At 52.6% G+C, this 121,993-nt stretch overlaps 4 protein-coding genes and 1 long non-coding RNA gene across 28 annotated transcripts; 3 read left to right on the top strand and 2 right to left on the bottom strand.

The window, feature by feature from the left end:
* Window positions 1-3,588: 3,588 nt before the first annotated feature.
* On the bottom strand, window positions 3,589-58,436 carry Dido1 (death inducer-obliterator 1). 5 transcript variants are annotated; one of them, XM_003462811.5, is made up of 16 exons: window positions 58,293-58,436; window positions 37,928-38,122; window positions 34,900-35,728; window positions 33,968-34,289; window positions 31,902-32,114; window positions 30,642-30,855; window positions 21,890-22,358; window positions 21,576-21,735; window positions 20,418-20,534; window positions 20,182-20,286; window positions 19,775-19,910; window positions 18,919-19,444; window positions 17,655-17,808; window positions 16,891-16,980; window positions 15,879-16,074; window positions 3,589-8,354 (listed from the first exon to the last, which is right to left on the bottom strand). In XM_003462811.5, the coding sequence occupies exons 3-16, from the start codon at window positions 35,724-35,726 to the stop codon at window positions 5,104-5,106; spliced, it is 6,780 nt and encodes a 2,259-aa protein (XP_003462859.1). In that variant the 5' UTR covers window positions 35,727-35,728; window positions 37,928-38,122; window positions 58,293-58,436; the 3' UTR covers window positions 3,589-5,103. The 5 variants fall into 5 exon arrangements, with proteins under 5 accessions (XP_003462859.1, XP_005000444.1, XP_013000092.1 ...); XM_005000387.4 differs by lacking the exon at window positions 58,293-58,436 and adding an exon at window positions 48,491-48,629; XM_013144638.3 differs by lacking the exon at window positions 58,293-58,436 and adding an exon at window positions 48,491-48,629 and having other exon boundaries at window positions 37,932-38,122.
* Window positions 58,437-58,535: 99 nt separating this feature from the next.
* On the top strand, window positions 58,536-65,319 carry Gid8 (GID complex subunit 8 homolog). 2 transcript variants are annotated; one of them, XM_003462810.5, is made up of 5 exons: window positions 58,536-58,735; window positions 61,566-61,695; window positions 62,839-63,035; window positions 63,476-63,673; window positions 64,376-65,319. In XM_003462810.5, the coding sequence occupies exons 2-5, from the start codon at window positions 61,578-61,580 to the stop codon at window positions 64,547-64,549; spliced, it is 687 nt and encodes a 228-aa protein (XP_003462858.1). In that variant the 5' UTR covers window positions 58,536-58,735; window positions 61,566-61,577; the 3' UTR covers window positions 64,550-65,319. The 2 variants fall into 2 exon arrangements, with proteins under 2 accessions (XP_003462858.1, XP_013000090.1); XM_013144636.2 differs by lacking the exon at window positions 58,536-58,735 and adding an exon at window positions 58,745-58,817.
* A 6,263-nt stretch (window positions 65,320-71,582) lies between these two features.
* Window positions 71,583-86,956, top strand: Slc17a9 (solute carrier family 17 member 9). Of its 19 annotated transcripts, none has more exons than XR_002789520.2 (13): window positions 71,583-71,734; window positions 77,984-78,181; window positions 78,361-78,500; window positions 79,491-79,590; window positions 81,056-81,186; window positions 81,613-81,709; window positions 81,840-81,936; window positions 82,609-82,696; window positions 83,681-83,875; window positions 84,346-84,476; window positions 85,079-85,134; window positions 85,249-85,278; window positions 85,822-85,953. XR_002789520.2 is itself a non-coding variant. In XM_003462809.3 (13 exons), the coding sequence occupies exons 1-13, from the start codon at window positions 71,676-71,678 to the stop codon at window positions 85,983-85,985; spliced, it is 1,311 nt and encodes a 436-aa protein (XP_003462857.1). In that variant the 5' UTR covers window positions 71,583-71,675; the 3' UTR covers window positions 85,986-86,956. The 19 variants fall into 19 exon arrangements, 17 of the variants coding, with proteins under 17 accessions (XP_003462857.1, XP_013000083.1, XP_063104118.1 ...); XM_003462809.3 differs by having other exon boundaries at window positions 83,841-83,875; window positions 84,361-84,476; window positions 85,822-86,956; XM_013144629.2 differs by having other exon boundaries at window positions 83,841-83,875; window positions 85,822-86,956.
* Window positions 86,957-88,368: 1,412 nt separating this feature from the next.
* On the top strand, window positions 88,369-90,561 carry LOC134475930 (uncharacterized). Its single transcript, XR_010047250.1, has 2 exons — window positions 88,369-89,759; window positions 90,145-90,561. It is a non-coding gene; the product is annotated as an uncharacterized LOC134475930 (long non-coding RNA).
* Window positions 90,562-105,197: 14,636 nt separating this feature from the next.
* Window positions 105,198-116,925, bottom strand: Bhlhe23 (basic helix-loop-helix family member e23). Its single transcript, XM_063248040.1, has 2 exons — window positions 115,364-116,925; window positions 105,198-110,520 (listed from the first exon to the last, which is right to left on the bottom strand). Exon 1 carries the CDS (start codon window positions 116,883-116,885, stop codon window positions 116,208-116,210), a length of 678 nt encoding a protein of 225 aa, XP_063104110.1. The 5' UTR covers window positions 116,886-116,925; the 3' UTR covers window positions 105,198-110,520; window positions 115,364-116,207.
* Between the last annotated feature and the right edge of the window lie 5,068 nt (window positions 116,926-121,993).

The following is a 121,993-nucleotide window of genomic DNA, read 5'->3' as shown; positions in this document are numbered from 1 at the left end:
CCAGACTCCCCATGCCACACAGTGCCCCGCTCACCTGCCTAGGACCTGGTCTGCCCTTGGGAAGAGGGGATGAGGATGCAATTTCCACAGTGTGGCCAGCTAACACCCAGGGCCACCTGGAGGCCCCGCCCCTCCCATGACAGGGAGCAAGACTGGCCTTGCCCACAAGCACAGAGCGTCCAGCACTGGGCCACTTCTGTGCCCACTGCAAGAACGGGCCAGGTCCCTTCTAGCTCTGGAAGCTGTGCTCAGGGCCCTGTGCACCAGACTACAGGGGGCTGAGAGTGGACATAGCCTCAGGCCATCGAGGGATCAGACAGCCCACTGTGGAGCATGGGCTGTGAGGCAGGAAATGGCCTTTAGTCCCCTCTGTGCTTGGACGCAGACGCTGCTTCAGCCTCAATTCCGGGCCTCTGTTTCACTTTCTTTCTGCAACACTAAAGCGTGTGCGCCAGACTTTTACTCCTGCTTAAAATGACAGAAGTAGAAGAAAATGGTACATACCTGGATGGGTCCTTTCGACCCTATCCAGCTATCAATCACACATCAATGCTGATTATGTTTCTGATTTTATTTCTCGCTCCATCCTAGGGGGTGGACTGGCAGGCAATGATACCCTAAAAAGGCAAAATACATAAAACTGAAAATTCAGACCACTCATTTCTTTCTCCCTGTGGCACTCTATTACTAGTGATACACGGCGCCTGCGGGTGACCTCTTCACGCAAGCCTGAACCACTCTCAAGGTCAGCCAGAGGCTGCAGAAGCCAGGAATGCACCAAAGGATCGAGGAAGGGGGCCCACCGCTGGAGGGACACTGCCCAGTTAAGGCAGGGGAGAGAGCCCCCTCATGGGCCCAGGACCCATGTGTGAGGTGCCCGGCAGTGCGCACGGAGCCTCAGGGGCCCTGAGCTGCTCTGTCCCGGGAGGGCTGGTTCAGTTCCGCTGCTGTGAGGCACTGAGAATGGCTCCTTACAGACACAGAGCACAGAGCCCCAGAAGGACAATGGTCACCACTGCCAAGTCTCTGTCACCAGAAAGCCTTTCAGGGGAACGCTTCCTGCTCATGGAAGCCAACAGTTTGTTCCAAACTGTTATTTTTCTAAGTTGGTGCGGGAGCCCACACTTGGGGCATGGAACTCACTAACCACACACTCTGCCTGAGTCACACCCCAGCCCAGAGGGACCAAATCTAGAAGTACCCCGAAGTGGGTCGAGTGCTGTTCTGCACAGAACACTGAGTTTCTTCTGGAGACACTGTTATAGGGGCCCCACCAGGCCTTGGGCAGATGGCACTGGGTGCACACAGACAGGACCCCACGAAGCTCACTGACACCGCCTCAGTGAGTGGCTTCCTGCAGGAATAACCCCACCTCTGTAATCCATGCCTACAGGAAAGAAAGCCGTGTCACAGGCCTCAGGTAGCACCAACAAAGGAAGGTTAAAGGGAGACGTAAACTTCCCAAGTGCTTCACTATGCTAGTGACTGACACGCACATTCAGTCCACCTGGAAATTGTCCACTTCTGTCTTTGAAGGCCACTGGCCATTGGCAGACATGCCAGGTACGTTCAAGAGGGAACCAGGTCAGCCCAGGGCCAGAGGCATTGCTAGGTCAGCCCAGGGTCTAGGAAGTGGCCCCCCCAAACTTCAAAGATCAGGAATTGGGCAGCAGCCTCTGCCCAGGTAGAGCCTGGTTGTGAGGGGACCCAGCTCAGGAAAACCCAACTCGGGCAGGACACAAGGGTCCAAAGTAGAAAGCATGTGGACAAAATGAAGGGCAGTTATTGTAAACCTCTCCACACTGTGGCTACAGCACCACTTAGTGGACACCTGATAGGGTTAGAAAAGCCAGTGTTCATGGTGACTAAACCCCTGGGGTGGGGGTGGGAGGGGCGGGGCAGGGCTTCTCTGTGGAAGGAAGGACACTGCTCCTCCCAGATGCCTTAGGACAGACAGCCTGGGTCTAAACACTCCCTGAGGATCCTGCTGGAGCCACATTCAGGGGATTTATCTCTCCACCACTTAGGCCCCACAGCCTCTCCCCTGAGCACAGCCCACCTCTTACCTCTCCCTCTGCCTGGCTCAACTGGCCTGCCCTACGGGGGGCTCCCTAGTGACCTCAGGCAATGGACAAACATTCCACCTCCCTTTAAAGGGACAGGACCACCCAGGCCTCAGGGTCCACTCTGACAGCCACAGGAGCCCATCACAGTCTCATCAGGACCTACATGTGGTCATGGTCAGAGTTCCCCTCCCTATCCCCACTTCAAGGGTTTGGAAACTACCCAGCCATGGCAGGGTACATCGTAACCTCTCCTGGAGGCTTGGGAAAGGATCATGAACTCCAACCTGGCAAGACGCTGTTCTCAAAGCAACAGCCCCAGAGAGATGGCCGAGCGAGAGCAAGGCCCTGGTGGTGCAACCCCAGTAGTGAACAAAACAAAACAAAACACAAAGAAACCAAACAAGACTTGAGAACATACGCCTCAGGGGCACTTGAAATAAAGATTGTACTTCACAAGGCCAAGCATTTGTAAAAGTGAAAATAAAACTAGAAGCTGGGGTTTGGGCTGGGGTGATAAACCCCTCCGGGCTGTGTCTGGCTGGACTCGCCTGCAGCTGCGGGGGTCTGGCTGCATCTCAGGAGCAGGCTGCAGCCGGACATCACATCTCCAAGTGGGGCTCGTACACCCCGTGCTGGGTGAAGGTCGCTGGAGGAGCCGCAAGGCTGGAGCCAGTAGAGCTTGTCTGCGAGGGCAGCTGGGTTGGCGTGGCTACCACAAGAGCGCACGGAGTAGGCTTTGCCCAGGGTCTTGGGGTAAAGGAGAGGTCAGGCACGGGGGCGGGGAGTATGCAGGAGGGGTTCAGTTAAAGCTAATGGGGAGCCTACAGTGTTTCTCTAGAGATGTTGAGGAAGCTACTCAGAGGTGATCTGCATCCAAAAGCTTCGCAGCTGGCGCAGGATTAGGGTTTCACCAGCCTTCTGAGGTGGGAGCAGTCTGCAGGGCAGTCTCCCCAGGAAAGGCAGGAGGGGGCGCTTCCAGTCACCTGGTACTTGGCACAGGGCCTGCGGAGGTTTAGGGAGGTGGCTTCAATGTCTGCAGCAGAGCTCTGTGGGTGCTGACACCTGTGCCCCAGGACGCCTCCCTGTTGTCCTTGCTCTGAGGTCTGATTTGCTGTTAGCTGGGTTGGGAAAGGGGCAGCCAGAGCCTAAGCCTGGGGGTGGGGGCAGCCCAGCCCAGCCCAGCAGTTTCTGCCCTGGGCAGGGCCTGGACACAAGTGCGGCTGAGCAGCTGAGGGCTCCCCGTGCTGCCGGCAGACGGCGCTCAAGGGCGGCCGAGAGCTCCGCTTTGGGTGAACAACCAAGGCCCAAAGGCCACCTGCACAGCCGCGGTGCAGCCCGCCACGCCTTCAGCGCCTCGGCGCCCCGGGACAATTCCTGGACTTGCAAGGCGAGCCCGCGGGGGTCCCCGCAGACTCCAGGTCACGCAGCGCTGAGTGCAGGCCCGCATGAAGAGGGGGACCCAGGAGCCCCGGCCTGCACCCGAACTCCGGTGTGAGGCCAAGTGAAGACCTGACACAAGAACTCTCGGTAGATATTTATTCTGCTTCAAGTAACAAAACCTATGAAGCCCTGTGTTCAATGTACAGTGATATAACACTCTGAAATACAAAATAACAATGTACAGAAATTCCTATCAAGTAATCCTAAAGAAACACACTTGATTTATACATGTGTATTTAACTAGAAAAATTTACTTTATAATGTTAAAAAAAAACCTTTCCCATCATGTTACATGTTGGAACTTGACCCCTATGAATGTAATTTAGCCTCCTGATGCTTGGTTTCTAATACCAAACATCCCAAATTTCTAAATTCTTGAGGTTTCCTTAACTTAAAAATCTGTGCTATAAAGTGAAAAATCTGTAGTGAAGTACAATACAATGGAAAAGACTCCGAAGAACAAATGAACCTCTCTAATTTTATATCTGGGAAATTAAGTTTATGAAAATATAAAAAGGATTATCAAAGTGTATTTGTACAGTCAAATAAGTTAACCAGGCTTTCTCTGCTCCATGTCAGAAGTACCTGAAACCGTGTCACAGCCATACAGCACTGCATTTCGGAGAATCTAGTTCGTCATTTTTGAATTAACGATGTATCACTCTTGTCCTGCTCAAACTTTGTACAAGCATGCACCATCCCCGTGGCCAACGCACACCGACGACGCCGGCAGCAGCCCCGCCGGGGAGCTCGTGCCAAGGGCGCGCCGGGATCCATGGGATCCGTGGGAGGGCGGCTCGCGGCAGCGTCTGACGTCACGCTCCTGCCTGGCTTCGCACCCCGCACCCCGCCGCGGGGCGTGAATAGCCCTCCCCGTCCTCGTATGGTAAACTTGCTGGTCTCCTCTTTAAGCTGGTCAAACTGCAACATTTCAATAAATTATTTCAAATGCAACAATGTCTGCAAGGTAGATGTTGCTTTAAGTTGTTTTTGAAAAAAATTGAAAACTAAGAAATGTATTTTTGTCTCTGAACTGGAATTTGTAATTTAAATCCCTTCATGCTGAAGTCAGGATGAGTGTGTAACTTTTGGGTTTCTCCTCCCTGCAAGGGAGCTACTAAGACTATCCTCCCAAGCCGGGCACACGCAGGCTAGCACACCCAGTGACACTGGCCAGGCCAGTCCCACAGACAGCTCCAGAAACACGGAGACGGACGAGATGCTAGCAAAAGTATGGCTCTAGGTCCACTGAAATTCCCTTAGAACTGACAACAGTCAAGTTATTGGAAAATATAAACTGTAATCTGAAAAAGCAATATGCTTTTGTAGGTATTTTTCCATTTCTGTCATTTTAAATGGAAATACTAAGTTCTGAAGTTGTTTTCTAAAAAAATCATCAGATAAAGATGAAACTCTGTAAGAAATCACTATATACAAAATTACAGTAACTTCAAGTCCAGGTTGTTCTTCCGGCACGTGAGCTTGTCAGCACTGTCCGAGCAGCTCTGCAGGTCTGAAGACCGAGGCTCTGGGGCCCAGCACAGGTGCACAGCCACCACGGCAGCTTCCTCGCCCCAGGCAGGGCCAGGCCCGCGCCTCAGGCCTGGGCCGAGGCGCCACCTGCCTCCGAGGCCCTGGCGGCCTCCGGCTTCGGGTCCCGGGCACTCTCTTTGCTCTTGCTGCGGTCCTTGCGGTCCCGGCCTCGCTCTCGGTCCCGGGCCCTCTCTCTGTCCCGCTCCCGCTCCCGGTCCCGACTCCGGGACCTGTCCCGCTCCCGCCTGCGGTCCCGGTCCCGGTTTCGGCTCCGCTCCCGGCTCCGGTCCCAGTCCTTGGTCCGCTCTCTGTCCCTGCCCGGGTTCCTCTCGCCGCCCTTGTCCCACTCGCGGCCGCAGTCCTTGTCCCGGTGCCGCTCCCACTCCCGGCTCCTCTCCCAGTCTCGCTCTCGGCTCCAGGGCCTGCCTCGGTCCCGGTCCCGCCGCCTGTCCTCGAAGGGGCGGCCCTGCCGGCTCTCTGGCCCTGGGGCTTCGGGCTCCTCCACAGACTTCTCTTTGGGCCCAGCTTCGAACCGTTCTCTCTGTCTCCCTTCAAAAGTCGGAGTCCTGTACTCGTGGCCTTTGCCCTCCCGGAAGTCGGCCGCCGCGGGCCACTGTCCATCAGTCTCAGGGCCCTGTCCAGACTGAGTGCCAGGAGGCAGGGCCGTGGGCCCAGCCTCGTCCCATCGGTCCTTCCGGTGCTGTGGGGGGTGGCTGGGGAGCTCCAGGAGGGGCCTAGGGGATGGCTTCATTGCCTGAGGGGACGGGCCTGGAAAGTGAAACCGTGGTGGTGGCTGCTCGTTTTTTTCAGAAAAGGGTGCGGAGACCCTTGGTCCCCCGAATGGCATGGGTGCTGGTGTCCTCTGACCTGCGAACCTAGGTGGCGAGTTTACCCTCTGCTCTTCAAACTGCTGAGGCGGAAGGCCTCTCGGCCCCGGCACAAAACCTGGGGCTTGGCCTCTGGGTCCATCAAACTGACTGGGGTGGGGCCCCCGGGCACCTTCAAACTGACTGGGATGGGGCCCCCGAGGGCCCACGAAATGGCCAGGGGGTGGTCCCCTCTGGCTGCCGAACTGAGCAGGCGAGGGTCCTCCTCGGGCACCCTTTAGCTGGGTCAGGAGAGGCCGTCTTTGGCCGCCAAATTGGAAAGGGGCAGTGCCCCTGTTCCCCATAAACTGGGCCTGCTCTGGTCCTTCACATTGGGCAGAGGCGCCCCCCATGTCCCCATACAGGTTGTCCTGGAACTCCCGTTTGTCCCCGTGGGGATCTTTGTGTTCTTCAAACTGGGCTGGTGTTCCTACTCGGGGGCCCAGGAAAGAGGACGAGGGGCCCCTAGCTTCCCCATAAGATGGTCCATGTTGCCCCAAGAATAATGAAGGGATAGGTGCCTTTTGGGCCCCAAATCTGGCAGGGGGCGGAGCTCTTGGCCCATCACTGTTCGGAACCACGTTATCTTCTGGAAATGGAAGGACTGGTCCCCTAGGTCCTGGGAAATTTGGGCCATGAAGTCCAGACATCCCAAAAGAGCGAGGAACTGGTTCACGCTGGCTCGGAAACGGGGGCTGAGGGGCCCCTCCCTTTTGTCCAGCCTGGGGGTAAAGAGCAGGACCTTCGCCAGGCCTGGACAGTGGCTCTCTGTCACCCTCTGTGTCAGTGGCTGTGCTGTCACTCTTGCCAGCACCCTGAGTGTTTCTTGGGTCCTCATACAAGGAGGGGCAAAGAGACTTTTCCTGAGAAGTAAACACCAGACCTGAGAAAGGCTCTCTTCCTCCAGCAGGATTAAAATTCTGCACGTCGTTCTGCAGAGTGAAGCCAGGTTGAAAGGCAGTGGTTGGGGGTGTGGGCAGCAGCACCCTCCGGGCAGGTCTGGCCACGCAGTCTCCGGCTGTGGGGGGGTGGGCATTCTCCAGGGGCTGCGGGTTGGGGTTTCCGGGATGCTCGAATCCCTGGCCATCCTGCTTGGCTATCAATGCAGTCTTTTCAGCTGCACCCCAAGGAGCTGCCACCAACTGCTTTGATTCCTGGGCTGCTGCAGGAGTCTGCACTGATGGGGCCCCACAGGGAGCCTCCCGGGGAGGTAGGGTGCCCTGCACTCCTGTACTGCTGACTGCTGGGGGCCGGGGGAGGGGCTCATTCTCGCTGCTCTCCGCAAGGCGTCTGGCCTGCCGAGGGTCTCTACTCTGTCTTGAGTCGGAGGTTTGGTGCGTCCCAGAGACTCCCTGACTCTGGTCTGGGGTCTGCTGCTCCTGGGGGAACAGCTCTGCCTTGGCCAGTGATGACTTTGGAGGTGGTGACATCAACGCATCGGACACAGAGAAATGTGCCATGGAGACCCCCACAGCCGCTCTCTGCTGCCGGAGAGCTTCTTCCTGCTCCTCCAGCTGCCTCTTCTGCTCCTCGATCTGCTTGTTTAGTTCCTCCAGCATTTTCTGCTGCTCAACCAACGAGGGCGTGGGCCCGTCGGTGGTGTACTCCGCAGGCCTCTCTGTGGAGCTGCTCCTCATGTCTGCACACATCCTGTTTGGCAGGTCGTCAATGGTCACTTTGGCTTCCTCCAAAATTGTCTCGTCTTCAGGATCATAGGCCACCTCTTCCTTCTCGCTCACGTCCAGAGCCTTTTCCACATCTTGACAGGTCCTTGTCTCCGGAGGTGGAGCATCAAAGGCTCGCTCAGGGTCATATTCTTCTTCAGGGTCATAGGGCCTGTCATCTTCCTCCTCCTCCAGAGCCTTATCTTTTGAGAACTGACCGAACTGCTGCACGATGGGATCTAACAGAGGCGCAGCCGACCCACCATCTTCACCCTTGGCTTTAGAATCCTGCTGTGAAGGCAGACTGGGCCCAGCAGGGTCTTTGCCCCGGGGCTCAAATGTCTTCTTCTTTCCAAAGAGAGTCTGCAGGATGTGCTCCAGCGGGGTGGCTGTTTTTGAAGCTGATGAAGTGACAGGAGAAGCTGAAGCTGCTGTGGTGACTGCTGCTGTAGAGGCAGGTGCAGCAGCACTGCTGGTGGCCACTGGTGTGAGCGATGACAGCGTCTTCAAAGCTGGGGGCTCCGGAAGCGGGGGTGGGGGTGGAGGGGAGCTGGGGGGTGTGGTGCCCACGGCTGTGTCTGCAGCATACAGCTGGTACTTGGGGGGCTTCCTCTCGGACTGGGAGACTGCCGGGCCCTTGGGACACACTGGGACATCCGTTTCCTCCGGCTGAGGTCGGGCCCGCTTCTCCTCTGTCTTGTCGGACTCTCCAGCATTTGAAGGCCGTTTTATTTTTTGACAGATGACTAACCCAAGGATTATATTTGGTCGTGGTGATTCAAGACCTGAAAAACAAAATATTTGTGAAGTTTTAGAATCTAAATTCAGTTTTTATCCTTCACATGTGAATTTTATTAAGGGTTCTCCTTTAATAGGTAGATGAAGAGATTCAGGTTTGAGAAGACCAGATGATTCCAGTCCCCAAACCTACTAGCACACCTGGCCGAGCCTGACAGCAGGCCAGAGGCACCCCAGTCACAGATATGAAGGGCTCAATTCCTGAGAAGATTCATACCACCCTCAGGGATTAGCTGCCTGTTTTTAAGTGAACAGTACTAACGTGGCAGTTCAGACATGGAAGGCCACATGCAAACAGCTGTCATGTTTACAGAGATCACAAGGATACATGGACAAGGACTGTATGCGGTACTGAGATTTTTGTTTGCTTTTAGTATCGAGAATTTAATTTAGGACCTCCCATGTACAAGGCAAGTGCTCTGCCACTCAGCTACATCCCTGGTGCTGTGCTGGGACATTTTAAACAAAATCTGACCTGGCCTCTTTATTTGCCCCTTGGTAGGTATCAGGAGATGAGCAATCAGTTTTGTCTTTGATTCATGACTTGCAACACACAAATAAAGCTAAAATACTACTAAGTAAAAGCTGTTCAGAAAAAAAAAATTGTCAGAATTATAATGGGAAAAATGAAGTTGTTTGAAATGGCTAATTTAAGAAAAACATTCAGTGAGCATTAACCCACGCTCGGGCCTTTCTAAGTACAGAGAGTTGTGCTTACTTGAAACACCAAGAAATCAGAACTGGGCGGTAAAGACCACGTCGTAGGGAGGAAGCACGGGGAAGGCGGGAGCCCAGTTTATTAAAGGTAATCGGGATTGTGCCAAACATTCCGGGTGGCGGTTACTTAGGTTAGGAAAACCCATCGTACAGTAATGATCCCCAACCCCATACTCAAAAAGAAACCAACACAAAAAGAAGGACGAAAGAGCCACATCGCGAGCAGTAATGTAGGACACAGTGACACAGAAGAAACAGAAAGCGGCCTTCAGCAGCATGGACACATCTAAAACTGTGTATCTGATGTTCAACTGACTTAACACTGCCATGGAGACAAGAGTATCCAGAGATTTTTCCTTACAACTAAAAGCAATGCTAGAAGCTGAGCATGATGGCATGTGCCAGTCACTCCAGCACTCTGGAGGCTGAGGCCAGAGGCCAGCCTGGATTACGTCGCAAGGCCCTGTCTCAAAGGAAACCAACACTCTAGATTTTCTTCCTGTTGTGATTTTAAAGATGGCCATGAATCATTTCCCATAGCTGTCTTTGGCTGCTACTGTGCAGTTGTAACTGTGGATGTTCAATGTTCGTAATGCCAAGAAGACACTCACAGCCAGCCTGAGCACACCATGGGGCTCCTCCTCTCCCACACCTTCAGAGGAAGACCAGGTGGGGCGGAGGGGCACCAGCCCCCCCCCCCCAGAGGGGCTGCTCTCTCTGTGAAGGCCTCTTACAGGCCTTGCTCCTTCACGTAAGAGCTGGGACGAGGTCTGCAGCGTCATGTGACAAGGCCCTTGCCAGGGTCCTTTCACCAGAGAAACGGGAATTGCTTCAGAGGAAAAGCTGAGCAAGGGAGCCACAGAATCTCGTACGACAGGCACGCCACACTTAACGTCACACCGACTTTTCCACACAGCAACTGTGAAATGCAACCCACGAAGGTCATTTCCTAACAGCCGTGAATGGAAGGTATTGCAACTTCAAATACTATTTTACTAACAGCTATTTACTTACTACTTTATTTAACTCTGGCTTTGGGGTATGTTCAGTTGTTAAACTGGCTATTAAGGTCCTTCTAACAAAGGCTCAAAAGACCATAGGACTTGCAAGAGAAGATTGGAGTGCAGAGCAATCAAAATTTAGGGCCTCAAGCTGAGATTCTACCACAGGTCAAGCCCTAAAATCTGACACCAGAAAAGAGGACAAACAGGCTCTGCGGGCTGAGGTGGGAGGGGAGGCACAGTGCACAGCAAGAGGTGGGGCGTTGGCGTGCAGCCCAGGACAGATCAGTACCAAACACCTGCCCTCAGCTCTGATGCAGCGTGCTGCCTCACTCCTTAGAAAGCTCCGTAACAGGCTTGCACCAGGGTACAAATCAAGTCTCGGGGTCACTGCTGGGCATGTGGTAGACAGCTCTCTCTGTGAAACCCAGAAGACAGCCTCTGCCCTTGGGGAGTGCGTCTCTATCACCTTGGTTCAGTGACCTGTGTTTCCTGGATGAAATGTGGAGTCCTAGCCCAGGGAATTTCTCTATATTGCATGATCTCTGAAGTCGTGGTCCCCATAGTAAGGCGACTGTTCTGTGACTTCTTATTTACACTAGTATTGAGCAATGCAGATGTTTGGAGGTTGGTACCAACCAGCAGCTGGCCTTCTGGAATGCTGTCACCTCTCAACCATCCTAGACATGCGGTGCACGGGCTGATCAAGCTCTGGACAGGACAGTGTGCTTTTATTTCCCTCCCACTAATGGGCCTTGAAGACTGAATTGAAACTGGGCTGTCCCATGACAGACACCAGATTCTGAAGGACACCCTTACCACCTGACTCAGGTATTGATGCCACTGTGACTCCAGGAGTATCTGAAATAGAGCAAGCACCCTGGGAGCAGCTTCTATTTAAGAAATACAACTCACGTATCAATAATCTTGAGAGCATCTTTGGGGAGAAAAGGAACAAGTGTATTTGAAGATGTCTCACACTGCCCTGAGAAAATGTCAGGCAGGAAAATGTCAAACCAGGTCAGAAGGTCACCTGGGTCCACCCAGCTGTGCCCTGCACTGGGGGAGGGGTAGCAGAGGCCCGTTTCCCAGGGCTCACTTTCTAGGCTTGCCCCACTTCCATAGCTGCCATGGAAGCACGCAGTGCATCCTAAGACCAGCAGCCGCACTCACGGGCTGCAGCTGAGACTGAGCGTGGATGCAGTCAAGGGCCAACACCGGCACAAGCACACGTGCCAGCTCATCTTTCTCTTGAGGGCTGTTGTGGGCTTTGTAAGTGGCAAGCAGGAAACAGGAAGCAACTACCTACTGGGATACTGAGGGAGCAGCTGCAGATAACGTGTGCCCTCCTCCATTTCCACAAGGGACAAGGGATGTGCAACAGGGACCTCCTGTTTTCCTTCAGGATGTGGCACGTGTTCCATGGCCGGTGTATGCAAATGAGCCCATTAAGGGCCACATCTGCAGCCCTGGAGCCAAAGGGTGTAGGGCTCTAGTTCCAGATGCAGTGGTCTTAGGCCAGACACACAGGAGAGAGAGGCCAAGGACAAGGGTATAACTGCCAAGGTGTGTGCCACCTAATCTCCTGGGACAGGCAAAACTAGGACCTATACCCAGATGAGTCAGCGGTAAGCTGTGAGCGCATAACACGACCAGGAGAGAAGGCCTCGCTTCAGACACTGGGCAGTGGCCCTGAGAGCCCACCAGCATCACACGTGAACTAGTCATCAAAATGAGGACGCTCCTTCTAAGGTCTGCATCTGCCAGAAGAAAACCTTTATGCTCGCTGGAACAGGAGTTCTGTAGAAGTTAACGAACAACAGATGTAAGTATGATTTGGCAAACATGGGGAGGGGCACTATACTTTTCCCAACATACCAGATACACATGTAACATCCCAGAGCCCTCCTTTTCCATTCTGAATCCCCAAGGCCTGTAAAAAGCCACTGGCCCAGTACATGTTTCAGGCAGGAAGGCACTGTCCTTCTTCCAGGTCCTGTTGCAGGAGATGCCTGCAGCAGGGCAGCCCACAGCCCTTGGCACTACCAGCAGCAGGTTGTTTAGGCTTGTAGGAAGCAAAGGTAGACCTATGACAGGTGGCCAGAACTAAATGGTGCAAGTCAAACAAACAGTGACCAGTTTCCATGGAACACTTTTATTGATTTTGAGTGAGAAATTAGTACATTCCATTCAACACTATATTCTGACTTTGATTACAATTTCTGGGTAAAACTACTGACACAAACACATGAAAAATGAAGATGTGCTTACCTGGCAATACGTATGTAAAGGCACAGTACTTTCCAGCTAATTAAGAAGCAGTTAAAAGCAAACACAAAAAGAAGACACTGGACTCTTCTTGCAGGAAGGACAGTCCTTTCCCTTGGGCGTGCTTAAGGAGGGTGACATGCAGGAGATTGCATGCCTGCTGGTACTGTGGGCTGCTCAACAGCTGTGCCCATCCAGAGCAAGCCCCACTGCTCTCTCAGGTTGGGCCTCAGGCCCCTGCTGAACGTCAGGTGGGCATCTTGGCTTCAGGAACAGTGCGGTCAGCGCCACACATGACTGCTGAGACAGATCGCCTTTCCCTGACTAATCTTGTTTCTGTGATTGAGGCCCTAGCCCTGCAGACTCTGAGACCTGTCAGTGGCTCTGCAGTCCAGTTCAACTGATGTCTAAGTGGAGGACCCAGAGCTGGATGTTAGGGCCCCATATTTCCCTGCTGTCTCTGGAAACAATGATGACATAACTAAGGTCACTGTCTGACAGAACAAGACTACGCCATGTTTTTGTGGAGAGATCACTGAAATGCACAGGGACAAATACTTCTGGAGGTGCTCAGCAGTCAACCGTGTGAAGACGTGTAGCAGGAGAGATGCCCTGCGTGGGAGCAGGCTTAAACAGCCACGGTTGCTAGAACATGGGATCAAGTGTGAGCCACAGGCAGGCTGACTTAGCCGTCCTGAGGGGGCACTGCTGGTTTCTCCAATATGGGAGCCAAGGAGGATCTTGTGCTGCCAGGTCCTGCCTCGGCCTTGGGGCACATAGACCAGAGCGGCCGACCTCTCTATTCCTGTCGTGACCTGAGCACACCCCGAACTGGCCTGACTCATGCCCATCCCTGCCCCAGGCTTCGGGCCCCAGGCTCCAAGTATTCCCAACCTGTGCTTCCTGCACCGTGCAGAGAAAAGGGCAGGGGGCGGGGGGCTGACGGCCACCTCAGTGCTGAGGGAAAAGCTGGAATGGGGGGGACTGTGCACAGCCCAGTCCCACTGCTTCTAGGGGAGCCCTGGGGGCAAGTGACACCATGAGCAGCTCCAAGACCTTGGTTTGCTATTTGGCAGCTGCTGAGACAGGACAAAGGTCTGTGGAGGTCACATGGGCACTGCCTTCTGACAGGGTCTGAGCTACCCCCACGTAATCTGCTGAGACTAGACTCTTGTGAGGACAGAAGCATGGGGTTGGGAGAAACATTCCAGCTCCGATATGCACACTCATGTACATATGCACGTGTACATGCGCGCGCGCGCGCGCACACACACACACACACACACACACACACACACACACCTAACTACCCACCTAGAGAACAGCAAGCTATCAGTACCTAAGTTATCCCAGCCTGGAGCTTATCTACTGCTGGTGTGTTAATCCTACACACGTTTTCATGTGCACAGTGGTATGAAAAGAATTTTAAAAAGTGGTACAGTGAGGTCCTTAAGTTAAAAAAAATCATTCAAAATTTGTGGCAGTATTTCACTACCTTTCTAAAAACCATCCCATTTTAATAAAACATAATTGTTATTTATTGTAGGTAGAAACCTGTCTCTTTAGTGTCCCTTTGGGCAGGCTCATGGGTTTAGGAGGTGCCATGGTGCTGAGCTGACACCCACCTGACCATCACTAAGTGGGAACCTGGGAGCTGGGCACCACACACACGCAGCGGACGAGCCATACCCCAACCTGAGCCTGCGAGTTCAGTGGGGTGCTGCTCCTGTGGTGCCCTCCCTCTGCCTCTCACCGCCCTCTGTGGATAGGAACCAAAAAGCGCTGCACAGCGCGCTCTGCAGGGACCCCACAACGACCCGTCCAGGCCTCCTCTGGCGCCCCCTGGGGGAGACTGTACACAGGCGCTTAAAGGAAGGTGAAATGCTGCTTTAATCATTCAGCACAGGCAGGCTCAGGGTCTAACCAGTAGTCTTCTTAAAAAAAAAGGGGTGGTGGTGTGTCTTTTCCACCGCAAAGAAAGGTGCTTATGGAAACAGCGCTCCGCCATGGGGAGCCACATGCGCAGACTAAGTCCTGCCCATGAGCTACTCACTCCCAACTAACCGGCAGCTCCTCGGAGGCTGTGGGTCTGCTTCTGGATCTTCACCTTCAGGACACCCCGACTTCTCCTGTGCCTGGTTATGAGAGTGCTGGGCAGCGCTCCCCTACAGCTGCCAGCGCGTACTTCCAGAGCACCATTAGTTAGCGTGCCTTTGCCTCCGGAAGCACTTTCAAAGTGTGCTTCTGTTGTATTAGACAATTTGTCATGTCACTTAGTACTTAACCGTACAGTTACTGACACCAACCAACACCTCTGGGTCACACAATTCCAAACAGCAGGCTGAGGTGAGCTAAGGGGCAGGCAGGAACAACAGCTCCCCAGGACCAGGCCTGTGACTGGGGGATGGGTTCTCACGCCTGTAAGATGACTGCTTGCTTAGGGGTAGCATGAGTGGCCCGTGGGGTTCTGAGAGCCCTACATGGCTTCAGTCAGAGCTTCTGCTGGGCTTGGTGACAGGAACCAAGGCACCAATGTGTACCCGAATGCTCCCAGAATTGAGCAGATGTCACTATAGTAGAGCACTTGGAAGCGTACTCAGCATGTGACAGACACATCAGCTCTGCAGTAAGACAGATCCTCTAAGGACAAGGACCAAGGAGATACACACCCAGGCGCCAAGCTCCCAGTCCCCACAGGAGTCACACCGATCTCTTCCATGGGGCTAGAAAGAACACCACACCAATGAGGGACCAGAGCTATCTTGGAAGCACCTCAAATGAGGGAATTCTGCCTTTTTTTAAGGTTGATTCATAAATGACTCTTAAAACACATTATTTTCTAAGAAAAAAGCAAACACAAAATAGTTTGCGAAGATGAAAAGAACTTATGAAAACTTTAGCTGTGTGTGTGTATGCGTATGTGTTTTGGTATCAAGAACCGAACTCAGTACCTTGTGCTTGCCAGGCAGACACCTGTGCCACTGAACTACACCCCCGCCCTTTAGCTGTGGTTTTCAAAGTAATTCTTTCAAGCAGTGCTTTCCGACATCACTGTGTTTCCTGTCCCCAGGAATCAATTCCTGCGAGAAGGCTGCAGCGGAGCAGCCATACACTGAGCTCCACCACTCCCAGCAGGGCAGGAGCTGTGCGCTGCCCACCTGGACTGCAGGGCGGCCAGACGCAGGTGAGCAGCACGCTTCCTCTCCCCCAGCTGCTTCTCACCTGCCAGAGATGAGAAAGGACCACAGATCTGAGGCTGGATGGGAGGCGTCAGCTTTCCTAGTCTTCCTAAAACTTCTCAACAAAATTTGCACTGTCTGCTGCACTCTCTTGACGGCTGCAGCTCCACATCCCAGAGGATGGGATCCTGCTACAGTTTCCTGTATGCTCCTAATTCTGCCTCCAGGGATGTCCGGGTTCGCTGAGGGAGGTCCACCTTGTGACATACATCTCAGTAGGACTGTATGGCAGTGGGGATAAATGGGACCAGAGTGCCTAATGACCTCCCAGAAGGTGGGCACTTACCTGGTCCCTCAAAGGGCAAGAGTTTAGGTGGCACAGGGTCCTTAGCACTCAGTGGAATCAAGTAGAGGTCCTTGACATGCCTGTTGTTATTAGCTACAACCCCAAAGCGGCCACGGCTGCTAAAATAGGAGTAGAGAGAAATGTAGGCGACCTCTTCCTCCTCTGTTGCTGGGTGAAAGCGAATCAGACAGAGCTCCTGCAACACAGAGCACAGAGTAGAATCTTCACCTGGGCTGCCCATTCCAAGCACTCATTAAGGCTCTGCCTAAAATTTCAAATGCAAATCCCAAAAAAGGAGGGTCTAGCAATTCTGACTGTGATTTTTCTCAGTCCCCTGGTCTACCATGGGGAAACAAAGGCTCAAGCTTGACTGCCAGAATGAAAACTCACTTTCAGCACAAGGAACAATTTATATTTCTTTCCCTTAGCCTCAATCTCACAGGCTCTCAAAGCAGCAAGGGGATCTGGGTGCAGGAACAGCCAGCAGGTGCTACCCAGCAAGCCTAACTCCATACACAGGGATTGTGCAGATGGCCTCCGACCAGCAAAGGCGTCTGAGCGTCTCGTCAGAGGGCAGATTTGAGTGAGAGGGTCTTGATAGAAACAATGGACAGTTCCTGCTCCTGGGAGGGGTAGAGGTGGGGAGTGGGATGGACTGCGACACCCAGCTGCGGTTCTTTCTCAGGGTTCTCAAGAAAAATAAAGCTGGCTGCAGAGGTCAAAGGAGCAGCTGGCCAGACCACCTACACACCCCCTTCTCCACCTGCCACCACAAGGCACAGTGCACACCTTGCCTACGAACCCCACCTGCCACGCATGATTACATGAATGGGAGCTCCTGTCCCTGTGCAGTATCACTCCCCTCAGGTGGAGTATCTATAGATGTAACAGTCTCAGTGTGTGCCAAGTCTCAGGGTGACAATTTGGTGTTGGCCCATCAAAAAAGATCATAAAAGCAAGACTGGAACACTTTCTGCCACTGGGGCACAGACTGTTCTATAGCTTCGGATACCTTGGACACAGAAGACTTGAGTTTGCCGACATAATCCCACACTGTCTTCGGAGCAATCCTCCCGCCGATGTGAATCGTATCCGGCAGGTCCTAAACAGGAAGGACTCAGAGTAAATGGCCAAAGAAGCAGAAGTATTTACAGAGGGAGTAACAGGGAAACTTTAAAGTACAAAACCAGCCAAATCTTAAGAATATCACAACTAATTCAGGGAAAATGAATATCACTGTATAAAATGTTACCTGGCTAATTACCATGGAGGATTAGGAGGTTCCTGACCTAACGGGGGACGGTAACCACCCGTGCCGGATGGGATCCTATTTACAAACTACTGCTTCAAGGTTTGATGCTCCACTTGAAGGACACACAGCAATGACGCCAGCATTAGCCAAGTGGACTGACCAACTGCTGCTGGCTAAGATCACAACAAACTAGTCACTTTTGAAAAACGCAAGTCCTATGACGGTGATAAGCACGGCAGCCAACCTAAGGCACATCACACATACCCGGGGATGCTCTGCGCATGCTCATCAGGTAAAGCCTATGCTGAATTCTCCTCCCAGTTTCTGCCCTCTCCACACTGCTTTCCTTTCTGCCTCGCCTCAGCTTCCTCTCCTGCACTGAGAGGTGCTGACATCAGGACCCGCCCTGCCCAGCACCGCACAGAAACTCCTGGGATACACACACAGGCACACGGACACACCCCTGGTTCTAACCTCAATGACATAATCAAAACACCCAGAGACAGGATACCCCTGGTTCTAACCTCACTGAGATAATCAAAACACCCAGAGACAGGATACGCCTTAGTGACAAATTTGGCTACACTCTGCATGTTAATAAATCCTTTCCAAATGGTGCTGAGGCGAGACAAGAAGAGGGTCGTGTCTCCTTCTGGGGGAGAGCGTGACTCTGAGACACTGTAAGACAAAACAAGACAGAAGAACAAAATTAATCTCTTTTTGTACAATGAGAACTGCAAGAGTACAAACTTTTATGTTTAGAAGCAAGAGAGAGCTTCCTTAAGTTTGGCAGCTTACTTTTGTCAATAAATTATTGTAATGAACTAGATATTTTAGACAAAGAAATAAGCTCAAAAGCTAACAAATCTAGATGACTATAAATTTAAAGATTTTCAGATCTGTGCCTCACTGGGGATGGAGGTGAACACCTGTAATCCCAACACTTGAGGGTGAGATAGGAGGATCACTATGAGTGCAAAACCACCCTGAATTACATAGCGAGACCCTATCTTAAAGAAATGCTGCCTCTCCAAAATGGTCCAGTATATTCCCAAGAAGTTAAAGTTCAGAGTTCGAGGCTTCAGTCATTTGTGTTTTCCTTAGAACTTAACTAATAACTGTTCCCAGAAACCCTTGCAATTACACAAAAATCCTCTGCAATTGTTTTTTGGTGGGATGTCTGCAAGTAGCTAATTCACGCGCGCTGCTCAGTTCTCCTTGCTGCTGATTGGCTGCAGCCCTGTAGGTCATCTCCAGCTCCCTGCACCGTAACAGGTTGCTGTATCATGTGTCGCTACCTGAGTGTTCTCAGTTTTTTTTTCTTAAAATTCCTAAGATGCTGCGAAAATGTCTTGCATCATCTAAGGCTTTATTAATACAGTATTTTACTAAATCACCGAACCATGGGAAATATAGCATATTTAAAGTTTAAAAATGTCATTTTTCTGACCATAGCTGAAATCTGTGATTTTTCAATATTTGCAGGTGCTCTAACAATGCAATGCCTGTGAATTTTGGGATTCACTGTTCTTAGACAATCATTTTCTCTTTTTTTGAGATGGTCTCGGTATACAGTTCAGGCTGGCCGTGGGCTCACTTTGTAACCCAGGCTGGTCTCACAGGAGCGCACCACCACACCAGGTAAATTAGGCAATCTTTTTAGGTTACATAGGTATCAGGTTGGACTTTGGGAATAAATTTTAGGTTTGAGTATCTAAATCCTATCTTTCCCTCCAATCTAAAAGAAACAGGATTCCAGCAAGTTCAGGCCCCATCTCAAGTACCCACCTGACCCCCGGCGATGGTACAACTGACAAGTATCTTGGGTCTGGGGATGAGGATGGCTTGGCGAGTATGGACTTGGGCAGCGTCACGGAGGGCAGAGCAGGCTTTTGCAGGTCTGGTTTGGCTTCACCCGTATGGGTGCTGTCCAGATGGCTGGCAGCAGAGACCGTGACAGTGCAGGCACTGCCCATAGCAGTCCTGGGGTCACGGCCAGACACAGTGACTGTGGTAATCACCCCAACCCCACAGGAAGCTGTGCAGGGAGAAGAGCCCTCTGTTAGGGAAGACTCGGGATGGTTGTCCTCTGGCAGCCCGAGGAAGTACTTCCTCTCTAGGTTTGGGTCAGAGCCACTTTCCAGGTCTGCTTCTGAGGCGTTTTCTGGTAGAATCTCTGCAGAACTTTCCTCAGACAAGTGAGAAACTGGATTAGGCGGAGAGCTCTCAGGCTTGGGTTTTAAGTCCTCTTTCTTAGCGGAAATTGCTAATTTTTGTTTTTTAGGAGCTGGTTCATCTTCTGATGGAACCTGACCTGAGGAATGTGAAGACAGAGTCATTGAGAAACCTAGTGCCTTAGGGCTTGTTGGTGAGTAGAGAATGACTTGTTTTTGGTATAGGGGATTGAACACATGACCTTGTGCTTGCTGTGCAGGCACTTATGCTGCTGAGCTAAATCCCTGGCCCAGAGGGTGACTTTTTACAGGCATTAAACCCACAGAATGAAGGGAAGGCAAACTCTAGAAAACCACTGTCTTTCTCTGTCCTAACTTGGGCTGAAGAGGATCACTTTTAGGAGGACATGTGATTCAAGAACCATCAACTTTTGTCTGACTTCCAAAGTTATACCCCAGATTATGCTCACCTGTACAAATTTTACAGTTTAGATCAAAAAGATGGGCCCGGTGTTGACTTGTCGTGTCCTTCAACATGCTGCTGAATACGTCCAGAAGAGGCGCTGTGCTCTTCTCAGGGGCAGTACGCACTGATTCCTGCTGCTCCTACAGGTGAAAGAAACAAAAACCAACCAGGTCACTTCTTTTCCAAATCATGTCCAAACACTGGCAGATAGATGTGGAGTCTCACAATAGTAGGAACCACTGGAAAACAGGGAGCACTGATTGCAGGTACCAGGACCCATCACCGCTACATGTCCACATACACCTGTCTTCAGTTCAGTGCAGTGTTCTGCCTGGTAACTGAAGACCCTGGAAGCATTTGGAAGGAGTTGATTTTCTTCTCCCAACAACCACTGAAATCCCCAGTGCTCACATCCGAATCTGACACAGGTGGGGAATCTTCCATATCTGGAATACTTTCTGGCTTCATGGCAGTTTTCTTGCTTTCGTTCTGTAGTTTACTTCTGGACTCGATTACCTGCAAAGAGAAAAACAAAAAGTTTTAAGCCCTGAGTCCTAAGCACAAACCATATCACCCTGCAAGTAGCAGATTATTAATGTAAAGCACAGCTGAGCTTTCAGACTCAAGCTACCACTTGCTGTACTCACAGATTTTGTTGGCCTCTCTTTCCACATAGAAAGCTCTTTAGATACAAGTTCTTCCGGCTTCATTCTCACAAGTTTTGCCAAGGAAATTTCTTCGCGCAGAACTCGATGGAAGAGTCCCTATAAATAAGTACCTTCCAGTCAGTCACTGAAAAGCTGGGTAAGCACCTAGACTTGCAGTGAGATGTGGAAGCTAAGCACCACAGGTCCTGTCAGAGGTTAAGGGCCACAGGCACAGACCCTAAGCCCTGCAGAGGGCAGTGTCCAGCCACACCCAGAGGGACTTCCACTCCCCAGCAGCCTCTCAAGAGGAAGCACCAGCCTGGCCCAGTGGAGAACTGACTTCACAGCCATGCTGCATGGACTGCACTAAAAACCCAACAGCCTCAGGAAACTGACCCCAGACCCACAGTAGAAGACAAGTCAAAAAGGGTATTATGGCTGGGCATGGTGGCACATGCTTGTGATCCTAGCACTTAGGTGGCTAAGGTAAGAGGATTGCTGAGTCCGAGGCCATGCTGGGATACACAGTAAGTTCAAGGACAGCCTGAACTACGTAATGAAACCCTGGCTCAAAAAGACAAAAAAAGAAAGAAAATAAAAAGGGTGTCATGAAGAATGTAGGAAACCTATTCCTTTGACCACAGCTTGCTGAACATGAGAAGTACAGTCAGAATACTTGATCCTGATCCTAAAACACAGGCAAACAGCACTTACGAGTCTTGTGGACAAAAAAAAAAAAGTATACAAAGGTCCAAAAAGTACACCCACTATTGCAATCCAGATGTCATTTAGTACGAATTCTGGTCCGTGTAACAAGATTATGATACTAGAGAATGTAATGTGATAGCGGTGGTGCTAATAAGCATTACAGTTAATTCCAAGACCAATGGTTTGACAATCAGAAAGTGAGGCCATAATCCCAGGCTGAGGCTGGCCCTGCAGGGGCAGTGCACAGCACAGTCTAAAGCACCTGCTGCCTCAACTCAACATCGTGATTTGACGGTGATGTTTAAGAGTCTCATCTAGTAAACCGGGTGGGTGGCAGGAGCACCAGTGGGAACACTTGCCTGACAGGACTCTGGGAGAGACAGAAGGCACCCTGACGGGAAGTGCATCACTCCCCCAGAACGAGTCCACACCACAGGACGGTTCACACACCTGATTTTTAGGGTCCTTCAGGTTGAACATGATGCTGCGGTATTTACTCTTGTAGCGATTATCTGTAACTTGAAACAAATTAAACATCTCCTTCTCAATGTGGAGGGCAATTTTTCCCACTTCGTTTTCTGTCATGATTAAGTCATCACTGTCATTGACTCTGAACAGAATGAAAAAAAAAAAAAAAAAGGGACCGAATGAACCACTCGGTATGTGTATATATTTCATTTTTTTCAACAGTGAGCCAGTCTTGACACAGTGTAAATGCAAAACCCCCACTTCCACAGGCTAAGACATGAAGTTGAATAGCCCACCTTTTCCATAAAATCTCTTTCAAGGAGCGTCTTATATTTTGCCGGATTTGGGAATTTGGTTGTGACTGGGCAGCACCTGTGGCCCCGAGGCGTCCTGTGGCTGGAACTGCTGTGGGGGTGGAGGTTGTCACTGGCTTCCGCATGGATCCAACCAAAGCAGCAGAGCCCAGTGCCTTTTTGGAAGCAGCTGCCACAGCAATAGGATTTGGTCCTGCCTGCCTGGCCGCTGGGGTGCCTGTCGGGGTAGGCAAGAGCCATGGCCTCTTGGGTATGGGGCCCCTGACGCCTGAGGGTGACTTTTTAACAGCTGCTTTGGCTACTGCCATGTTAGCAAACGGAGGAGGCTTCTTTGGAACAAGAGTTCTGGGCGCAGGCTGTCTCCCCACCGAGGAGCTTGGAAGAGCTGCTTTCTTTGGGCCTGTGGTTGGCACCACCACTCTGTCCTCCACTCTCTTATCATCCTTCATGGCTGCAGAACAAAACACAGGGTCAGAGTGTGATAGGGCCAACCTGAGAGAGATGACTTTGAAGCACAATCAATGTTATGTTCAAATGTACTTTCTGAGGATCATTAAGATGCATTTTGATTAAAGGATTTTAAATCTTAAAATTCAGAACAGAGGAGAACTACTGGTAGGCTGGAGTATTTATGATAGTTACACTGTAATTTATCTCAGGACTGCTTGACTGTATTACCCCATTCAACATTTTATCTCAGATCATTAATTATCAAGGGCTCCATTTTATCACTAAGCTATGAAACTGAAGGACAAATCCCACACAATTAAAATGAAGATTTTTAGACTATCACTTTCATGAGGAACTCGAGGACAAATACGGTGAAGCTCCAAGTTTCAAAGGTTTTGTCAGAAAGGGGACATGGACAAGTTTCCCCCCATGCACAAGCAACCCCAAGGACCCAGGAGGCTGGCACTCTCCTGCCAGCAGCTTGGAAGCCACAAGGCACTTCAATGCTTTGTGGACAAGCCAATCAGAGACCAATTTTTGTATCAAGAAGCAGATCGTTCTACGGGTATCCACACACACCACTCTGGACTTGACATTTCCTCAATGTAATAAGGTGACAACTTGAGGCTTTTAATTCAGTAAGAGTTGCCACCAAACCTCAAAGGAAAAATGTAAAAACTCCCCTACCTGCACAAAAATCTCTCCATGTCAGGACAAAATTAGTGTAACTGGCAGTCGGGTGCCCAAGTCACAGCGGGAGGGAGCGATTGAGGGCCCAGTGCTGCCTCAGTCTCAACAGCACCCACACAGAAAACGCCTCCTCTAGGGGTTTTTTAATTTCCCTCACACCCTGCCGCTCCGAACCCATAAAGCCTATCTGGAGTCAACCCGTACTGCAATCATGCTTGCAGGGTGATTGGGGACTAAAAATCAATGACTGCTCCCCACACATCAGGAATGCTGAAAACTCCAGAGCTGAGATCGTACTTGCAAAGAAGGCCTGGTGCCACAAACTGCTTCACAGCAGTTTTGAGACCAGGAGATACAATGCAGTCTTATCGCAGATATGGCTATGTCCAAAAGACTAAGGCCACTAGCTTCTATCCAGTAGTCTACAATGCTCCCACGTGGCCATCCAAGTGTCAGTAAAGGCTAGAACAGTCAGTTTTTTTATATATAAATAAATTAAATCTCTGAGTTTTACAAAACATACAACAGGACTATGTGGATCCGCAGTCTAGAAGCGTTTCAGGGATCAAGGCCGCTTTAGGTTTCACAGCCGCGAAGCCTCATAGGAATGGCAGAGTAAAGACTTCTTATCTTCATTTCACGTAACAGCTCCTTGCCAAAGATCTGTCCCAGACCTGTGTCCAGCAGCAATCCCAAGCCCCAGTCCTGAGGTGGTCATGGTGACTTGTACACTGTGCCAGCCCCCACCCGTCCAAGCCACATCCCTGGAGCTTCCTTCCGGAGAACAGAACAGAGGAAAAGCCCGGTGGGGCCTGGATTTGTAGTGTGCTACAAAGCAATGGGCATGTCTGATAAAGAAGCAGTAAGTATATAACGGAACATAGAGAAACTACTTTTACTGTACAGGACACCTGGGTTTTTACATTATGACGTATGAAGTGAGCATTTGACTTACAACCTCCTGCCATTACAGTGTCAGCAGGACGTGAGGCTTCCTAAGTGACAAGAGCACATGGCAATTCTTCCCATAGAGCTGCTGTACTTAGAACTTGGATGTTCATTCCCAACTGTCTCTTCTGTGCGGGGCAGGCCTGACCTTTCTGACCACAGTGAGGAGGAGGTGCTATGTGACACTATCTGAAAGAGGCTGAAGTGAGCAGTGGCACAGTAAACCTATGCTAGCTGTCACAATATTATACTTCCCCAGCAGCCAGGAAGCCAGCCACCAGGAGTCACAAAAAGCTTGAATCTTTCATCGTTAAAGGGGAGAAGGAAAACTGTTCCACTACTAGTTCTTACACATGGAAACTTTGCTGACAGGATTTTGATACCATACTGTTAAACACGAGCCTGAGGCATTTTAAGAATCTTCACAAAACCCTTACACACCTGTGTGGTTATGACCTCAAACAAATCTTTAGCAACGTATAACTTTGTTTCTGGTTACAAACACAAGTTCAAAAAAATGAACTCTGCCTCTTGGAACCCTAAGCTATAGAATGAGATGCTGAAGGTGAGATCCTGCCCTATAATCTGCCTGCATGTATCCTAATTGGAGAAAAAGCCAAGTTGATAGCATTCCTAGCACATCCTTAATACATGTGACTAAGGTCACTGATTACACTGTAATGGACACATATCTGGACAGCATCCACTATACCAAGGGCATGGTCCCTAACCAGGCTGCAGTTTTACAGACCAGTGCATTCTGCCATCTTAAAGCCAACATCTGGAGCCCTCACTTTGTACCTCCAGTAGTACACAAATAGGTGTATTTACTGAAGAATAAAAATTGGCAAAATAATCCTTACTGATGGATGTCGACAAATCTGCCTCAAGTTCACCTGCTAGTAGTGTGCAAGATGTACCAAGCCCTCTTGTATTTCAGAGGTATTTAAAACACAGTTCCACACAGCTCTAGGTCCTCACACATCTCTGTCCCTGAGTGGAAACCATACTGCTGGCACCAGGCTGGGTCAGCTGCTGCTACAACTGCAATGACAATCTTCTGGGTAAAGCTGGAAAGGAATTTCCAATATTTTCATCAGAACTGTGTTCGTTGCTGGTAACAGAATCCAGGATCTTGTGTGTTCTAGGCAAAGTTGTCTGCCAGTGAACCTCAACACTCAGACCCCAATTTCGTTTACAGTATTATGTAAACTTAAGGCAGGAGTTGACTAACCCCTCAACCCTTTCATAAAAATAGCAGTAAACTATCCAGAGCATGAAGCCAGAATCTGAGTCACCTGACTTGCTGCTCTCTGGTCAGCACTGGGCCTGTGCAAGTGGCACTGTCCAGCAGCACCCAGCATGCACCAAGGGGCAATGCCCAGTTCCCTCCCATGTTCCACCCTCCTGCAGCGGAACCATTATGCCAGCACAGCCTCCTTTAGCTCATGTCCTCTGCTATGCTTGTAGGGAAGAAATGTACTGCTTCAGGGGGCAGCCAGGTTTGGCCATTTGTTTGGAAATCCCATTGTCTGCGGTTCAGCCCATCACAGCACGTCGCTGTGCGTAGACCAGCATTGTGCTGTAACTAGGTGTCTCACACGGGAGGGTTGACGGGGCTCTATACCACCGCTAGCCACTGGGTGGCACTAGCAGGCCGCACAGGGACAAGGGTGGAGAAAATCTGGTCTCCCCTGAAGAATCACGTGTTTTTTTTTTTTTTCTTTCAGAACCCATGCAATTGCCCAGATGGAAGCTGCAGGATGAGGGGGCAGAGCCCCTGAAAAGATGCACAACAGTCTACATAGCCCAACTGCCCCAAACACCCACGACTGGTCAGTCAGTCCCCAGGGGGTCTTCACAGGCAAAACTGGTTAAAACCGTTAGGCTGTGACTGGGGCTTTCTGTCCCATCAGGTGCTGACACCCTCCTAGCTGCCTAGTTCTCCTGCCAGTGACTACTGGCCACCTATCCCCTCAGACAACACACAGCACTCTGCTCTTGAGGCCACGCACAGCACACAATTTTATTCTCAGTTCTTTGTTCAGTGTTAGGATCTTTCCTATTGTGAAAAATGAAGGTGTCAGGTACGAGAAAACGTTTTGCTTCTGTTCCTACCATAACTTTCGAGGGAATTATTCTTGCAAGTGTAAATTACTAATCTGCTTTTATTCTGCAGTAGCACGAACACATGGACTAGGTTACAGGGCAGAAGCTCCTGGGTAGACGGCCATTCTGACCAGTTTTTTGTAGACATCCATAGTATGAAAAAGCTTTCCCAGGCAATTTTGTTTCCCAGTACTTTTGTTTCTAGTTTATTTATTTATTTATTTTTTTCTTTTTGTCTTTTTTGTTTTTATCGGTACCGGGGATCAAACTCACGACTGCCTGCTTGCAAGGCAGGCGCTTATGCCACTGAGCTAAATCCCCAGCCCCTTGTTTCTAGTTTAATGACGATTCCTAACCCTACATAAGAACCCTGGATTAAAAAAGTCTCTAATTACTTTCCTTTGTTCAAGTTTTACATGCATTATCGTGCATAGTAAAACAGCAGGCTTCAGGTTGTGCTGGCAACACACACACATGGTCTAGTTACACTTCAAAGCGAGCCACTCAGTGGCCTGCGATAAGGATGAGGCCTCCTTCTCTTTCACTGTCTGCCCAGCCACAGGCCCAGTGCATTCTGCTGCCAAACCCAAGACTCACGGGGAGGTGGTCAGCTGTTTCTCAATCTTCCAATCACCAGGATGTACTACTTTAGTAATGTTAAACTTTAAGAAACATCATTTCATTATGCTCAATTGTTTATTACCACAGAGAGGAGCAGCATGTTAAAACAGTCCGTTTACCCTCCCCCAAAACCTCAAAGGGTCAGACTCAAAGGCAATAAACCACAGATGATACCTGATGTACACCCTATGTGAGGAGTATGCTGCCCGTTACCTTGTTTTCCTTGCCAAGCTCTTCCAGGGTTGTGGCAAAATAGTTGCCCCAACTGTCAGGGCAACTATTTCAGGGCAATATTCTACCAATCTTCTCAGTATACTTTGCTAATTTTCAGAAATTAAGGACTTAACTAGATGCATGTTGATGGTTAACAGTGACAAAATCCTAAGTATTTCACAAATTTGTACAAATATACCTGAAGCTAGTGAGGAACTATAGCAGGCATCTTCAGAGGGGATCTCTTGCACTGGATGACACCTGCAGTGCTATCCAGCTTTCCATGAGTATGAATCTTCAGGAAGTAACAGAGCAGATCCACAGCTCCGAAAGGTTGCAGGTCACTGACTGATGAATTCACAGACCAACCCCACTGGAAACTTGCCCTCCTTCACCCATTTCCTGATGAAACTGAAGAACACAGAGGCTAAAGGGCTTGGAGGTCAGGGCTGCTGCAGGAGACTGGAGGATAGTGCAGGATGGTGCTGAGGGGACCCACAAGGCAGGTTTAAGTCTACAAAGTGACCTAATTTTCTAAATGGGTTTTCTTTTTTTTTTTTTTTGTCTTTTTCCTTTTTATCGGTACCAGGAATCGAACTAACGACTGCGTGCTTGCAAGGCAGGCGCTTATGCCACTGAGCTAAATCCCCAGCCCCAGGTTATTTTCTTTAAAACTATGAAAAGGTAACACATTTTACCAAAATGATGTCATGCTGACAACCAAGATGGTTCCAGCTATACTGATATGAATAGTTAGCAAGTAATTCATTTAATCTGTACAAAATCCTGTTTCATTCTAATGGTAGATCGGCTTTGATATTCTTACCCTCAATTTATTGCCAGTGACATCTCTTGAAAAAATGTCTATGATATTTAACAACCAAAGTATCATTTGTAGATTTCTAAGAAATCTTAGTTTCTAGTACCCCTAGGTACTTAGCATATGGAACTGGTTCCTGTATTTCAATGAAACGTGTGCTGGAGCCCACACCCCGCGTAACCCCGTAGAAACCTATGTTCTCTGTACCATACTACCAGGACCATCTGTGTGGTTATCAGCAATAAAATTCCTCTACCTGGGTACGGCTGGGAGCTAGACCTAAACATGGTTCTGATTTTCCTTTTTATTCTCACATAGCTGAAATGTTTTCCCATTAAAATCTATGCAGATCCCTGTGTTTTATGTGAACTAATAATCCATTTAGGGAACCCCAAACACTAAATTATGCCCATAAGTATCTAAATTCCACTTATATATGGCATGGAACAATTACAAACATTTCCTTACAAGAAACAAAACGCTGCTGGTTTGCATAAACTCCAAAAATACATTAAGTCCTAGAAAACAATGCCAATGAACAAATCACAGGCATGCCTATGTGTGAACTGCATCACCTGGAGATTGGGAAGGCACAGCAGAGCTTCTTGTGCAGCAGATCTGCACACTGCCTGAGTCCACCCTGATGGTGGCACCAGGGATGTGCAGGCAGGAGACAGCTGAGGCACCTCCAGCAGCAGCTGTGGCAGCTCGGCTCTGCCATGTGGTTCTTCTTGGACACATGGAGCTGAAGGTGAATCAGCTCCCAAGAAAGTGGACTGGAAGCGCCCCCGAGTCCCCTTTTCCGAGCCTCACCGCCCCATCCTGCCCTAGTTGTAGTGAGCTAGGGAGACAGGGCCAAGGACAGTGTGTACTTCCCACCCCACCCTGTCCATCCGAGTCTGGGGATCATGCGCTTGTGCCCCAAAGGTGAGGAAATGCCTGGGACAAGAGAGGCAGAGACACGGTAATGCTATTTGGACTGCTTTACCAATCCCTCTACTGACCTCCCAATGTTAGAGAAAACGACATTTCCAGGAAAAGAGAACTTCTCGGGAGCAACCAGCTCCAAATATGTCCCTTTCGCATGCTGTAGTCTGGAGCTCCATTGATTTTAAATTTGAGACATGTGTGTGCTGGGAAGATTGTCCACTTGTTCACTGAGCCCAGCCACTTGCCCCTGGAGTCTATGAGCGCCACTGGAAGAGCCAGTGTGCAGAAGAGGTAGGAAAAGTCAAAGCCGAAGCCCAATCTCCCGCCTCTGCACAGCAACTGGCTGCCCATCCATGCCCCCAGCTCTTCAGTCCCTCTGCCCTGTGTGTACAGGACACAGCAACAGCCTGTGGAGCCCACTTCCCCATCTTCATCACCAGTGTGCCCTCTTCAGCACACGGTGTCTCCGCAACACCGCCTTGGAGCTTCAGGGATGGTTTTCCGTTCTGAATGGACAGGGGTGAGTTGGACTGAAATCTGTCACCCAGGTGTCTGGGTTGTGGTTAAACCCTTGGTGTTTCTTTCTTGCATTCTTATGTGCCTATCCTCAACTTACAGCAGTTAACCCCCTATTACCTACCAAGCGGCTGCTCGCTACCCTTCACACGCAGGTGCCACTCCTTTCTCAGTGTACCTGTCGGCTCTATAAATGTTACCATCTTAGAACTGCTCTATCTAACTTGATGCTCGAACTTGACACTTCAACTGCTAGCATTGTGTTTGATCCTGAACCTCTCTAAGGTGTATAAAGTCCACCACAATGTTGCAGTTGGGTCATTCAACTCAGTTGTGATTCCATTTCCTTTCTTGGGACTTTTGAGATCTCAAGTACTTAAGCACATGATATCTGGCACCTACCTGCATCAGCACCTTCCTCCCATGTGACATGCTAAAGGCCCAAAGAAAGGAAAATAACAGTACAGCTGTACTCTTGGAATCCAGGGATATTTAATCTATTGGTGCCTTCAAAAACAAAATGAACTAGGGGGGGGGCATTAATAAAAACACATAAAAATCAAAGATGATTCCTATGGATCCTAATGTAAGGGTCTATGATTATGATTTATCTTCGGCGTATGAGGCTGAGAAACAGATCCGGGTTGTATGGTCTAAGCTGGAGTTTCACACATGGACCCAAATGTCTTCGTTTCATTCACTCAAAACCAGAGGCAGGTCAGCAGTTTAAACACTCCAGAACACAGCCAGGAAGCCACCACCCTTGTGACACTAGCCTATGAATTTCTCAGTGTCACCAATAGAGCTTCACTCACTGTAGAGTTTGCACAGTGACAACAAATGGCCTTTGAAAAGGTTTCAATGTCTACTTATGTGGGTGAGTAGCATGTGAACTAGACAGGAAGAAAAATCTTTCCCTGTCACGTCAAAAATTCAGTGAACTCCCAAAAAGCTGTGCCAAAGAACCTGATGTAAGACTAATGTGCAGATGCCCACACATACTAAAGTAGTGCTGACTTTATGTGCAAAAAAGGAATAATGTTGAAAAACTCAAGTTCTATGCATGGTTGTGATTAAACTAGTTGGTGTTTCAACAGTGCTGAATCTGGAGATGGGGCTAAGTATAAAGATGCAATCTGATTTTGCTGAAAACAATACAAAGTACTTACCAGAGCCTCATCTTGACTGAAGCTAGATATTAAAGGACTGTACCACCATGGAGAGCCATTTATCAGCAGGCTCATGCAGCTCTTTGGAAAACACCAAGAAAAATGGCCATAGGCCAAGGGTGAACAACCAGGCTCTGAAGGCATGATGAGCATGGGGCATTTGCTTCCAGCTGGTGGTGACCTGGGTGTCCCCACCCTGTCTAGCTCCAGGTAGCTATCCAGAGAGGGTGAGAAGGGACCAGAGGGTCAAACCCTCGGGGATACCTACATTTACAGAACCGTGGTGGGGAGAGTGCAGCAGTATTGTCTGGCTTCACTGCATTGTAGTTGTGGTCGCTGGCCCAGGAAGGTGTGCTGCTCTCACAGGCCGCCTCCTTCCCCAATGTGTCACTCCTAGGAGGAGTCACCATCACTTTCTTCGCCGTGTTTTCTTTTCTCTCTGGAGCTGGTCTCTTGTGTACAGAGGAGATTTTAATCCCTGCCTGGATAATTAGTGAAAACCTAATCATTAAGCAGGTCAGAAATGACACCTTCGCTTCCTTTCACAGAGCAGTGAGTGTCACAACACTCTCCTTTTCAGGTCACCCTAAGACACTTCCTGACTGATCCAGGGACTGTACTCTGCAGCTGTTAGTGGATGAAGCCCCAAAGAGCAAGCAGCATTTTAACCATTTTAACTATTCGGGCATAAAATGGTTCTGAAATGATGTTTTGTGTACCTTGTTGGCCTATAAGTGCCAAGATACAACAAAATGTGAGGCAGAGAATCAAATCAGCACATGGTGGAAAGGGCCTATGTGCAAATGTGAGCAGGTGCTGAGCACCAGATGGGGAGGGCAGGTACTTGCAAAGGAAAGGAGACAAATGATACATCTGGTCCTCAGTGAGGTCTAAAATCTGGATATGGAGGCAGGGTCTCAACAATCTCAGCCATGCTGCCCCCTTGCTGTGTGCACCAGTCACTGCTTAGACAGCTCGAGGATTCAAAATGACCGGCCTTATAAATCGAGTCACATAAAGCCTAACAAGCACCTGAAAATGAACTAGAGATTTATGGGACAGCATGTCCCAAACAAGGTGAGTCACTGGTGGGCATCTCCAGATGAGCCTCACAGATAACTGCCCAATTAATGCAAAGCCTTCTGATTTCTGGACATGCCTGGTTTTCCCAAATCACAAAGAACAGAAAAAAAGAGGCAGTTTTGAGAACTATCTTATACCAAGCACAACCCTGCCAAGAGCCTGTCCTACCCCAACTGCCCTGTGATTGAACTCTGTACACAAAACAAAGCCACAACTGGCCAGACCTGGGTGTGTATCCTGATGTCTTACTTCCTCCAGGCCAGCTGGCTGCCTATGTTGCTTTGCTGCATTCAAGTTAAGTAAGTCCTAGGCTAATGGCAGAAGACCATGGCATTACTACCTGCTGGGTCCTAAACTCTTCCAGTGACTACCGAGAGGCACATAGGAAAGTACTGTAAGGTACTTTTTCCTTTTAAAGCTTTAATAGCAACCTTGATCAGCTTACCTGCACACTACATTTTGGAAGACTGAGTTTTTCTGGCTTTGTCTTGATCTTCTCCTTAGGCTTTGGTTTTTGTTCTTTACCTGAATTTAGATTTCTCATAGTAGCTGCTGCATGTTTGAGAATGCAGTCGTTACTGCAATACACGGATTCAGGCTGCGCCACACTGGAGCACCCAGGACCGATGCACCTTGAGGCGCCAGGAGGTTCTATGACCTGCAGAGGCAAATAAATGACTTCAAATAATGGATGTACCAATGCCAGCATGAAAGCACTTTTTCATGGTACTACTGGCAATAACAAAGCAAGGTTTTTATTTTTCCAGGTATGAAAAATGAACTCTGAGCCTTTGTACTGAGCTATATCCTGGTCCTTTTCTGTACTTACTGAGATAAGGTCCCCCAAAGATGCTTAATTTCCCAGACTGGGGACATAGTTGTGATCCTCCTACCTCAGTCCAGTAAGAGTGCTACAGTTGCAAATATGTGTCACCACGTACAGTGCCCAAGGCTGAGGTTTTTAGCTAAGAGATTGCCGACAGTAACAGAGTATTCTTACCACTCTTTACTGAGCAGACACTAAGCCTGTTTCACATGCTCTGCACATTTACACTTCTTTCCCTTCAGTATAAACACCGCTGAGGAGACAACACCTGGTTCCACCAGGGAACAAATATGAAGGTTCCAGTGAGATTATTTTGAGTCAAGACGGTCAGACTTAAAATCAGATAGAATTTCTTTAAAAGGACTGGGCCTTTCCCACCAGAAGGGAATTCTTCAAGAGGGACCTTTTTACTGGCATGGTATAATATAAGCTGCCCTGAGAGTGGGGTCACCCATTGTTAGGATAGGAGAGAAGGTTGCCAAATGGAACACAGGATGCTCATCTAAGTTTCAGGTAATCAACGAATAACTTATTAGCTCTATGCCACCAAAATTGCAAGGGACAAACATTAAGTAAGGTGATAGCTTCTAGGAGGGAAGCGTTTCCAGCAGACCCAATGACAAGTCCACATAAGCTTAGCTGCATCCTGACCAAAATCTTGGAAGACCCCGAGCAAATTCAGCTGGGCCAGGCTCTGACCCAGGGATACCTGGAGCCTCAACACATGCGGCCTTACGTTGTGCATGTGCTGATCGTTACACAGCAATAGCAAACAAGGACAACAGTATGCACTACTCCAGTATGTTTGAAGATCAAGATTAAATGCACTGGGCCCATCCCTTAAATATACTCAAGCAAAACAGTTAAACATAGCATAATCATTTTCCTCTACTGAAGTGAAGTTTTACCTAGAGTAACATACATGCTTTATGTCAAACACTGGCAATAAAGATATGAAACTGATGACTTCCCAGGTAAATGTGGCATTATCAGTGAAGCCCCCATTTTTATGTCTTCCCTCTTAAACATGCCAACACATGGCTTAACATGGCCAAGTCCTCAGATCCTCAGTTGTATGGTGATACAACTCACACAGCTGAGAGTATCAATATAAAGATATTGATATATAGCCACATATAGCCATCTCCACAACTTGCTGGAGGACAGGATGGGGGCCGGCCCGGGATCCAGGGCCCCGGGGAGGCCGAGTCAGCCCCTCACACAGCTGGAGATGCATGAGACAGCTGATGGTGGCAAATGTGACAGTGCCATGGCTTCAGAGAAGCATCCAAATAGGCAGGAAGGAAAATGAAGAAAGAGCTGGCCGGAAGAGAAATAACGTATCGAATACAGGGACCAACAATGTTCTGCCCACATGTATTTCACCAAGAACACCTACAGAAAGGTAAGTTCTTTAAAAATAGGCTAAGAATTGTTAGGAGGTCAAAAAGGTCTTTTTAAAAATGCACTGTTAGAATGCATGAAGAGAGAATTCAAGCACAGAACGCTCTTCTCTGACAGGCGCACCCCAGATCACACTGGTACATGCGCGGCGCGGGCCAGCGAAACCTAACTTATTCAAAGAAAGAGAAATCCACCCGCAGTCTTAGCACTTCCACCAGTGGCAAGTCCAACATCAGGAAGGTCTCCCACCTTCGTGCTCACCTGGGTAAACAAGTACTTACAGGCTGGAATATCTTGAGTTTCTTCTTGCCACTGGGGTTTGCAGCCTTCTCAATTCTACCCTTGATCCCCTGGTCTTCACTAGACTTCTGCTCTATTGTCCCTATGCTGGTGCAGTCTGTGCCATCCAGAGCTGCAGATCTGCACAGAGCTTCCTGCTCATCAGTGGCTCCTTGACTCGTATCTTCCTGCACTTGCAGGATAGTACAGTTTGGGCAGATGTAATCTTCACCATTCCTCTCCAGAAGCCGCCCTCGAGCCTCAGAAATGCCCACGCAGTCGCCATGGAACCACTCCTCACAGCGGTCACAACAGATCATAAACCTAAAATGAGAAAATGAAAGAGTAAGTAACGAGAAGGGACCGCAAGCTCAAACTGGGCTTCGTTTTATTATGCGTAAAGTAAGAAAGTACTGAGTTTAATTCTCATTTGATTGTATTAGTTTCACCGCTGTTTGTAATAGTGAATTAGAGACTTCTCCACCCAAAAGCATAACACTATCCCAACAAGCCCTCAGCCCAGCAGCCCTTGGCACCCAGCTTGCCCCAGCACAAGGCACACTGGGTCCCACAGAACTGGCCAAGGCATCGCCCTCCCATAAGGATCTAGGCGGGCAGAGGGTTCTCCCACCCATTCAGCAGTCAGCTGGTCCATGTGGCTCCTGTGACTTGAGATAGTGAGCCCTTCTTCATTCCCCACTGGACCTCAGTATGTAAAGGACACCAGGGAGAGGACAGTGAGAGGCAGCGTTTTCTATACCTGTTTCTTACCACATCTTGACCTGGAACCTTTAACAATCGAAACAACTGCTAACCCAGCCCAGCTCGGGAATCTGTTAATATCCAAACCAATGGAAAAAGTCTCCCCACACACTCTTATGCCTGGCTTCTCTCTGAAGTGAGCAGCTCCTTTCCTCCCATGACTCTGACCCACCTGTTATTGTGAGGCTGGCGACAGATGCAGTATAGGGCGCTGGGGTCATAAACTTCGCTGTCAGGCTTAGGTTTGCCCCCGTCCCCAGGGCCTTCCTCTCTGGGTCCCTGAGCCAGTGTCCCCTCTGAGTCACTCTCTCTGTCATCTTCTGCTGCCTGGTTCACAGGCCCCTCACCAGCCTCAGACTCCTGCTTACAGGGTGGCACATCGTGGCCGCTTCCAGCCACCTCACCCTCTGCGGTGTCACCTGGGTCCTCTTCTCGCCGCTTCTTCCTCAGGCGATTCAGGATGCCCTTCAGGGGCCTCTCCACTGGCTCTTGTTCTCGCTTTCTTCGAAGACGATTCTGAAGTTCCTTCAGTGTGAGCCCATCACTGTCACTGTCAGAGGTGTCACCTTGCTCGTCCCCTCCTTTGGCCTTTTTAGAAGAGGCTGGCCGTTCCTTCCCCAGCTTGGAAGCAGGTACAGGGACACTTTTTGTCTCAGAGCTGCTCTCGACACTACCTTCCGAGGCACTTTCCGCATCTGTGACAGGACAGGATGCTGCCTCGCCAGGATCCTCAAGGCAGATGGGCACATTCTTTCTTCCCCGTCGTCGAACTGTGGTCAGGAACTCTTCCACCCGCTCGGTGCGCTTTGGCTGCCTCCCGCTGCGGCGCAGGGAGAGGCTGTGTGGCTGCTGCTCGGCAGGGTCTGCCTCAGTGTCCCCAGCGCCCTCGCGCTTAGCGATGGTCGTTCTCCGGAACCCCCACGTCTTCCTGAACTCTTTACTTGTCGGTTTAATAGCCTTAGGTGCTTCCTCATTGCTCTGGTCCCCTGGGTCGTCCATCCCTAGTGTAAAAGGTAATCACAGCATGACCCACACACTGAGGCACCTGTCACACGCATGAGGGGCACCTGCTCAAGGAAAATACGAACAGCTCTGAAATGGGACCGGTTTCTACTCCCAAAACTGGATCGATATATAAATGATGGGTTTCCGACCTTGTTTCCTAGACTGTGGTTTCGACAGCTCCAGACGAGTCATGAAATTCAGCTACAGAGCAAATGCTCAGCAGGAAAAAGTCCAGCTAGCCAATCCAATGTACAATGCTCTCACTTAACTCTCAGGACCAAGGTCTACCAAGCACGTAGGAAGCAATGAATCGGGCCATGAAGGGTGCGTAATCCACTACCACAATGAGGCTGGAGGACATTTGAGTGGCATCTAGTGGCCCCTGGCATGTAGCCAGTCTGGTGGTGTCCATGACCACAGAGGACATAGTGCTGTGCCACTCCTGTGTGTAGCTACCAGAGGACTTAAACGCTCTAGCTCTGGGTCCCCTCACACAGGCCCTGGCTTAGGGGGACACTGTCTCCAGCCCAGCTGTTGGCAGAGAGTGGAACACTCTTCCCCATTAAATGGAGAGCCCAGTCCTGACTGCAAGCTGGAAGCCTGACATGTGCTGCCTTTAGTATTTACCTCTGCTTCATGTTCTTCTCAATCACTAAGGCCATGTGCCAAATTTTTATTTTTGTTTCTAGTGATAAAACTGAAGGTAGTACGTATCTGGAGAATTCTTTTCCAAGCTTTCCATGCTTTAGTTACACACAGACACTAATTATGACTCTGAGATTTCTTTCTTTCTTTTTTTATTTTGTTTTTGAGACAGGGTCTCGCTATGCAGTTCAGGCTGGCCTGCGCTCACTTTGTAGCCCAGGCTGGTCTCGAACTCGCAACGATCCTCTTGCCTCTGCCTCCCGAGTGCTGGGATTACAGGCATGAGCCACCAAGCCCGGCTGAGATTTCATACCATGTTCCATTCTAAGGAAAGGACTGGTATAAAATAAAAAGCCACTGAATTTAAAATATACAAAATTTAAAATGGTAACCTTGTGTTTTTCTCCCTAGTACATTGTGTCATTCAGGTATGGCCAGTGCATGAGAACGAGCTCTTCACACCAAATCTCAACCCATACAGTCCAAGGTCCATCAGAAGCCGAGGAGGCCAGGACTCCAGCACTTTGGTCACATAAGGGAACCCCAACTCAAGTAACAGGAGCTAATAGGAGTCCAGGTCAGAGAACAACCTCCTGAGGCTGCACAGGACCTGAGGACCTGAGTGGGCAGGGCACTTCAAGAGTAGGGACAGAAGCCAGGCCTAGGAATGCCTGCCTGTAATCCTAGCTCTAAGAGGCTGAGGCAGGAGGATCGCTGTGAGTTTGAGACTAGCCTGAACTACATAGCAAGACCCTGTATCCAAAAAAACCAAAGAACAATAAACAAACAAAAAAACTCTAAAAGAGCAAGGACAGATGGGGCCCTGTCAGCAGGGCCGAACTACTTGCAATCTGGAGCAGTGCTCACCTCCTTAATAGATACACACAACCTTGTGGTTACCAAATCAAGTTGATCATTGCTAATTCATTCACTTAAAAAATGATTACATTTTTTAAGGAAAATGTTTTCTCTGTTTATAAAAACCAACAAGTTTATACCAAACTTTTCACTTGGTGAAGGGGACAGCACGCAGGGCCTCAAGCATACTAAGCTGGTGCCACACACCTGAGCCACATGACTAACCCCTGAAGACACAAAGCTGGTAACATCTGCAAAAAGGTCAAGCCCTATTTTCCACAGGACACTGAACTTGTAACTCAAGACGCAGTTACAGAGCTGGTACCATACTTCACCAAGAACAGGATGTGGGCATGGTTCCCCACCTCCAAGACTTAAGGAACCTCATGCAAGGCTGGGAAAAAGCCGTACCTCTGCAGCTTGGGGATGGCGTTATGAAGAATTCTCTACAATACTTAGCTCTCATCAGAAACTATGCAATATACGTACATGTAAGCCCCGAAAAATAACCAATGGTAAAATGAAAAAGCACCGACTCAAATTCCTAACAAGACAGTTTCATATTCATGCAGTCACTTTGAGTTAACACGTGTAGTATTGAGAATGCTACAGAAGATCTTATTTACAGAGAATGCTACTTTGGTAGGAAATTAACACTCTGTTACTACTATTTAACAGCACTGGTGCTTTACCTGCCTTATCACTGATGGCCTGGACACTGCTGAAATCCTAAATACAACACAAAACCTGGCTGATGCCGCTTCTTGGTCCCACCGCTGGCCGGCCAAGTCTCAGCACACCGCAGCAGTTGGTTGCTACTCACGAGTTAAAGGATTCAAATTTCCAGCAACCTAGAACAGTCTGAAGGCTGCTCCTGGACTGAGCCCCTACAGGAAAAGAAAACATGTTAGAGCCATGTTATAGCATGTGGGAGACAACTCCAGTGACTCCCCTTGAATGCAAAATAACTGCTGCAACTTTGATTATTTAGAGACTCATTTCCTTATACTGATATGTGGTGACCTGGCTATGGTATTTCCTTCTCTCTTCAATTGGCTCTAAGCATTGCAAATAAGGTGAGCTGAGCTGACTCGAATAGTGCTCTCAGTAAAAAGTGTGAGCACAGCGGGATGTTAGAGCCATTAGCTCTAGGAATGTCAACTGGGTATGAGCCTCAAGGCAAAGAGGCTATGACTCTCCAGGGCACAAGAGTTTACCACTTCAGAAACTAGAAGCAACAGCCTCCTAAAACCATTCAGTTGCTATCTTAATTTATAAAAATTGTCCTTCTGCATATCTTTATCTCTGCATTTTGCAGAAATGCTTTTCTCCCTACCTGGTTAGCCAGCTCAAGTTACTCACAGAATTCCCACCATCCTCACTGTCATTCATCCCTGAGCCACCCCCTTTATTCAAGATAATAAATTCTGCAAGAGGCCTAGGATCAGGGTCTTTGTCTGCACATCCTCACAGGGATTGGACCCCTGGGCTGCCCTTCACTTGGAATGTGTCTTTACTCTCCCTGTGGGTTGCATTGGAGGTGGCAGATTGGAATTAATTTGCTGGGATTCCAGTAACGTCTCAATGGGATTACAAATATAACCTTTTGGATTGTGAGGAAAACTAGAAAAAGGATTACAATAATAGCTCTTTTAGATACGGAACTAAACCACACAATAATGAAGAAAAACAACAGAACAAACGTTCCAAGTGACCGCTTACTGCAGTGACCTACAAAGACAGCCCAAGAGTCAGGAAAACGCTCCTAGTAGGATCTTTTAAGGACTCAGCCCCAGTGGCACGTTAAGACTAGCACACTCAAGTGGCAGGCCAGTCTGCCAGCAGAGGAGTGCCAAGTCTCTGGCTAGTCCAGGGGAGGCAGGCAGCAGCTTTGAGAAACTGGGGCTCAAGGAGATGGATCCCCCTCAAGGAAACCCAGCACTGCCTGGAGAACACATTCACAAAGCAAAAAGACTGAGTAACAAAATTATGTACATATTTACTTTAAGATTCTTAACACCACCTCAATCATTACTTAACACTAACTCAAGATTCCTTTGTTTCAACAAAAGAGGAGGGGAGAGAGATTCCCATTTCTAGCCAGGCTCTAAATATTTCTCTTTCAGCACAGTGGCCCTAGAGCACGCTCTCCTTAGCAGAACCTGGTATTTCACCTCTTCCTTTCCCTCTTTAACGTCCCTTTCTCTGGTGACCCAATACAAGTGAGACATTCTTCTTTTAAAGGAACAGTGATCTGCAGACCTCAGTATTCACTGTGATTATCCATCCACAAGATGCCATCATAGTAACATCATCTCATCCATGCAGGGAACCCATCTTCAAAATAACTACTTCAAGAGTTCAGAAACCACTTCTCTAAGAAAACTAGAAACATTTGTATTTCATAATACTCAGCACTGGTAAAAACAAATATTCTTAAGAATGAAAATCCATTTTGAAAAAATTTAGGACTAGGGATGTATCTCAGTGGGGCAGTGCCTGTCTAGCATGCACAGGTACTGTGTTTGATCCTCAGCACAGGGGGAAAATAGAGGTAGTGGGGTGGGATATCAATGTATATGCTAATCAGAAAAATAAAGGTTTCTCTCAACATAGTTTCTGGAAAATTAACCTAGAAAAAAAAAGTTATTTCTGTTAAGTAGCATGACAGGACTTTTGGAACAGGTGAGATCAATCTACATCTGCAAAATTTTCACTTTATGATTTCACCAGTACAAAAATATCAAACAATTTTAGTTAGCTTGTGAAATAATAACAGGTATATTCCCAGGTGTGGTGGTACAATCTTGTAATCCCAGCACTTAGGAGGCTGAAGCAGGAAGATTGCTGTGAGCTTGAGCGACAGTTCAAGGCCTGCCTTTACATGAGATTCTATCTCAAAAAACAAACAACATCGAAGTAAAATACATGTGTAAGGCAAAAAGAAAATATTGTGCCAAGTTTCTAACACAACCAAATGTGTAATTCTAAACACTGCACAGCATATTACATGAGAAATGTGGTCACAAAACTGTAACTCTATCATTGTAGTACCAGCCTCTCTCCAGGCAGAAAGACCTAAAGGGGCCTCTGTATGCTTGGACAGTGAATGGGCTATAGTTTAACCCCAAATGTACTGAACACACAAGTTTTGAAAAACATTTCTAAGCACATTACTTCCTCATACCTAAAAACTGTTCCTACTTGACTAGAATTAGGGATAATGCTGTGAACTTTTAGTCTGAAAAACGCACACAGACAAACCCACTTTGCTCAACAGCTCTGCTCCCAATGGTGCCTGCCAGGGGACTTAATGCCAACAGCATGGCTGACAAGCGCACCAAGAACAGAACGTGCTGCTATCATACTTCTCACGTGCAGGTCTCAGACCTCTTGGTCTTGGGGCTCATATTCTTTAAATTTGAGAATCTGGTACATTGGTGCAGGCTTCTAATCCCTGCTAACTGGAAACCTGAGGCAGAAGGATCACAAGAGGGAGGGGCTAGCCCCGGCAATTTAGCAAGTCTGTTTTAAAAAATAAAAAAGGACTCAAGGGTGGGCAGTGTGTCTGAGAATCCCAAAGGGCTTTTATTTAGGTGAGATATATCTACTGGTATTTGAAGAATTAAATATTAATATATCTATTTAAAAAACAAATCCTTTGAACTTCATAGCCCCAGCATCCTGGGAGGGTAACAAGTTTGAGCCCAGCTTAGGCAATTTAAGAGACTTGGTGAAACTTTGTCACAAAATAAAAATTTTAAAAAGTTGGTGATGTAGCTCCTCAGTATGAAGGCCCAGGTCCAATCCTCAACACTACCCCACCAAACAAGCAAGCAAGCAAGCAAGCAAATGAATGAACAAATGTCAAGGGTGGTGCTGCTGGGCCAGGGACTTAGCTCAGTACCCTAAGCGACTGCCTGGCAAAGCACAAAAACAGAATGGTGCTGTTTCATATTCTGCAAATCTCTACTATAGGTGAATTTTCCTATGTGCTTCTGCACTGTATGACTGCATGTGCGGCTCTGGTTGACATATATGAAAGCAGCCCAGTCTCACACAGGCCTGCCTTTGGAAACTGAAAGCATAAATAACAGTTTTGTAAGTCAATTGCAGCATGGCATCTCCAACTAGATCAATGGTTTTTATTTTCTTACATTAAAACTCTCTAGTCTGCCTTGCATGGTGAGTACATCTTTTATATGTATGTTTTGTACATCATTCAGGGAATACTGGTCCACTGAGTGTGAAGGGGAAAATAGCAAAGAAATACATTTGTTAATGTCAGCTCAGATCGTACCAGAAGTTACTGTTTAATTATTGGGAAGTTATTGGACTCAAAGTGGTAGATATAATTTTCCCAAAATTCTAATTTCTGCTTCAAAGTGCAAATTTTGTCTTGAGTAACAAATACTGTAGTTGCTTTTCTCGACATTCATTTTGGAGAAAATGCTTGCCAAATACTGAGCTAAAAGCTGCGGTGAGTCTGCTCTTTCCAGAAGATGGCTGGCCCAGCTCCTAGACCTGGCTCCCAGGGCTCCTCCTAGGGAAGTGATCCACGGAGACGCTGGAGTACTTTGGGGGCACTTGTCATTTCCTCAGAGAGAAGGTTAACCTTACACTTGAGGGTTAAGATACAATGAAATACTTCTGTTTCATCAAGAACATTCATTCCTAAACAGAAACTGGCACACAGTATTTTAAAGGCCCCTTGCATCCTGGGAGGAGCAGAGTACCTCTGTTCACATGTGTGCAAACGTCACTCCAGTGGGAAGAACTATTGTGCTAGACTATTATTGTGGAAAGTTTTGATCTCTTAGCTCAAAACAGTTTTGGGGACCTCGGGGGAGGGGGGGGTGCATGGAACACTCCTGGAGGATTGTGGCTGCTATTTCTACTATTTTAAGACATCCCAAAGCGCAGTAATACCATCTATGCTGTATGTCAAGAAACTTCAAACACTTCTCCACAGTTACCTTCAAATTCCCTGACTCAGCTGCCAGAACGAATTTTTACACATTAAGTAAAACATACCTTCCAAAAATTTTAGTTACATATTATTTTTTAAAAACTTTAAGTATTAGTGATCCATAACTTTATAATTATTATACATTTGAAAATTTAGTTACTCCCACTCTACGTGATGGAAGTAACAGAATCATGTCCATTTACTTTATTTATTATTGTCTGCTTTTGAGACAGGGTCTCATGATGCAGTTCAGGCTGACTGGAACTTATAAACTCATGGTGATACGGAACCATGTCCAGCATCATGTCCATTTAAAGACTATAAAGATTTTTTTTAATGGTACTGGGGATGGAACCTAAAGCCTTGGTCATGCTAGGTAGGTACTCTACCACCGGTACTGCTATGCAGTCCAGGCTGGCCTTGAGCTCCCAACAATCCTCCCACCTCAGCCTCCCTGGGATTATAGGTGTGAGCCACCATGCCTAGCCCTCTCCCTTTTCTTGTTAGGCAGTTTGGATAAACTGCCCAGGCTGGCCTCTGCCTTGCAATCCTCCTGCCTCAAGCTTCTGAGTTGCTGGGAATATAGGAACATGCCACACTTGATGAGACTACTAACTTCTTAGTGATTAGTCTCTTGAGACATTTTAAATACAGTCGTAAAAAAGTTTCTATACTTATGCCACACTTAGGAAAACAGCCTAATGCATATGCTGCCCTATTTGGTGCCAAAACATGATTTTTCAAACTAATTGTCCCCTGAAACAATATTCAAACTGACAGGAATAGTCCTAAAATTTTTAAGACTATCTCCTGAAATGCCACAAATTGTGTACATGGTTGCCAGCAGCAGCAGCTGCTGCCTTTTGGCCCACAGGACACCTGCTACAGGTTGCTCTGTTCTTCCTGGAGACTCCACATCTGCCACAACAAAAACAAAGCTTATCCATACATGCTGAGAGGTTTAAGCAGAAGGGAAACTGAGACCCAGTTTTCAGATATTTTAGTAGCCATACAGATCTGCCCAACTACACAAAATGCATTTAATTCCTTTAGATGCTAATTTGAAGTTTTGCTATTTAACAAAGTCATCAGAATTATTTTAAGGGAAGCAACAGTGTTATACAGCGAGGTTTTTTTGTTTTTTTTTTTTTTTTTTTTTTTTTTTGAGAGAGACAAAGTCTTGCTATGCAGTTTAGGCTGCCCTTAAGCTGACTTTGTAGTCCAAGCCAGTCTCGAACTTGCAACAATCCTCCTGCCTCAGCCTCCCAAGTGTTACAGCAAGCTTCTTAGAAAAAAAAACAGAGGCAAAATAAACCTATTAACAATCTCATTTGATCTAAACTTCTTAAGTATTACTGCTTTGAGAGTTAAGCTTAACTGTCAATCTGTTTGGCCTGGGAGCCACCTAAAGGGTCAATAAAGCTCACTTCTGGGTGTTTATGGGTGGGCCAGGGAGACTTTCCACTGGGGTCTGTATCTAGTCCCTGGTCTCTTTCTCTGCTCTGCTCCTGGCCACTACACACTAAGTGGCTTTGCCCTTCCACTGTGATACTTCTGCCCGGGAGCCCGCTAACCATGGACTGAAAGCTCTGTGACTATAAGCCAAATGAGCTTCCTTTAAGATGTGGGGGTCCCATATATGATCCAGCAATGAGAAAGCTAAAACACTGATTTATAGATAGCAAAACTTGTGAGAGAAAAACACCTGTGAACCAATGACTTAGCCAGGCCCCATTTGAAGTTTCCAAACTTGTATCTCCCAAGCGGCCACCTATGCTGGGCTTTCTCGTCTCTTCCGTATTATCCTACAGATGCCAAGATCCTGCGTCAGGGTGAATATTACTCTTCACAGAAGATCCTCTCTGAGCCTCAGGAGTCACTGCTGTATTCAGGTAGTAGTGCTCATCCAGAAATGTGGTATCCCTAACCTGTTTCTGGGGTGACTACTTCGTGGGCTCATAGAAGGTCCCTCCATAGCCATCTCAAGGACAACCCTACAAGCAAAATGCACAGTTCCTGGGTCTCAGGCCAGCTAGTAACTTGGATCATCGGGAGCCTCCCACCCACTCCCTATTTGCCACTGTATGCTTTCACGTCCACTGTGCACGGGCTCCCAGCACATCAGCGCTGATTATGGATGAGACTCCCTGTCCCTACCAGTACCCAGCAACTGGCCCACCCCTCTGTGTTTTCCTTGGAGGGTCCCATCAGAGACCTGAACTGATCTACAGTCCCCGACGCAAGCTCTTCTCAACTCTGGTACAGCCTCTTTCACTGCTGCCATAGGTGGAATCCAGTGAGATTCTCTGGTACACACTGCACACTAAGTACAAAATGCCACTTTATGCTCCCAATTCCAGGGCCATTCAGAGGCTAGAATTTCCAAAAAAGGTCACAAAAGGAGCCCTGGCCTCATCCTGAATCCAACTACCGAAGTCTCAGCACTAGAACACCGTCTTCACTGGTAGCAACAACTCACATTGATTCTATACTTTTCCCAAAAGACAAGAATTTAGTGAGACCAATAAACACAGTGCAGAGACTGTCTATTCTTTACAAAAGTTATCTACTTTCTGAGTATTTAAAGTCGTATTCTTTTTTTAAACCCTCATTTTTTCAACAACTACAAGGTTTTTTTAATCATTGTTGAGTGCAGTGGCTCTCAAAGAGTGGTCCGGAGCCCTCTCAGGCCCACAGATCAAAGCCACCTCATACTGCTGAGACATCGTGTGCCCCTCTCACTATCAGTCCTGAGTTTTCCAAAAGCTGACTGACCACTCGAAGTGGGAACAGCTGTGAGAATCCAGCTGCTGTCAGTTAAGCCACACACAGATTTGTAAAAACATGAATGTGGCCTTTCTTTGACTTGGACAGTAATTTCCATAAAATGTTATTTATGTGACTACATAAGGTCTTAAAATTTTAAGAAAAGGATTTAAAATGGATGAAAATTTTAAAAGAATCTTTATGCCCACATGGTATCAACAGATACGCCCTAAATACACAAAAGTCCTTTGGGATCCCCAGGACTTTTCAGGAGTCTAAAGAGGTCCTGGAGGACAGTTCCAGAGATGTGACCTGAAAAGACTGCCCCTCAATAGCCCTGGTCCTTCCGTCAGGGCCCGCAGACAGTAATGAGCACTGTCTCAGGGCTGCATTTTTCCAGCTGCCTCTGCCTTTCTCTTCAGTCTCACCTGATTACTCAGGGAGAGGGCCTTCAACGACTGTCACCTAAATTCAGATTAAGCCTCTTTTCTAACCATTTGCTCTTCAAAGTGGAGCTGCATCTTATGAAGCCTCAGGATTGAACCACAGCCTAAGGGACCTTGAAAACTCAAAAGTCAGGAATTAACTTTGCACATCAGCAGGAATCTTCTTCCCTTTCCAGGGATGGTAGAGGCCAGTCTTCTTTGTTGCTGGATGCGAGGGCTTAAGAGGAAAAATTCCAAGCTTAAGACAAAGAAGTTGTGGCACAAACAGCATGCTTTTGTTTCGGCTTTTGCAGACCCACGCATCTGAATCTGATAATCAATGCCCTTTAAGAAGCAACTTCCTGGAACCCATCATTACAGTATGAGTGAAACAAGTAAGGAAAAGACACTTCCCTACTAAAGAGCTAACACTTCCCCACTGTAAAAGAGAGAACAGGTGTTTTAAAATTATAACCTAACAAATCCAGAGGGCTAGGTTCTGCCTAAACTGCTCATGGGGATAAGGGCCCAACACTTCTCAAGGGACAAGTCCTCTTGATGCAGGTTGGGTGCCTGGTCTTGCTTCTGCAGCCAGCAGTGCACATCCCAGCACCAAGCAAGGGGTTCCTTGGTGAAGCAGACAGGTGGGAGGCTCAGTCTATGTGTGAGAAGGCAGATTTTAAGTTCCCAATTCCAGCTGCACGCAGTCTGGCAAAGCCAGTGGGCTGCACTATCCTATTTGTGAAATGGGGAAAATGCCAATTTCCTTAAAGGTTTTCTGAAACAATATTGGCTCAAGAACCAAATCTGCACCACACTTGCCAAGTGTACAAGAAATGATCAATGTCACTCACCAAAATGACAGCTTCTTCAGGGTGGAAAGGGTTTGGGAGAAAGGCCCTTGGGAAGTGAGTTTCCTTGACATTTACCAAAAGCACCATAAGCACTGGGCACAGACAAGTGAGCAAGTGTCATCCCTGCTCTCAGAGTGGCAGGACTGCTTCCCTTTGACTTAACACGAGTTTAGAGGGTGTGTATGGCCAAGTTTCCCCACAAACTGACTAACTGAACCCAAACAAACGTTTAATACATGAATAGCTTTAAGGAAAAAAAAAATCCACACGATGGAATCCTATAATCCCTAAATTGAAGGATGATGCTTCTCAATATTCAGTGCCACGAGAGTTCCCCAACACTTGAGTCACAAGACTGTGACAACAAGCCCAGGGAGAGGCCACATTCTCCAAGCAATCTCAGCCACACACAGTTGTGTTTACAACACATCAACAGCTGCAATGTGGGACTCTTTTCAGGTGTTTTTAGTTTCTATTTTTACATGTTGTTTAAACTTCCTATATATGTTACCTCTGTAACTAAAACACACTAAAGTTGTCTTCATCTTGTTTGAAACGGATTTATCTTTTTATAAAGCTATCTTACCCCTCTTATCAGCATATAAAAAACAAACCCAGCACGTAAGTTTGACACGAAAAAAGAGAAGCAGAAATATCTGCTCTATAAATTACACAGAAGATAATAACTACCTAGTGATACGTTTTATAGTCATGGCTACAGACTTCTTAAAAATTATGTACAAGTACCTATTCAGTTTCTCTTACCAACTTTCTCTCAAATTACTTCTCAAAGTAAAATGAAGCCTGGGCGACAGGTCTGTCTCATCGGCAAGCATGCGTGCTCAGACAAAATGAGCTCAGTTAGACTGTGTTTTGACTCCCTTCTCTCCTGAAGAACATAGATGTTAAGGTTGGCTTTTTGTGACTAATACAGCATTCGTGACTGAATTCGCATACATCATTTGATACCAACCATCAAATATGCTTAAGAGATCCTATCATTTAAATAAATTCAAAGTGGAGGTCTCTCAAAAGAAAACTTTAATGAACTTGAGGGTCTACCAGGCATATGAAAAATAGGGCCTTGGACAAGGGTCACAGTGCAGGGACCCAAGGGCAACCGAGAGCAGGCCTGTAAACACGTTCACCTTTGCTCTTCAAGAGTCAAATGCAAGTTACAGGGCAACACTGGACAAGCATATAACGCAAAGTAAAACACGTCCGGTTAAAAGCATGAATGAAAAGCAGTTCTAGCATCAACCCTCAGGGAATTTGTACCCTACGGCCTACACAGACATACCAACAACAGAACCTGACACAGTGAGTCACAGTCCCAATAAAGTCCCACTGGAAGACAACTCCACTTTGCCTTTAAGGGCCACCGGAACCAAACAAAGCACTGCAAGCGCTAGTGAGCCCCGAAGCATCAGGAAGGAAGGGGCCGCCACGAACGGGGACGCCAAATTTGTGCCTCTTTTTCCTAATCAAACAACTCGTTCGCCAGAATTTAAGCAAATATTAGTAAGGGGCGCCTTATGGAGGGAAACTAGAAGAAAATGAAAGATAAAAAAGGGCAAAAGAGAGTGGTCGGGTAACATCGAGGGCTGAAACCCTCACTCTGGAGCTGGGACTGAGTCCACCCCCGCAACCTTACTGAGACACCTATGGCTTGGTTTCAAATGCGAAAACAATGACCCAATCACACTGACAGTCTCAAATCTAAGAGCGGCTGAACAGCTTGAGGCTCTCGGGTGTGCGAGTTGACAAAATACGTTTAAAGTCGGACTGGCGTGGGCCTCCCTCCCCAGGAGAGCCGGCGCCCTCCTCGCCCGCCCTGCCGCCGGCTGCCCCGGCGCACGCGGCCTGCCCGCGCAGCGTCGCGCTCCGAGCCACCTCTCTGCGTGCAGGGCTGGGGCAGACGCTACGAGGACGCCGACCCAACACCAGGCCGTGAATCAGCGGAAACCGGGCGCGCTGCCGTCCAACCCGAGCTCTTCTGCTGAGCGCGCCGAAGCCAGCACCGGCCACCGACCCAACACGCAGGCCGCGGCCCCCGCGCTGGAGAACGCCGGTCGCCGCCGCGCTCCAGGCCGCACCCGCCGCCCCGCGGCCGCCATCTTCTTGGCGGGAGCGGCGGTGCGCGGACTCGGGCCCCCTCCACCGGGCTCACAGCCGGCCCCGCCCCGCTCCCGAGCACGGCCGCGCGACGCCCGCCCCTCTGCCGCGCCTGGGAGCACTCACCGCGGACCCCCACGGTCCCGCAGCCATTTCCGGAGCCGCGAAGGGTTGGAGCGGTTAGCCGCGCGACGGGCGGAGGCGAGTGAGACGCCGCTGGCTAGAGCGGCGCCCTCGCGCGGCGGGCGGAGGCCGGCCACCGAGCTGCAGAGAGGCTAGAGCGGCAGGCTGCGGCGCCAGCCGAGGGGCTGGAACAGACCGCCGCTCCGCCCGCAGCTGTACACCTCCCCCGCGCGCATGCTCCCGTCGCCCACACCTGCGCCCTGGGCATACTATCAGAGTCCGCTTTGCCCTACCCTTAAACCTAATTGCTTTTCGCATCCGGGATAAGCATTCCAGACCCTGGAGGTTAAAGTCAGGGATGGAGGCTTCGCGGGGATTCCTCCGAACCACCCAGGCGGGGGCCGCCGCAGGGACTGCACGCTGTCCGCGCTTCACATCCAAACGCTGTGCGCCGGTAGGGATGGCACTCTCGGTGAACGCTGCGCCGGAGGCAGTGGTGCAGAGCATCAGAAGGAGAGGCCTACGGTTCCCTTCTGCAGGCCCTGCTTTTCACTCCCCGTTCAGCTGCAGTCGGGCAAACGCGGAGCGAGGGGCATCCAGCTGTCAGCGTTCTCCCCAGACTTCTAGATTCTACCGTGCTAGAAACGAATCCTGTCTCTCCCACCAAGTCCGCTCCCCTGTTGGAAATATCCTGGGCGTATCTTGCTGCAGGGCGTGGGGGCTCACACAGCCAGTCGGCTCTGCTGCGCTGCGCTCGGTCCTGAGTTCCCCACCGGGGTGGGGTCCACCGGACATTTAACACCTTGCGGCACCTTGAAGCCTGGTTTGTATGCGACCCTCCACTTGGCTTTCTTTCAGTTTGCTCAGCGCTAACCAGTGTGCACTCCATCACCTCGGTCCCCAGTAGCACGAAGGACAGTTGGCGCCTTAAGGTGTGACGCTCATTGGTCACTTGTCCTGAGCAGATGGATTTTGCCAATTACAAGTGCCCCTGCAGTCCCCTGCTTCTACATCTGTGCAAGACACGTTTCTTGGAAGAAGGAATCCTCTGGCTTCTGGTTTTAGCCCTTCCCCAATAGCAAAGACATGTCCAGCCAATTTGTACCTGCACTGCAGAGGCTGCTGATACTTCTGAGCAAGGGACTCGGGCAGGTGTGCTTTCCAGTCAACACACCCCAAGACTACAAGGCCTAGTATTTTCTGAAAATGCATGCAGCTGTAGTAGGAGGCTGCTTTCCACTACAGGACAGCCTCACTGGAATCCGGCAGGGAGAAGCCCACACTCCCCTCTCTGCTGTGCCCACCGGTTCAGGCAGAAGGGTTTCTACCCTTGTGTTAGCATCCGGAGAAGGGGCTGAAACCATCTTGCACAGTGGGGGTTCACATGGAAGATTTGAGTAAACAGGCCTCTCTGCACAGGGCACTAGAGCTGTTGGGGGAGGAGGTCTGCCTCGGGCTTTTAAAGATTTTTTTCCCCTGGTACAGGGTATTGAACCCAAGATTTCACATTTGCTAAGCAAGCGCTCCAACTCAGTACTATCCTAGTCCTCAGGGTTTTAAAATGAAAAAAAAAATTTTTAAATCCTGTGGTATAGTTTCACTGCGTTTTCAGAGACAAAGGCACTAAAGGAACAGAAGGAGGCACAGAAAATGCAGACACAGCGGAGGGAAGGCAGAAACTCGAGTCCTGCAGACTCCACAGCTCACTCATCCAGCCAGGCGGAGGTGGGTAGGCCGAGCTCTGGCAGCATCCGCGTTTACCTGGGGTCACTCCTCCTGGGGTAGCCATAAATATGCCCTCCTAACCTAACGGTTTAAACAGTACTAGAGGACAAACGAACCACCTCCAGTTGTCTCAAAAGTCTTCCCTAAATGCCCTGATCTATAGACAAAGCCCACCGCAAGCAGCCACAACGCGCAATGGGGGAGAGGGTGGCTGCCCAGGGCCGAGGAGCTCGAATGCGTAATTCGAGCGCCCCACAATCCTTTAAAATCGGCTAGTACCGAACACGCTTGCTGGGAACTCTGCCCTGCTGACTGCGGACCTCAAATGCACAAGCCAGCACAGAAGCGGCGCGGGCTGCTCTCGCAAAGCGTCAGCAGGAGAGGGGCGTGGCGCAACACCGCAGGATCGGAAGGCACAGGCTGAGGCTCAAGTCAGCTGAGATGGGGCGGGCTCTCGGCCCCGCCTACCAGGCCTCGACAAGTCGGAAGAAGCTGGCAGGGCTCCCTGGAACGCCGGCAGGCAAGCACAGCAGGGGGCCAACCCTTGCCTGCCCGTGTCCCCTTAGTCCAGCAGCCTGGTCCTGTGGCACTCAGTGCTCTGAACATCGGTGACCTCAAACAGGTTCTCGGAGTGGTAATTTCGAGATCCAACCTTCCTTCCCTAGGACAGACAGGATTCCCCGGGACAGACGGGCCTAGAGCAGTAGCCCCTCCGTGGGCCAGGCAAGACTGGGGCCGGGACTGCCCCACACACCCCGGATACCAGCAGCCAGTCTCTTACACAGAACGGCTCTGCATCCACGCAGGACCACCGCAGCCTCCCAAGTGTTTGCAGATGTCTCAATACCTAACACAGTGGGATTGCTGTGATCAGGCGCCACCGCTGAAAACGTTGGTACACGACCAGTACAGATGTTTTTTTCCTGGTTTTTGCCTTTTGCCGAGCAGAGTCTGGATTGTAGTCCAGGCTGGCCTCCACGCCAAGGGCTGCTCCTGCCTCAGGCTTTCACGTGCTGGAGTTACAAGTAGTTGTCACCCTGCTGGGCTTTTCCAACCATTTCCACTGAAGCAGAACATGAAAACAGAGGGCCCAGCTGCATTTTCTTTCTTTCTTTTTTTTTTTTTTTTTTGTCTTTTTCCTTTTTATTGGTACCAGGGATTGAACTCACGATTGCCTGCTTGCAAGGCAGGTGCTTACGCCACTGAGCTAAATCCCCGGGCCCCAGCTGCATTTTCTTACTGCTGAACACTACTTTGTTTTTAGGAAATCATGAATGTTCATTACTTTCACATCAGGTTAAGACCAGCAAACTTTATTTAGTTTTACTTGTCTGCTTTGCTGCGCCGGGGATCAAATCCAGCACCTAAGCACTGAACCACACTCCCAGCCTCAGAGATGAACTTGACATGAATCTGCATCCACAGAACAGTCCAGTGCAGTCAGACTGGCTGCTGCTTCTCAGCGCTAAATGCAGCAAAGCACTCGTCTTTGGTCCACTCTCAAGGAATGTGGTCACTACTCACAGCCAGGGCAAACATTACCTGTGTGCCACTGAGGCAAGCAGAGCAAAGAAGCAACTTCAAGGATGTCACTCGGTCTGGCTGGATACGGTTTTGATAAAACCAACTCTGGCGGTAGCAAGGTACAGTGGGTAAGACCAGGGGACAACCAGCATGGAAAAAAGAAAAAAAACTAGGGGAAAGTTGAGGATTAACTTAAATTTCGTGCTCAGCCCCCCAAAGCCCTACGGAAAGACTGCTGCTGCTTGTAATGCTGTCAGATGTTCCAAGCAGCAACTGAAACATCCCCACTGTGTTTTTTAGACAGAAGAATAGGAAAGGAGGGGCTGGGGATTTAGCTCAGTGGCATAAGCATCTGCCTTGCAAGCAGGCAGTAGTGAGTTCGATCCCTGGTACCGATAAAAACGAAAAAGACAAAAAAAAAAAAAAGAATAAGAAAGGAAGGGAGAACAGGTGGAAGAAGGGAACCACCTCATCAGGGCCACACTAAACAGTGTGTACACACTGCACCCTGTGGCTGGCATTCGAACACTATCTGTGCTGTGACTTTTAATTAGGAAGACAAGGACAGGACCTTTGGACCCTGGCCTCTGTAGGTGACTCAAGAAGAGGCAGCTAGGGACTCACGCCATCTAGGAGCAAGGCAAGAAGCACTACACTTAACGGGGAGCTGAGTCCAGATGCGTTATTCTCATGTCTACATTTTCCACAGATCCTAACAGAGAGTATGTCAAAGTATTTTTATATCCCCTACTGTAATAAACTCCAAGTTTTGGTATCTCATCAAGAAAGAACACAGTAATATGGAACCATGCTTATTATTCCTACCTGGTAATGTTTTGTGTTACTCTGGAAGTTTTCCTTTAAAGTTCAGTGAAAAGTAAATAAAGTGAACTTCAAAAGAAAGTATTTTAATAAGTAAAAGGCATAAAAAAACTTTTCCATTTGATTGGTTTTACTTCTCAACAGTCTTTAAAGAATCAATCAAGTAAGTCAAAAAATACCTTTCAGAGTATAAAAAAGTTACAAATAAGACATTTGCTCCTACAAGCTCATGACACCACAGTATGGAACAGAGGAAAAGGGAGACACAAATTCACACTGCCCTGGGTGGCTAATTCTGCTGGTGGGTTCAAAACACAGGATTTCCCAAAACAAGAAACCAACTTTACGTCCTAGACACAGGAGGCAGGGTGCCATCCTAGCCTCCCCCAACAGCCACAATGTCCCTGGAGCACAGGCCTCCACGGTTACAGGCTACAAGTAAAGGTCTTTTTTCCTCAAATGAAAATATAGCACTGTCTAAACAGTGATCTTCCAGAATTAGGGTTTTTCTGGAATAGGAATACAGATAGAGCATTTCTAATTCTTTTTTTTTTTTTTTTGTCTTTTCCTTTTTTATCGGTACCAGGGATCGAACTCACGACCGCCTGCTTGAAAGGCAGGTGCTTATGCCGCTAAGCTAAATCCCCAGCCCTTTTTTTTTTTAATTTTTTTTTCTTTTCTTTTTTTTGTCTTTTTCATTTTTATCAGCACCGGGGATCGAACTCACGGCCGCCTGCTTGCAAGGCAGGTACTTATGCCGCTGAGCTAAATCCCCAGCCCTAGAGCATTTCTAATGTGAAACCTAAAACGATTCAAACTTTGAAGCTTTCTGAGCTCAGACATGAAATTCCTGTTGACCCAGCCAGGTATGATGGCGCACACCTGTGATCCCAGCACTTGGGAGGCTGAGGCAGGAAGATTATTGCAAGCTCAAGACCAGCCTGGGCTACCAAGGGAGCTCAAGGCCAGCTTGAACGGCATAGGGAGACCCTGTCTCACAGAGACAAAAAAAAGAAAGAAAAGAAAAGAAAGAGAAATTCCAGTTGAACTCGTGATGGATTGCTAGGGTGCAACTACACTAAAAAATTACATAAAATTACCTCTGGTCTGCATATATAAGGTATGTATGGAACATAAATGAATTTTGTGTGTCCCTTCTGCAGAGCATCTCAGTATATAAGTGCAAACATCCCAAAATCTGAAAATATCTGAAATCCGAAACACTTCGGGTCCTAAGCATTTTGGGGAAAGGTACATTCCACTTGTATTGCACAAATTAATTCTTGTTCTTGCTCAAAAAACAAACAGCAGGGACGGGGGTTTAGCACAGCAGCTTAAGTGCCTGCTTGGCAACTCGAGTTCATGAGTTCGATTCCCTGCACCAAAAAAAAAAAAAAAAGTATATATATGTATATATAAAACAGAGAAAGTAAGAGGTTCAGCTGTGAGGGCATCCAGAGCTACCTAAAAGGGAACTTCAGTTTTATTCTGAATTTCCACAAACGCAATACACATTCATCACCCTTCCTTTATTTATTTGCTAGTTTGGTGAGACAGGGTCTTGCTATGCAGTCCAGGCTGGTCTTGAACTCACTATATAGCCTAGGATGGCCCAAAATCCCAGTGATCCTCCTGCCTCAGCCTCTTGAGCCCTGGGATTATAGGTGTGTACCACCATACCTGGATAAACTACCCCTCCTATACCAGCATCTTTTTGAGTCCCAGGCTAAACCAAGTGCTTCTAAAATTTAGAAACTAATATTGTCCACAGGAGAAATAAGATCTGTGCCAATCTGCCTATGGGAGGTGGGAAGGCAGTGATGGTGCCTTTCATGGTTCTGCAAAGAAATATTAAACATGCAAAAGTTTCTCTCCTTCCAGTTTAAAAAAAAAAAACAACTCATATATATATACTGGGAATTGAACTCAGGACCTGTGTGTGGCCTGCCATTGGACTATATCCCAGGCCCAAAAGAAACATTTAAACATTTAAAGAATAAATGTGGAGGGAAAAAAGTGGGGCCAGGGTGCGACTCAGTGGTAGAGCACTTGCTTAGCATGTGTAAGGCCCTGGGTTCCATCCTTAGCACTACAAAAACCAAATCAAACCAAACCGAGGTGAAAACAAAGTAAAAGGGAGTTTTTAAAAAAAAAGGTCAAGAGCAAACAAAACAAATTCTGCCTTGTCTCCACTCAGAGCTTCTTCCCAATCAGATATTTGGTCACAAAGCCACACTTACGCAAAAAACAAACAAACAAAAAATCTTTAAGACACAAACGGATACGGCTATGCACACAGTATGTGTGTGAAGCACATTACATTGTTAATTTTAAATGGAAAGACCAAGTCTTCATCCAAACCCTGACCAGCTAGGTCTGAAGCACGCAATCAAACTCAATACAAAACCACATAGCAACAGCGTGCTGACTGCTACTCCATGGGGTGTCTGTCTGGGATCCCCTGCTGGCCCTGGAGGGCTAGTTGCACCTCAGCCCCACAGTTTCAGCTAACACAACGGACCTGGCTTTTGTCCCAACTTCAGCAGGAGTTAAAGGTTAAAAAAAAAGAACAGAAAATATTATTCTTACCCAATCAACAAAATTTATTCGGTAGAATTAAACAGCAATAAAATTCTCCCAGTATCTTCACTAAGAAAATTAAAATAAAAAGCTAAGTCAGTGAAGATTGCCATATAGATGTTTACTACCTAGTAATGCTAATAACATGGCCACGTTTCTTTGAAAGTCAGGGACACCAGAGAATACAGGTTCATCTTTTGAATTTGGAGAGCACCATCCACCAAAAGCACATGGTTCCATAAAACATGGCTGATGCACTGGTATTTCCACATTCTATAATTTGAATATTGGAAGCACTGTTTTATTCTCAAAATGTCCTTCCCGTTTTAAAAACTCATTAATGTTCTCTTAAGACATGTACCCTTAATGCCACATTTTTTTTAACTCAAGACCTTGCACTTGCCAGGCAAGTGCTTGTGCTGCTGATCTAAATCCCTGGGCCCTAATGCCACACTTTTGAAATGAAATAGCTTCCAGGTTTAGAGCCACGCTCAGGCTCGCTGAAGCTCTGGGCCAGGTGGGTGGATTTGCTCTGCCCAGGCCCACCACCTGCAGAAGCTCAGCCAGCTGATGAACCCACCATACTAACATCCTGGTCAGCCTAGAGGCCGCCTGGAGGGTAACCAGTGTGGCTTGTCCCTGGAACGACTCATCTCTTTTCTCGTCTTTGCGGCAAACCCCTCCAAGAAGACTTCAAACACACCCGGCTGAAGTTACCTTTACCCCTATCTGGATCATGATCCATTCATTCGCCAGTTCCTGATACCATTTGTAGGTCTCAAATGCACTTAAAATCTAATATAATACACGCAAAAACGAACTCACCATTTCTGAGATTCCCTGCAAATCCAGGTTCTCTGATGTTTCCTATTTAGTGGATGAGCCCACCCTGTAAGTCCAAATGCACAAGCAAGAGCCCTAGAAATGGCCCTCTTGTCCTCCTCACCTGCCCCGTGAGTACTTCACACAGTCACTTCTGTCCACACCTGTTGCATGGCCCCTTCACCTCACCCCTACTCATTCAACTGAACTTTTCTCATTCCCACCTTACACTCAACTGGTGGCCTATCACCAACACCTCAAGTGCCAGTTTTGCTGACCACCCCCTGCTCCTTCCTGCTGGCATGACACTCCTTGTCACAGCTTCTTGAGATTCTACACACTAACACTTTGAGGACAGCCTTCTAAACCCCCCGTTCTCTACAGAGCTCTCTGACCAATTCTCTGTTGCCTCAATAGGTAACCTCTTCCTCTTCCTTAAAGACTGTGTGTTGCCCCTCTTCTTTCCAGACTTAAGTCTTCTTTCCAGACTTAATCCACTCCTCATTTCTAGGTCTCTCTAAATGTATTTACCAACTCTCAGTTTCAGCTATGCTCTTTCCTTTGAGGTTTAGACATGTCCTATACGCCCTTCAAATTCCACACGGCCCACATGGAATTCACCGTCTTTCCCTCCCCTTGGCCCACCTTCTCCTTCACCAGGATCATTGCCCTGAGGGGGACATCACCACCTGACAGCCAGGTTCCACATGTGAGTATGCTTCTCAACTTCTCCCCTTCATTCCCACACGGACTGCCCATTTCCCACCTAACCAGAAGTCTCCTTTTTTTGTTCTTGCTACAGCAGCTTCTGGTTAAGGCCATCAATACTGTTTGATCATTCCTTCAACTACTTAACACATTTATGTCAGGCTCCTACTATGTGCTGGATGCCTCAGCTATAGTCAGGTAGGTCCTTGCCCTCAGGAAGCTTATACTTTCATGGTAAATTGAGCCTTACTATTAGGCATCTGTAACAAGGGATAAGGTGCAAAGGGTTATAAATGTATAGAGTTTTAAGATACTAGGTGAGCACAGAAAAAAGCACCATATCCTGCTTTACTTAGGAATATTTACTAAGCAAGCTCCATCTCCTTGAGCAGCTGAGGGAAGTGTCTTACACAGGGCCCACCATGTTAGGCCTAGAGACAAGAAAGTTTGATGCACAGAGAGTCACAGAGGATAGAGATGGTTGGAATAGACAAAGTGAGAAGGGTAGAGGCGAGACTTCAGCTGCACTCATATTACGTAGGCAACTGGAGAGCCCTGAAGGGTGTTGAGAAGTCAGAGATGAGAGGGGAAGAGATCATCCTGTCGGTGGTGGATTTATAAGGGACTTGGCAAGACCTCTGGAGGAACGTGCGTTAGGAAGACACTGTGGCAACCCAAGGAATACACAGTAGCCTGGGGATTAAGAGGCCGGGAAATACTAAACGCAGGCCAGTTTCTAGGCAGGATGAAGAGGAAAGAGGAGATGCTGCTAATGCCTCTTGAGAGCAGGTCATTCCCTCAAGCTTCAAGCTTTCCCCTAGGGTGGCCCCCTGCACACTTTTCAAGTTGTAATAAGGCAGCTGTTTATCCAGGATTAAGCAGTACAAAAGATGTCACTACTGACGGTACTGCATCTGCGTTTAAACAGGCTTTGTTTCAGAACTCTGGAGCTGCAGATTAAATTCATTCAATTAATGGAAAAATGTACACCAGTCGTCACTGCCAAACCTTACCCCAATGAGACTTACTTTCTCTGAGGAAAAGTCCGACCTCGCTTTCTAAAGACTCGGTTTACTTTTAAACTATTATACTAAACCACTAAACCACCTCACCCCAACTTTTAAACATTTTTTCCTGAAGCATTTTTAAGTTTTTAACATTACAAACACGCTGTGCAATGACGGAGTTGCATTTTTCTCAAATAGACAATAGCAAGCAAATAAATACGCAAATATCTATCATTATTATCACTTCCTCCCAGGCCCTCTCCTGCCCGATCCAGCCCTGAGAGATCCGACGGCCACCAAGACCCGCTCCAAGGCAGAAGTCTTTCTGTCTTTTCTCGATAGCGGCCGGGGTGGGAGGCCCTATACAGGGCCATCCTGATTACTGTTCTGGGATCGAGCGAGGACGCGCTGGGTATCTTCCGCCAAGCAAACCTGGGGAAATTTGCTTTCACTCACGGAAGGGAGAGCTCTCGTCCATCGGCCTTCCTCAGGCCTCTAAGACACGAGCCTGGCAGGCCGCCAGCCGAGGGACGCCCTCCTCGTCTCAGGCATTGGCACCTCCCCGCCCCGTCTTATCCCTTATGGCCTCACACAAACGACGCTAAAAAAGCTGGGACCTTTGCCTCGGATTTAGTCTAGACGTCGCCATCCCAGCACGAACACTCTGCACTCCGACACCTTCATAGAAGCCATCTTGCGCAAAAGGCGACCGCTTTCTTTTGACTCTCGCGCCAACCCGTAGAGCGAGGACGCCGCCGGGAAGTGGTGCGCAAGAACGGAAGTTTGAAACACTAGCTTCCGATGATTGCCTGCCCCGCCTCCTTACAAGAGCGATCTATTGGCTGCGGCTCACGATCTTGTGATCTCGCGAGAGGTGGCTGAGGGGCGGCCATCAGAGCGTCTGCCCTCACGCTCCCCGCCCCGCCCCCGCTTCGACCGCGGTTTCTGCCTCCGCCTCCCCCTGCTTGGCGCCTGCCGCCGCCGCCCCTCCCCGGCCCCGGGAGCGGCCGTGGAGTCCCCGCCGCCCACAGCGCGTTGCGCGGGAGGCGGGATCGGCACGGTAAGATGGCCGCGGCAGGCCCTGGCGGCCAAGCCGAGTGGGACCTGGCGACAGGCCGGGGTCTGGGAGTCGGAGGCCGGAGGTTAGGGGTCGGGGGCCCGGGGCCTGACCGGGCGGCTTGGGCTGCAGATTGGGGGCCGGAGGTCGAGGCCCAGGAGTCTGGGGTTGGCGGTGTGAGGTCAGAAGCTGGGGCTGGAGGCCGGCGTCCGGCCGCGCTGCCTGCGCTGGGGGCTTACAGGCCAGAGGCGTGAGCTGCCCGGACTTGGGCTTCTTGCTGCCGTCTTCTACCCAGCGCGGCGCAGGCGGGCTTGCTTACCCGCTGCGGGCTAGAGACCAGCGTTCGCGGCTGGGGTGGACGCCGGGCAGCACGAGGTGAAGTTACTGGAAGCGTGCATCTTTCACTGTGACAGTGACTTTTAAAACAAAACTGCCTTAAAGCGGACGGAACTGCAGGACGTTAGCTACCGCTTAGAATATTTGTCTCCGTTGACCGTGTAACTGCTGGAGTTCGAGGCTGCTGCACTCCTGAAAATCAGAAATGCTTTTGGTAACTTCACTTAGGCTCCCGAATGGCGCCAGTGTAATAGCCAATTACACGTGGAAACGGAGAGGAAGGTGCTTGGATGGGGGCTCTTTCCAGATTGGTCTTTAGCTTATCTGTGATCTGTAAATTGAGTTTGATCTGGTGAGTTTTGCAGTTAACCTGTGACTGGGAGAAGTGTCTGTGTGACAGCGCCGCCCATTTTTATCTCGCGCCTTCCTTGTGGCACTTGAGCACAGTTTCTGCTGCTGACATCTCACTGTCTGCCTAATCTCTCAAGTTCTGATGTCCCCCAACTAATGTGGCCCCTTTTCTCTCCCTAGGGCCACTCCCTCCCTGGCTGTAGTCTTGGCTTTAAAAGACTTGTGTGGTGGCAGGGACCCTAATTGTTCCCAGTGTGGAGCCTGTGACCTGTCATTCAGATACCTGACTTGCTCTGCTCCTCCAACCTGTTCTGCTCCCAGCCTTCCCTCTTTGTTTGTGGTCCCAACCTCCAACGCCTCAAGCTTGAAACCTCTGATCTCTGATTGTCCTCCATTCTTTCCTTTCTTTTATTCTTTCACGTTCCATCCAGCAGCAGCCAGCCATTGACTCAGCTTCTTAACGTGGGGTAGTTCGGATTTCTTCTGCTTTTCTGTCTTCACTGGGATGTCTCCTTGCTGAACATGCCTCAGCTTTTGCCACCCAACCTTTATCCCATTGTCAGGAAACCAGAACAAATTTTTAATTGTTTTAATTTGTTGAAGCAAATTAGTTCATACTGTGCTGTGTACAAATATCCATAATGTATATGTAAGTGACAAAGTGTGGTAACAGCAGGCAGTGGTGCCTCAGCACCCACTTCCAAGGAAAGGCCAGCCAGGGCTCCTGGAGCAGGCACAGGTGCCCCTGTGATCTCCACCTTCTTGCCCACCTCGCACAGGTAACCACCTCCCAGTGTCAGATTCCATGCCTTTACTTAAAAGTACAGAACAAAAACACTTTTGTCTCAGGTATTTATTGTTAAGACATATACTGTGTCATTTTTCTTGTATTTGTTCTTTTGAAAACTTGTGCCACACTTGGACTTCTGCTTTAACTTCAGTATCATTTTATGAGTTATCCATGTGATTCTGTGTGATTTTGTTCATTTTTAACTGCTTTATTTCATTGTGTATCGCAACCACAATCACTTCTCAAACCTGAGTATCTCTGAAACCAAAAGTTGTTGTTGTTTTTTTTAACCTATTTGGTGATAAAACCAGACTTAGCAAAGTCTAATGTCCTCCCTTGCACTTAGTACAAACACAAACACATTTCAGTGAAGAAATAGCAGCCCTGGTTATGGAGTGCTGGCCCATATACTAGAGAGGCTATCCTAAAATGGATCGGAAGTTTTGCCACATCACTTGTGCACAGTCTGAAAAGCTCTGAATACCAGAACACAGCTGTCCCAAGACTTTGAGGTGCAGATTCTGTGTGCCACAGTTCCTCTGTCCATGCCTTTGTTGAGTACTGGCATAAGTGACTCTCATATCTTTTGTCCATCCGTGTAATGTATCTATGAGCTGAGTTGTCTATGTTGTGTGCATTCTGATGGGTTTTTTCAGGATGTAGATTTAGCAGGACTGGAATAGCTGAGCTGTGCGGCTTTACAGAGAATGCTTGACTCCATATCTTCTTTAATACTTGGCATTGTCAGGTTTCTTTCTTTCTTTCTTTTTTGGTCTTTTTCTTTTTTATCGGTACCGGGGATCGAATTCACTACCACACACTTGCAAGGCAGGTGCTTATGCCACTGAGCTAAATCCCCAGCCCGCCCTGGTTTCTTAATTTTTGTCAGTCTGATGACATAGGATTGCCTCCTTTATCAAATGCCATGGCTTGCAGTTTAGCTTTTAGCTCTGCACTGGCGGCTTTCACACTCAGCAGCCATCGGTGACACCTCCCTGGGTTTGTAAGGTCTTTCTCCTTCTGACTCTAGCCAACCTCTTAACTGCTTAAATCAACATCTTTAGTTTCTTTGTTACATATCCTAGAGGTTGGAGTGCATGCAGTCAGACTTTGCTGGTGTTCCTCAAACAAGCGTTTGGGTCTCAGGCCCTTTGTGCTGTTTCCAAGATTAAAAGTATCTTTCTTTGTGTCCCTCTTTTTTAATTGTTATATGTTGCAGCACATAGTATTTACATTTTGGGAGTAGATATTGGAACATATATAGATTCTCGCTTCTAACTAAACTGGCTATATTTACTTTTTTAAGTGATCATGATGGAAATAAAATTCTCAACCAATTATTATGTTTTCCTTTAGAAATAAATCAGAATGAGTTATGCGGAAAAGCCCGATGAAATTACAAAAGATGAGTGGATGGAAAAGCTCAATAACTTACATGTCCAGCGAGCAGACATGAATCGTCTCATCATGAACTACCTGGTCACAGGTAACAGCTTGCTAGAAAGATAAAGATGCCCGTGCTTGAACAGGGTTCTTCCTTTTTGTCCAAATGGTGTTCTGCTGCTTAAGCTACATGGAAAAGTTATATTGTGTTTGCCCGTTATAAAAACAATGCTGGACTGGAGATACAGCTCAGTGGCTCAGCACCTGCCTGGAAGTGTGAGGTTGTGAATTCAATTCCCTGTACCATAAACCAACAACAACAACAAAAAACAGTGCTAGCTTGACAGATTCATAAATTATCATGTTAAAGATGGCCTTTTCTGCAGGTAAAATAATGATCCCAGGTCTCTGAGATCATTTAAGGCAAAACCTGTTGTTTGGCCTTTGACAATCAAGACCATTGAAATTGTTCTGAAATGCATTTAAAGACCAAATAATTTTTATCTTCTGGCTAGGCCAATTAAGTGGAGTGGCCTCTTTCCAAGTGTACGCACCCTAAAAGAGGGAAGGGGGAAAGGGGCAGGAATATGTAGAAGAAAACAGCTTTCAGACCCTTCCTCCTCCTCCTGCTGGGAGGAAGAAGGTCACTGTTGGTGCTGGTGAGAAAATGTCAGAGTTTTCAAAAAGCACAAAATGAAAAATCCTATTAATGCTCGGTCCATCTACCAAGTTCATGTCTGTGAGGATTGTTTAGCAAGGCGGTGAGAAATGTGGTCCTGTAGTTGTAGTGGGAGGAAGGATATATATGCTTTGATATAGGACAGAGTCACAGGCTTATACTAAGCCAGGGAGTCACCAGGTCCCTGCAGGTGAAGCCCGTGGGAGGTGCAGCACTCCCGAGAAGGCTCATCTAGTTTGTCTGGGTCATCAGGAGCCAGACCTCGGCTCCGGCATCCAGACCTGTAATCCCGGCCTGCTTCCAGGTGCTCACACGGACACTGCTTAGCAGTCATTCTAGCCTCTGGCTGCTGGTTCAGGGCCTTTTGGATGAAGTGGAAAGGAACAGAGTACAGGCTCCTTGGTCCTGTCTTTTGAGGGCTTACCCTGTAAATCACAGCAGTACAAGTTTGTAAGAAAGAGGTTGATATCAGGGGATTTATAGACGCAGTTGGGCTTTCTAGAGATGCAAAGATTGTAATAAATCCCTGCCACCTCTCCTACCAGTGAGAATAGTTTTTATCTTTAGAGGGCTTTAAGGAAGCAGCAGAAAAATTTCGAATGGAATCTGGAATTGAACCAAGTGTGGATCTAGAAACACTAGATGAACGGATCAAGATTCGGGAGATGATTTTGAAGGGTCAGATTCAGGAGGCCATCGCCTTGATCAACAGCCTCCACCCAGAGCTCTTGGACACAAACCGGTATCTTTACTTTCATCTGCAGGTAAGTCCCAGCAGAGGAGTCTGGTGTGGACACCTCGTAAGTAAAGATGGCTTGCAGAGACTCCGAAATAAGAGGCTGATTTGCATTGATTGAACATTGCTTTAGTTTGCATGTGGACAGGATTGAGTTAGCTGCTGTTTTAAGTATTTTAGAAGCTGCTGTTTGAGTGCAAATTTAAGAACTCAGATGCTAGGAAGGCTCTTCCTTGGGTTATACTTCTTTTCGGTTCTGTTCTGTTCTTTTCTTTTCTTTCTTTCTTGCAGTGCCAGGGATGGAGCCCAGGGCCTTGTGCATGCTGGGCGAGCGCTCTGTCACTGAGCTCTCCTCCGGTCCCACACAGTGTCCTGGTCACTGGCAGCAGTGCGTGGTGGTGTTGGCACACATAGCATCATTCACCTGGGTGTGTGCCGTCTAAGCTCCTCTGTCTTTGCCATTGCCAGCAACAGCATCTGATTGAGCTGATTCGCCAGCGTGAGACGGAGGCAGCGCTGGAATTTGCCCAGACACAGCTGGCAGAGCAGGGCGAGGAAAGCAGAGAGTGCCTCACAGAGATGGAACGCACCCTGGCCCTGCTGGCCTTTGACAGCCCCGAGGAGTCGCCCTTCGGGGACCTTCTCCACATGATGCAGAGGCAAAAGGTATCCGGCAGTAAGAGGGCAGTCATTTTTCACCTTCATAGGTGTTCAGAGTTCAGAGTTCCTTGTAAGAGGATGATGTAAGTGCCACATTCGTGGCTTCGGGCAAGGCCTGTCTTCTGGGCTGATGGCACTGTGGGGGATAGTGGCACTGCCTTCCTAAATTTACCTTAACATTCTTCCTGTTTGCAAACTTAGAAAACAGTGATCTTAAGTATTGTCTGTATTTTCTTCTGAAATGTTCTCCTTGCTGTCACTCCTGTGTCCAGCGGAGTATGACAGCTCGTTGCTTGCCCAGACACAGGTTCCCCTTCTCCTGCATGCCGACTGTCCTCTCTGAGGACCGTGTATCGGGAGGCCTGCCAGCCCTTGAAGGTCCACTTGGGATGTTTCCTTACAGTATGACAGGAGAGAAGTTGCACTGCCCGCTGTGCTGGCCTCTCCTGTCTCACAGGTCTCTATACTGAGTTCCAGAGACTTACAGGATTTAACTGGCCTTGAGGCTGCCTGTGACATTTGCTGACCAGCCTCTAGAAACTGCCGCATTTAGTGTCCCCAGAGTGGCTCACAGTTACGGGTTTAATGTTTAAGTGAATAACAGACTTCTCATGCTAATTGATTCCTAAGAGTATAAAATGTATATTATTAATAAACTGCTGTACTTGAAGTGTGTTGTCATCTTTATGGGATGTGTCTATTTTCCAGGTATGGAGTGAAGTTAACCAAGCTGTTCTAGATTATGAGAATCGAGAATCAACACCCAAGCTGGCAAAATTACTGAAGCTGCTACTTTGGGCTCAGAATGAGCTGGACCAGAAGAAAGTAAAATATCCCAAAATGACAGACCTCAGCAAGGGTGTGATCGAGGAGCCCAAGTAGAGCCAGTGCCCATAGACCCTGGCGCTGTCACGATGGCACAGGACTCAGCTCCCCTCGGACTGTGACGGAAAGATTTCCACTGCAGTAGAGAACCCTCTCCCCCTACCTTTTTTTTTTTTTTTTTTTGGACCCAGAATCTTTAAAGGGAACGTGTCCCTTTTAAATGCTGGCAAACCCACGCGAAAGACACCCTGGAAGTCTGAGCCATCCGTGCACCTCGGCACACCCTCAGGCTTTCAGCGCCTTGCCAGTTACTACCCAGTGCTCCTGTGTGTGGCTCCTGCGGGCTTAGCTCATCGCTGAGTGCTGCGTCGTTAGGGAACCCCAGTTAAACTTAGGGCCTCCCACTCGGAGGACGGGAAGAGCACTGACCCTTTCGCTTTCTTTCAGCTTGCGGGCAGACAGTATGTCTCTTTGATTTTGCCAAGTCCTGTCAGGCCTTTATCTTCAGTTTTTCCTTACCCTTTCTTTTTCAATTATTTTTTGTTCCATTTTTCATAGGAAAGAATATATAAATTTAAATCCTAATTCAAAGATGACTTTTGTGCAAGGGTATTGAGTTTGGCTTGTTTTTCCCTTTTGGTCCAACTTGTGTGGCTTTTGGGGAGATGTGTATGTGTGAGGGGTGGGGCTGTGTGTTTTTTAATTTTTTAAATATATATTTTGGTGCTGTATGTGAAGAGAGACTTGTTTATAGATCAATGAACCATCTCTTGTAGGCATATTTGTTGAAAATAAAGGTTTCTCTTTGATTTCAAGAATGACCAAAACTGCCTCTGAAAAGCTGTCCCTCATCTCAGGCAGTCTAGCTCAGGGCTTGCTTTCCCTGTACCCACACAGTGACATCACCTGTCCCTGCCGCTTTGCCCAGTCTACAAGGTTAGGAGTGTTGTTGGCGACAGGTAGCCCTGGTGCTGGTGAGGGGTACGATCCCAAGTGTGGGGTGGTCAGCATTCACCACCATCTTCAGCCAAAAACATAGCTTTTAAAAAAAGTTCCAGAATTTACCACATTTGCCCTGTAAAACTCCTATTCCCTCTAACTGATTTTTCTTCTCAATGCCAAGAGAGGTAGTAACTAAAGGTCGGTCACACGGAAGGTGGTGACTGCTGAAGCCCGTGTGGAGTAGGGCAGAGCAGCTCAAGGCACGGGCAGCTGAAAGGTGAGTGGGGGCAGAGTGGCTTCCTAATGACTGCACTGGCTCGCTGTGTCTGTTACAGAAAGCAGGAGTAAAGGTAAAGGACCTGTCCCCTGGAGATGGCAGTGAAGAGGCCAAAAGCCTCACTGGCTCCAAGTAAGGGAGGAGAAGTGCCATTAAGAAAGAGAGCGTACCGACAGGTAATGCACAGTTGCAGGAGGCGCTGGGGTGGCCCAGCAGAGCGCATCACTCGTGTACTGGGTTCCAGCCAGCTGACAATCACACCCCTGCCTCATGTTACTGGTCAGAATGCTTCTGTCTACTCAAGGTTAGAATAAGCAGATTCCAAGCACCCTGCTCTTAACCAGCATCAGGACTCAGCAGAGGGACAACTGAGGCACAGCCCTGAAATTGTGACCACGCAAAACATTGGCTTTCAGCACTGCTCTAACAAGGTCCCCTGTGCCTAGGCCACTGCCAGAAATCCAAATACACGTGCACCCTGAACTGCATGAGACAGTCACTGAGGGCATTGTGACCTGTTTGTCACACTGGACCTCACCGGCCCATTTCCTTCCTGTCTTCCACCAAACGAATATAGTGAGTGGGCTTTCGTTGTGGGTCCGAGAACTCGGCCCTCTAAGCTGAAATGCAGAACTTTGGGAATAAAGGCCCAGTCCTGTGTCAGTCCTTCGTGCTGAGGCCTAGCGTGGGTGACTTAGTGTCTCAGAAAGTTACAAAATGGATTCCTGGTACCAAAAAAAAAAACGGAGATTTAGCACGGTGCAAAGGCTCAGAGTTCAATTCATAGTGCTATAAAAACAAAACCAAGAAACCTCTGTGTTTTTGGAAGAGCACCAGGCAATCAGCATGTTACTACCTTTTATTTGTGTGTATAAGATCTTTCCATGGATAATGAGTGTGGAACCTGCTTGACATGTTCTTGTAGTTTGAGGATGTGTGTAACCAGTAGTGACAAGAAGTCCATCCTGTAGGAGTGATTCGTAGACTGTGGAACAGGAATGGGGCTTGTCATGTGCATGAAATAGTATTAAGTGGCGTAGGTGTTTTTTAGCTAAATCAGCCAGTGCTAGGGTCACCGTGCGCCACACAGGTGGCCGCACAGCCAGGCTGTGTGCTGTGCCCTGTCCCAGGGCCTCCGTGAGCGTCTTCACAGGCTTCCCTGCCTCCCCTGGCTGCAGCCTCCACTGCAGGGAGAGAGCAAGGTGAGCTACTTTGGCACTGTGGATGCTCGGTTCCTCTGCTCTGTCTCATTTGTATCTTACTATTGGGTTTGTTAAAATGTAGTTACATTTGACAGTAGTTTATTCTTACACCTTCTGGTAGAAAGTGCCTTAATATTCTAGTATTCTCTTTCTGTATCATAAGGCCATATGAGGAGAAATCCCTAGTTCGGAACTTTCTGAAGCATGGGAATTGATGCAAAACAAATGAGAACTTTTTTTTTGACGAAGCTTGAATTATTTTCTGAATCTCAAAGAGGCAAATGTTGGTTGGAGCCAGTGTTTCAGACCAGAGTCTCTGGAGCCTGTGGCTAAAGTCTGGTGGCCCTAGCTGCACAGAAACTGCAAGTCAGAGTCCATCCACGTAAGAGGGGCATCCTGAGCATCTGATGAGGCCATGCAGTGTCTTCGCTTCCTTGTCTGCACTGTGTGGAGGAAGCACAGCTCCAGAAGGGTTAGATACTCTGTGATGAAAACATGAGTATGTCTTCAGGATGTGACACGAGATCGCCTTCTAGGTTGTTGTTGTCCAGTTGATCTAAACAAAAACCACGTTAAAGTGTCGGGTTGTCCAGTTGATCTAAACAAAAACCATGTTAAAGTATCGGGTGCCGGTGGCCTGTGAGATGCACTTATGTGGAGCAGGGCATCGAGGTGTGGATACCACCTGCTGTCGCTGGCCTTAACTCACTGCTGCTTTGTTGGTGTGTTTTATTTTGAAGCCGTGGTGGTGGTGGTGGTGGGTATGTCTTTGTTTCAGATGTGTGTTGCTTTTCTCAGATGTGTAGTAAATTGTGTTGTCAGCAGTTAGTTGTGTAAAGTCACAGCAGGCAGAATCGCTGCTTTTATAGCCCGTTCTTAACTTGGTAGTAAAGTTTGCACACTTTTCTAGAATGGTCATCTCAAAGCTCTTTTTTTCCTTTCAGAAAGATACATAGATAAGAACAGAGGAACATTACACTAGCACATTTTTTATTGCAAGTTGGTATCTTAGAATTGGAAAGGTAAAAAGAAACTTCAGTTTCATGTAACTGTTCTCCAACATTATTTATATTTTTACCAGAGAGTCTCCAAGATCAAACACTTAAGAACTCTTGCGCCATCCGCCAGGACCCCTGCCTCAGTGGACGGCAGTGTCTGGGCCGTGCTTTTCAGCCTTCGCAGGAGGGCCGCCACGAGGCGCCTAATGGGGAAATGTGCGGAAGGCTGCACCGCGCCAAGCGGTGGCCCGGTTGGGTCCCATGCCTGTTCACTTGGTGAGAGAGCACAGAGCATTGCTGTCCCTGTGACGTACAAAATCATGGGGCTGAGCTGATAGCAGGATGCCCTCTTGCTCCTGAAGGATGCATGCTCGCTCACCATGCTCATTGTCAGGGGGGCCTTGGTGTGAGCTGTGCACAGCAGCCTGACCGTCCCCTGCCCTGTGACCTGCCCGTCAGACACCCCATCTCCAGGATGGGATGCCATCCTTGCCTGTGGCTTTTTATTTGTGTGAAAGGAGAAACTGTTGGAATGGCCCTTGGAGCAACTCACTTTGGTGACTTCTGTGAGTGAAATGGCGGGAGCTGGTGCCCATCATGGAAGGCACAGACTTGCTCTGGTGGCAGTAAAGTGCGGGCCACGCACCTGCTAAATGACATCAGGTGCCTGTGTGGCACCAGAGATGAGACACGGGCCTGGGACACGTGTGGCTGTTGAACAGGAACGTGGGCTGCTGGTTTATCTGTGGCTTGTCGATGTCTACTATTTGCAAGGACAAGGTCCAGCATGACTACATCGCAGGAAAAAAGCTGTCCTGCACCCTGCTGTGAATGTGAAAAAATGAATGGGCTCTGTCCACTTGTTTCCTCCGAGGATGACTCTCATGTATGTGGGTCAAACTTCGAGCTCACCTGCCCAGCCCCCTGGGGAACCTTGAGACCAGCATTTACAGCTGCAGGGAAGATGCCCCTGGAGTGCAGCTGTGCACTGTGCCACGTGCTCCCACCTGCATCCACAGGGAACCCTGCACCAAGACCCCGGGACAGACACCACCAGCTGCCATCCCTCCCCACATGGACAGGTGTTGGGCACCACGATCATCTTACAGCTGGCCTTCAGATGGGAAGCCTGCTGACCTGTCCTCAAGGACCTATGTGGAGGGTCATGAGGGCTGTGGGAGGCACCGGTGGTGGCAGCCAGAGTGGCGAGGGCCATCTGCCACACAGACTTGGGCCCCTGCTTGGCCACAGGCTCATGAGAGCCGCAGGTCTTCATCTCTGAGCTGTCCAGTTAGGAATCTTGACAGTGGAACTTGTGAGATTCAGACCGAAGTCACCAGCGCCTTGGACAGAAGGAGCCATCCAGAGCCTGGAGGATTCTTCCGCCTACAGAGCTTGTGCCACACGGTCAGCTCGTCAGGAGCCTGCCCTGGTTTCCAGTGGAGCTGTGCAGCGCGCTGTCCCAGTTTCCAGTGCTTAGTCCAGGAGGCGGCCCCCTGTTCGTAGGGGGTCACTTCATGCAAATTATGTCCAACACTGAGATCTTACAGGTGTTGGGCAGTAACAGTGGAAAAGTATGTTAATATTTCCGTCTTCTGTATTCAGACTTCTCGTCTTCAGATCTTACATGTTGGGCTGGGAAGCAGGTCGAGATTAAGGGGGACACTCTATCCATAAAACGTGTCATCTAGAACCATCCTTCCCTCCCCTGCACCCTCCGGAGGGATGGCGATGGAGGCTGGCAGAGAGAGGGCATGACAGAAGCAGAGAGGTGTGAATTACCGGAGAGGAAATGCATGGTGTCGAGTCTCCCTACGGCAGCACTTGGGGTACTGAAGCAGAGCGGGGCCATGCTGAATCAGAACCCAGACCCCCAGCAGCGGGTCGTGACAGCTCTGTCATGAAGGTCTCCCTGCGTCCTCGAAGCCCAGATGTTACCTGTACGCTGTCCCCTGCATACAGTTTTCCACCCTGAACTGCAGGTTGAATGAAAGTAAAAGGTAGCACATAGAATCCACTAGAAACCTGGGGAGCGTCCACCCTGGCCACGCCAGCTCACCTGCCTGCAGGGCACAGGCCTCCTTCAGGCATCTCTTGCCGTGCCTATGTCTCTCAGTAGTGAGCAGTGCTGCCCTCACCTGTGTCCCCAGGCTGGATCCTGAGAGTGCCCTTGCCCCTGGGCTGCCACTTCCCTGGCTCACCCTGGGCTGTGCACATGGCAGCCCAGGTGCTCCCGTGACCTGGAATTCCTGGTGCAGATGCTGCGGTGGGCTGCCTGGACTGCACTTCCTGCCTCTCCCTTTCATCAGCAGCCATGTGGGCTTCCGCGCACTGTCCAGGCCTTTGTCCTGGGCTGTGCCCCCACCAACCCATGCAGGCCTCTTGGGTATCCTGCATGTCCATCTCAGCCTCTTTGAAATAACACCCTTTCCCTTTTTTCATCTGTTCGAGACTATCAGCTTTAAGAAATACAGCATGTCCCTCCAGTGTGATTCTGGACCTTTATCAAAAATCTTCGTGTAATCAAAAGTATTGGCAATAAGTTAGAAAGACTTAGAAACGGCTCTCAATCTTTCCTACACCCAGGCTAGAGCTCCCGGAGTAAGCCTCTTCTGCCAGCACCTCTGTATCCTACTGAACGTCTGATATGGCCAGAAGAGTGACCTGGTTTTAGGTCCTAATTTTTTTTCAGTTCAGGGATTAAACCTAGGGCCTTGTACATGCTAAGCATGTGCTCTACCACTGAGCTACATGCCAGCCACAGGTCCTAGTATTTTTAACATTATTCACCAAGTACGTGGAGTAAAGCAATGCAGATCTGGAAACAGATAATGCTAAGGCCTGCAGTAGGCTGAGCTGTTAGGGCACAGAACAGCCAAGGGTGTTGAGGGAATCTGTTCTTAAATGCCGTGGGAAGCCTTTGACGGGTTTTGGTTTTTTAGTTGGCCTCAGGCCGCTGTGTGGAGTTGGAAGTGAGGGTGTGTGCAGAGGGCCTCTGCAGCCTCTGGGAGTGAGTGACCCCGGGGACTCACAGCCCCCCTGCTGTGTGAGTCCTTGGTGCGTACCTTGCCAGTGTCAAGTGTCACTGCTGTGTTGGACCTTAGAGACCATCTGTGGCCTCTGACTTAGCCTGGAGCCTGGCTGGTAGCTGGCACTCAGTGCACCTTTGTCCATAAACTCAGGGTCCAGTGACCCCTTCACACCTGTCAGTAGGCATCTCTCGTGTGGATACTAGCACCTGAGTCGCCTAGCCCTCGACAGCCCAGTTTAGGTTCCCAGGGTAGAGCCTGCCCCGAGATACCCATTTAAAAAGTTGATTGTCCTGAGTTACACTATCTCTGCCCTTGAATTTTTCCCTAATTTTCACTAGACCTGCATTCAGCGCAATGGGGCCTTCACTCCCCAGTCCGTAGACAAGAAAGATGCCCCCATGAGTCCCCTGTCCTGCCCAAAGTCTGCTGGTAGCTTGTGTAGGTCCTCCAGGAATCCTCCAAAGCTGAGAAATCCCCTGCTAAATCTCAGAGGCTGCAGCTAGCCAGGCATCCTTCCTGTGGGACAGCAGGGGCTCCCTGTGGCGTCCCCGGATGTTACAGGGGCGGGACCCATGTGGGTGTGGGGGAGCTATCCTGGGAGCCAGACGGAAGTGCTACAGGGCCTGACACGTGGACTTGGGCGGTGCTGCCTGGTGGGTGGGCCTAAGCAGGAGGCGGGAGGGCAGGGCACTGAGACAGGCTGTGCCCACACTGTCACAGCACCTCAGCCCGATGCAGCCATCCACAGACCAGGCCCACCGGGACGCCGCTGAGGATGCCCAGTGGTCCAGGTGAGGCAGGAAGGAGGAGTGGGGTGGGATGGGGTGTATCTTTAGGCAGGGAGTAGAGATACTGCCGCCTGGTGGGCAGCTCAATGGAGAGTGGGCCTGGGCCTGCCGCCTAACTGCTCTGCAGTGGGCCACCTTCATTCTCCCTCTCCCCGAGGCTGGCACACTCCTCAGTGGCGGTGGCAGCCCCAGAAAGGAAGGACACAGCGTGTGACCTGGCAGTGGCCCTCCTCCCTCTACCAAGTCCCAAAGCCTGGAAGGTGGCCCCTGAACCCTGCTGCCAGCTGGTGAACCCTGGAGGCAGGCAAGGAAGTGTGGCAGGGACCCGGCAGGGAGCACCCCCCGCAGCTGATCACAGCTACTCAGGATCACCCACAAAGACAGGCCCTGGAGCGAGCTCACTGGCAGTCTCTCTAAATAGAGGTGAGGGTGGTGGGTCACCAGACCCCTTGTATTTTGATCCCACTATTTCTGATCCCACTGCTCCATAGCAGGCTACCCCACACAAGTCAGGAATGAACTGGGGGGAGGGTCCAAATGGGAGCCTTTGCCCACTCTTGTTCCTAGACTGAGGCCCCTTCACTAAGGTGCTGGACCAGAGGCAGGGCCTGTGGGTTCCTGAGCCAGCTGTGTCCCCAGAGAACCTGCCTTGGAGGTGCTAGGAGGAGGAGAGAAGGCCCAAGGTATGGTGCCACCATTGGGTACTTGGCCAAATGAATGCACAGTAGGAGCCTTGCAAGGACAGGGCCACAGGAATGTGGGGAACCAGCAATGCCAATTAGAAGAGGAGAGCGTCCTTAGGTGTCCCCAGATGGGAGCCACTGCTGCCTCCTGCCCCACCCCGTGTTTATCCAGGTGCCTGTGCCTGGCCTGCCCGAATCCCGCAGTGTGAGCAGACTTCACTGCAGGCTGCGGGGCAGCAGCTCCAGCGCTCTCCATGTTACTTCTCCCGCTGCGTAGGCTGGGTGGCTGCAGGAACTCTAGGGCTCTGTGGACTCGAGGCCATCCACACCCTCTCACCCTTGGTAATCACAGCCCAGTGCCTTCAGCCAGTGCTACCTTCTGCACAGAGCCCTGTGGGTGGACAGGCAGGTCTCTGCCAATTGCAGGCTGGTGAGAGCCGGTGAGGATTTGGGCTGAGGTCACTTGGCCCCTGAGCCCCACACACATCCCTGCTCTGAACCAAAGACTCCATGTCCACCTGTTTGCTCAGCCATGGCTGCTTCTGAAGGCTGCCTGCAGGAAGGAGAGGCTTTGAAGGCTCCCAGGAGTGTTGCAAATGGGCGGTGGCTCCTGACAGGTGCTCCTGCCCTGGGTAAAGAAGTAAGACGGGCGTTCTGGGCCTGGGATCCAAGTCACCCCCAGCAACTGCCCTGTCTGTCCCCTGTAGCCAGACTTCCTCGCTTCGCACCCTCAGCGGCTGTGAAGGTGGTGTGTTTCTCTCCTGCCTTCGGGGCCTAGGGAGGAAGCAGGCGTGGACTGACCCATGGCTCCCATGGCTGTTCCTACCCGGGCCTTCATCAGTATGGTGGGCTGCTGGCTTCTCTTGATGTGCTGTGCCTGCCTGGGAGCCCAGGCAGCCCCTCACACTCTGCACTACGCTGGCCTTTTGGAGGAGATGGGAATCCCAGCTGGCTTCCTTGTTAACTGGCCTCCCTTACAGAGAGCAGCAGGGCCAGGCCTTTGTATGTGCGCTAAGGGAGGGGTGGCATCCTCGACAGACCCTTGACCCATTGCCGCTTTGACCACATAAAGGAATACAGATTTTTTTTTTTTTTTTTTTTTTTTTTGAGACAAGGCCTCGCTATGTAATCCAGACTGATCTTGAACTCACTACGTAGCTGGTGATCCTCCTGCCTCAGCATCCCAAGTGCTGGGATTGCAGGCATGCACCACCATGCCTGGCTACAGCTCCTTTCTAAAGGCACCTTTGGACCCTGTGGCTTTCATTAGGAGTTATAAGAGTCACTCCCACGCCCCTGCTGTGACCCCATGCAGCCGAGCCCAGGAACAGCAAATTCCTCTTGACGGCTCTGGAGGCCAGGCAGGGCTGTAGAACAGGGCTGGGCAGGCTGGCTGGGTGGTGGCAGTTTGGGCTGTCACCCTGTGTCCACAGTAAACCAGTGGCAGTGTTTGCTTAGGCAGTGTCCCAACAGGATGGGAGACAGGAGCCAGGTGCGGCCTGGGGGCTTTGGCAGGCAAGGTTTTGTCAAAGTCAAGGGCGGGGCCCAGAGAAGACTTGGGCACCTGAGGCTGAGTGGTTCGAGCCACTCCCAGAGAGCAGTCCTGGGTCCCATGTTATGTTCAGACTGGAGAAGGAAGGCTCAGTTCCTGGGGAACTGAGGCAGAACCAGGGTGGACTTCACACACACACACACACACACACACAGTCCCAGCTTAAGAGTCAGAGCTGTGCATCAATCAGTGAGGTTGCAGTTTCCTCTACAGGGCTGAGAATGATGGGTCCTTGCTGGCTAGAGGGACACCATACCCTGCCGGCACTGTCACCTCTGATTCCATCGAAATGGCTAGCATTTGGGGACCCCAGGCCCTGAGAGGCAGGGAGCTCTGAGTCCACCTCCCACGAGGCATAGCATGCTTAGCCCAGAAGCAGGCAGCCCACTACAACCATGCGGAGTGAGCTCGGAGCCTTCTTCCAAGGACTGGGCTACCCGAGTGTGTGTCAAAACACTTGGCCCTTCGTGGCCCCATTGAGGGAGGAGGCCCCTTGCTAACCCACTCCTCAGGTTCTAGACAGAGCAGGCACCACCCTAGGAGGCTGTCAGAGCCCAGACCTCTGGGTCTCTGATCTCCCCTGGGACAGGTTCTCGAGAAGGTACCGGAGCTCTCAGGGTGGGGTGGCCTTGCCAGGACCAGCTTACTAATGTCAGCCCATGGCTGGATGCCTGCCCACACATCTGCCCATTTAACCTCTCATTCCTCTGGCATGGCCTCAGCACCACCAGGCCAGACCAGCCCTGGGGGTCATGGGGTGTAACTCTGCAAGGTCCCACCGTGTCCACCACCTGTCTCACATTCTACTTTCTCCTGAGAGCTGCCCTTTGGGGTCCATACTGCATTCCCCCTCCGGACATCCTGTCACTGGCACTTTGGGTTCCTGGTTTGTGGCTTGAAGCTCTGGCAGGTGCTGCCATCTTCGTGGTGACTGCTGCTCCTGTGAGCCATTCATCTGCACTCTGGTCTCCATCGTGCTGGCCTGTGGCTCTGTTCTCCACTCAGGCTCCGGCACTCACACCTTGACCCCTGTGACTCAGCAGGGCCCGGGGCTCAGCTGGTCCCTGCAGCATGGTTCCTTTTGGCTCTGCACCCACCTCCTGAGGTCAGGGACCTCGTGGCTGCAGCCCTGTCCTCTGACCTCCTACGCAGCCCTGTCAGACTGCCCTCCCTCCTGCTTCGTAGCTGGTCTGACTTAGACCTGTGGTTGGCACCTGCCTCCCCAGGGGCCCCTACTTGTTGCATCTCCCACCACGTGGACTGTGCTGAATCTCTCCTTTTTAATTTTTTTTAATTTAAAAAACTGAACTGTGTGTTTCAGAATCATTGTGAAGACGGTACACAGCGTTTCTGAACACCCACCCTGTGTTCCTCATTAACGTCTTCAATGAGTAGAACTTGCACCATGGATAAGGGCACTGCTGCATCATTATCAACCCAGGCCACTGGCCTGGGCTCTCTCCGCGGCTCCCAGGGTCCTGTCTAGACCCCACCTGGCGTTTAGTGGTCACATCTCCAGGGCTGCTGTTCAGCTTCCCCAGTGTCCTGGCTGCTGCTGTCGTGACAGTCCCCAGAGGCCCTACTGGGCCTCTGCTGTGCCCCTGCTGGGTCTGGGTGTCCTCGTGGTTGTCCTGGGGCAGTGGGTCCTCCCAGAGACATGCTGCTCACCCCATGGTATGCCAGTTTCTGAAATCAGTGCTGTGGAATAAAGGGTTCACTATGCACCAAAGCTTGAGGTGGGAGAGCGAGACTGTGTCTGCCTCCCCAGGACAGGGCTTGCGGGTATTAATGGGCAGAGGTACAGGGAGAGGTGACTGGGAGTTAGGAAGTCACAGTGGGTCTGTGCTCACCTAATCAGGTCCATCATCATTGCCGCCTGCCCTCACATCCATGGCATCTCTGCCTCCAAAACTGGTTATTTCTAAAGTCAACCGAAAGCGTGACTCAGAGTTAGTAGAGTGGGTGCTTAGGTTTTCCCTGTGGACCGGCAGGGCCAATGTCAGCCTAAGATGCCTTGACAGTTAAGAAAAGCAAATGAGAAGCCCTCCACGTGCCCCTGACTCTGCTAACACCCAGTCACCCAAGCCCCCAGGTCCCCACCCCGCTTTCCCACCCCGAGCCTGCCACAGAGCTAAGTCCATCAGTCCCCTGAGCAGTGGCCCGAGAATGCCACCCAGCTTCCGAGGTCAGTGCCAGCAGGGTTAGCCTGGTACCTCCCACTGGACCACAGGACTCAAACCCTCCTTGCACTGCTCTGGAGTCTGCTGGCGTCCTGCCTCTCGCCTCCTTGGGCCTCTTCTTGGTCCCTTTTTTATTTGGCTCTGGTCATTTCAGGCCCTCGGGATTTGGTGCTAACCTTGCCCCCAAGGACAGGAGAACAGGAAAGGAGATACGGGCAGGGTGTTGGGCCTGGGCACAGTGACAGCTGAAACTGCAGGGCGGATGTCTGCAGGCTCTGTCCTGTGGATGCCTGGATCCCTGGCAGGGTTGGTCACTTGTTAGTCCCTGAACTAGTTAGCACTTAGTTTTGTGCTGAGCCAGGAAGCAGAGGGTGAGAACAGGCCAAGAACTCAAGGCCAGAGCCACAGGATGGACCCACAGCACGCCTGGGCAGGGCTGGCACACTAGAGGTGTCTGCGGCTCCATGAGTGTGTCACCCCAGGGGGTATGGCTGTCCCTAGTGCCACACCTCAGGGTTCCAGGACTTCTCCCAAAGGAAGCTGCAGCAAGGGGTCAGCTGTCCATGTGTCCTTCATTGGCCTTTTTTTTTGTTTTACTTTTTGTGAGATGGGGACTCACTAAGCAGTTCAGGCCAGCCTTAAACTCATTATATAGCCAAGGCTGACCTTGAACTCCCAGAAATCTTCCTGCCTCAGCCTCCTGAATTCTGAGATTGCAAGCAGCACCACCACACTCTCCCTCTATCCTTGGCGCTTCTTCAGCTCCGAAATGAGTGTACCAGGGCGTGAGGGCTGCCATTCCAACCCAACAAGGCTTCTCTGTAGTTTGAATGGTGATCAGTGCACGTGCACATAACTGGCTGTGGGGCCCGAGGCCGGAGGTCAGGGAGGCTGCCATGCCAGCCACCTTCCTGGGCCCCCTCCTTTCCCTCCTGTGCACATGAGCTGCGCCCCTGTGCCCATCCAACCCGAGACAGCCCAGCCGGGAAGAGGCAGAGGGACCTATCCCAAGCCATCCCAAGAGGCTGGGATTGGTGTCTGGCTTGAACGATTGTTCACTCTGCCATTTTTGGCTTTTGGGGGGTTTTGTTACCACCCTGTGGAGATGAGAGACTTTATTTTAAATAGCTCCAAGCTTACCCACCAGTTTGATTGACCTCAGTGCCTTGCTGCCCACCACTAGGCTTCGGTGGAGGAGGAGGGTCCTAGGGTCCTGGGCCCACGCTGTTGGTTGGCTTCTATCCCTCATGGCCTTCAGCAGCCACAGAAACCACATAGCAGCACGAGGAGCCAAACCTGGGAGCTGCCCCTCCCTAGGTCCTCCAAGGTCCCTCTGCCCTGTCCTATCCTGGCCCCGGGTCCCATCTGCTCCACGGACTTCTGCTGCAAAGACTTGATGGCCTTTCTTAGGTCCCCTCGTCACTCCTGGACCCTCCTGCTGCACCTGACCCTGGCCACCAGTAGACCCGCTCTGCTGTGACCTCTCAGGGTGGTGAGCGATCAGTTCCACCTGCCTTCCCGCCTGGGGCAGCTTGAGAGTGTGGGCACTGCAGGGCCTGTCTTCAGGGTGGGCTCCGGCTACAGTCCCAGCTGCGTGCAGCCCCTGCCCTGGCTCTGGGTTCCTGTGCGGGTTCTGTTGTTCACTTAACCTGCTGCTGCCACCAGTGTCCTATCTGTTTCTAGCCTCTGCTGTCACCTCCAGTACCTGCCTATGTTCTCCAGGGGTCACAAAATGAATGTCAAAGAGCTGAGCCCTTCAGGGTCACGCGTGTGGCCCCATCCCCTGAGGTTTCTCAGTAGGCCCCTCCAGGGCCTGACCCTCCCCTCTCCTCCACAGGCCTGAGTGCCAGGTGTGGACGGGGACCCTGCTGCTGGGCACCTGCCTGCTGTACTGTGTGCGAGTTTCCATGCCCGTGTGCACGGTTGCCATGAGCCAAGATTTTGGCTGGAACAAGAAGGAGGCTGGCGTCGTGCTCAGCAGCTTCTTCTGGGGCTACTGCCTGACACAGGTGGTGGGAGGCCACCTCGGGGACCGGTGAGTGGCCACCCCCAAGTCCCACTGCCCAGCTCATGGGGGGAGCACCTCCAGGTGTGCTCTGGGTGGGCTCTTCCTCTGCAGGTGCGGTGGCGACTGCCCACCAGGAGGGCCAATCCAAGCAGGAGCAGTGCCCCTGGCCTCCCAAGCAGCCACTGTCCCGTCCCTGTCTCCCCCAGCATCGGCGGTGAGAGGGTCATCCTGCTGTCGGCCTCCGCCTGGGGCTTCCTCACTGTCACCACCCCGGTGCTCGCTCACCTCAGCAGCGCCCATCTGGCCTCCATGGCCTTCTTGCGTGTTCTCACCGGTCTGCTCCAAGGTGAGGGCCCTCAGGTCACCTCCCTCGTGCTTCTGGCTTTGACCCTGGCACCTGGTGGGGTGTGCAGGGAGCGAGTGTGCACACGTGTGCCTGCCTGCCACCCTCTGCCTGCAGTCTGCCCGGGAGCTGTGTAATAGGGGGTGGGGATGATGGGGTGCCCTCTGTTTCCACTGGGTTACCCACAGCAGCAGGCACACTGCAGCTTTCCTGCACTGTGAGCATTGGCCCTCTGGAGAGACCCCAGCCCCCGAGGGGCAGGTGGCTGGCCTCGGCCCTTAAGGAACTGTCCCTCTTGCCTTGGAGCAGTCAGAAGACACTGGGTTCTGGGAGGGACCCGAGCAGACCATCCATCCCTATGTTGCCTTCATGGATAAATATCATGCAGATGCAAGCTCGATGCCCTGTGGACCCGGGATGTGGGTTTCTTAAATTATTTTGATCATGCTCGGGGGTCCCCCAGAGCTCTTCCAAGGATGGGGTTCTAGAACCCTCTAGAATGAGAAGACATGGGGTCATTCCCAAACTTTTAGGCTGCTGAGGAACCCACTGTCCAAAAGAAATTCTAGGAGGGACTCCATGTATCAAAGTAGAGTTCATGGCCCCTGCCCTGGGGCAGGCATGCATCTGCACGTGAACACACAGTTGGGGGTTATTTGCAGACCCCAGGCCTGGCGCAGAGGCTGGGGTGCACTGCGTCTGCACAGGGGCCTGGGGGCAGCCTGGGAGCTGGTGTGTGGGAAGGGAAATTTGCCGGCGGGGACACTGTCCTTGTGGTGCCACCTCGCACAGCTTTCGCCCAAATTGAGTTCGCTCCTCAGCCAAGTGTCACTTAAAGCCCAGCCCTGCTGGTCCCTGGAGTAGGTGGGCTGACATGAGGCATGCATGGACCTTCCCGGCTCATAGACCTTGCCTGAGCAGGAGGCCAGGCCCTGGCTGTCAGGGCGGCTCTCGCTGGGTGCTCGGGTCACCGCGATACTCTGTTTGTTCCAGGCGTGTACTTCCCGGCCCTGACCAGCCTGCTGTCACAGCGTGTGCCCGAGAGCGAGCGGGCCTTCACCTACAGCACTGTGGGGGCCGGCTCTCAGTGTGGGTAAGGCCCAGCCTGGGAGGGTGGGAGAGGCCGTGGGGTGGGCCCTGAGGAGCAGCCTGAGGGGCCAGCAGGGGTGGGCTTCGGCCAGGTCTCTGGGTGCCCCCAGGGCCTGTGCGGCGTATCTGCTGTCTCTGCCTACCCCACAGCCACAGGTGATGTGGGCTGCTGGGGCCTTGGCGTGCAGGTTGGGCCGCAGCTGCTTCACACAGTTCCCTCTCATCTGTGCCAGTGGAACCCAAGGCCACACAACCCTCAGCAGCCCATCCCCAGCCGAGACTCTGCAGCCTTGAGCCTGGTGCCCTCCAACTAGCCTTTCCCAGGCCGCCCTTGGGGAGCACCAGGCCTCACTGTGCCCCTACTCCACCACTGGTGGGGCCGGAAGGCTGCTTGCTGCTGCTTCAGGTGGACTCGTGTGAGGGGAGACAGGAGCGCTCTGGCCAGGATCAGGCACCCGATTAGGTCAGCCAGAGCAGGAATCAGAACAGCAGAATGGGCAGCGAGTGGCCCTTGGGCAGGAGCAGGGTGACTCCATTTAGCAATAAAAATACAGCACACGAAGTGAAGCATGCCTGTCAGGTCACTAGGAGCTGAGCTCCCAGCTGCCAGCCTGGGTCGTCTGCACTCCCCCCACCTCCGGGGTCCTGTGGCTCATCGAGCCATGGATCACAGAGCAGAGGAGGCTCTGTGTGGAGCCCCGAGGGGCAGGGGCAGCACTCCCCGCCCCAGGTCTGTGCTGCCCCACAGCTGGGGGCTCAAGGGAGGGGGAGGCTTGGCCTCGGCCCCAGTACACGCCGTTCTTGCACTTTGCCATGGCAGTGACTGTTCCTTGGTCCTGCAGTCCCAGCAGGAGGTGGAGTGCCCTGGGGGATTCAGGACCCTCAGGACAGGGGGAGGTGGGGGGCTATTGGGCTGCTGGGGTGTCGAGTTTGAGCATAGGGGTTGTTCTGAAGTTTTGTCCTCTATGGCTCATGTAGAAAGAAAATCTAAATACACAGATTTTACTTCCTTGTTTAAGTCACTTTTCCTTCTTTTGTTTTTCACTCAAAAAAACTACATGACAGGGGCTGGGGATTTAGCTCAGTGGCATAAGCACCTGCCTTGCAAGCAGGTGGTCGTGAGTTCGATCCCTGGTACCGGAAAAACAACAACAACAACAAAAAACTACATGACAATTTGTGGACCAATCTGGAGACCTAAAAGCAAGAAGTTAGACACAATTTGGATCACAGAGCAGCATCCCTGCCTGCTGCCCCCAAGGCTGATCCCAAACCCCCATGGTAGAAAAACCCCTCCTGAACCCCGTGAATCCTCAGTAAATGGCTGGGACAGAGACTTCCAGGCAGCTGCTTCAGGGCGATGAAGACACACCCTTTCTTTGGGGCTCTGCTCGTAGCAGACCACTGGGGGGTCTCCTTGCTGGTGGAGAGGCGGTGAGGGTCACAGCCACCTCCTCCCTGCCCTCTAGGACGCTGCTGACAGGCGCCGTGGGCTCCTTGCTCCTGGACTGGGGCGGCTGGCAGAGCGTCTTCTACTTCTCGGGCGGCCTCACCTTGCTCTGGGTGTGTTATGTGCACAGGTACCTGCTGAAAGGAAAAGGTAACTGGAGTCGCTCAGGCTGGTCCTGGAGCGTCCTCCCCTGTAGGCGCCAGCAAGCACGCAGGGCAGAGCCGCTCCGCAGGGCCCGGGGGCTGTGGCTGTGCTTAGTTCAGAGGCATCCTCAAGGCTGCAGCCTGAGAAAAACCATCCAAGTGCAGAGCTCACAGCCCACACTGCGGAGGGATTCAATCCACAAACCCCCCTGCTTGGGGCTAAGCAGGCAGGAGGCTGGCAGGTAAAGGCCAGAGGCAAGGCAGCTGGACCTCAGGAGGCCAGAAGGGGCTGGTCCTACGGGTGATGCAGTTGTCAGGGCCTGTTAGTTAGAGGAGCAGTGAGGAGCACCCCTACACTGGGACTGGGGTCAGGAGTGGGCCCTGGTGTCACCTCATCCTCAGAGCTGTTGCTTTGAACACACTGTTCCCTCAGACCGAAGCCTGGCCCTGGGTGTCCTGATGCAAGGCCTGCCCCTGGCCAGGCCCTCCAAGGTGCCCTGGAGACAGCTCTTCCGGAAGCCTTCTGTCTGGTGAGCCGGCACTGGAGGGGCCCCGGGGCATGGGACTTTGGTGGCCAAGGGGAAGGGGCGGGTAAGTCCCACAGGCACCCCAGGCGTAGGGTGCTTGGGGCCAGGATCCCTGACCCTGGTCCCCGCACAGGGCGGTCATCTGCTCTCAGCTGTCTTCGGCGTGTTCCTTCTTCATCCTCCTGTCGTGGCTGCCCACCTTCTTCAAGGAGACCTTCCCCCACTCCAAGGTGTGTCAGCAGCCAGGGCTCACCCCGCTCCCGGAGAGCCGGACTACGGGAGTCCCAAGGTCCCCACATGCAGCTGCAGGAGCCTATGGCTCTGTGGCAGGTTTGACACCCCCTGGCCCACTGCTTCTGGGTGACTTTGTTCACACTCAGCAGCGGGTGTTGGCTCGGAGGTCTTGGGCTCTTCCTGTGAGTCTGCAGCTGTCCCTGCCTGGGTCCTCACCTGCCTGGCACAGCCTGGCCCTTGGCCTGGGCGGCATCTTCTGAGGCCATCCCTGAGAAGGACCACAGCATGGCTGGGTGTGCGCAGCAGGTCATTTGTCTTGGGCCTGCTCTTCTGCCTGGGCAGGCAGGCAGCCTCCCTAGTTTGGAGGCTGGAACCTTCACAGCTGTGTGTGTTCCTGGGGCAGACACTGCCTGGCTCCAGCCCTGTCCAGTCATGCTGTGGGAGGGGTCATGGGGACTCGGGCTGCCACAGCCACGGCGGAGCTGGCAGTCACGAGGGGCAGTGAAGGTCCAGGTGGCCGTGGCCTGCAGAGCCTGTCCTCCCCGGCTCCTTCTGCCCTTGGGTAAGCCAGTGGGCAGCGGATCCCGGGCAGCAGTGGACTGGGGTGCAGGTCCTGTCCACATGTCCCTGCCTCCACGGCCACCTCTGAACCAAGCTCCTTCTTGCAGGGCTGGGTCTTCAATGTGGTACCCTGGCTGGCTGCGATTCCCGCCAGTCTATTCGGCGGGTTCCTTTCTGACCATCTTATCAGTCGGGGTGAGTGTTGGAGAGCTGTGCCCACCCAGAGGCCATGCTGGACAGAGAGGGCCCGAGCCTTGGAGCCAGCTCAGGGAGTAGGGGGTGGGGTGGGTCCTTCTTCCTGGGGCTCAGGCTCCTCGATAAAGGGTGGGGTAAATGCAGTATGAGGATGCTGGGCTCATGGATGGCTTGCAGGCCTCCCCTGCGCCTCTGCGGGAGAGGAGGAGCCCACGGAAGTCAGAGGTCAAAAGTGCCCAGATTTGTGCTTGAACCCCCTAGAGTCCCCAAGTGGGAGGTGCCTCGTGCTCAGCTGTTAATTCCCCACACACTTGCAGCAGCACACAGCACCCAGGGTGAAGCCCTTGGACCCAACACAGCCGTGCGAGGCAGGCACAGCACCAGCACCAGTCACCCCAAGCCTGAGAAAGGCTGAGGATTGAAAGTTTGAGTCCCACTTAGCAACTTAGGTAGACGCTGTCATAAAATAGAAAATCAAAGGTTTGGGCTGCCGCTCAGTGGCAGAGGCCCCTGGATCCCATCCCCAGCAGCAAGAAAGCAAGCAAGCAGGCAAAGGGAGCTAGGCGTGGGGGCACACACCTGTAATCCCAGCACTCAGGAGGCTGAGGCAGGAGGGTCGTTGCAAGTTGCAAGCTAGCGTGGGCTACACAGTCAGTTCAAGGGCAGTTTTTTTTTTTTTTTTTTGTCTTTTTCCTTTTTATCAGTACCGGGGATTGAACTCACGACTGCCTGCTTGCAAGGCAAGTGCTTATGCTGCTGAGCTAAATCCCCAGCCCCCTCAAGGGCAGTTTGAACTGCATAATGAGACCCTGTCTCAGAAAGACAAAAAAAAAGAAAAAAGGAATAATAGCATTCTTTGTGGAAGAAGCAAAAGACTCAAAGACAGAGAAAGAGGACTTGTGGTCGCACCTTGGAGACTATCACACGCTTACCCTTCTTACCTTTCTACCTCGGAGATCCTCTAAAGTAACACACTGTGTGCAGGGCCAGCTCACCCACGGCAAGAGACACCCATCTTGAGCCTCAAGCCTGGGCCCTGTCCTGCTTCCTCCCCGCCTGCCCCTGTGGCTGTGCAGGTGGCAGCCTTCCTGGGGACACTGTCAGGGGCTAATGGGAACCACCCTGGCTCTGTCTCCCTGCTCAGGTTACAGAGCCATCACTGTGCGGAAGTTCATGCAGGTAGGAAAATCGTTCCAGGTTTTCTCGAGACATCCCTGTTTTGTCCTGGTGTCCTGGGACCCATGGGTTTGCTCTCAAATCACCTAATCTGGGGGACCAGGCCAAGGTCAAGGTTGTGAGCCCAGGAAGCTGCAACTGCAGGAGACAGCAGCTCTGTGACCTTGGAGCGGGGCCTCTTCACAGGCACAGCAAAGTCTTCTGAGGATGAGCACCAAAGGCTGAGCTGCTCAGGCTCCTTTAGAGGGGCGTCTGAGGGTGTGCTGGGGCCAGGGTGGCCGTGTGGGTGGCAAAGTCCCCTGAGCCTTAGACACGGCTCTCTGTGCCCTGCTGGGCCTCTCCCTCCAGCTCCATGAGCCCAGCTCATCTGTGGGGTTCTCGTTCCCTGTGTCCTCTGGGGAGGCCTCAGCCCTGGAGCAGTCACTGAGTGCAGCTGGGTGGCTGCGGGCTGGGGCTGAGCTGGGCTTCCTCAGCCCTCTCCCCCACAGTCAATGGGCCTTGGCCTGTCAAGCTTCTTCGCACTGTGTCTGGGTCACACGTCCAGCTTTCTCAAGGCTATGGTCTTCGCATCAGCTTCCATTGGCCTCCAGACCTTCAACCACAGGTAAAGGCCCTTGCCCCATGCACTTGTGTTGCCGGGTGCCCCAGGCTTTGGTGGACCACGGCCCAGGGGCCCTTGAGTGGTCCTGTGAGCAGTCACTCAGCCCAGCCAATCTGGGTATCCAGCTGGTGCAACCCAGCCCTGCATACCAAGAGCTCCCAAGGGAGGGCAGGAGCGGGGTGCTGAGGGAACGTAGACCACTGCTGGCCGGGGTGGGAGGGCAGAGGCTCACCACTGGACAGTAGTCTCAATGCCCCTGGGCACTGTGAGCCTGCCGTCCGAGCCTCTCCACGTCTTTCCTCTGATCCTGCACCTTCCAAGCTGAGCGCCAGCAGCCACAGCTCATTATCTCGGGGACTGGCTTTAGGGACTGGTAGTGCAGGGTCTTCGGATCGGCCAGCAGTGAGTGGTCTGCGTGCGTGCTGCACACGTGCTCTCCCCGCCTCTTGTCTTTCCAGTCCTGCTCCCGTTGTGAGTGGGGAAGAGCTGAGTGTGGGCACCGTGTGTCCTCCGGGGGCTTGGTACCCTCTCCCTTGCACTGCCAGCTCTTTCTGGCTGTGCAGGGTCATGACGCCCCTCACCGCCTTCTCTCCCATTTCTCCCAGTGGGATTTCTGTTAACATCCAGGACCTGGCCCCGTCCTGTGCTGGCTTTCTGTTTGGTGAGGATGCTGCTCAGCCCAGGCGTGGCCAGCGGGGCTGCCCTGGCGGGCGGGCAGTGAGTGCCACAGTAGGCACCCTCTGATGTTCTTGTTTTCTCCCTGACCTGTTCACAGGTGTGGCCAACACTGCAGGGGCCTTGGCAGGTGAGAGGTGGGCTTCTGTGCCCAGGTGTCCCTGCCCTTTGGGTTGGACCCACAAAGGAACTAGCTAGGTGGGTGGGGGCCCACATGCCCACCTAGCTCCCCTGGTCCTGTGGGTGACATGTGGCACACTTGGAGCTATCCCTGCATCAGCAGAGAGTACAACCCCACACAGTGGCCTTCTGTGTGGCCAATGGTAGGGAAGCCAGGTGGAAGTCAGACCCAGGAGGCTTGGGGGCCCTGGACTCTGCTCCCTGCCTCCTTTGAGGGCTGGATCACTGGCTCGCTCTGTACCTCAGTCCCTCCTGCCACCCATCGCTGGGTCTCCCTTTGGAGGGGTACAGGTGGAGGGACCCATTTGGGGATTTCCTGTGGCCTGTGAGCTTCTTGCCTCTGAAACCTTGGGAGTCTGAGTTCGGCCCTCCCTTGGCCCAGTGATGCAGAAGTCCGAATTCACCTTTTGGGCCCATTTGCCCCACTTCCTCTCTGGCCCTGTGCTGGAGCTCTGGGTGGGCACTCAGCCTGCCTGTGCCTGTCCTCGTCCAGGTGTGGTGGGCGTGTGCCTGGGAGGCTACCTGATAGAGGCCATGGGATCCTGGACGTGTGTGTTCAACCTGGTGGCCATCATCAGCAATCTGGGGCTGGGCACCTTCCTGGTGTTCGGCCAGGCTGAGAGGGTGGACCTCAGCCCTGCCCGTGAGGACCTCTAGCTTCTGACCTGCCAGCCCCAAAGGGCCCTAGTGCCCACACTCTGGGGACAACGCACTCCATTGAGGAGACTCAATTGCTTTGGACCTCAGAAGTTGAGGCAGAGGATGAAGACCAGTTAGGTGGCTCCCAAGGGACCCGAGGAGCTGAGGTGGACCCAGGGCCGAGAAAGCCTGAAGCTAGACCAGGCTCACTGCCTCTCAGTCCCCACAGCGGGGAAGTCCTGCCCTCCTCACAGGCAGCGTGGCTGCAGCCTGCAGCTGACCACCTGCGGGGACGTGCACCTGTCAGTGCAGCAGCCATGGGGCAGGCTGAACCTCTGCTGGGCCTCATTTCTCCAGTGGGCATCCTCCGTAGTGGGGGCCGCACTTTGTGCTGTGGAGCATTTGGCTGGAGCCTGGCAGCCCAGATTTCCACCAGTACAGCCACCAGTACAGTCGCTCCTTCCTACATCCTTGCCTCCGTTCATGACCATCAGAAAGGCGTGGGGACACTGTCCAGTGTCTGGACATCAGAGCCATTGTGCTATAAAGGCCTCGGTCCTGCCTCTCCCTGCAGCCAGGCTGCCACCCCAGGCAGAAGCCCATAACCACCACATCAAGATGCCCCTCACAGCCCGAGGCTCTCCCATCCTGTGGGCCCCTGGGCACTACTGAGGTATCCTAGGCCCACGGACCTCTGGGGCCTCCCCAGGGCACTACCTGGACACCCCCTGGGAGTGTGTCAGGGCCCCCAGTGCGAGGTGAACCCTTCTTCCCAGCCAAGCTTTCTACCTCCCATTTGGTACCCGAGGAGGAGCTGGTGATTTCATGAAGTAGCTGACTGTGCAGGCGGAATACGTATAGGGAGAGAAAGAACTATAAAAACATGGAAAGTCACACCAAAACTTTTTAAATAATTATCAAAATATTTTAAAAGAAGATTTCTATTTTTAAGGCTTGAATAAAACCAGAAGGTTTGTACTACCCCCTCAGCACTTTTCTGTTTCAATACTCTGAGGTTCATTCTCACCTGGCTGGGCTGGAACTTGCGATCCTCCCGTGGCTCCCAGAGGGCTAGGGTTATAGGTCAGGACACCATGCCTGGTAAGGCTTTTGCTTTTTAAGAATAAATGTGTGTTAAAGTGTGTATCCCATCCATGATAAAACCAGCAGGAGTCAGAACTGGGTCACAGGAGAATCCCTACCTCAGGGACACTAGGGTCCTGTCATGGCCACTGTTGCTGGCCGGTCCCCCTCCACAGAGACATTTGCCTCCCTGTATAACAGCCCTGCCAGCTGTGTATACAGCTTTCTAGAGCCAGGTGGTGCCCTGGAACCAGACAACCCGTGCACCGTAACGGGACAGGAATCATTTTTCATGTAAGCACACATTTTCCCCATGGTCTCAAGTTTTGATCAAAAGCAATCTTGAAAGATGCATTTGGTCAGGAAAGGAGCCTGGCCTGGGGGGCAGCCCTGACCTCCAGTGCAGCACACGCTGGCCCTGCTGGGGGCTTCACACGTGTAGTCCCACGCTTTAAGGAGTTTGCTGCTGCACCCTCCAGGGGTGCAGGACTGCCTCTCCATACCAGCTCCTTCCCTGTCCCTTGTAGCAAAACACACAGGAGGTAACCCTTGGCATCTTAACGGTGTGTGAGGAGAGGTTCAGCTGCACGGAGCACGTTTACATTGTGCAACATCGCCACATCTACCCACAGAACTTTGTCATCTTGCAAAACACATTCCTGTTAACTATTAATCCCCACCCCCAGCCCAGGACCTCCTGTTCTACTTTGCATCTATAAACCTGACTCCTTCAGGGACCTCGGAGAAGTGAGCAAATGTCACAGGCTGTCCCTTTCTTTGCCTCCACATAAGGTCCTCATGTTCATCTGTGTCATAACAAGTGTCAGGATTCCCTTCCTTCTCAAGGCTGCATGCTGCTCCACTGCATGGATCGGCCATGTTTCTTACCCATCTGTCCACCCGCTGGTGCACATCTGGTTGCTTCCCCCTCTGGGCTCTTGGGAACCATGCTGGGAGCATGTGGGTGCGCAATGGGTGCCTCTGTCTTTCGCCCACAGTCACGTGTGATGTCTTTGAGTCTGAGAGGAAGCAGCCTTCTCCCAGGGCTCCCTGTCCCCCCTGAAGCCATGCAGGGTGCTGCACGTGAGTGGGCCCTGTGGGACACACCCGGGACCTCAGACTTCCGTGTCCCCTGCTGAGGCTCCCATAGCAACTGGGCCCAGGCCTCCAGACCTGCACGTGTCCTCCTTCTGTCATTTCCTTAAGAGCAAAGGCTGGGAGGACATTTTGGCAAGGGTTTGGGGCATAGGCTGAGGTGCAGCAGGCCCAGTGTCCCCCTCACACTCCTCTTCCACGACTATCACCCTAGACCTGGGCCCTGCCTGAAGGGGCAGCTGGCAGAGAGGGACAAGCTGGTGCCTGGCACCAGCAGGCCATGGTCTGCGTATCTGTTATCTGCAGCAGACAGTCCCACACTCTGCCTCGCCCCGTGGAGCAGCTCTGCAGGCTGGGAGAGGACCCAGCGCGGTCCCAGGTCTGGGACAAGATCTGGGACCAGCCCTGCAGAGTGGCAATTCGATGGCGGCTGCCCACCTTCGCAGGGGTCCTGACCGCTGCCTCCAGCTCAATCCCAGGCCCTGAGAGCAGCTGCTGGGCAAGAGTCTGTGTCTGTATGAGGGTGGCTGCTGGGCGGGGCGGGGTGGGGCAGCGAGGCAGCAAATTGCAAGGTCTGAGTATGAGCCAAGAGGGTCTGAGCAGTGTCTGCAGCCTCTGGTATGAACGGTGAGGGACAGCTTGGGCCACCTTCTAAGGCCAGTGTGGGTCTGACGGGCCAGGAGCTCCGCTCCCAGCCCAGTACCAGGCACAGAGCCGGCTGGGCATTGTTTGGGGCCGGCCACCCTGCCCCTCAGTGAGGCTCTTCCGGGGCCAGTACCTGCGGGCCCCAAGTTCCGATTTCCGGGGCTGGGTTTACACAGCCCTGCAGTGGTTTTGGGGGGGGTGGCAGCCAGGACCTCCCGGGTAAGGACGGGGACTTGCGCTGTGTCATCTCTCTACCAGGCCTGGGCCCCCAAAACCGCTTCTCTGTGCCCTGCTCCCTGGAAGCGGGGGCTGTGTGAACTAGCGTGGGTCTGAGTGTGCAGCGAGGGACACACTCGCACGCCCAGTGCTGGTGCGCACCTGCAGCGGTCTGCTCGCGCCTGCGCAGCCCCGACCTTCAGGCCTGGCCGCTGCCTTGCCCGCTGCGGCCGACAGAGGGCGCCAGGGGACAGGGCTGAGCTCGGTGCTCCGAGGAGATCGATGGTTAGAGCCTTCTCCGTGGACGGCGGGCGTGACAGCAGGGCACAGTCTCTCCTGGTGGCGTTGGGGTGGACGCCGGGAGAGGCCTGCCCTGGCCCTTTGCCTTCTCACGGGCTGGTGGAGTACAGGACGGGTGTGGGGTGTTTCCGGGCCCACGTGTAGCCAGAGGATCCCTCCCCTCCTCTCTGGGGTCACTTCGGTGCCCCTCCTGTGGTCCAGCAGGGCTTGGACACGTGTTTCTGCTCCTGCTGTACAGAGAAGGTGAGAAAGCTGCAGCCAACTTCGGCAGGAATCGCCCACTGTGGAGGCCTTGGTCTGTTCCTGGGAAGCGAGGCTTCTTGGAAGGCATGGCTGCTGCAGGCTCCTGAGACACAAGAAGCCAGGCAACGCCAGGGTGGTGGCCGAGTCCTGCAGCGCCTCACTGCCTCGCACTCCGTCCACCCCGCAGGACTTCACATGAAGACTGGCATGGTGCGGTCTCTGGGAGTCTAAAGCATTTGTTGTTAGGACGACAGTGTTCCAGGGTGAAATAACAAGGGGGGGGGGTTAGCCTCTGGCCTTGCCGTGGGCCCTGCTGGAGCCTCTCTGGTCCTTACTGGTATCTCTGGGTATCCCCGAGCCCTCTGCCCCAGGCCAATACCTCCCTCCAGAGCTGAGGCTGTGCCCAACCCAGCCTGCTGGGCCCCGTCAGATAGAAATATCGAAGGCAGTCAGACAGGGCTGGGCCCTTGAAGGAGCCACTGCAGAAGAAGGGATCCATTGCAACGGTGGGGGAGGCCCAGCCACCTCCACCTCCCCTGAGGGCCAGGTCTCAGCACGAAAGATGAAATAAATGCACCTGCATCCTTCCCCTAAGGATAAACATCTGGGACTGACACTCTAACAGGAATCCATCACCTTGAGGAAGCCAGGAAGAGCACTGACCCAGCTCCCTACAGGAAGAGTTGCTGGTCTTTCACGCCTTCTTGCTGCCTGACTTGCTTCCCCATTCGATCCCCATTTAATCAGTTTTACCTGAGCAGTTATGTTTGCAATCTTATCTATTAACCATAGTTTTGTCCCACCTCCTGCCCACCTTGCAATTTCCCATTTTTCCCCACCTTTGACCCACCTCACCTCATGGGTTTGCTCTATAAAAATCCCTACAAAGGCTGGGTCCTTGGCATCCTGCTCGGGACTCCTTCTGACTCTCTCTTGGACAAAAGCTTTCTTTCCCCCAATCAATATATTCTAAAATTCACTCTTCAATTTTAGAGAACACGAACTCGTACCAGACATGCAGCGGGTCGGGAGTTTCTTTCCCCCGTGTCCCTAAGTCCCGGGCAGCCCCCATGTAGGACTCTCCGTGCACCCATCGTTTCGGGCTCCTGGGCGGGGTCGTTCCCTCCCATCGCTGAGCAACGCCCTCTGCCTCTTCTCCTGGGCGGGATCTTCAGTGGCCACCTGTGAATCAGCAGTACTTCAGGGCCCTCCGCCTCTCCAGGCCACTGTCCTTCAGCTACGGGATAAGGATGCCCCGAGGCCTCCCATTGGCTTTCCTGGGGACTCCCCGACATGGTCCCTGGGCGGGGCACCCTCCTGCCTTGGTTGCTGGAGCCCCTGCCCTGCTCTACCCTGCTCTACCAGGCACGGTGACCACAGCCGTCCTCTTCCTCTACGCCAGCCGGCCGGCGCAGGGAGGGAGACAGTGTGTGAGCGGGAAACACACTTTTGACAGGAATTTACTTTATTATGTTTAATTGAAAAGCGTTGACATTGGGGCATGAATATTCAGAGGTGGAGGCTGCTGGCGTGGAGCCAGCTGCCTGTGATCCGACGGACGAGCCCGGCAAGAGGCCTGTCCAAGGGGGAGCGGCAGCGGGGAAGCTATTAATTGAAATAGCTTCATTAATTAGTAATTAACAGCAGGGTAATGACTGTGTCACATGTCGTATTTCAGTGGATGCCCTTCATGTGTTACGGGGCCTTTAATTAAAGGACGTGCATTTTAATTAGAGGCAAGCTTGGCCCTGTGGCCTCTGGAATATAAAAGATGCTCCTGAGTTTAAAGAAGCTGGTGGGGACCTGGTGACTGTGAGGGTCACAGGCCAGCGTGGGAGGGGTCCCCTCCATAGGGCCATAGAGAGAGGCCCTGGAGTATCCCAGAGGCCTGCAGGGCTGGGAGGTGGTCCTGGAGTGGCACAGAGAGCTCCACAGGCTTGTGCGGTCCCCGAGCCCTTGCCCTTGTCCTGAGCAGGTGACAGCAGCCCATGGTGTCCCCAGTGTCCCCAACCCGGTGAGGGGCAGCAAGGCCCACTCCTTACAGGAAGGCTCTGTGCCCACTCGGGTGCCCTTGGCAGCTGTCTGTACCCTTGGAGGAAGGCCAGGATGGGGCGGGAGCCTCACCCTCTGCTGTGCCCCAGTGACCCCACTCTGAAGGCTAGGGCCCCCTGGCCTGGGCTGTGTCCAGCTCTGTCCTCCTGTCCCACCTGCTCCCAGGCAGCCTTGAGGCCAATGCTGGTGCTTTTTACCTCTCTGTGTCTGTGTACTCACACAGTGCACACTCACGGCTGCACATGCATACCAGTATACTCTCACGTCACGTGCACACTGCACACTCCTGTACAGCAGGCCCCATCTCACAAACAAAGTCTGTCCTGGAGAATGTTCTTAAGTCAGGATCACTCATCAGTCCGACTACACCTTTGACACAAATATACACTGTGAAGCATAAAAAAAACAAACACACATGCACAAACATGGTGAGAAAAACTATTTTTACTGGCAGATGTGTGAGCTACTTCTGCGATTTGTTCACATCTGTGAATGCTTGTAGTATGTAGTTTGTAGTATGAGATCCATTTGCATCTATGAAAGCTCCCTGTTCCAGTGTTCGTAAGTCGGGACTTACTCTACCCACTCACACGTGTACACACACTCAGGTACACGCATAACCACATGTGTGCATGTGTGCAAGTGGGAAAGCAAATCTGTGTGTCATAAGCACCTGATGTGCGGGTGCACCTGCACCCAGCCTGACCTCGGGCTCCGCTTGGGCAGGCTGAGTGTGGAGGCTGTGAGGATGCTGCTTTCGGGCTGCTCCAGCACCCTGCTGGTGGCCTTGGCGGGGCCTGTTGGACAGGACTCTAGTGCTCCCCTCTTCGCAGCCTCACCCCTTGGTGGGGGCACCCACGAAGAAAAGCACGTGCCCCTCCGCAGGCGTGTGAGACTACCTTTTCCCTGCTTCTCCCCTCTTTCTGTCCACTTCAGGCCAAGGTGGGCAGAAGGTAGGAGAAGGTCGTCTGCAGGGGGTCCCGGGGCTGTTCAAAACCCGGCCCCACATTCTTCCTTCCAAAAGGTGTAATGTGGTGGCTTCTAAAGCTACACCGTGGCTTCCGGTGCTTACACCGCTGCTCCCTGACACTCAGTGGACGCAGCCACAGTGCTGTGGAAAACCCGAGCCAAGCCGCACAGCAGTCCCTGGGAGAGGCGTGCCAGGTCCTGGCTGCTGGCTGCCCCAGCCCAGCCAACTGACCCCCGGACAGGGCTTTCTGGCGGGACCTCCCCTAATTCCTGACGCCCAGAAGCCACCAGAACAGCCACAGTGATGGCTGGGAAGTAAAACAGACCCGGGGAGATTTCAGGAGGGAGCAGGGCTGGGCTGGGACAGCTGAGGGTGCAGGGGCTGCTCCACACCATGGGAGATGCAGCCCCAGGGGGACCCTGGGTGGCCAGAGAGCTTGGCGGGGTGCTAGATAGTGCTGGTTGAGTACCCAGTCCTGGCCAGTGGCCACCTCAAAGAGTCCCTCCCAACCCATGTTTTCTACTGTTTGCTCACGGTTGTTGCTTGGGGAATTTGACCAGAGCATGTGGTCAAATTTGCAGATGGCGTGCTCCGGTTTGAAGGTGGATAACTGGATCTTGGCGTTGCTTTGGGAAAACACCTTCAACCTGCAGTGTCAGCTCCAAGGTCGTACCAATCGAGATGCCACTAAGCACCTGAGACATGTGACATAAAATACAGCCTGTCCAGTTAAATTATTCAACACATTTAACATCAATTACTGCCCTCCCACCCTACGAATGGAGCTGGGTGGGACTCAGGCTGGAAATGTATGTGGAAGAGGAGGCCTGGCCCCTCCCCAGGTGGGTGCCGCAGGTCTCTGTAACAAGCCCACCCAGAAGAGGGGCACCCAACATCAGCACTCCAGGAAGAGCACCTCAGCCTGTCTCATGCTCGATGCCTGCTGGAACCCCAAGGCCGGGTAGCCCTAGTGTAGGTGATGAATGGAGACACTGGAAGGCCCGAAAGGTCCTGGTGGGAGGACAAAATGGTTAAGTGCTGTGACGTGGTTGAATGTGTCACTGCTGCACGACCCAGCAAGCCTGCTCTGCGTTCTGCCCAAGAAGAGATGAAAGCAGACCCACGATGGAGTGTGCACAGCAGCACTGTTCACCACGGCCCGAGGCTGGGGTGGCCATGCCAGGGAGTCAGGGCAGTGACTGCTGTCCCTCCCACGCAGCAGACTGCTGCTCAGCCCTGAAAACAATGAAGGCCTGACCCGCTAGGCATGGACGCGCCTCGGGGGCTGAGCTCAGTGAGAGGAACTGGACACAGGCTACGCCCTGGGGTGATCCGCTGTGTACACTGTCCGGAGCAGGTGAACCTGGAAACGGGGAGCGGCTGGGTGGGAGTGGGCAGGACTGCCTGGGGCACAGCTTTCCTTCAAGGCGAGGCAGTGCTTTAGGCCTGGATAGGCATGGCAGCTGCACAGCATTGCAGGGAACCAAGCCCCAGGGGATCAGAGCGATTCCTGCTTCAGTTACTGGCACTGGATGTCTCCACCCTCCCTCCGCTGACCCAAGTGCAAACTTGGCCCTGCCTTCCCAGCATCCCTCTGTCTCCTGGCTTGGGCTGGTGTGGGGACAAACCCTGGGTAGCCCTGGATCCCCTTTCCTTGGAGACCCATCCAGGCCCAACACGGGGAGCACATTGTCCTTGCCGTGACCAAGCTCAGCAAGCAGCAGTGAGCAAAGGGGCCACCTAGGACCCTACCACTGTGTACCCTTCGAGGTACAGGGTGCCTCCTGCTGCCCCTCGGCTTCTCTCCAAACGGCCTCACACAGGGTTTAACATTTCATGTTTCTGTGCATAACTGGCGGAAACGATTTTCCCCAGGGTTAATTTTTCATGTGACGAAATTTACAAGAAAGTGTGGCTAACTTGTTCTCCATCCACATTTGCCAGCGATCCCACTTGCTGTATTTAGATGTCTCCAACTTCCCGGGCAGGCTCGGGGCTTTGCTGCACCCTGCAGTGTTTGCTCTTGTGACCTTTAGTGGACAGTGAAGGGGACCCTGGAGGTGACAGCCCTGGGACAGCTGAAAACAGCGCCATGACCACGGGGACAGCGTGGCTGGAGCCAGTGACACACCTTGGCAGCCCGTGCCGTCTCTCCCCACCCTGCCCCCATGCTGCTGAGCTGTGATCACACAGCTTTGCTGGTCCCGGTGCCTCCTGCCCCTCCCTTCCCAATATTCTGTCCATATTGAGTAGATTTGGGCAGCGAGCAGCTTCCAGCCAACTCCATCCTGGCCCATCTGCTGGGACAAGCAGGGGCTTGGGAAACAGATGGACACTAGTCTCAGCCTTTGGAGAAGAGACTTCTGCACCGGCCAGCTCTACTCTGGCTCCTTAATTACCACCTTGCCCACCACCCTGACCCACCCTGGGCCTGGGCCTGTCTGTCACGAGTTATCTCCAAAATTGGCCCTAATTGGTGGTGGCTCACAGCTCCTGCAGGGACCCAGGGGACTTGGCTGCCTCCTGGTGGGTCGAGAGCCAGCCTGCCCCCACCAGTGAGCCCTGCGTGAAGTGGAGGACGTGGGGACAGATGGCAGCAGGCATAGCCCCTGCCTGTCCCTGCAGGACAGGTCACTCTCCAGAGCTGGCCTCAGAACCCAGGTGTTTGCAGAGGGCAGGGGTCCCCAGGAGCATCTTGAGTTACACCATTTGGGGGTTCCGTCATGGAAGCGGCCCACGAGGCGGGGACGTGTGTGCCACACCTGTGTCCTGCCCCAAGGAGGCACTGGGTGTGGTGGCTGCACCTCCCAGCTTGCAAACCCTGTCTCTGTCCCTTGCAGGGAGCCAGTGTCTGTTTGCTTGCGGGCAAGATTCAAAGGAGTCTGAAGAATAAATGTTTCCCTAAGTTTTAGCTGACATTCAATTTTTAATGACTTTCCAAACAAAGTGAGGATGGATGCGGCCACTATACGGCGTGCTGATGTCTGACAGGTGTTTTGCCCATGTGGAAAGCAGCTGCTGAAAGCGTTTTCCTAATAGCTCATAAATAACAAGCACTTAGCATCTCCCTTTGTAGGTGGCGCTGCCAATGGCCAATTTGTCCCTCAGAAGTGGCCACGTTGGCCTGTCAATCAGCTCTTGCCGTAGGCACTTTTTGGTGATTAGAAGCCCCTTGGAGAGCGAGAACTCCAAATTAGTTTTAAATAAAAAATAAGAATATTCATGCCGGTGAACATCTGAAGGCGAGGGAACAACAGAACCAGACTGGTGGCTCTGGTCCAGGCGCTGCGGAGGGGGGCTCAGCCCAGGCCCATGAGCGGCCCCGGGGACCAGCCGAGGCAGAGACACAAAAGGCCACTCAAGTGGGTGACAGGCTCGGAGCTCGCTGGGATCGGCGGGGAGTGCGGGCCGTCCTGGACCAGGGCACAATTGGCAGGCTCACTGTGCCTCGCGGGACACAACGGCCTCCCAGGAGCAGGAAAGGAGGGAACAGATGCTCCCTCTGAGGCCCGCAGAGCCCAGAAGGAGCTGTCCCTGGTGCCCAGCCCGGTCCTCCTGGGCTGCCTGCTCCTGGGGCCTCCCCCTGCCTGCCACCCCTGCTCTCCAGGGCACCTCCTTCGTCTTTGGCTTGGCGGTAACCGCCAAGCTACCTGCAGGCCTCCCACCCTGCCCAGCTCAGAAAAGGCAGGGACCAGCTGCTAAACTGGGGACCCTGCTGCACTAAGGGAGGTTGGGGGCTGCTTATAGGAGCCCTGAGGATTCTGGAGGAGGGCACACTGGGGAGAGACACGGGTGCCAGGGCTTTGGCTCTGTGTGTGCAGTGCCTCTTTGCCTCTGACCTGAGGGGTGAGCTCCGCAAGGGCCCCAGGGCTGCTCCGGGAGGGGTCTGTGGAAGCCAGCAGTGGCCTCTACAGGGAATCAGGGCCAGGTGTGGAAGTGCTGCCTGCTCACCAGGCCTCATGGGCAGAGGCTTCTGCCCTGGCCCCGGCCTTGGGCCATCTCAGTGGGAACAGCAGCTCAGGACAGCTCTCAGGACTGGCTCACATGGACCCTCATGCTCCCTTGGTCCTCCCTGGAGCTGGCACCCTCTCACCTCCCTCAGCTTGGCTCACCTCGGGCAGACTGGGTCCAAGCCTGGGATGGTGCCTGCCCATTAGAAGCCGAAGGCTGGGCCACGGACTCCCCTGCTCTGAGCCTCAGCCTCTGAGAAGGGCCAGGTGGGCCGGTGCCTCCGCCAGCAGGAGAGCAGGGTCCGCTGCCCCCTTGAGAAGGGCACAAGGGCCAGGAAGGCAGGTGCCCTGTCTCCCACCGGCTTAGAGTTTTTCTGCCCAGCTCAGGTGAAATCATGAATTGGCAAAGTGCAGCTCCGACAGTGGTCCTGCTGTCGCCAGATGGCCCCAGGTAGTGCTGGATGCCAACAGGTGACACACCAGCTGCCGGTCACCGCTTCTGTGGCCACCACTGTCCAGTGCCAGCCAGTGCTGGGCACTGTAGGTTGACTTTGCCCCCGCTGGTTCTCTGCGACAAGTCTTTTCTGATTCCTGGAGTCTGGAGCTCCCTGGTGTTGCCGGCTCTGTGCGTTCACTGTCAGCGCTGCTCAGGATGAAGATCCTAGGTAGATCTCCAGGACTCAAGCCCATGCCACCTGCGAAATAATCCAGAGCAGACACCAGAATGAGCCTTCACTGTAACAGGGCCTGTGCCGCATCGTGGGGCCAGGGCGCAGGAGGGAACCCCCAACTGGACCCAAGGGGGCCCGGAAGTGCTACTCCACTGGCAGCTTGGGGGCTGGAGCCCGTGAGGCAGGGCTGGAAGCAGGGAATCTTCTGTCTGGTGCCTGCTGTCACCTGGATGCTTCACGAACACAGTCAGACTCCGTTTCCTTTCGCCGCGGCCTTTGTGGCCGTGTGCAAGGCATGTTGGCTGAGGCTGCCCCAGTCAGCTTTGGCCTGATTTCTCCTTTGCAACTGTGCTTGAAGAATGTGAGAAAGTACACACAGCATGACAGTCGTCCTTTTAGCCACCAGCGGGCCGCATTTCAGTGCCACTATCTACTTTCAGAACTTTCTCTCCTTGGCAGAAGCTGAGCTGGAGCCTAGCAGCGGCCACACCCAGTCCGGCTCCCCATGGTGGCCAGCAGCCAAGGCTCTGCCTATCCCCACGCGTGAAGGACATTAGTGACATGGTGCAGCCTCTGCCTGGTTTTTCCCACTCGGCCTGGCGTTCCAAGGCCCTTTGGTGCTGGGTCTGCCTCGTGGAGCACTATGCTGTGTTCGTCTGGTCAGGTGGTGTTTGGGGGCCACCATGCGTGCTATGCTGCGGGGCTGGGGCCCAGCTGTTTGTCTGAGCCCCTGTTTCCCAGTGAGGCTGTCTGGAATTTGCAAATTCTCCCTCGAGCTTGGGTGCCGGCAGCGTAGAGGAAAGTCGCTGCTGCAGGTCCATTCTGCTTCTGAGGCAGCAAATTCAGACCCAGCCTGAGAGGAGCGGCTCCCACCTGGACAGCGTGCAGCCCTCAGCCTGCCCGCCCGCTCCAGTCGGGGGTTCCACGTGCTTTGCTGCTGTGCCCATTCACAGGCGTCTGCCGTGACAGCCCAAGTTTCCAGCTAAGCCCCTGCCACACTACTAAATATTTTAGCAAAGGAAAAAATTTTAAAACGTGTGGCCAGATGTCCACGTTGACAAAGTGCTTAAGGCATTTGACTGATAAAAAGCCCGAGCCCCAGTCGGTAGGGACTGAACACCCGCCTGAGGCCAGTGTGCGATATTAAAAACATCCCGGCTGCTTTGTGCGGCTTGGCTCTCGGAGGTTTGAAGCAATGTCCATCTGTCGTCGCCAAGCGCCCTGACACTCAACAAAGCCGGAGCGATCCTGAAGCATCAGCAGCTGCTCTGCAGCGCCAAGCGCTGAGCGCCGTGGCTGGGAGCTGGTGCAGCACAAAAGGAGGGCCATGAATATGCATGAGTGGCCCTGCCTCTGCAGGCCGACTTCACGCTTACCTGGGGACTCAAGGTGCTCTCCCCAGGTGGGCATCTCCTCTGGGCTCTGCTCCCTGGACAGTCGCTGCTCCCTGGCAAACTCAGCCTTGTAACTCTGAAGAACCGACAGGGCTGTTTGGAGACCACAGCTCTCTGCCCGGTAGAGGGAAGACATGGGCCCGGAGCCTGCCTGTTCCAGGCAGAAGGGGATCGAGGCGGCCTGGGGGGGGGGGGACGGGAGGGGGCCTGGTGCAGGGACACCCAGGTGCATCTTGCGAAAGAAGAGCTGACGACGGGGCAGAACCAGGGGTAGTCCTGCAGCGCAGGGTTAGTGGAAAGTCTGAGCTCAGTAGCTCTGAGAACCCAGAGGGTTGATTTTCAAGCCTCTGTGTGAATGAGGCCTCATGAGGTCCCCAAGTATCGATGACCTTCCAAGACACACATGCTTGTTCTCTGAGGGGTACGACTTGTACCCATATTGGTTTTTGTTTTTGTCTTGTCTTGGTTTGGTTTAGTTTGTTTTTTGTCTTTTTGAGACAGGGCTTCACTCTGCAATGCAAGCTGGCCTCAAACATCGATCCTCCTGCCTCAGCCTCCAGAGTGCTGGGATTATAGACATGTGCCACCACACCTGACCTTTCCCCATATTCTTTCTCATACCATGAATGTGCTGATGTCCACCACAGTGATGAAATTAATGAGCATCTACTGAGACATTCCTTGGGTACTACCCTCACTGTCTCCCTTAACCCTGACAGAGGCCCTCAAGGTTAGGGCGGCATCTCCAGGAGCCCACACAGGCTGGCCAGGACAGGGGACCCACTTCTGGTAGGGCCTGGCCACAGGTGAGCCCTGGCTCCGGCCTTGCCCACCTCCGGGAGGTGGCTGTGCACATTTCCTCTGTGGTCGCTGCAAAGACTCAGTCGACACTCTCCACCCTGAAGTGCGGTGACCAAGTGAGGGTCCCCAGGGGCTCCTGAGCTGCCCACGTGGGTGGCACACAGGCCCGCCCAGATGGCAGCCTCTTCTGCGTGTGCTCAGGGTGAGGGCTCCCTTCTTTCTTGACTGCAGACCATGAAGCCTGAGAGATTCCGAACCTGGAGGTGAGGTGGCCCCTTCTCAGGCTGGCATTTGGGTGGCTCCCCAATGTGTGCCCGGATAAGTGTTCAGGGAAGCACTCAGGTGAGGTCTTGCCTGTCCAGCTGAGGTGCACTGGGCCAGACCCAGGGACTCAGGAGCACAGCATTTCCCACAAATGGTCACAACAGCACCTGGCCCAGTGCAGTCCAACAAATCCCTCCCCCTGGTTCCTGCCAGGCAGCAGGCGGGGTGCCCGTCCCCTGGGGTCCCCCTTCTTGGAGCACCTTAGTCATCTCACAAGAGCTGGCATTGTGAAAGGGACCATCTGACCTGCACCCTGCTTCCTGCTGTGCCTCATCAGCCCCAAGGACACTGGCCCTGACCCACGTGAGGAAATCTGGGCAGCCAGGTAGAGGGCTCGGCCAGGGCTGAGTCTCTGCTGACAGCACTGTGCTTGAAGAAGAGTTGCAGGTGCAGCATGGGACAGGTGGCAGGTGCAGGTGTGGAGGGGGGCAGGTGATGTGTGAAGGCAGACATGGAATAAACGTGGCAGGGGCGCAGCTGGCTGAGTCACGGTGACAGTGGTCACTGACGCCAACCAGTAGGTGACCTGCCCAGCAGGAGGGCAGGCACTCTGGCATTCTTCTCAGTTGGGAAACTGATTTCCACTGGATACAATGTACTGAGGCCTCAAAAGCAGGATTCATTTCCTGACCATCCTGTGTGCATTTCTTCCTGGACACCTGTGGGCCCACGCTGGCACGCATGCTCCAGCCCAGCCAAGAGTCCGGGTCTTAAAACCCGTTTTGCAGACAGGACACTGAGACCCAAGGTGCATGGTGGTTGTCCATGTCCTTTGGTGGTCCAGCCCTTGGTCCCCAGCTTCCCAGAGTTCCCCCAACCTCCTGCTTCCAACCCGCAGCCTCTGCAACCCAGAGGGGAGGAGAGAGAAGGTTTGGCCTGGGCTCATTTTGGGGAGCCAGAATTGAAGATCCTGCAACGTTTCTTGTAGACGGCCCCCTTCAGAATGCTCCGGCAGAACCTCTGCTTTGTTTCAGAGCCACGAGAACAGGAAACGTGATGCTAGTGCCATTTTGTGTGGGATCCAGGACTGCTTCTCCTGCGCTAGGAAGTCATCACCGTGGTTAAGCCATTAAGTTAATTAACACGGCTTTATTACTGCTGCCTCGGGACTCGGAGGTTGATGGAGTGCTTGGGCAGGCCCGCAGGGGACAGAGGAGTCAGGGCTGGGGGGGGGGGGGACCAGGAGACACCCTGCCCAGAGCTGGCTCGTGCCCCCACATCTGCTTATCCAGTGCCTCTCTTCCGTGGCCACCCCGGCACTAAAGAGGGGCTTACGGTTCAGAAGTGCCCAGAGGACAGTGGTCATGGTCCAAGGACGCTGGTGGAGCCCAGGAGGGGCCGGTGACTGGTCTCACAAGGCTGGGTGAGGGACACCCATGAGCCACAATATTAGCCACACCCAGGTGTTAAATGCAACAGCTAAGGCTGAAGCCAGACCTCGAAACTCTTGGGGGTGGTGGTGATGGGGAACGTATCTGAGTGCTTTTCTTAAATCGCTTTCAATAAACTGTTCTGGTGTGGTGTTTTAAAATAGGTCCCTGTTTTTACATTCCTTCTCTCAACAGGGGGTTCAGTTCTCTTTGTGGGTGTGGGCTGAGCTTAACGACTCACTCCTAATGAACAGCAGGTGGTGGAAGGGAAGGTGCAGGCTCTCTGTGTGACTCCCACACAGCACAGACCTCCTGCCGGCAGGAGGTGACCTGCTTTTCTGGCAGTGCACCTTCCAGCCCCTGTCCAGCTTTCAGATGGCCCAAGCTTTAGCCAGCGTTGTGGCTGCAGTCCTACATGAGAACCTCTCAGCTAACTGCTCCTGAATTTCTGCCCACAGACGCTGTGAGACGTAATGAATATTTACTGTCCTCCAAAGCTGCAGAGTTTGGCGCTCATTTGTTACACAGCAACACGTAACTGACACACTTAGCGAGGACCCATTCAGATCTCAAGGTCAGCAGGAGACACAAGGGTCACTGTGGAGGACCCTACGCCTGGGAGCCTGGGATGGAAACTCTTTCGGCCTTGGTCTCTGCCTCAGGTCCCCAGCAGTGTTTGGCCATGAGCTAAAGCCAGCCTCCCCCTGGCTTCGCTGGGCTGGACCCCCTTGGGTTCTCTTGGCAGTGTCCTTCAGAGAGCTGTGGCCCTCTGCCCCAAGTCTTCCTGAGGGAATAACCAAGCCCTCCCCTGGGCGGCACTGGAGTGGAGGACAGAAACAGTGTCCCTGAGCAGGCTTAGAGCCTGGAGCTCCTGCCCTGGGAAGGTGCTGTTGATTACCCGGCTGGGGCCGAATGAATGTTCCCAGGCTACATCAGTGGCTCAGGGCACAGACCATGCGATGGCCAGTCCAGGCTCAGGAGACCACGGAGGGCAGGGAGGATGGGGAGGGACTGCTCTGGAGGCCGAGGCATCCAGCTCCGCAGCCTCTGCAGAAGGTGCAGATGGGAGCAAGAGCCTGAGAGCCGGGGTCCCTGTCTGCTTGGTCTGGTGCCACCTCCTCTCTGGCCAAGCCCGGCTCTCTGCACCGCGCAGGCTGCTGCTGACAGGCTCTGCCCAATGCCCTGCCGCAGGCTCCTCCCTGCTCCCCACCCAGCATGTTAGCATGGGGTCGTTGCTTCAGGGTCTTGGCTTACGCCGGCCCCTCTGCCTGTCAGGCTCCCAGCTCCTCTCTGACCGGTTCCCTTCCAGCAGAGGTGCAGGCGCTCCTCCCTGAGCAGCCAGCTTGGTTAGTCTGTCGCAGCAGCAATCTTAGTGGCCACACTCGTGAACAGGCCCTGCCCAGGCAAGGCCATGTTGGTCCTCGTCACAGCCCCACCCCCAGATTGGCCATGCCCGCTGCTGCCCAGCCTGGAAAGGGTCCTGGGAGACCTGAGTGAGCCCTCTGCTTGTGTTCATGTGAGCACTCACACGTGGCAGAGCTCTGCACCCTTGGGAGTGGCCTTGAGGCCCTGGATCCCCTACTGATGAGGGTGCCGCTGTCTGCCCTGGGCCTTGGCCACCTCAGACTGCCAAGCAGTATGAGTCACAGTAGGGACTTTGGGCCACGTGGTATCAGCTCAGCGTCCAGAGGCTGAAGACTGAGATCAGCAGCAGGGACAGGCAGCCCTGCTCCCACTGGACTCCAGAGAACCCCTGAGCCCATGGCTCAGTGAGCTTGACAACCCACATGTGCTACCACAGGGCATCACCCGGGAAGTGACTCCACCTGGACGCTGCAGGGGCGGATATCGGAACCCTGTGTTTGGGGCCTTCCTGGGCCCCAGACCCCAGGCCGCTTCCCTGGCTGATTTTCACGGGTGTCTTTTATATAAGAAATGGTAACTGTGATCGTGGAGGTGTTCAGCACATGCCTCGAGGCCTCCCGGCACACCCTCAAGCCCCAGGCTGATCTCCCTGAACTCACAGCGGGTCCTGGGAGTGAGGGCGGCTGGGGCTGCCTCTGCTGTGGTCCGGTATGTTTGTCCTCAAGGTCCCTGTGTGGGAAACTTGGTCCCCAGAGTGTGGGTGGGGGGCAGTGAGCCTGTGAGGAGTGGGGAGGGTGCTGGCTGGGGGTGCCCTCAAAGGTCAACAGCTCTCTGGCTTCCAGAGGAGATCCCCCTTCTACGTGGCCCGTGGCCTCTGCTGTGGCATTGCCATGAAGCAACACAACCAAGCAGCCCTCAGCAGAGCTGTGCCTGCTTGGGCTTGGTGCCCCACAGTATGAGCTAAGGGTTTCCCTGAGCATCAAGACCAGATAATGCACCCTCCGACGGCACAGTGTAGGTGGCCAGAGCCGGCAGGAGCCACCAGCCTCCCTCCTCCCCATGGACATGGCACCTGACTCACTGATGGGACCACGAGTCCTTGCTCTGGAGGGAACTCGCATCACTGGGTGAAGCAGCCTCTCCCAAGACCAATGGGAACAAGGACACTGTCAGACCCTTGGTGGGGGATGGTTGGTGGCCTGGGGTGCAGTGGCAGCCTTGTTGGCCTTCCCCACAGTCAGTCAGTCCTTCCTCTTCCTGAAGGCTGCAGGGAGAAGCAGCGCCACGGCCCAGACCCTGCCTGTAACTACGGAAAGTCCCCAACCTTCCTCTGCCGGGTCCCACTGCCGTCCCCTCAGTCCTGGATGGTGGCGTTTCTGCCTAAGGAACTCTGTGTGATGTCGGAGGGGCCCCAGGATTAACTGTGAGGATCCTGCAGATCTCTGGGTACAGCCTCATTTCCATTCTGGGGGATTGGGTGGGCCCTGTCTCTCCAGCCGGAGAGCTCAGCAGCACCCCGCAGGCCGTGGTCACTTCACAGCCTGGCCCTCTCCCCTCCTCTCCTCTCCTCACCTCTCCTCTCTCTCTGTTGGAGCTGCACCATGCTGTCCCCTGGCACAGACACTGAGGCCCAGGTCATCCCCAACCCCTGACCCTGAGATGCAGCTTGTCCTGCACGGCCCAACAGGCCCACCCCTTCCTGGCACTCTGGGGTGATCACCAATACACCTGTGACCTCCAGGAGCCCTCTGGGCTCCGAGCACTGAACGTCCCTATGTGAACAGTGCGTGGGGTTTGTTTGCGTTTTCTCACATACACATTTTCCTGTGCAAACCAGGGGCAGAGAGGTTTGCTAAGAAACTTACCAGGTAGTACCCAGTCCTGTCTTAGCTGAGAGGGGACCAGTCACAAGTCAGGGAGACTCAGGATCTGCATTCTGGTCCTTCGGGCCACAGCCAGGGACCTGACACAGGTCAGGGACACAGCTGCCCACACCTCTCCTCTGTTTCTCAGGCAGAACGAAGCCACAGAAAGGGCTTGGACGTGGCTGAGGAGAAGTGTCCACTGCTGCTCAGAGTGGGTTCTCAGGGATGCTGGCAGGGGCTGGCTCTGTGACCCAGTCTCCCAGGTTTACAGTGGTCCCTGGGGCTGCCTTTGCTCAGGCCACAAAGCGGTGACTTAACAAGGCCTGGCTTTCTGGAGGCAGAAGTCCTAGTCAGGGAGGCACCAGGGGCAAAGGACTGAGGCTGGGGAGGCCCCCACCTCCTCCCCATCCTGGCTGGGACTGTTAGATATTGGCTGTCGGCCACATTCCTACTCTTGTCGCTGTCACCTGTGTGGGTCTGAGGCCACTTTCTAATCAGGACATGTGTAACAGGAAGATCCAGGGTGATTGCCTCTGCTCTGGGTCTTCCTCTGGCCACAAATTCCACCATGAGTGGCAACAGATCAGCATGTGGACTTCATTCTGGGACCATCCAGCCCAGGAAGGAGCCACAAGACACCTTCCTAGTTTACCTCTGATACCTAGCTGGTATCAGAATCGGGGCCTCCCTGGTGCAGTGGCCGGTGATGGAGCTTCACGTGCTGCTCTGACGGCTCTGTCTGTGGGTAGCGTGCTGGGAGGCCATGTGGGCAAAGCCAGCCAGGCTCCTTTGGTGGCATCTTGGCGATTCCTCTCAAGCTGGCTGCATTTGTGCCAACTTAGACCCTTACACAGCTCTTCTTTGGGGCCACCATTCAGCCTGCAGCAGCATTTTCTTCTTTTATTAAAATATTCCTGGAGGAGGGGACTAGAAGAAGCACACGGGGCCAGGGGGCTTCCCCCGCATCCCACGGCTGGTGCCTTCCCTGGAGACCCGCAGTGGCTGATTGCCGTGTCCTCAGAGGTGTCCACCCCTATGTGACTGCATGCACTGTCCCTGTCTCCACTTCCCAGGGGTCCAGCTGTTCAGAGGCCAGTTTGTGTGGGTGTGGGCACGTGTGGATGTGTGTGTGCGAGAGAGAAAGAGAGAGAGAGAGAGAGAGAGAGAGAGAGCGCAAACACTCCATGTGGCAGTGGCTTTGGGTCCTGGTTGTGCAAGGGAAGGTGAGAAGTGGGGTCTCTGTCTTGGGCCTGGCCTTCTGTGCAGCCTGACTGGGCGTGAGGGGCTGCCTTCACCCCACTCCAGGCCCGGCCAGTTTTATGGCTGTACAACCCAAGCCTGATCAGAGCTCTGTGATTGCCAGGGCCTCCACTGGGTTTCAAGCTCTTGTGTTGCTACCCTAAAACCCTTATCCATGTAGGAACAAGAGCTCACATTTTATTTTGTGCAAAGACCATGAATCTCATACATAGTTCTATCTTGGGCACCCACCGGGCAGGCACACCATCTTTTGGAGGAGGGGACTCCAGGGCAGGGGTCTCCCTGCACTGGGTGCAGCAGCCACGAGAGTTTTCCTGGTTATGTGGCTCGGAAAGGCTGAGGACAAAGAGAGACAGAGACAGAGAGAGACAGCGAGAGACAGAAAGAGAAGAGAGGGACAGAGCCAGAAAGAGGGGCTTGATGGCCAAATGCTGCAAACAAAAATACTCCACGCCCAGTTCCACCTGAACGTGAGCAAAATGCATCCCGCGCTGGACTCAGAAATTGTTGGCTGTTTTTTGTTTTGCTGGTTTCTGTTACTCCCAGCTGAGGGCATCTGGCCAGGTCAGGAGGAATGCAGTCTCTTCCGGGTCAACTTGGTCAGCAGGCACCACTGGACTGTGGCCAAGATGGCTTTGCTCGCACAGCTCTTCTGTGTGGAGCAGGCCTGCCACCAGCACCCTGAAGCTTCAGGGCTCCTCACAGGGGTGTCAGGGACGAGCATCCGCAGGCCTCACCCCTCGGAGCAATTCGGTTGCATTTAATATGTGTAATGTTCCCAGAAGCAGGTCAGCACTTCGGATCAGCGCCTGGCACGTAACGAGGGCAGCTGCTTCCGTCCATCTGGACCCTGGTTGACATCTCCATGCACGGCTCGCGGGTCTCACCCACCGACGTCTGCTGGTCTCCATTTAATGAGTGATTTTGGATTAGAGTGAGAGCCAACAACAGGGCACTGATCTATATTAATTCTTGGCAAAATGAAAATTGCAAAATTTACTTAGGGTCATTACAGGAGGAAATTTAATCACAGCCTCGCCCAGCAGCTCCGGGTACATAGCGGCACTGCTCTCTCAGAGGATTATAAAGGCGTCCTCCCGGCCCCGGAGGAGCTTCCCGGCTGCTGGCCATTCCTTGAGAGTGCCCTCTTTACCACGCCTGTGCCACACTCCTGGTGGCTCGCTTGGCTGCTTAGAGACTTCTCCATGAGGGGAGCACCAAAGGAGAGAAAGAAGAGAAGCAATTCTTTTTGTGGGAGTAGAGAGCTCCGTCCTGCCACTTCCTATTTTAGGTCAGACAGGGCCTCACTAAGTTACCCAGGCTGGGTTTGGACCTGCGATTCCCTGCTTCAGCCTCCCGAGTACAGCATGTGCCACAGGGCCTGCCGAGACGAGATCTGAGTAAGAAAACTCTCCTACTCCCGCTGCTCCGGAGGCAGCGGAGAAATGGCCTCTCCCTGGCCCTGTTGTCTCAGGAGCTGTGATTCTGATGCAACCACTCGTTTGTCATTGGTATCCCTCTGTCCCTCTCTAGGAGCATTTCCCCTTCCACCTGGGATTCTCCTGCTAGTGCTCAGGAACGGCTTCTCTGGGGCCTTTAGTGCTCAGCAGCAGCACTGGGGGCCGAGCTCGCAGCCGGCAAGCTGCAGGCTCGCCCCCTGCAGGGAGGATGCGCTGGGTCCCTGCACAGCCTCAGGGCCCGGCCCTTCCTCTCCTTGATCCTCTCCACCCTGCCAGCAAATCACCGCTGCTGTGATCCAGGGAGGCCTCCTTGGCTGCTCTGTGAAGGCCGCTCTGTGATCTTGGCAGCTCAGCCAGCCCAGAACCGCAGGCGGGGCTGTCTTTGGGAATCTCAGGCAGACCAGTCGGTCCTCTCCAGCAGGATTAAGGTTGGGCTGGTCACTTCTCAGAGGCTCGGGCCCACTGATCCAGCAGAAGTCACTTGACTCGGGACCCAGAACAGTGGGAGCCGCCGTGGGTCAGGAGCTTACGCCAGTGCTTGCTACTGCGCTGACCCTTAAAGAGGGGCCAGGCTGCAAATCCAGCTCCACCAAGTGACCTGAAAAGCAACTAGCAATGGGAGCAGAGTGGTGGCCACAGGGCTGGGTTGTAGCCACCGGGGTGATGGCAGCTCTATAGGTGGTGGCGCTGGAGGCCACGTGGCTGCACAAATTACCAGTGTGGCTGGCTGTGTGTCTCAGAGGGTGAATTTTACCACATGTGAATTGTACTTAGCAAACACAACTTTAAAATTCAAATTGTATGAGGAGCTCAACTTAGAGCCCATCCTGGGCAACTTAGCCATTTGGACAGATCCTACTTTAAAATCTAAAAATAAACAAATAAATGGGCTGGGGATATTGCTCTGTGCAAAGTCTCAGGGTTCAATTCCCAGTATGCAAAAGCAAACAAAGAAAAGAAAGAAGAAAGATAAAATCGCAGGCTTTTTAAAAGTTCTGAAGGTGACCGCGCTCACACAGGGTCGGGAGCATCCTCAGCGCCAGGGTTGATCACAGTTATGGTGGGAGCACCCGTCAGAGCTAGGACACTTGTGTGTCACACGTGAAGCCCCTGGTTTAGGAAAAAAACATTAAATGGTAGCTGATATGTGTATTCTATCTATAAAAAAGAAAAGAAAGCAAAGCACCTCCTGAGGAACGAGCTGCCCCTCAGGACGGCGATGCCTGTGTGTTCCCACCTGTGTGTTCTTCAGGCAAAGCGTCTTTGGGTTTGATACTTTTGATTCTTCCTTCGGTGGGTGCCGGGCCCCTGTCATTCCTGTCCCTCTGAGGTCTTCAGCAAACAGCAATAGGTCTGTAGTCACTGACGCCCTTGCAGGAGCCACTGCCTGCACTTGCCCAGAGGAAGGATGACATCCACTCCGCGCCGTGGAGGCCAGGAGTGTGCGAGAGTCCCACAGTCCTCCATGGGTCTGTGGCTGTCACCTCGGCCAGGTTTCCCAGTGCATTGAGCGCTAAGGATAGAGCTACAGCATGAGGCGGGAACTGGGCCAGACTCCGACAGCAGCTTGCCGCTCAGCACACAGCGAACAGGGTCTCTGGGCACCTTGGACCTGGCTCCTGAGCAGCTCCCGCCTCCCGTGTCCAGTGTGAGGTGGGGAGGAGCCCGCCTGTGGGGCCTTTGTCCCTTTGGGGTGACGTAGATTATTTAGGAAGCACCAGCCCTGCATGGTGAGGCCACAGTACGGGGATGGAGCATTACTAGTCAGCCAGGTCCCTCTCATGCCAGTCTGCAGAGTGCTTAAGGGAGCTGGAATCCTCGAGAGTGCATGGGTTCCACTGTCCATCAGCACAGCCACTTGCTAGTGAGACGTTAATTAGCCACAATGTCCCCTGCGGTGCCAGGGATGGGTCCATCAGTGATAATGAGCAGATTGAGGGGCACCACACTCCTGTAAAAGTCTTCTTTAAAACAGCCTGATTCAGCACAAACCCAGAGCCCACCTGGCTGCCCTGCAGCCCTGACCTGGGCTCCCACCTGGAAGAAGGGTCCCCCAGGTGGCCGGTAGCTGCAGAGTGGGCAGGGGCACGCAGGCTGGGTGGAGGCAACTGGATGAGAAATGGGGGGCCCAGAAGAGACCCGAGCTCAGGAACCAGGCCCTGCCTGTGCCACCCACGGTGCCACATCTGCTGTTTGTGCTCACTGCACCTCGTGCCATCTTCCTGGACCACAGAAATGCCAATTCTCTCGGGGCCACTCACTGCTCTCCCCTCTCTCTTCTGTCTGACAGGAAGGTGTTGCCTGTCTTTAGGAACAGCCATGTAAACAGCCAGGAACTGCTGAGCGAGGCTCTGGGGTTAACTCTAGGTGCACACTCATTAGCCGTAGGCCTCAGCCCCTGCTTGTACTTCCGTGGTATGTGTCTGGGTCCCTGTGCACAGGGCCTGCGTGGCCCCCAGGGTGGTGGGGAGGCTGACTTTGGTTTGCAATTGAGCTTTGCTGCTTTCCTGCCCCTGGCTTGCTCCTTGGGAAACATGGACAGCGCAAGCTTAGAACTCATCATCCCAAATCCACAGCTCCCAATTCCAGAACTCTCCGGAAACAGAAAGCTTAAAATGCTCAATTGTCGGCAGAGACGAACATGGCCAATGTCTGACTGGCCACAGGTATCCATTCAGGAGAGCGTCTGGGGTAAGCTTGGGCACTGCTGCAGCCCCAGGACTGCATGCCACACCTTTGGGACCCTGTCCCCCGGGATCACATAAGGCCTGTTCCTCCAAATGCCAAGGGAGAGAGCAGCTGCTCCGCTGGCCTCCCAAGGCCACTTGGGGTCAGAGTTCTGGCCAGGTTCTGCCTTGGTCTGTCTTTGTCTGTGTGACCAATCTGTTTGGGTGATTGTTCATGGCTTCAGTCGAGACATCCTGGGTTTTAGAGCAGAAAGGACTGCCCTGTGGAAACCCAGGCAGTGGTTCCCATATAACCGGAGTAAAACACCAGGTCACACATAAGGAAGCTGCCAGGTAAGGGCTTGAAATGCAGCCTGGGGGCCCACGTGAGTCCAGGGTCCAGATCCAGGGACTTCATGGGGAGAAAGCTGTGTGCACACACATGCACAAGTACACACATACCACACACGTGTGTGTTCATGTGCACATGCTGCACACATGCATGAGCAGCACATATAAACACTACCCACACGTATGACACACACCAAATACATGTCACACAGACACACAAATCCCCCCATACATGTGTTCATCACACACAACACAGATAAACATGTCATACAGGCACATCAATCTCACATACACGTGTTGGGCAGCACTGAGGCAGAGGATACTGTGGCCCATGCTTGTCTTGCCTGAGAGGCTGGGCTGATGACTGCTGGTCAGTTCTCTTCTGGTCAGCACTTCTCTTCCAGACCAGCTGGGTCTACCACAGGCCAGAAGCAACAGACACCTCAGCTGCAGCAGCACCCGGGCCTTGAGACTGGAAACACACATGGGATGTTTTAGGGAACCTGCACCAGTGGTTAGGGGAACAGGGATGCCTGGAGGGAGATGGTGTTTCTCCCCAGAGAGGTGGAGTAGAGAGGCTGGACTGTGGGGGCAGCGAGCCCTGTGATGGGCCCTGCTTACTGGATGCAGCCCCCAGGAGCAGACCCTGCCCTGTGGGGTCCCGTGCTTCCTCCCCTGGTCCTGAGAGGCACAGGACGAAGAGCTGGGGTTGCTTTGCTCTGTGTCACTGCCAGCCTCATAGCAGTGAGACCCCCCCCCGCCTCAGACATGCAGACCCTCGCTGGTGAAGTAGACACCTGCCTGTGTCCATGACATTCGGAGTGGAAGCCATGGCACCACAGCTCTGTCTGCAGGGACTGTGGAGGACAAACTGGCAGGGTGGCGGCTCTGTCCAGAAGGGGTGGTCAGGGCCACCACCCAGAGGTCAGCAGACAGCCATACAGGTCCCATCACAGTCACTGGCACACAGAGTCCTGAGTGCTAGCAGCCAGGTTCCTATACAGAGCCCTTTGGTGAGGGCCCTCTGCGAGCATGTCCCAGCCATTCTGTCCAGCATCATTCAGAGAGGCCCGGGGATCTTCATCCTGGTCCTGCCTGCATTGGGCAAGCCAGGGGGATATTGCCACCCTGCCCTGATGGTCTCTGCGCCTTCTCACTGGTGTGGAGCCCCCAGGCAGAGGAAGGCTGCCAACGATCCATGACGCACTGGCCCTGTGACCAGGCTCCGAGAGGCAGTTGGCCCCCTGCACAGGAGGTGCAGAGAGCATTTGTTCCCAGGGACTTTGTGACATTGGTGCCATCCATGGTCAGAAAGCAGGAAACTCTGAGAGGGCCAGGCAGTGACTGGCTCCACATGCCTAAAGCACTCAGGCTGCAGATGATAGCAGCACAAATTCATCCTGTCAGGTGCTCTGTGGCCATCAGGGAGCTGCGCCTGTGTGTGTCTCGGGGTGGCGGCCAAGTACCCAGACTCTCCAAGGCCCCGTTAGGGCAGCCAGAACAGTTCTCATGGAATGGGGGGTGGGGGCTCAGGCCTCACGTCAGGCCAGATCAAGGGCCCCAGGAGGGCGACTGACTGTGGGCTCATCGCTTTGGACAAAGTGGGCCCCAGGGGCAGAAGGAGGCTGAGCGCACAGAGGCTGCTCACTCTCCAGAGCAGAAGCTGTTTCTGGGACCCCCGAGGGAGACTACCCTCCTGTGGCTGTGGTCCCTGATAGGCGAGCAGTTGAGAGCTTGGGGACAGAAGCCAGTGGCAGGTCTACTACAAACAGCTCAGCATCGCCTTCCAATGGCCATGCCTCTAGGAAGTGCAGTCGTGCACCTATCCTGGACAGCGGCTCCCTGGGACGCCTAGGGACACCGATCCCACAGATGCCGCCGCAGAGCAGACAGCCTGAGCATGACACGGGCAGCATGGTTTACTGGGGGACCCCTTTTCCATGCCTACACTTGAAGCTGATGCCCTCCTTTGCACCAACCTCAAGTGTGCTTCTGATCTCACTGAGAGCTGCTCACAACAGCTTTTCTACGGTACACAATCACACACACCTCGGGCACTTAGACTGCAAAAGAACAGCTCACTTCCTGCCGCAGGGAAAACGCTGCCTCCTCGAAAGGTCACTTTGCTAATCAAATTCACAGCAAATGGGTTTCATTCCTTCAGGGTTAAATTCGCAAATGTGTATTAACTTCCTAACTATATGAAGCACACTTTCGCTGGGGCATTGGAGCCCATGACCAGGGCTCCAAGTCCGAAGAGGCAATTGTTGGAGAAATGACTTAATACACTGCAAATCCCCCTGTGTCCATCCCTTCAAATGGGATGCCAAAGTGATTAGACTAAAAACATATCACAAACAATTTACATTACAAAATTGCTGTAATCATTTTCTGCTGGATTAAGCGGAGCTTAGAAGCTGCTCCTCGTCCCACCCGGAGATCTTTCAAACAGGCTGCCGAGAAGCCTTGCTCCCCACCCCTCTAGGGAAACAGTATTTGTCCTTACGAAGAGGCGCCTCTTGCATTCCCAGCCTGCAAGGAAAGCAGACATGCATGATTGGCAAAGCTGGTCTGTGCTGGGTGCTCTTCAGCCTGATCACACGGTGGCCGGACGTCCGAACAAGTGAGAGGGACGAGCTCATCTTTTGGATGAAATGAACAATAAAATGAACAGCTGCAAACCAACCTGTGTCACAGCAACAGGAGCACCTCGGGTGGGCGGAGGAGGGGAAGCTGGGAAGAGGCGTGGGGTTCCAGGATCCCGCGGCTGGAGATAGGCAGGCACCGCTCTGCCTTCCTGCGACCTGCGTCTGTGAATTGGGGATGAGTTTCGAGCAGGGACATTTCCTAACTGCAGGCAAATCAAAGATCCCTGTTATCAGGTACCTTGGGCACTGTTGGAGCCAAAAGCACCACCAGCCTATTGTGTAGTTGGGGAAGTTCTGTGTGTGGGCAGAGTGACAGGCTTTGGGGCTATCTGTGTCTTGGTTACAGTGAGCACAGGGCATCACAACATGGGGAGAGAAAGTCTGAGTGTTTTAGGGAAGGAGAGGCCACGGGTCCCCATTTTTTTCTTCTGACCTATTCAGCACTCTGCTCCTGCCTGACAAGCTGGCAGGTGCCAGGGCGAGCTGCAGGCTGGTGTGGACACAGCAGAAGCGAATGAAGAGGAGGCAGGATACAGCTGGGCTGCTTGCTCCTGCCTCAAGCCCCCACGAGCTGGGCTTTGCCAATGAGTCCCTGCCTTGACCAAGGCCAACCCAGGGGCTCCTGACCTACGAGTCCAGAGTCCAATCTACGGATTCACCAAGCAGGGCTGTGGCTTTCATTTGCGTGGTCAGCAGGGGAAGAAGCTGCTACTGCTCCAAGGCTAACCCGTCCTCGAGGTGAGGACTCAGAGCCGTCACCAGTGGTGGTGCAGGGTTTCCACCTCCTAACTGGCTGCTCCTGGCAGCACCCTGGTGTTGGCGCAGTGGGCCAGTGCAAGGCTGGACACATGGCCACCACTTCTGGGCAGAAAGCTGACCGTGGCCCTTCTTGTTTTTCTTGCCTGCTGTCCTGGCCCCTGCTGCACTTTGGAGGGTGACTCTGACTCAGGATGAGAAAGGAAACAAGGCACTGCCTATTTTCCTGGTTCCACATTTTATCCCAAGTCAGCAGACATTTACAGGGGGAAGCAAAGAGCTCAGCAGACTACTGTGCAGCCTGGGGCTGCCCTACCCAACATGTGGTCCCCCCCAGGCACGGCCACGGAGCGCTGGAGCTGTGGCCGGCTTGAAAGGAAGTGCGCCCGGCAGCAAGACTGCAGCTTGATTTAGTACCAAAAAGAGGGAAAGATGCCAGTAACAATTTTAAAACATCGATTACACCCGGAGATGAAATTTTGGGGGTATGTTGGGTTGAATAATATTCATCAATACAATTAATTTCATCTGCTTTTGTTCACTTTTACGTGGCCACTTGAAAACACGAATTGGACACACAGTCTGAGCTCTCTCTTGGAATGGACATGCTGACTCACAGGGCTGGAGGTGACACTCAGCCCAGAGGACACTGAGGTGAGCCTCACCACAGCTGCATGTCTGACCTAAGAAGAACCTAAATATACGCTCAGGAAGCTCTTCTGGATTGCATTCCTCCACCTGGCTTTGGAGAAGCCCGGGCCCTTACCGGTCAGGTGCGAGGGGAAGACCCATCACAAGGCTCTGCGCCCTGCCGGGACACAGCCTTTCCAGACAAGATGTTAACCCCATGTGCAGGAAGCCTCCAAGACAGACAAGGGAACCTGAGTGCTGGGATTCTGCTGGGTGGCACCTGGCTTTGGGTGCAGTCTTAAAACTGAAAATCTGAGACTTCATTTTGATAGATGGTGTTGCTTTGTCAGTGGCCACTACGGAGAAAGCTACTGAATTTCATTTTGAAAAACCATACTCCACTCAACCCCAGAGAAAGGCTTGTGACATTTTGGGGGGGGGGGGGCAACAGATAAACAGCTTGGCAATTTAAAAAAAGGTTAAATATAATTTGAACTTTTATTTAAGCTAAATTATTGGAGAACATTTTAATTAGAGAAGTGACCCTTTTGAAAATCTATTTTTCATCCAAAAGAGGAAGACAGATTTTTCTTTTTCACCTTTTTTCTTATAATTTCATTTATTTGCTAATGAGTATCTTCCAGATCAGTGTCAGCATTTTGGAGACCTTTTGGGCCCTAAAAGCCGGGCTCCCGGATGCACACAGTTGTCTGAAAATTTAAATCATTAATTCAGTCACAGCTGGACACTTTATAATTTGATATTCAAATTTAATTATATTATTTTTGCAAAAGAAATTGAAATCCAATACTTTATTTTGGACCACACACCTCTGGTCTTAAATGAAATACACAACTATCTCTAATTATGTCAGTAGTTTATAGAGTTGATGAAGGATAGCTTTGAAATGACTCCAAGACATTCAGGTTTCCTATTTTCCTGCCCTAATTTATCTATAAATAGTCTTAGCACTCAGCTTTTTGAATGTGCAGAACTTGATAAACTAGCCTCTTGGGAGAGAGGACAGGGGATAAAAATGGAATTTGGCAGAAACCAGCATTAAGCACAAGCCTTTATGAGTAACACTTCATCACACATTTTGACTTGCAAATACAAAAGGGCCCTTTGAAACGCATTACTTAAATGCCAAAGACAGGCGCTTTGCGGTGAGGGCTCTGATTCTGTTTGCATTTACGATGGCCAAGGACAGGTGCCGATCCGAAAAGGCTGGGCGCAAAGCCCCTTCTGTGGGCAGCGAGGGGCTCCCTACAGGGTACTCACCCGTAGCCCGGCCTCCTCCCTCCCTCAGAAACGCGTAGGAGTTGCCAGGGAGGGTTTGTTGGGTCCTGGGGTAGGACAGGGTCCTCCGAGGACGCTCTAGGGTCCACTATGTGCTCAGCATCCCGGACCCATCCTCCTTGAAGCCTCCTTAGGCAGACGGCAGAGGCGGGGCTGGGGAGTCCGGGCCATTTAGGGGTGAATTTGTAGACTTCCAGGGGTTTGCGTCCTGAGCCTCTAAGACAGCCAGGAAGTAAGCAGATCAAACTCAGAAAGACGGAAAGCTCATTGTTCAGCATTTTCTCCCAACATTTTCTGGGATCCAACTCCAGCTCTTTTGCCAGAAGCCACAGTGGAGTCTGGCAGAGCACCCCGGCAGCCGGCAGGGAGCTGGAGACCCCAGTGGCAGAGGGGAGGCGCCGCCGGGCCACTTGTCTCCGGGTCACACTCAGCAGGGGGATCCTCAGTGCAGTCGGCAGGGCAGAGGGCAGAGTCCTCAGAGGCCAGGCAACGCTGCATGAGCCCAGCTGAGGCAGACGGGCCGCTGGCCTGAGTGGGCCCGGGGACCCTGACTTCACCTCTGAGACCTTGCTCTAGGCTGCTTTTGAAAGTGATCAGCGCTGCCTGAAGGGAGCTCGGTGGTCAGGGAATGCTGCGGGTTCCAGGGCGTGGGTTCCAGCGCCAAGTGCCTGGCTCAGTCTGGGCCAGCGCAGCTTCGCTCCCCGCGAACCCCAACCGTTCTTCACACTGCCATCGGCGGTGGTCTGTCTGCATCTCCGGCGCAGGCGGCGTGACAATCCTGGGGGGTGAGGGGCGAGCAGCAGGAGGCACCGCGGCCACGTCGTGGTCACGGCTTCTCGCTGCAGTGTTTGCAGAGCGCCGAGGGCGACCCGGAGAAGGAGGCGCACTTGTCGGGGCAGGGTCCCAGGGCTGCACCGGCCGAGAAGGGGTACACAGCGGCCTGGCCGAAGGGCGTCAGGGGCGCCGGGGCCACGGGCGCGGCCAGGCCCTGACCCTGGTTGAGGTAGGCCACCAGGCGCCGCATCTCGTCCAGGGCCTGCGCCTGCATGAGGATGTAGTTCTTGGCCAGCAGCAGCGTGGCGATCTTGGAGAGCTTGCGCACCGACGGGCTGTGAGCGTAGGGGATGACCGCGCGCAGCCCGTCCAGCGCGTCGTTCAGGTCGTGCATGCGCCGCCGCTCGCGCGCGTTGATGCTGAGCCGCAGCGAGCGCTGCTCCCGCGGCCGCCGCCGCCCGTCCCCCGCACCCCCGGGCCCGCGCCGCCGCCGCCGCCGCTCGAAGCCGTCGTCCTCGTCGCCGCTCTGCTCGCCGCTGCTTTCCGTCGCCGCGGCCGGGGCGCGGGGCGCGGGAGCTGCGGGGAGGTCGCCGCCGCCCGGGCCCGGCGCGCAGTAGCCGCGGGCCGCCTCGGGTCCCCGCACCGTCCCGTAGGCGAGGCCGGCGGCCGCCGCGTAGCCGTGGCCCAGCGCCAGGTACGCGTCCCCCGACAGCGGCTTGAGCTCGGCCATGGCCCGCCGCCTCCCGCCGCTCCCGCCGCCGCCTCCGGGCCGCGCGGGCCGGCTCTGCGCCCTGGCGCCCCGCCTCGGTTTTAAGCCGCCGAGCCGCGAGCTGGGACGGACGCCGTCCAATCAGCGGGGCCCTGGCGGCCAGCGCGCCATCACAGCCCGGCCGGGCGGCCCCACCCCGCTCACCCCAGCCGGGCCGCGGCCTCGCCCCTCGCCCCTCGCCCCTCGCCCCACCCGGGGAGGCCGCGAGCGGGGCCCGCCTCCGCGCCTCCCAGCGGCAACTCCCGGCGCCCCGAGGTCGCGGCCGGGCCGGGCCAGCAGGCGGCACCTCCTGGGACCGGCAGGCGGAGAGAGACCGGGCGGGCTCGGGCTCGTCAGACCCTCGCCGAGGAGGGGCGCCTCCCGGCCTCGTTCGCGGGGTTCCCAGAGCGTCCGCGCCTGACCCGCAGGCGTTCACCGGCTCCCGTGGACGGCAGGCGCGGGCGGCGCAGCTGGAGAGCAGAGCTGGCGGCGGGAGCTGGCTCGGCACCCCGGAGGGAGAGAGGGGTCGGGCGGGGCTCACCTGGCCAGGCCCGAATCCCAGCCAGGACTCCGCCCCGGAGCGAGTGGCTTCGGGCCAGGGTGCTGCCGGGCGCCCGCCTGGACCCCGTGCTGAGCTGCCACTGGCCGGGTCAGGTCTGGATGCTGAACTGGTCACTGGCTGCAGCTGCCCCGAGGGCGAGAGCCGGCCCAGCCTGAGCCCTGGTGCTGGGGAGTGGGATTTGGGGCGTCGGGACCGCGGAGTTCCCAGTGCGGCGGGACCGGCCCGGGCCCTTGGACCGGGGAAGGCATAAGGCCGAGGACGCCCCCCATCCCGGGACCGTGAGGAGCCCAGCTTCCTCCTCCTCCCCGGGTGACTTCAGATCTCGACGCCCGCCGCGCCAGCCCTCTGGACGGGCTGAAGGCAGGGTAAAGACTCCAGAGTCGGCCCTGTATCAGGGCGGGTGGGGTACCCCCTCCGGCACAGGCCTGCAGGGGGGCTGTGGGTGGGGCAGGGCTGAAAGTGCGGGCCCCTACTCGGGGGCGCAGGCGATGGTGAGATAGGCGTCCTAGCCTTTGGAAATCCTTTGCCGGGAGCCGACTTCCACCCGGGAGGGAGCCCGAGGGGTTACAGCAAAACTAGGGGTTCTGAAGTGGGACCTGAGCTTTGGGGTGTCTGTGTCCCCAGCCAGGAGTGGAGCTTTGGGCTGGTTAATCCAGAAGCTTTTCTTTCAGCCTCCTCCAGCTCCGAAGGGCTAGAGGCAAGGGACAGGGGACAAGACGGGCCACTAAAGGCGCCAGTGGAAGGCCACCTGCTCCAATGGCTGCACAGCCCGCCGGAATTCTGCGGAGTGGGGCAGCGTTTTCAGGCTGATGCTGCCACCTACTGGCATTCAGGGAGATTGCATGGCAGCGGGACTAGGAGATGGAGAGGCGAGCTCACTCTGGTCCCTACGGGATTATGCGCCCCTGGCCGGTGGGTGGGGCTGCTTCTCACCTATGCAAGGCTTGCAGGTCACCTGTGGGACTGAGGGCTCCGGGCCTCAGCAGATGACCAGAGCCCTTGCCCGGCCTTGGCAGTGAGTGTGTGGAGCAGCTCTGCACGAAGGAAGGGGCGTACTGGCCAGTTGCTCAGCTCCCCTTGGCCTCTGTGTCCACATCTGTAAAGCGCGTGTTGTACCCTTGAGTTGGCTCCACCAGGCCTTTCAAGAGCAGAGTCCCCTAGACCTCCCCTGTGGCAAATCACATGTGCCAGTGTGGCCCCAGATGGCTGACGCATCTGCTCCGAGCTCAGGTCAGCTCCCTAGGACCAGCTGCGGGACTTTGGAGACCATGTCTTGGGGACAGAAAGGTGGGGAGGGGTAGTAGCTGGAGCGGAGGGGACTCACTGAGCAGCCGGCATGTGAGGGGAGCAGGCCCTGGGAGGAAAGAGCTGGCTGTGGCCTGGGGAGTCACTGAGACCTCGCTGCCCGGCTCATCTGGCTGAGCCCCGCCCACACTGCCCTTGTCTGACAGGCCGCTGCTCAGCTTGGACCCACCCCCAGCGCGCCATCCCCAACACCGGGAGGTTCATCGTTGCTGTGTCGTCTGTAATGTCGTGGCCATTTTCTTGTGAAGCATCCTTTAAAAATATCTAATTTTTTTTGTTTGTTCGTTTTGTGCTGGGGATTAAACTCATGACCTCGAGTTTGCCAAGCAGGCACTTACACCGCTGAGCTAAAACCCCAGCCCCCAAGATACCTAATTTTACACAAAAAGCCAAATTGGCCAGTACTGGGCATGGGAGAGTTAAGGCCAGACACTGGACGAGGCCCAGAGGATATTTATTTTAAGCTCCTTTATGTTTTTATTGATTTTGTATTACATCTCTAAACTCGCCCTCGGGTTATTTTTTCCTGTGACATTTCCTAATCGTGAAACCTTAAATAGTTCACAGATTCTTCGCCTTCTGGTGTGGCTGATTCTGCACGGCAAGTTCCCTGAGATCTGGGGACAGCTCCTGCTGCCACCATCTGGGCCCAAGAACACCGGAGGGCTTGGCTGTCCTCTGGGGCTGAATTGAGCCTGAGGTTCCGGGTGAGACCACCCTGCCCCTGTTGCTTGAGGGGGTGCACAGCGATGGGGTTTGGCCTGAGCGTGGGCTGCCCTGCCCACTAGTTGGACTCAGGAGGCCTCCTGTCTCCCATAGGGGAGCCTTCTAGCACCTGTCACCTTTTACCAAGTGTCTCTCCCACGCCCTCAGAGCCCTCACGGCTCCCCGGGAACAGTTCAGCCCTTCCCCAGCGCCCCGGGTGGTGGCTTGGCCGCCCCCTCCACTCCGGGGCACACATTTCCCGGGGCCCCTTGTCCTCCCACTGCCACCTCTGACATTTGTGCCACACTTGAGGGCTTGCTGCTCCCCACTGCCTCCCGCTCCTGCACCCCACCCAGGCACCCATGCCCTTCCAGGGTGATGAGAGAAATTGTATTTTAAGATCAGCTTCATTAAGATGCGTCCCACAGCCTGTGGGTCAGTCATTTATGATGCGATGGTCAACAGTTCTTAGTATGCCTGTTCATGTGTGTCACTGTTCCCTCGCCAGCTCAGGACGTTTCTGTCTCCTGGAGAGGCCCTGTCCCTCCCTGGCCTGGCAGAAGCTCCTGTCTGCACCTGGCTTCACCTGTCCTGGGTCTCACGCAGTGGAAGTGCCCAGGCGTCTCCAATGTGGCTTCACACACCCCACAGGGCAGTAGGGGAGGGAGCTTTCTAAGTGTCACCTCCTGGAGGGGCACATGGGATGGCACCCCATACTCATCACTTCCCGACCTGCTGATGACCGGACTGTGGCCCGGTCAGGGGTCGCCTTGAGCTGCTGTGCACATCTGACCTGGAGTCAGAAACATCGCTGCGTGCTGCGGGCAGCAGGAGGACAGACAGGAGGGGCCTGGCGGTTACCATGTTGCCGACTCACAGGAAAACGCCCCTGCACCTGTCACCAGCAGGGCGCCGTGTCTGCCTCGGGGTCTCCCAGGCCTGCCGCCCCGTGCACTATGATGACAGCGTCTGGGACTCGGCCTCCCTTCTGGAGGGACGAAGGACGAGGCCCCTGGCTGTGCAGGCGCCTCCTCTCGCTTGCTCAGTCCCTGCTGCAGCCGCTGAGAACAGCACAGCCAGGCTGCGCCGAGGAGCCGCCATGTTGCTCTGAAACTGCGCTTAGCAGATTCCTCGGTGGGGAAGCAGCGCTGAATTCTCTGAATTCTCTTGGGTAAATACACAGACGCATGAATACATCTTAAGTTTTCTGATTTCTAATTTGATCCCATTGTGGTGGAAGAGCAGTGTTCTGAGATGGTAATTTTATTGGGCATAGTTTCCACTTCCGTTTGTGGTCAGTCTTGGAAAAAATCCCACAGGTACTTCAACCGCAGAGCGCGTGTGTAAGTGAGGTGTGTGTGTGTGTGTGTGTGTGTGTGTGTGTGTGTGTGTGTGTGTGGCTCAGGGCGCAGCACGCTCCACTCGTCCGGTCGAGCCTTCTGCTGAACCCTTTGGTCTCTGTCCTTTCATGTTCCTCATCTAGATGCTGACAGAGGTGTCCTAAGTCTGTTTCTCCCTGTAATTGACATGTGACGTGGGAAAGCTGACAGATAACAAGGAAATGGACAGTCCCCCACCCAGACACCACGATTACTGTGCAAAGTGTATTCCCTAAACACACTCACGTGATCACTCACACTCTTTGCTGGCCTGTGCTTTAGGTCCAGCATGTGCTCAATTAAAACATCACTACACTTCATTGTTTTCAGAGCAGTTTTAGGGTTACAGAAAAATTGGTCAGTGTGTGTCTGGTTTGTTTCACTTAACGTTAGGTTCTCAAGGTGCATGCATTCTCCTACAAATGACTCCAGCCCGCCTTTCCTTATGGGAGAAGCATACACCATGGTGTATGTCTTGGTTACTTTTCTCTCGTTGCTGGGACAAGACCACCCAACACCCAAAATAAAGGAAGGAAAGGTTTATTTTGCTCACGGTTTGTGGAGGTTTCAGTCCATGATCAGCAGGCTCCATGGCAGGGTGGAACAGCACTGGATTAGCACTTCAAGGCAGCAGCCCAGCAAAAAGGAAAAAACAAGCCTCTTCTCCTCCCTTATGTCGAACACAGACCACTCTCTCCCAGGGCGGTGTGGCACTCACAAAATCCCTGTGCCCTCCTCTTGCACAGGATGAGGATGTTTACAAAGTAAGGACCCTGGCTCTTACCGAATCTCCTTGTTAAACCTCTAAGCTTCTCAAGTTGACACAATGTACCAACCATAACTGTGTGGATGGTACCTTGTCCTTACCAGTTGTTTGTGAATGGGGCATACAGGCCACTCTGAAGCTTCAGCTAACACAAATGATGGTGCTGCAAATGTGAATGTGCCTGTATCATCACTGTAGTACGATGTCTTCAGTTCTTTCAGGAAGATACGTAGGAGAGGAACAGCTGCGTTAAATGGAATTTCTAGTTTTAGTTTTCTGAGGAATCTCCATACTGATTTCCGTAGTGGGTACCAGGCTACACTCCCACCTACAGTGTAGAAGGTTCCTTGTTCCCTGCAGCCTCTCTGGCATT

Source organism: Cavia porcellus, unplaced genomic scaffold (assembly GCF_034190915.1).
Source record: "Cavia porcellus strain 051 isolate PalLab524CR breed Dunkin Hartley unplaced genomic scaffold, mCavPor4.1 scaffold_5, whole genome shotgun sequence".
Lineage (NCBI taxonomy): Eukaryota > Metazoa > Chordata > Mammalia > Rodentia > Caviidae > Cavia > Cavia porcellus.
Note: the sequence above shows the minus strand (reverse complement) of the source record. Positions and strands in the feature narration are given on the sequence as shown.

Excerpts from the sequence above, each read along its gene's own strand:
- Dido1 (XM_003462811.5), bottom strand. The coding sequence starts at position 35,726 with ATGGACGACCCAGGGGACCAGAGCAATGAGGAAGCACCTAAGGCTATT. Across the intron at positions 32,115-33,967 it reads AACTCAAGATATTCCAGCCT|GTCATAGAACCTCCTGGCGC; the intron begins GTAAGTACTTGT and ends TTGCCTCTGCAG. Across the intron at positions 22,359-30,641 it reads CCCACCACGGTTCTGTAAAT|CCATGAAGGATGATAAGAGA; the intron begins GTAGGTATCCCC and ends TTTGTTCTGCAG.
- Gid8 (XM_003462810.5), top strand. The coding sequence starts at position 61,578 with ATGAGTTATGCGGAAAAGCCCGATGAAATTACAAAAGATGAGTGGATG. Across the intron at positions 61,696-62,838 it reads CATGAACTACCTGGTCACAG|AGGGCTTTAAGGAAGCAGCA; the intron begins GTAACAGCTTGC and ends TTTTATCTTTAG. Across the intron at positions 63,674-64,375 it reads ACATGATGCAGAGGCAAAAG|GTATGGAGTGAAGTTAACCA; the intron begins GTATCCGGCAGT and ends TCTATTTTCCAG.
- Slc17a9 (XM_013144626.3), top strand. The coding sequence starts at position 71,676 with ATGCAGCCATCCACAGACCAGGCCCACCGGGACGCCGCTGAGGATGCC. Across the intron at positions 79,591-81,055 it reads GGGGCCGGCTCTCAGTGTGG|GACGCTGCTGACAGGCGCCG; the intron begins GTAAGGCCCAGC and ends CCTGCCCTCTAG. Across the intron at positions 81,187-81,612 it reads GTACCTGCTGAAAGGAAAAG|ACCGAAGCCTGGCCCTGGGT; the intron begins GTAACTGGAGTC and ends CTGTTCCCTCAG.
- Bhlhe23 (XM_063248040.1), bottom strand. The coding sequence starts at position 116,885 with ATGGCCGAGCTCAAGCCGCTGTCGGGGGACGCGTACCTGGCGCTGGGC.